At 37.7% G+C, this 144,179-nt stretch overlaps 1 protein-coding gene across 2 annotated transcripts; it reads right to left on the minus strand.

The window, feature by feature from the left end:
* Positions 1 to 38,900: 38,900 nt before the first annotated feature.
* GPBP1 (GC-rich promoter binding protein 1) lies at positions 38,901 to 104,704 on the minus strand. Of its 2 annotated transcripts, XM_081273281.1 has the most exons (13): positions 104,548 to 104,704; positions 102,356 to 103,306; positions 84,980 to 85,099; positions 68,352 to 68,475; positions 68,005 to 68,228; positions 64,137 to 64,203; positions 63,020 to 63,079; positions 55,610 to 55,794; positions 54,352 to 54,492; positions 52,797 to 52,964; positions 51,987 to 52,174; positions 44,509 to 44,611; positions 38,901 to 39,562 (listed from the first exon to the last, which is right to left on the minus strand). In XM_081273281.1, exons 3-13 carry the CDS (start codon positions 85,040 to 85,042, stop codon positions 39,404 to 39,406), a joined length of 1,482 nt encoding a protein of 493 aa, XP_081129407.1. In that variant the 5' UTR covers positions 85,043 to 85,099; positions 102,356 to 103,306; positions 104,548 to 104,704; the 3' UTR covers positions 38,901 to 39,403. The 2 variants fall into 2 exon arrangements, with proteins under 2 accessions (XP_081129407.1, XP_081129408.1); XM_081273282.1 differs by lacking the exon at positions 63,020 to 63,079.
* Between the last annotated feature and the right edge of the window lie 39,475 nt (positions 104,705 to 144,179).

The following is a 144,179-nucleotide window of genomic DNA, read 5'->3' on the forward strand; positions in this document are numbered from 1 at the left end:
TGGTGGTAGTGGGAGAGTGGATCTCATGAAAATTAAAGATCAGTAGAGGACAGGACCAAGGAGTGGGAGGTAGGGAGGAAGGGGGAAGTGCTGGGTAATATTAGCCAAATTATATGATGATATTGTGTGCATTATGAATCTGTAACAACAAATTCCATTATTATGTACAACTATAAAACACCAATTTAAAAAAATGTGGGGAAAAAATTGTGGAAAGGGGGGAAAAAAGATTTGTGGCTCCTTATAATGTAGAAAGTGCTTTTGCACACACTTACTCACTTCATCCCAGGAAATAAATGGTGAGTTTTTTTTTAATCCCCTTTGAAAAGAAATCATCAATAAAGATGAGGAAACAATCGATTTTGCCAAACTCTTTACCAAGACAGGCCCGCATGGCAGCCACTGGCCCTGAGGCTGCCCATCTCTTTCCAGAGCACTTTATGAACCAGTTCTTCATTCAGTTTCACAATTTCACTCTTTTAGCTCACGTGTTCTAAGTGGTTTCATTTTGCCAAAGTACAACACTGAAATTTAGAAAATAAACAAGTAATGATAAAAATGTAACCTAACCAAGTTCCCTGTATTACCCTAATTGGAACACACTAAAACGTGTGTGTGTGTGTGTGTGTGTGTGTGTGTGTTTGCCGTAGTCTATATAATCTTGGAAATATTTATTAGATCAGAATTCAAAATGGGCTAATGAAGACCTTCATATATTCAAAAGTATACTTCAGCATATTTTTGAGAAACATTTGGTGAATAAGTAAATGGATAAAAGGACGGATGGATGGATAGGGGCATGGATGTTAGAAGGAATAAATGATCTAGCCTGCATATTCATGTTCTGGGGAGCAAACTAGAGTCACCTGAAGTGAGCGGAGTACCCTTCTCCCCTACCCATAAACCCAAATCCATGCCAAGGGACACACACCCGAAAAGCAATTCCGTAGGAGAGGATGGAACCTGGGGAGCTATTTGCTTCCAATCAGATTCAGAGGTACGGTTTGTTTAGGAGCCACTATCTATGCTGACTTCATTTTACAAATGAAGATATAAAGGCTATATGACCTACTCAAGGTCCCACAGCTCATGGGAGAACAATGCCATAACCCTGTACTGGAAAACACCGCAGCACCAAGGCCACATGAGTCCTAGATGAGAAGCTCCACTCTTTGCCGTAACAACTATATTTGGCCATCTTCTACAATCAAAATGTAGCACATCTACACACACACACACACTCACACACACACATACATACAACTTGGCTGAAATATGGCAAGTTTTATTAAGAAGATATCCTGGGTGATCATTCTCAAAATGAGCAGACCACAGTCTTAGGTGATCTAGAATAAAACATCTAGCCAAACACAGTTTAGCTGTTGACTATACAGAATGTCCCCCAGGACAGTGCAGGGTCATCCCCATAAATATGCTCACCTGAATGCTCTAGAATCTTCTATCACTTCTATCCTCCAAGTGATTTTGTGGTCTTAATAAAATCCACATAAACTGAGAGGCCCAGTGGATGGAAATCTCCAGCTCCTCATCCCTCAGGATGCAGGAAATGAGTTGCTTAAGCTGCCTTTCCCCAGAAGAGGTAGCATGTCCTTGGAGGACCAATGATGGCTGTCTTGGAGAGGAGCTAGGAGAGTTCCCTATGGGGGAGCCATGTGTAAAGTGTAGAACCTGAAAGTACTTCCTGAAAGACATCAGGATAGTGGGGGGGGGGGTACTAAATAAACAAAGATAGCATAAAGCTTAGCACCATCATTCAGGTGAAGGAGCCCTTTTCAGAAGATATTTATCAAACATATCACCTTTTCAGGAAAAAAAAGTCTTTGGACCTGACTGAATTTTATGTAGAGTCTCTTCTGAGCAGTAGTTTGCTGCCCCCTAGCGGCCAACTTTTATTAAAAAGGAGTTGAACAAATCCTAATTGGTATCCCCCTTCTTTTCCCTCCCAGTCTATTCAAAGCTAATCATCTCTTGACTAACATTGCAAAAGCCAAGTTAAATCACAACATGTGTTACATTAAATACCTGCACCTTCTTATCCATAAGTAACACATACATGACAGTTGCTTCACACTGTAACAATTTTTCTGCCTCTCCTACAAGCATGATCCCCTACACAGCCATCATCAACAGGGTGGGAAGCATAAATCCAGAAAAACAAGGTCACCTTTCATGCCATTCTAATGGGTCTCTCAAGAAAAAGGTAATGATCTACCTGAGAAGTCATTAGCTGCCCCACTGGTTTCCAAACAAGGCGGGGCATCTGAGGAGCAGGGTTTACAACACAGAGTCCTGGGCCTTAGCTCCAAAGATTCTGAATAAATAGGACCAAAACAGTTTTTAATTTTTTTTTTTTTTACAATTGTACTTTTTTTTTTCCTTTGGTACCAGGGATTGAGCCCAGGGTTGCTTAACCACTAAGCCACATCCCCAGCAAACCCCCCTTTTTATAATTCTTTTTTATTTTGATACAGGGTCTAACTAAGTTGGCTTTGAACTTACAACCCTCCTGCCTCAGCCTCCTAATCTGCTGGTATTACAGATGTGTGCCACTGCTCCCAGATATGACAGTTGTATTTTTAAAACCTCCCCCAAGTAATCCTTTTACAATTTTAGGCTTGGGAACTACTGAAACACCCCATAATCAGGGACTGATGGGTGAGTTACAAGCCCAACAAGAGGATTTTTATTTTATTTATTTATTTTTAGGTCAAGCTGTGATAGCAGCGAAGGGCAAGGAAGTCTACTAGCGCTTGGGATTCAGTCTGGGCTAAGAAGGGTGAACTAGGGTAATACTTAGATTTGGCAAAAGGCACCCTCAATAAGAAGACAGCATTAGAAGGTGAGGGCACTGAAGAAAGAGGGTTCATACTGCCCACCTGCCCCAGGGCCAGAGTGCTCAGCCAGTCTTGCTCTCTTTGATCCTCTCCACAGCCAGGCAACCCAGTCCTGTTCTTTTTTTTTTTTTTTTTTTTTGACACTTGTCCCTTCCACATCCACCATCCTCACTTTAATTCTGGTATCAAGGCTGTAGTGAGGTCAAAAGAGAAAGAGGTCTTTCCTAAAACATCCCCCTTGTAGAATATTAGAGATATTCTATTAGCTTTGTTTCTGTAGCTTCCAAAGATTCTTTCCCTGCATTCATTCCTCTTTCAAAAAACTTTGGAAAAGTGCTGGGTCCAAGATGCCAGTTAAACGGAGCTAACCAAACACCTGTGCTTATCTCCTCCCCTGATCAACTCTGCCAAAGTCATAGGAAAGGAATATGCAAGGCATCAACCTGCTGGGACAAAGTTAGAGGGGAGGACATGACATGCAGATATCAGGCTGGAAGAAAAAGATCACAGAAATACAAGAAAATTGCCAACAGAAAAAAAAAAAAAACCTGCTTAATGCCTAGCCCTGGCAAAATAAATTTTGAAATACTGAAACAAAGTAATATCATCACAAAATTATACCAAGAAAGCTCCTGGGGAAACAACTGGTCAGCCCTTCTGATCCTACGGAGCTAAATGCCTACCAAGCCTTCATAGGTAGTGGCCACAGGTTTGAAACGGGGCTTGGGAGACAGTCAGGACCCACCCGTTGCATTGGTCGCCCGGCAAAGGGAAACGAACTGTCGCCATTTGCAAGAGACACCACCATGGCAGAGAACTGACATCATCAGACTGCGGCAGAGGAGATAACTTCATTGAAACCTGTGGCTACAGGTGTGTAATTCCCTAGCCTTCCCTCTCCACACATCGGGGAAACCTTAAGGGCCCCTCCCAGCTCTCCCGTGAGCGCGATTGCCAGACTGAGGGAATCAGAGGTGGCGCGGGACCCGCAGCACAGAACTACCGCTCCCACCAGTGCTGACAACTGAGGTCTCTTGCACCAGCTACCGGGGGCGTGGCTACCGGAGGGCAAGTAAAATTCGCTGAGGATTCTCAGCCCCAAGCTCTACAAACTTAGGGTCTGAGGGAATGGCAAACTGGGAGAGTGTGCCCAGTCGGTCATGAAAACAGGGCTCCTGGGAGCAGCAGACCTGGCGTGTAGCCAGTATTGTGATGAGTGGGACCCGTGAGAGGATCCTGGCTAGAGGAAAAGTGGGAAGTGACTAGACACAAGAGGAGGCCCTAGGCACTCAGGATTGGAGACTCGCCCAGTCTGGGAGGAGCTGCTGCACAGTGATTGGTTCCTGAGTATTGACAGGAGAAACTTGGCCTGGTGGGCACAGCGCCACCTACTGGAAGAGAAGTTAATAAAACTATGACTGCATTTATTAGTTTTTTTTTTCTTTTTTTCTTTTCTCTTTTTTTTTTGATTTGGGTTTTTCTTTCATTTTCATTTTTCTTTCTTGTTGTTTTTTAAATTTTTTTTACACTTTTTTTTTAATTTTTTTTCTTCTAATTTTAATTTTAATTTTTTTATTATTTTTTTAATTTTTTTTTCTTTTTTTCTTTCCTATTTTTTTCTTCTTTTGTATTTTCATTTCTTTTCAATTATCTTATCCACCCTTCCTTGAATTCTACCTGCTTACTCTCATTCTCTTTAGTAACTTCTTCCCTTCCCTTCTAATACCTTTCCTCCCAAGCATCTAATAAATTTATAGGAGTAAACAGTAACTCATCAGTCAAACAGAACAAGAAGTAACATGAGCAGCTTTAAAAACCAAGGAAGAAAGGGAGTACAAACAATGCAGGACGGCCTAAATATTCAGGAGGACCTAGAGTCATCAGAAAAATGGTCATATAAAGAACTCAAGGAACACCTTAGACAGATGAATGGAACCTTAAAGAGGATACAAGACAGCAAATTCAAGCAGCGAAAGAACACATTGAGAATGAATTACATAAACAGATAAAAGAAGAGTTAAGCATCTTTATCAGGAGATAGAGATTATAAAAAAAATCAAACAATAATTCTAGAAATGAAGGAAACGATAAACAAATTAAAAACTCAATTGAGAGTATCACTAACAGAGTGGAGCAAGTAGAAGCCAGAACGTCAGATAATGAAGACAAAATATATCATCTTGAAAACAGTCTAGCCAACTCAGAAAGGCTGGTAAAAAATCACGAGAAAAACATCCAAGAGTTATGGGATAACATAAAAAAACCAAACTTACGAGTCATCGGGATAGAAGAAGGTACAGAGATTCAAACCAAGGGAATGAGTAACGTGCTGAATGAAATAATTACAGAAAACTTTCCAGAAATAAAAAAGGAAACAGATATACAAATTGAAGATGCATACAGGACACCGAGCACACAAAATCACAGTAGACCAACGCCAAGACACATTGTTATGAAGATATCCAATATACAGAACAAAGAGAAAATATTAAAAGCTACAAGAGAAAGGAGACAGATTACATTCAGGGGTAAACCAATAAGGTTAACAACGGATTTTTCATCATAGACACTGAAAGCAAGAAGGTCATGGAACAATGTATTTCAAACACTGAAAGACAATGGATGCCAACCAAGAATTCTGTATCCAGCAAAATTAAGCTTCAGGTATGACAACGAAATAAAAATCTTTCATGATAAACAAAAGTTAAAAGAATTTGCAGCCAGAAAACCAGCATTGCAAAGCATTTTGAGCAAAACACTACACGAGGAAGAAATGAAAAACAATAACCAAAACCATCAGTAGGAAGTGCCTCGGTAAAGACAGAGGGCGAGGGGAAAGATAATCATGGAGAAACAAACTAAATTTGTTAAAAAAAGGATAAATAATGAAACATGGATGGAAGTACAAACCATATATCAATAGTAACTCTGAATGTTAATGGCTTAAACTCTCCAATAAAGCGACATAGGCTGGTATCAATGATTAAAAAAACAGATCCAACAATATGCTGCCTCCAGGAGACACATCTGATTGGAAAAGACATACACAGGCTGAAGGTGAAAGGATGGGAAAAAATATACCATGCACACGGTCCTCGTAAGCAAGCAGGGGTGGCCATCCTCATATCGAATAAAATCGACTTCAAGACTAAGTTAATCGAAAGGGATAAAGAAGGACATTATATACTGTTAAAAGGAACCATTCACCAGCAAGACATAACAATTATCAATATTTATGCACCAAATAATGGTGCTGCAACATTCATAAAACAAATTCTCCTCAAGTTCAAGAATAAAATAGACCACAACACAATAATTATGGGTGACTTCAACACACCTCTCTCACCATTGGACAGATCCTCCAAACAAAAGTTGAATAAAGAAACTATAGAACTCAATATCACAATCAATAACCTAGACTTAACTGACATATATAGAATATATCAACCATCATCAAATGGATATACTTTTTTCTCAGCAGCACATGGATCCTTCTCAAAAATAGACCATATATTATGCCATAGGGCAACCCTCAGTAAATATAAAGGGGTGGAGATAATACCTTGCATTTTATCTGATCATAATGGAATGAAACTGGAAATCAATGATAAAAGAAGGAAGGAAAAATCCTACATCACATGGAAAATGAACAATATGTTACTGAATGATCAATGGGTTACAGAAGACATAAAGGAGGAAATAAAAAAATTCTTAGAGATAAATGAAAATACAGACACAACATATCGGAATCTATGGGACACAATGAAAGCAGTTTTAAGAGGAAAATCATCGCCTGGTGGTCATTCCTCAAAAAAAGAAAAAAACCAACAAATAAATGAGCTCACACTTCATCTCAAAGCCCTAGAAAAGGAAGAGCAAAACAACAGCAAATGTAGCAGAAGGCAAGAAATAATTAAAATCAGAGTGGAAATCAATGAAATTGAAACAAAAGAAACTATTGAAAAAATTAACAAAACTAAAAGTTGGTTCTTCGAAAAAATAAACAAGATCGACAGACCTTTAGCCATGCTAACGAAGAGAAGAAGAGAGAGAACTCAAATTACTAACATACGGGATGAAAAAGGCAATATCACAACAGATGCTACAGAAATACAGAAGACAATTAGAAATTATTTTGAAAACCTATATTCCAATAAAATAGAAGATAGTGAAGACATCGATAAATTTCTTAAGTCATATGATTTGCCCAGACTGAGTCAGGAGGATACACACAATTTGAACAGACCAATATCAATGGATGAAATTGAAGAAGCCATCAAAAGACTACCAACCAAGAAAAGCCCAGGACCAGATGGGTATACAGCGGAGTTTTACAAAACCTTTAAAGAAGAATTAATACCAATACTTTTCAAGTTATTTCAGGAAATAGAAAAAGAGGGAGCTCTTCCAAATTCATTCTATGAGGCCAACATCACCCTGATTCCAAAACCAGACAAAGACACCTCAAAGAAAGAAAACTACAGACCAATATCTCTAATGAACCTAGATGCAAAAATCCTCAATAAAATTCTGGCGAATCGAATACAAAAACACATCAAAAAAAATTGTGCACCATGATCAAGTAGGATTCATCCCTGGGATGCAAGGATGGTTCAATATACGGAAATCAATAAATGTTATTCACCACATCAATAGACTTAAAGATAAGAACCATATGATCATCTCGATAGACACAGAGAAAGCATTTGACAAAGTACAGCATCCCTTTATGTTCAAAACATTAGAAAAACTAGGGATAACAGGAACTTACCTCGACATTGTAAAAGCTATATATGCTAAACCTCAGGCTAGCATCATTCTGAATGGACAAAAGTTAAAGGCATTCCCTCTAAAATCTGGAACAAGACAGGGATGCCCTCTATCGCCACTTCTATTCAATATAGTTCTCGAAACACTGGCCAGAGCAATTAGACAGACAAAAGAAATTAAAGGCATAAAAATAGGAAAAGAAGAACTTAAATTATCACTATTTGCAGATGACATGATTCTATACCTAGAAGACCCAAAAGGGTCTACAAAGAAACTACTAGAAATAATAAATGAATTCAGCAAAGTGGCAGGATATAAAATCAACACGCATAAATCAAAGGCATTCCTGTACATCAGCGACAAAATTTCTGAAATGGAAATGAGGAAAAACACTCCATTCACAATATCCTCAAAAAAAATAAAATACTTGGGAATCAACCTAACAAAAGAGGTGAAAGATTTATACAATGAAAACTACAGAACCCTAAAGAGAGAAGTAGAAGAAGATCTTAGAAGATGGAAAAATATACCCTGTTCATGGATAGGCAGAACTAACATCATCAAAATGATGATATTACCAAAAGTTCTATATAGGTTTAATGCAATGCCAATCAAAATCCCAACGGCATTTCTTGTAGAAATAGATAAAGCAATCATGAAATTCATATGGAAAAATAAAAGACCCAGAATAGCAAAAGCAATTCTAAGCAGGAAGTGTGAATCGGGAGGTATAGCGATACCAGATTTCAAACTATATTACAGAGCAATAGTGACAAAAACAGCATGGTACTGGTACCAAAACAGGCGGGTGGACCAATGGTATAGAATAGAGGACACAGAGACTAATCCACAAAGTTACAACTATCTTATATTTGATAAAGGGGCTAAAAGCATGCAATGGAGGAAGGATAGCATCTTCAACAAATGGTGCTGGGAAAACTGGAAATCCATATGCAACAAAATGAAACTGAATCCCTTTCTCTCGCCATGCACAAAAGTTAACTCAAAATGGATCAAGGAGCTTGATATCAAATCAGAGACTCTGCGTCTGATAGAAGAAAAAGTTGGCTCCGATCTACATATTGTGGGGTCGGGCTCCAAATTCCTTAATAGGACACCCATAGCACAAGAGTTAATAACAAGAATCAACAAATGGGACTTAATTAAACTTAAAAGTTTTTTCTCAGCAAGAGAAACAATAAGAGAGGTAAATAGGGAGCCTACATCCTGGGAACAAATTTTTACTCCTCACACTTCAGATAGAGCCCTAATATCCAGAGTATACAAAGAACTCAAAAAATTAGACAATAAGATAACAAATAACCCAATCAACAAATGGGCCAAGGACATGAACAGACACTTCTCAGAGGAGGATATACAATCAATCAACAAGTACATGAAAAAATGCTCACCATCTCTAGCAGTCAGAGAAATGCAAATCAAAACCACCCTAAAATACCATCTCACTCCAGTAAGATTGGCAGCCAGTATGAAGTCAAACAACAACAAGTGCTGGCGAGGATGTGGAGAAAAGGGTACACTGGTACATTGCTGGTGGGACTGCAAATTGGTGCGGCCAATTTGGAAAGCAGTTTGGAGATTCCTGGGAAAGATGGGAATGGAACCACCATTTGACCCTGCTATTGCCCTTCTCGGACTATTCCCTGAAGACCTTAAAAGAGCATGCTACAGAGATACTGCCACATCGATGTTCATAGCAGCACAATTCACAATAGCTAGACTGTGGAACCAACCCAGATGCCCCTCAATAGATGAATAGATAAAAAAAAAGTGGCATCTATACACAATGGAGTACTATGCAGCAATAAAAAATGACAAAATCATAGAATTTGCAGGGAAATGGATGGCACTAGAGCAGATTATGCTTAGTGAAGCTAGCCAATCCCTAAAAAACAAATACCAAATGTCTTCTTTGATATAATGAGAGCAACTATGAACAGAGCAGGGAGGAAGAGCAGGAAGAAAAGATTAACATTAAACAGAGACATGAGATGGGAGGGAAAGGGAGAGAAAAGGGAAACTGCATGGAAATGAAGGGAGACCCTCATTGCTATACAAAATTACATATAAGAGATTGTGAGGGGAATGGGAAAATAAACAAGGAGAGAAATGAATTACAGTAGATGGGGTAGAGAGAGAAGATGGGAGGGGAGGGGAGGGGGGATAGTAGGGGATAGGAAAGGTAGCAGAATACAACAATTACTAATAGGGCATTATGTAAAATTGTGGATGTGTAACCGACGTGATTCTGCAATCTGCATTTGGGGTAAAATTGGGGGTTCATAACCCACTTCAATCTAATGTACGAAATATGATATGTCAAGAGCTTTGTAATGTTGTGAACAACCAATAAAAAAAAAGTTGTACACACACACACAAAAAAAAAGAAAGCTCCTGGGAAAAAAGACGATCACATACAAATGGTCAGGAAGATAGATCAAGATTTCTCACAAAGAATGTCTCGTCTTTTTAGAATGTCAGCAAACTTCTGAATTGCCCACATGAAAGGATGAAAGACAAGGGAGAAATTTGGCAGGAAAAGAGTAGTAACCTAAAACACATTATCTGCCCAAAGTAAATATCAAAAATAAGACATGCTGAGACTTTCAAGGAACTCAGAATACCAACTACCCTCTCTTGGGAAGTCCCTGGAAGCTGTGCTCCATCAGATGAGGAACTAAACCAAGAAAAGGAAAGTCTGGGACCCTGGAAGAGACCCAAGATGAGACCCAGTAGGGAAAGATGGTGGAGACAAGTTGGAGAGTGAGGTATTCATAATCTTCATTTCTCTCTCTCCCTCCCTCCCTCTATCCCTTCCTCACACTGTCTCTCACTTTAGAGAACGAGCAGCTCATCCTGCAGCAAAAGGACAGAGAGTGGAAGAAGGTATGTGATACCTGTGCTCAGCTGGAAAGTATAATGGCATTTGATAAGCCCAGCAAAGTGTATAGAAAATCAGTGACAAGACCTGGGGCTGGGACTCAGTGGCAGAGCACTGGCCTAGCATGTGTGAGGCACTGAGTTCCATTCTCAGCACCACATATAAATAAATGAATAAAATAAAGGTACATCCACAACTAAATATATAAATATATATATAATATTTAAATATATATTATATAAATAGTTATATAATATATAAATTATATATTATATAAATATATATTACATAATAATATTATATAATATTTATATGTGATATAAATATTATATAAAAATATATTATATAAATAAATATATTTAAATACATATGTAATTTTTTAAAATTAAAAAGAAAGAAAATCAGTGACATGTTTATTAAAAAGTTAAGCCTGTGCTAAAGTGAGGCATTAGCTTCAGGAAAATCAAATACGTAAGAAAGGAAACTACCCCCATACTTAATTCAACAGTGAATATTAGCTACCAAAATAATATTTAAAGCCTGACCATTAGTTAACAAAAAATGTTGCCATCAGAAGATAGAGAAAGGGACAGGTACCATGATGAACACCTGTTTTCCCAGAGCCTCGAAAGGTTGAGGCAGGAGGATCATGAGTTCAAAGCCAGTTTCAGAAATTTAGTGAGGCCTTCAGCTACTTAGCAAGACCCTGTCTCAAAATAAAAATTTTATAAGGTCCAGGGATGGATGAGGCTCAGTGTTTAAGCACTTCTGGGTTCAATCCTTGGTACAAAGAAAAAAAAAGTTGGAGAAAGATGTGAGAATGGAAAGTGTAGGAGTCAAACCCTCACTACCTTAATATGAATCTAAACCATCCTCTATCCCTCTATTTGTAATATAAATTGAAAGGAAAGTGACCACAACACTCAGAGTGACCAAAAGATCTTTATTGCAGCAGTGCAACAAAGAGAAAAGAAGGAAGGAAAGAGAGAGAGAGAGAAGAGTAGAGATGAACAGGGAGAGAGCAAGAGCAAGAGAGAGACAGAGAGCGCGCGCAAGAAAGATAAAGAGCAAGAGAGAAAGAGCAAGAGAGAGAGGGGACTGGCAGGAGGGAGTTTTTATAGCCCAAATCTAATGGAGCCTCTGGGTCTGCAAGCTGCCTTGTTGGCCCAAGTGGGGTTGAGTGCTCAGCCTTGATCGGGACTTGACAAAAACAGGTGATAAAGGACCAGATAGAGGGGGGTTTGAGTGTGTGGGCTATCTTGCAGCCAACATCTGTTCAGCCTGCCCTGCAGACAACACAGTTCAGCCTGCTCTGCACCCAACATAAATCATCTACCATACTAGGAAACCAGTAGCTAATGTCTCATGTTGATAAGTAGACAACTATAACTTTAGTATGTTGCCTCTGGGGAAAAGAAGTGGGAGGAAGACCTGAATTCCTATTGGAAGCTTTTTGGATTTTGGACCATGCAAATGTATAGCTTTTTTTAGAATTCTTATATTTGCTAAAAGACTCATCATATGGGATCTTTCTGGCAGGATATTCAACAAACTGCTTACAGCAATTGACACTAGTGAAAGGGAATGGTTACCTGGAGAACCAAGTAGAAGAGAAAAATATTTCATCAAGCTCTCTTCTGTACTTTTTAAATCTGTACTTTGTTATTGTGTTATTTAAAAGATACATGGTTTTTCCCCCAAGGCAAAAAGAAGTAGGAATTTTAAGTGGATGCTTCTAGGGAGTAGGATTGGAGAGAATGAAGGGGTGGAGAGGGAAAGGATCTTATGCATCATTTTTTATTTTTATATACAAAAAAAATGTTTTGTTTTGGTTTTTGGTTTTGTGTGTGTGTGTGTGGTTGGTTTTTTAGTACCAGAGTTTGAACCCAGGCGTCCTTAACCAGTGAGCCACTTCCCCAGTCCTTTTTATTTTTTATTTTGAGAAAAGGTCTCACTAAGTTGCTTCAGGCCTCTATAAGTTGCTAAAGCTGGCCTTGAACTTGCAATCCTCCTGCCTCCGCCTCCCAAGCCTCTAGAATTTTGTACTAAATTTGGTATTAACGATGTGCATATATCATTCTATATATAAATTAAACTTACTTCCTTAATAAGAACTGTGCCATTTCTTCTTGGACTCCAGGTTTAAACATCATTACATGTGCTGCACCATCAGGCAGGCTAAGCAATGCTGCCCTCTCTCCTAAAGTACACTCAGAGCCCCTAAGGTATACCCAAATCATGGATAGCTCTCTGGCCCCCTCTGCTGGTTAGTGGTGCACTTACGAAATAGTAAACGTGTCTTCAGCTAACAACCACACTTAGGCAACCAATTCATCAGTTGAGTAATTTTGTTTCTGTTAAAAAAAAAAAAAAAATCCCATTGAACTCTCCAGGTATTTCTACATGCACTGGTCACGTCAGAGAAGGCGGCACTTCCATTTTTGTGGTTTCCAAAAGCCATATTTTTCCCTCAACCAGTATAACTCACATAGTTCAGAGATGTTGTTTTCTCACTCTATGATTGTAAGTAGAACACCACATAACAAATTTGTGACTTTTTCTTGCTTGTCAGGTAAGTACTAGAGGCTGTGTGCTCAGAAGCCAGCTTTCTGGAGACTCATCCATCTTGTCTTTGCAGGCTCAGGCTGCTCCCCACCTCCTGCTAGCCAGGAGGACTTCCTGCAGGAGCCAGGAAATGTGATAAATTCACCTAGTATCTCCCACATGGCTGGAGGACCTCAAGAAATTCAGTTATTCTACGGATTTTCCGTAAAGTGACATTTGACAATAATGCACGCTTACTTTAAAAGCTAGACAATGTTTTTTAAAAAAAAAAAATCTCCTTCGAATTATGAAATGTAAATTGGCCCAGCTCTTTTTAAAGACAATTCTACAGAATGTATTTCAACATCATTTTTTTAAGTTTCACACCAAAATGACCCAGCAATTTCAGTACTGGTGAATCCCCTAGAGAAAGAGGAACAAATATTCAAGGAGGTTCATACAAGAGTGGCAAGGGTGGCACTTAAAAAAAAAATTTAACTTGTTAAATTTTTTATTATTATTAATATAATTATTAATTGGATACAATACCTTTAGTTTCTTTCTTTCTTTCTTTCTTTCTTTATATGTGGTGCTGAGGATCAAACCCAGGGCCTCATATGTGCTAGGCGAGCACTCTATCACTAAGCCACAACCCCAACCCCAAGGATGGCACTTTTTGCAAGGACTAAAACAAGGAAAAAATCTAACTGTGAGGAATAGTCAAATAGATGGCATCCTATGCAGCAATGAAAAATAAGGTAAATGTACATGCACTAACATGGATATAAGCCACAACCCTCAACTTATGATGGGTTATGGGCTGATAAATCCATCATAAGTAGAAATTCACTGGATCTGCCTAACCTCTGACCATGGCACTTAGCCACCCAAAACCTTGCAGTGTGGTTGTTTCCCCTCGTGATCACAAGGCTGACTGAGCACTGTAGATCACACATATAACCACATATCACCCACCCAGGGAAAGCACAAAACACCAAGTTAATTATGGATTATCCAAACGTGTATTGCTTTAGCACCATTGTAAGAGTCAAAAAATCACAAGTCAATCAAACCATGGTAAGTTGGTGAACATCTATCTATCAAAAAAAAAAAAAAAATACTTGTGAGAAGAAAGATATGTTAAAGAAAGATCCATACATTATTATAGAAAGAGCCAAACAATACAGCATCATGTATTTTCAAAAATGCTATAAATTCTTTCCATGTACTTGTTATAGGTAAATGCACAGAAAATATAAGAAAGAACACAAATTAAGTGTATAGAAAGGAAGGGAGTTGGAAAGACATCCAGGAGTGACATTAAAAGAGGCCAGCTTTGGATCTAATGTTTTAGTTGTTTACGAACATAAAGAACCTGTTCATTACTCGGGTATTAAAACTTAAGGTAAAGCCAGGCAAGGTAGCACACACCTGTAATCCCAGCAACTCAGGAGGCTAGGGCAGGAATATCACAAGTTCAAAGCCAGCCTCAACAATTTAGCAAGGCCCTAAGCAACTTAGCAAGACACTGTCTCTAAATAAAATACAAAAAAGTGGGGCTAGGGTTGTGGCTCAGTGGTAGAGTGCGCACCTAGCACATGCAGGGGCCTGGGCTTGATCCTCAGCACCACATAAAAATAAATAAAATAAAGGTATTGCATCCAACTATAACTAAAAAATAAATATTAAAAAAATACCAAAAAAAGTGCTGGGGATGTGGCTCAGTGGTTAAGTACCCCTGGGTTCAATCCTCAGTGCCAAAAAAAAAAAAAACTTAATGTAAGGATAATTATCACTCCACCCTCATCCAATCCCACCTTCCCAGAAGTACTTACTCTTCAGAGGCCTTTCATAACTTTCTCTGTGCTGAAAGATACACAAACACACATACACGTATACTATTTCTCTTCTTTTTAAAATTTTTCTAAAATAGGACGAGACTATACATAATATTATACAGTTTTCTTTCATTTAAGATTTCAAAGATATCTCATCAGGTAATATATAGATATATTTCAATCTTTTCAAAAATTGTATACTAATCCATAATATGGATGTCATGATTTATTCAAAATTTCCTTAATTTTGAACATTTCAACTGTTTCTAGTGCTTTTTGTATATATGGTATATATACATTTGCAATTCATATATAGTGTGGTGAAAATACAGGTACATATATAGAAATATATACTTATTTGGAACATTTTTAAAACTACAACTATTTATCTTTACATCCTAGCACTTTTTTCCTAGGAGTTCTGGGTCAAAGGGGATACATGTTTATGACTTTAATAGATAATGAAAGATTGGCATTCCCACCAAAGATTAACATTCCCACCAACACTGCTTGAAGTTTCCCTTTTCCCCCACACACTCACGAGGTATGAATGTTCTTCATCTATGACCTGATACAAGCTTTAGAAGTGAGTCTAAGCAAGATCACCTACTACAACCTCCTTATTTTAGAGCTGCGGAAGCTAAGACCTAAAAAGATGAAGTTACTCACCCAAATCACACAGCTACCTAAATAAATTTGCTGAAAACTAGAACTCAAGTTCACTTGCCTGGCATCTACTTCCTCCTTCATTTGATTGGGGCAGAAGGGTGGGGCAGACAGAATAATACATCCTCAAAAAGTTGTATATGTTACTTTCCTGGCAAGAGGGACTTTTCAGATGTGATTAAAGTAAGCATCTTGAGAAAAGGAGATAATCTAATGTTGATCACTAATCAATAGTGAGACTGCAAAGTATAAAAGCATTTTATTTAAAGTCCCAGAAATTGCAATTGGGAGATACAAATTCAGGTAAAATGAAAGCAGTGTTCTGAAGCAGGAACACAGGACTGGGTTTAAGAAGGCAAAACCTACAATGAAAGGTGCAGGTGAGTGTGAAGTCCATGACTCCAAAGCTGACTGGTCAGCAGCAGTCTCCTGGTGCAGATCCAGGAAAAAACCCCAGGGAAAGGTTAATGCTTCCTCCCAGCCTAGCTCTGTGCCTCTGTGCGACCTCAGGCTCCATTTTAGAATGCTCTCTCTCTCTCTCTCTCTCTCTCTCTCTCTCTCTCTCTCTCTCTCTGTGAGTCTCCTCCTTCTTGAATTTCCATCTCCCACCTTTCCCAAAACTATGATTGCCTCAACCTTGTAAGGGTCCGGCGAAGCATCGGAGGAAGAGACCACACAAGAGACTGGCTCCATGCAATTGGCAAAGGGGATTTATTAATTCAGCATGCTGAGGTTCCAGGCTCACTCAGGAAGATAGAGCAACCCGGAGCCCAGAGCAGAGGTCAAGCAGAGCTTAAGTACACTTTTTGGAGAGGGCGGGGGGGGGGGGCTTTGCATACATCAGAACAAATCATCATGAGGCAGGGGAAAATTGAATAACAACTCCGAGACATGATTAGTACATTCATTGGCGGGAACAGTCTGGGCAGGGGTGATTGGTCACTCCTAAGCAGGGTACACATTTAAACTGATTGGTTTTGGGGCCTAGATGCTTACGTGCCAAGCTACTTAGAGCCCTTAGCTATTAAACAACCAGGGGACCAGGAGAAATATTTACTGGGCAGTTCAGGTATTGTCCTAACAGCTACAGGGATTACAGGTTCCGGGGGTAGCAGGTGAATTTTAACAATACCTGGTCTATTACTTTTTAGCCCAGGCCTTGCAATTTAGAAACTTTACAATGCCCAGTCTTTTACACTTTAACTCAGACTTTTGCAGCTTAGAAATTTTACCTTTACAACCTGTGTCCTGTGATTCTTCAAGCCAGAAAGACTGAAGGTTTTCAGCTGGATTTTTGTTGTTGTTGTTGTTGTTGTTTATTTGTTTGTTTTTTGCAGTTCTGGCAATGGAATCTAGGACATCTCACAGGAGGCACTCTGCACTGAGTTACAACCCAGCCTTCAATTGGGGTTTTAGCTGTCCCTGATTAAGGCCTGACTCTGGTTAGAATCCATGAAATAGGAAAAACTCAGCCAATGCCTTGGTTTTTGTTTGTTTGTTTTTGTTTTTATTTGGTACTGGGGATTGAATCCCCAGGATACTTTACCATTGAGCTCCATCCCCAGCTCTTTTTATTTTTGAAACAGGATCTCACTAAGTTACTGGGGCTGTACTTGAGCTTGAGATCCTCCTGCCTCAAATTTATGATCTTCCTGTCTCAGGCTTATCAGGCACTGGGATTACAGCTGTGCACACCACACCCAGGTAGCGCCATTCATTTCTTGCAGTGTCAACTCTCCTGATTTTGCTGGCTGGTCTCTCTCCAGTGCCCCTCCTCTGATTTCCAAATTTACATGACTAAACTGCCTTCCAGACACTGCCATTTGTGTTACCGCTGTGACCAGTCCTTGCTTCCTTGAATGCTGCAGTATAACACTGTTACCGCTGTTTACCGGTGACGAGTCCTTGCTTCCCCAATGCTGAAGTATAACACCACAGAAGCACGCCGAGGCAAGTTTAGAGTGGAAAGTAGAAGCTTTATTAAAGGACAGCAGAAAAGACTTCTCCCTAGAGGAAAAAGGGAACCCAAGAGGTGGAATCCATGGAAGGGCGGATGTGTTCCCCTTTTTATAGCTAAAGTCTTCTTTCAGCTTTCCCGCATTCCTGTCACATTCCTGTCCTTTGTTCTGTTATCTTTCAGTGATGGAATATAGGTGGGGAGGCCCAAAGGGTGGGGGACAGGTGGGCCAAAGGAGTAGTCTGAGCAGCAAGGACTTTTGGATTAGTATCTCCATATTTGCTGGGAGCTGCTTCATTAACATTTCCTTGGGATGGGCTCTGGGCCTTGGGAACATTAACATTCCAAGTGCTGCTCTGCTTTCCTGGGCTCCATTCTCTTCATTTTCGATTTTACTCATTATTAGACCCAATTTACCTAATTACACTAACTACCTATCTTTTAAATCTGGCTTCAACACCACATAAGCCCAGGCAAGTTTAGAGTGGAAAGTATAAGCTTTATTAAAGGATAGCAGAAAGACTTCTCCCCAGAGGAAGAAGGGGACCCAAAAGGCAGAATCCGTGGAAGGGGGAGGTCTTCCCTTTTTTATAGCTAAGGTCTTCTTTCAGCTTGCCCACACTCATGTCTTTTGTTTCCCTTTATCCTACAGTGATAGAATGCAGGTGGGAAGGTCTAAAAGGTGGGAAATAGGTGGGCTGGAGGAGTAATCGGGGCAGGAAGGGCCTGGGGCAGCTTTGATCAGCATTTCCCTGTTTGCTGGGAGCTGTTTCTTTAACAGTTCCTTAGAATGGGTCCTGGGCCTTGGGGACTTTAACATCTCAATTTCCCCAAGTGCTGCTCTGGTTTCCTGGACTCTGTTCTCTATAATGGCCTCCATTTTATTTATCTTACTCAATATTAGACCCGATTTACCTAACTACACTAACTACCTATCTGTAAATCTGGCTTCATTTGGACATCTCAAATTCAACATCCAAAATTGAACTATATACTCTTTTTTTATGAATTTCTTATCTTAATGAACAGCACAACCATCTAAACCAAATACAGGACACTTATCCTTGACCTCTTCACTCCCTTACCAACCAAATCCTATTGATTTGTCCCCTTAACACCTCAATTCAACTGCCCTTGCAATTGCAGGCTGTTTTCATTTTTTGCCAGTCTTGCTGCAACATTCGTAACAGTTCCCATTTCACAGTGCCCCCCACTGGAGTCTTTTCTCCACATTTTAGCCAAAGCGATGTTTCACACGTGTCTGCTACGTCACTATTCCGTTGAACTGAAAGGATAAAAGAAATTAAAGTTAAAATGTAAAGGACCAGGTATTGTTAAGTTTCTATGCTACACTCAAAGCCTGAAATTCCTGTAGCTGATACCGCTGTTGACCGGTGACGAGTCCTTGCTTCCCCAATGTTGAAGAATAACACCAAAGAAGCACGCCGAGGCAAGGTCAGAGTAGAAATTAGAAGTTTATTAAAGGACAGCAGAAAAGACTTCTCCCGGAGGAAGAAGGGGACCCAAGAGGTGGAATCCGTGGAAGTGCGGTTGTCTCCCCTTTTTGTAGTTTTGGTGATGGAATGTAGGTGGGAAGAGTTAGGACACAGGTGGGCCAAACAGGCAGGAAGGACTTTGGGGATGGGCTTATCACTTCTCTGGGATGGGCTATCTCCAAATCTGTTGGGGGCTGTTTCTTTGAGGTGGACTTTGGCCTAGGGCCTTTTTGGGACTTCATTAACATTCCATGAGTTGTCCTGCGTTTCCCTGAGTCATTCTCTGCCGCGTCCGGCAAAATGGACCGAGTCCGGCGGGAGACGTCGGGATTAAAAAAGACACAGGAGTCCGAGGTCCTTCATCCAGGGGGAATCTGACTTTATTATCTCAGCTCATACTTATATATTTCTTTCAGACAGAATGAAAAGTTACTGGTAGGCGGAAGCAAGGACGGAGGGGGGCAGGTGGTCCTTGTCGACTCATACTAAGCCTTCAACCAGGAACCTTATCAGACCCAAGCAGGTCAGGACGTTCCCACATGACTGTTATAGGCTGAATATGAAAACAGACACCACAAATCCTTCAAGGCCTTGTGAGCTCCTTCAAGGCCCTGTGAGCTGGCCTCTTTGACGTGCACACAAGAAACCAGGGCTGGGCCCAAGCCCCGGGGGCCAGGGGGAATCTGAGCCAGCAGTTCCCCCTCTTTTGTTTGTTGCACGTCAAAGGGAATCAAGTAGCCCCTGTCTTAGGTCGTTCACTGCCCTTACAGTGCTTACCCGTCTCTGGGGAGGCCCCATTCCCCTGTCTTAGGTTGCAGTGCAAGCGTGAAAGTTGCCCGTCTCTGGGTACTACAAGATCAGCTCGTTATTACCAAGGCATTTAGTGGTAGCGATCCAGCCAGTCATTATTGGGTCTCTAATTGGTTCCGGTTCGACAAGGCATAGAATCAGAGGAGAGGAATAACAAAAATAAAGAAGGAAAAGAGGGTAAAAGGAGGAAGGCATGAAGCAGGGATCATTGTAGAAAAATCATCTTCGAATTGGTCGGAGACAAACTTCAGCAAGATCATCCTTAGTTTGTAGGCGTTGATAATGGACCTGTATTGGCTTAGAAGTCAGAATGTTAATTTGATCTTTAATAAATTGTGTCACTCTCTTAACTAGGCAGGGGCCTACAGCAACTATAAGAAGGAGACCGAAAAGCGGTCCCACATTGTGAGTGGCGGCATCTGCTTTAGCATTGCCTTCCGCCAGAGGCCCAGGAAGCTCTGAATGTCCTTGGATATGTCCAATGAATAAAGGATCTCGTCTAGCCCAAACAAGAAGCTGAACCGTTTGTAATTGTTCCATGATAGTAGATTGCCTGCCAATATAAGGGGCTGTTTTAATAAATGAGGCTAAATTAGCAACATAGAGACTATCAGTATACATATTAAGTGGGGTGGAATTGTAAAGTTTAAGGGCCATAATTAGAGCCTCAACTTCTGATCTTTGGGCAGACAGTTTAGGAACAGGGTGTCAAATTACTTGAGATCCATCAAAAACAACAGCAAATCCCCCTTTTGCTCCGTCTGTATAAACAGTCTGAGCCCCCGGGATAGGTTCCCCTTTAATAATTTTAGGAAAAATAATAGAACATTTTTTAAGGCCTTCTAGAAGTTTATGTCGGGGGAAGTGATTATCAATTTGACCTTTGAAATTACAGAGAAAAAGACACCAAAGATCATGTTCTTGTTGTAATTTTAAAGTCATATCCTGGGTATAAGGCTGAATGAGAATGTCAAAAGTTTTTCCAAACAGTGCATCACCCAAATATTTGGCTTTCCAGATCAGATTTATCACTAGTTCATAAAAGGGAGTTATCACCCGAGAGTTAGAAGCGGGTAGATGGACCCAATAGATGGGACTTGTTTGTCAAAACACTCCAGTAGGAGTTAATTTTGATGGCAGGATTATAAATGATAGGGGTATAGAATAATCTATCTGGGTAACCTGTATCTTTTGTGGGGCTGTTTTTATTAACCTGAGTGCCTTCAAGGCTTTTGGAGTAGGTTTTCACAGGGAGGTGGGTGAGGGGTCTTTTCTCAAAAGGTCATACAGGGGTTTAAGTTAGTAGTTCAATATACTTAATGTTTAATCAACAATGTGAATTTATTTACCAAAATTAATCTTTATCTTAAACAGTAAGAATTATTAGGCAATAAGGATCTTTCTTTAAAAAATAAACTTACATTTTAATAGGTGTTTATCATATCAAAATATGGACAAAATTTTTGCTCACATTAGTATAGTTAAATTAGGAAAATAACCTGAAATACCCTTAAATTAATTATAGTCAGTTTAGTATATATAAATCTCTTTTTTAATTGTTCTAACTTTTTACATCATCTGTTTAGATAACAATATAAAAATCTCTCCCCCTTTTTTTTTTTTTTTTTTTTTTTTTTGGAAAATGAATATAAAGACCTTGTTTTACCCAAAGATGATTTCTTTCTTCTTTTTGGGATCCATGTGTGTTTTTTCTTTGTTGAAGCATCCTTTTCTTAAAAAAATATATACTTTGGAACAATTTCTGAAAACCTTAGAATCTATAAACAAATTATTATACTTTGATAAGAAATATCAATGAAAATATAGTTAAAACCCTTAGATATTTTGTAGAAATAATTATAATAATTTATCATCTTATAAGTTTAAACAGTAACCTTGAGAATTAGAAACTACTTGATTGTATTTTCACTTAAAAGCAAATTTATAGTAAACACACTTATCTCAAATATCTGTAACTGAAAAGGCAGAGTATCTTGATAAATGTAAATATAAAACATAAATTATGGGTTTCCTGTTGAAGAAAAACAATTAGGCAAATATATATTAACTAATCAATTAGGCATGTGCTAATTAATTTATAGATTAACAAATATAGGTTATCTAAATATATAAAAAATATATATATTAAGAATAAGAGCATAACTTATAATTGTATTAACTTTATGTAACCACGTGGCCTTAAAATATTTGGATCCATTTTAATTTATTTTTAACTAGGAGTGCACTCTTTTATGTGACGTCACTTGATGTAACTGAAATAAGATCCTTGAGTATACATTTTTATTTTTATAGTTAGCAATGAAAATAAGGATTTTTTGGTCATCACAGGAACTTTGCCGGCTTGTTCCTGTGGCGAGCAAATGCATCCTCATAACCTCCCAAATTAAAGGTAAAATATAAAGAAGCATATTTGATATCTCTCATCAATAGAACATTATTTAGTAACACAACTATAAAGAAAAAGTCAGGTTATTTAACTTAGAACTAGCTTAAATTTAGGACTGTAACATAGAAACCTGTAGAATTAAATTTTGTCTGAAAAAGATATCTTTCGTTAGCATTTACAGGTAGGCATCTTTTAAAAATACAGGCTCTGAGCAGCTCCGGTAGAAATCTGAAACACAGCAGTACAGGTTAGTGGCTGGAAGGTGGGACTAGAAGTCTTGTCTGAGTGACTGTGGAAGAACCAATCAGTAGCCCCAAAAGTGTGGGAGGTGGGACCAGGAAGCCGCTCTTCCGGCCAGGCAGCCCATGGTTACCATGGTGATGCAAACAACATGGAGTCCGCCGCCCATTTTCAGGGCAAAAGTTCCCTAAGTTTTCCTAGCCGATTGCATTTTGTTTGATTTTGTCTGCATTTTTCCCCGCCTGGCCAAGATCTTACTGCGGTAGCAGCTTGTTCTGTCTCTGGATCGCCCCGTACACTCTGCCTTCTGGGGTTGTCCTCGTCCCAATCGGGGTTATAAGGAGGGAGCGCAACAGGGATTGGGGCCATAGGTGCTTTAAATCTTGGCTTCTTCATTCGACCCTCCAGTTCCTCTATCTCCCTTTCCAGTTCCTCCTCCTGCCAGCTGTTACCATGGAGCCCAGTTAGTAACTTCCTTATCTTAGAAATGTACTCAGCACTGTGAAGCCCAGCTCAAGGCCAGAGGCCTTGTTTACATATTTTTGTGAAAAACTAGTAAGGGAGTGTCCAGTGCCTGGAGTGCTAATTTTCAGACAGTAGCCAAATAAAACAGGGCAACATGAAAATAGGAAATTTATCCACATTGAACTTTTTTGTAGAGATTGTTTTGTAGAAAGTCCTAAAATAAGCCATGGTGAATATTCTGGAGAAGGTCAGTTAAGACTTTTCTGTGGGCCTATTAGGGAGGGGGAAGATGAGAAGGCGGGGTTGAGAGCAGCTAGGGTGGATCTAAGAATGAAGAAGGAGATATGAAAGAATAATGGGAAAGGGGTAAGGACTCTGCCATTTGCTCTTCCTGGACCTGGTTAAGGACTTGTTCACATTTTGCAAGCTGTTCCTTAATCTTTATTTTATCTATTAACAAAACATCTTTAATCAGTCTCCATAAAGAGAAAGTGGCGATTGGGATACTTTCCGGACCTTGATCCCTCAACAATCTTTGTAAATCACATCTGACCTGATCCCAATCATTGTTATTAAGAAATCCCCCTGTCAGAAACCAAGGACATGCCTGGGCAATAACTTCAACGAATTCTGTTACAGTTTTTGTTTTTATTCCTGTTCCTTGTGTGTTCAACAGCTCTCTGAGTTCGTTGGCCAGACGAACTTTAGCTGCTGAGTTACCCATGGTGCGCACCCCTTTTCCCCTTCTCTTATGGAAGGTCTCGTTTCCCCTTCTCTTATGGAAGGTCTCCAATTCTCCCCCTTCTCTTATGGAAGGTGAGTCCCGTCCGCTTACCTCCGATTTCCGGTCGGTGGGACTTCCAATCTGCCGCGTCCGGCAAAATGGACCGAGTCCGGCGGGAGACGTCGGGATTAAAAAAGTTCACAGGACACCAAGGTTCTTCATCCAGGAGAGACTGACTTTATTATCTCAGCTCATACTTATATATTTCTTTCAGACAGAATGGAAAGTTACTGGTAGGCGGAAGCAAGGACGGAGGGGGGCAGGTGGTCCTTGTCGACTCATACTAAGCCTTCAACCAGGAACCTTATCAGACCCAAGCAGGTCAGGACGTTCCCACATGACTGTTATAGGCTGAATATGAAAACAGACACCACAAATCCTTCAAGGCCTTGTGAGCTCCTTCAAGGCCCTGTGAGCTGGCCTCTTTGACGTGCACACAAGAAACCAGGGCTGGGCCAAAGCCCCGGGGGCCAGGGGGAATCTGAGCCAGCAATTCTCAGCATGGCCTCCATTTTAGATTTCACTCTGTATTAGACCCGATTTACCTAACTACACTGACTACCTAACTTTAAATCTGGCTTCATAGCTGTTAGGACAATTCCCGGAACTGCCCATTAAATAATCCCCCCCGACCACTTAGTTGTTTAACAACTTGGACCCTGTGCAGCTAGGCACGTAGGCACCTCAGGGCCCAAACCAATCAGTTTGAATGTATCCCCCTCCTTAGGAATGACCTATCACCCCCGCCCGACCTGTTCCCGCCAATAAATGTACTAATCATGTTTGAGAGTTGTTGTTTGATTTTCCCCGCGGTGTATGGTGATTTGTTAAAGGGGACTGTGATGTATGTAAAGTCCCTGCCCTCCCTAAAGAAGTGTACTTAAGCACTGCTCAACCCCCTGCTCGGGGGGTCTTGGCCGTTCTCCCTTCTTGAGTGAGCCTGGAGCCCCAGCGCGCTGGATCCTCAATAAACCCCCTTTTGCTGTTGCATGAGTCAGTCTCTTGGTGGTCTCTTCCTCCATCATTCACCGGACCCTTATAGAACATCCTTCATTCATTCCTCAAGGCCTCCAAAAAGTGTCACAGATGTTCAGGTTGTCAAGATCTCTGCCTGCCATTCTTGCCTTTCACTATTTCTACATGTCCCTTTGGTGCCATTCACACACCAGCCCCTTTGTTGTAACTCCTTTTCCTCCATCCTCTAGGTAACACCTACTTATTCCTCAAAGCAACGATCGAATTTTTATCTCTGCAGAGAATGTTCTACTGGCCTTTATGCATGTCATAGCACTTAACGATGCCACCCTACTAACTTCCCTGTCTCCTCACTAGATGAAGGAAAGATGGGCCTCCCTTTTCATTACCTGTGTTCCCAGAACCTAGCATGATGGTAGATACATAGCAAATTCTCCATAAGTTTATGTTAAACAAATTAACTTTTTAAATGTTTAAATAACAGAAGACCAGCCATTTGTAAATGTATTTGTTAGAAACCTCTACCTCAGACATCCCTAGTCACAGAATGTTAGTTCTTCTAAACTTTCCTTTTAATCACTTTGGTGAACCTGTGGAAAATAAATAAACGTCTCCAGGTTCTTCACTTTGTCCTGAACCTGAACTTCACATCTCTACAGTAATTATCTTACTCCTACTCATTTCCACTATACAGTCATCCCTTTGTGACCAGGGCCCCTACAGATACCAAAATCCAAGAATCCCTTGTATGGTGACATGCTGTTTGCATATAACCTATGCACATCTCAAATACTTTAAGTCATTTCTAGGTTACTCATAATACCTGATAAAATGTAAATGTCACATAGTTATGATATTGCTTAAGGAATAAAGACAAGAAAAAGAGTTTGTACATTATTCCGGTTTAGACATTAGGTGTCACTCAAAAGCTCATATGTGAGACAATGCAAGAAAGTTCAGAGGTGAATTGATTGGGTTATGAGCATCTTAACCTATGCAGTGAATTAATTCCTTGATAGAGACTAACTGGGTGGTAACTGTAGGCAAGTAGGGTGTGGCTAGAGGCATGGGGGGCATGTCTTTGTGGTATGTATTTTGTGAAGAGAATATATATACATCTATCTCTATCTCTATTTCTATCTCTTATCTCTATCTCTTATCTCTCTCTCTCTCTCTCTCCCCCTGCCCCCAACCCCTTCCTCTCCCTCTCCCTCTCCCTTTCCTTCCTGGTGTGATGTCCTGAGCTGCTATCTATCCTCCACCACACTTTCACCATGATATTTTGCCTCATGTTGGGGTCCAAAGCAATGAAGTCAGCTGTCTGTGGACTGAGACCTCTGAAACTATGAGATGCAAATAAACTTTCCTCCTCTAAAATTATTCTCATCAAATCTTTTGGTAACAGCAGCAAAAAAGCAGACTAAAACATACATGCTCTGTACAGACACAATTTTTAAAAAAATATTTTCAATTCACAGTTGGTTGAATTTGTGGATTTGGAACTTGCAGAAATGGAGGGATGACATTTCTGGCCATTTGAGTGAACTATAAGTCTTTTTAACAGTTTGGGAAATAAAAAGAACTCAATATATCTACAGCATGTCATCAGATTTGCTAAATTCCTAGTAATAACTGGGACAAACACCATATATTCTCCACATATTTAAAAGTTACCTGTGAATATAGTCACCCTCAGAAGTAAATAATAGAAGTAAATAAACTTACAAATTCATAAAGTAAAATATTCATCTATTTTGGAAGAAGCATAACAAGAAAAAAAAGTTAAATGAAAACAGAAACACAAAAAAAGCTTGACACTCCTATTATGAAATATGTGTATACTCTCAAAAGAAATGAGAATCCATGCAGAGGTGGGTTAAAAAAAAAAAAAAAAAAAAAAAAAAAAAAAAAAAAAAGACCATAGGTAGCTTAAGAGCACTGCCAAGTATACAGCACATTCCTCTTAGAAAACTGTGACAGTGAGAACCACTCAACTTTTTTTTTGCAATGGAAAAGTAATAAATAAGTTATGGTAGGTTAGTCAGTTTGGGAAATCTAATGAGAAATTACTTCATAATAAACACCATCATTCAACCTGTATCAAAATGAAATAGAAAGCAGGAATGTAAATAATAACTTATCTGATGTGCAAAATATTTTGGAGTGGAAGAAAAGTCCTTTTAATACTTAGAAGAGGCAACCAAAATCCAAATAGGGTATGATATTAAAAATGTTTTCTAAGATGCTTTGCATTATTATGCCACCTGGGGGCGCCAAAGCTTTTAAAAATTTTTTACTATGTATTCTGCTGAAATAAGATTTCAAATTCTTCAATGAATATTTATTGAGGATTGTTATGTTTTGTAGACAGGTAGCTATATTAAGATAAAATGGTAAATTAAACATGATCATAGTCCTTGGTCAGTGAGCTCTATCTAGATCAGGTAGCAGCCGGGTAGGGGTTGAGGGCTTAGAGCTGCAGAGATTGTCATAGATCATTTTGGGGTTTTTTTGTTTGTTTGTGGAGGTGTTTGGGGATTGAACCCATAGCCTTATGCCTGCTTAGAAAGCACTGGATCACTGAGCTACATCCCAGACCAAATGTCCTGTTGAATTAATTCTTGACATTAGGTCTAAGTACATTCAATCTCTTTTTTTCTTTCTTAATTTTTAATATTTATTTTTCAGTTTTCAGCAGACACAACATCTTTGTTTGTATGTGATGCTAAGGATCGAACCCGGGCCACACGCATGCCAGGCAAGCGCGCTACTACTTGAGCCACATCCCCAGCCCCATTCAATCTCTTCTTGACAGTGGTACTCTATCTAAGTAGTCCAAACTCCTGGGAGATGTTGACACCTTTTCTGGTTGGTTGAAGTGAAAACTATTTTCATGAAACTACTAACATGTTTTTGTTTTTTAACTTACTTTCATTTTCTCATACATGTACTGTTTTCCTCAAAGGCTATATGAAACATGACAATGGCTTTGCTCTCCTGGTGTGATAGTAGGAGCAAATGTGACTCCATTTTGTTTTATGACTTCATCCTGTAAAACAACCATGCCAAGTAGAAGAGTCATGACTAGGGCAAGATGTTCTTTTCCTTTTGCTATGGAAACCTTTAAGAACATGGAACTACCTAATGGGGTATTATTTCTGTAACTAGGGTAACGGGGCTCTGTTTCTGTAACTGGGGTGACTGGGATAACTGTGATTGGTTAGGCTTCCCTCCGCTTGACTGCACTGTCCCACTTCTGTAATATGGCTTGCTTGCATTGGCTAGACCCCCTGAACATCCCTTTTGCGGTTTTCAGGCTTATAAGGAGTGCCCTTGCAATTGTTCGGGGCTGATCAGGGGAACAGCTTTATGTTCTGGTCAGCCGCCAGCGGTGTGCTTCAATAAAGGCTTAATTCTATTATACGTGAGTGGGCTGGAAGTCAGTTTATGAAACCCTGGGAGGAAGCTTTAACTATAACACTGGTATTTGAATCAGTGGACAGGAAGGAAGATTCCCTCCTCACCCAATGTTGGTGGGCACCATGCACTCAGCTGGAAAAAACAAAAAAGTTGAGAAAAGTCAAATCCTGTCTTCTGGAACTGGAATACCCATTTTCTCCTGCCGCTGGACACCAGAGCTCAAGTTCTCTCAGAACCCCCTCTGCCCACCCAGTTTCTCCGGCCTTCAGCCTTGTACTAAGAGTTAAGCCATCAGCTTCCCTGTTCTTGGGCCTTTAGAGCCTACACTGAGCCATGCTCCCAGCTTCCCTGGTTCTCAACCTTGTAGGAGCCTACTGTGGGTCTTCTCTACTTCCTGTGATTTCTTTACTGAATGTTCAGGTATTCAGCAGTGACAACTGAATCAGGTCTTTAATTATAAAATCTTAGCTAAAGTATGAGCTTCAGTAGTCAGTGTTATGTAATAACCTATAAGATGTTTTGGTGGCTATTTCTAGTTTGGAAAAACTGCAACAAATTATTCTTGGTTTTTGAAGATCTCATCACATCTGTTTAAAACATTTGTGTTAATTTCCTAGAGCTCATTTAACCAAGTGTCACATACTGGATGGTACTTGGTCACATGAGTCAATTCCCCTCTTAAATTCCCTCTCTATCCATCATATTAGTTCTGTCTCCCTGGAAAACCCTGACTAATACAGCTATCTCTCCCTTGGCTTCATGTTAATTACTTATTGTGTCTTATGCAGCAGAATATTTTCAAATAGTTGTAGTGCTTGTAAGGTGCTACCTTGTTTTTAGACGACAGTTTAAAGAAAAAGGAATTAAATACTATATGGGATTAAAGAGTATCCTCCCAAAATTCATGTCTCACTGGAATCTCAAAATGTAACTTTATGTAAGATTGAGCCCTAATCCAACAACTGGCATCCTTACAAGAGAAAATAGAGTCACGCAGGGAAAGCATCCATGTGAAGATGGAGGCAGAGACTCGGAATCATACTGCCACAAGCCAAGGAATGTCAAGGACTGCAGGACACTAGAAAGAGGCAAGAAAGAATCCTCTTCTAGTACCCTTCCATCAGTTGATCTCCTACTGCCTGCTCCAGAACTGTGTGGATTCAACAAGCTTCTATTGTTTCAAGTCACCCAGTTTGTGTCTTAGCCCTAGGAAACTAATCGCAAATATTTTAAACATTAGCTCTTTAAAAGACTAGAAATAACCATGGAAGCACCTTACAGGTTATTGCACTGCACTGACTAGAGAAATCCATACATTAGAGACTTATTTAATTGACACTGCTGAATTCCTGAAAGTTCAGGAGAAGTCATACATGTGCTACTTCCAAATGACACAGCAACTTATAAAATTAAAAACTTAGTTGCAAACATGCAAACTGAATCAATAATAGATCATCTGCAAAATTGTACTTGCCTTAGAAATGGACAAATTTACAGATGTGGCTGGATACACTGTCTTACTCATATTGGATGCACTGTCTTACTCATATTCGTCTAGTATCAGCACCAACTAATTATGGAAGGATATCTTCTTTTATGTGAGTACTTGCCAACAGCCTCAAGTGATGCTGAAATAGTCAAAGCACTGAGTATCTTGTTTGAATCACATGCTTTTTACTAGAACAAAAGAAATGGGTGAATTGACGGTGCTTTAGTACAAGTCAAGATAGTGGTATGGGGCTGGGGATGTGGCTCAAGCGGTAGCGCGCTCGCCTGGCATGCGTGTGGCCCAGGTTCAATCCTCAGCACCACATACAAAAACAAAGATGTTGTGTCTGCCGAAAACTAAAAAAAAAAAAAAAAAGAAAGAAATATTTTTAAAAAAAGATAGTGGTATCAAACAGTACAGTATTAGCAATCATTACATTCTTCCATTCTTCATTCCTAGAAACTTAATAGTAAAGGGGGAAAATGCCAGCCTCACTTAATGTTCTATATAAAATAATAAATCATTACTCTTATTACATTTCAAACCATGAGCATACATCTTTTAAATAATCTGTTTGATGCAATAGGACATGCACCCAATACTAAATATTCCAGGTCATTTTACTCAGATTTTGCTGTTTAGAAGGCAATTATACCAGCACTTCTGAAGAAGCAGGTTATGATTTTTGATGTCACAATGAAAACTGACAATTTTTTAAAGTATGAGTTGAAATTTTCATCTACTTAGAATTTTCTCCCTAAAATCACACCTTATAAATGTTATGTGATTTCATTTTTTAACACACTGAAACTCAACCATCTAAGTGATTTGCTATTTTCAGAGTAGTCCTGTTGCACAGCTCTGCACATTTATTAATGGCACTCAGCATAGCATCAGTCACAGAGAAAATGTTTAGTGTTTGAATGATTCTGGTAATGCTCCTTAGAATATTTTTTGGAACTTTTTGTGGGGGTATGTCCCTGAAGTCAAGACATATTTTAAATATTTTTGATATCGGAATTGTTTGGCTTCAGAGGACCTTGCTTAGCAAATTGTAGGATTCTTTCTTCCTCATTTTGAAACCACAAAAAAAAAAATACATAAAACATGCACTTTGGACGTGTTAAATATTCATTATATTTTCAGAAATGACAAACATACCTCTTTAAAGTATGGGAGTCTTATGGAAACAACCAAACTTTCAAATATTGCAAATGTACTTAGCTACAATGAGGATTCAAGGCTGATAGTCCCTGGATTTACTGATAAAGGTACAAATTTTTATATCTTGAGTCTCCTCATTCATTAGGACATTTTGTTTATGGTAATTGCTCAATAATTATTCAATTACTTGATTTTTAATGAGTTAGACAGGGAAGAGAAAATAGAATTAAAAGAAAATTGCTCTTCTGGCCTTGGAACACTGAATGAGGACAGAGGTGATGAAGTGAGAAGAAAGGAGAAGAGTCAGTATCCCCACTGCATAGAGACAGGTCTGAGGCAAAAGCACTAAGGGTGTCTCATGCCAGAGCTTGGCAAATACTGCAGTAGTTGGGGCTCTTCCCAGTGGCCTGCTGATCCTGCCCCTGCTCAGCACCAGAGGCTGATGGCAATGTAGTGCTGAATGACTCCACTAAAAGCAATGTAACCTTTGAGGATGAGGCCAGGTACTTCACCTGGGAAAAATGGAGTCTCCTTGATGAGGCTGACACCTGTATTTCTGCATGATGCTGGAGTACTTTGCACTTATGTCTACACCTGGCTGTTGTTGGCCTGGAGAGAATAGAGGAGGCACCTATTCAGTGAGTAAGGAGTGCCTATGAGAAGAATGTCACAAATCTGGATTCTAAGGCCAGATCCACCAACCCAGAAAGCTCATCTCTGTGAGATATGTGTCCTTATAAAGATATTTCATACCTGGCTGAACACCAAGGAAGAAATTGTGCACAAGTGGGGCATATGGGAAACTGTTTTTTCCATGCAAATTTTCACTCACTAATATCTTAAGGGAGCAGTGGCATTTTAGAAATGAGAGAAACCCCATAGTAAGGACATGGGCCAGGCCTCCTCTGTGAAGAGCATCAGAAAATTCAAGCTGGAGAAGGACTAATTTTAGTAGATAAGGGGACACATTCAGCAGTAAGCACCATTGTTGGTCTCTGGGTCAACTTTTCATCACTGTGACCAAAATACCCAACACAAAAAAGTTTAAGGAGGAAAAGCTTATTTTGGCTCACAGTTCAGAGGTTTAGTCCATGATTGGCTGGGTCGATTGCTTTGGGCCTGAGTGAGGCAGAACATCATGGGAGAAAGGCATGGCAGCAAGGAAGGGGAGAGAGAGAGAAAGAGAGAGACAGACAGACAGACAGACAGACACACCACAGGAGAGTGCAAAAATGTGATATAGTCTGCAAGGGCACACCCTCAGTGACCTACTTCCACCCCATCTGGTTACCACCCAGTAGTCCATTTTCAGATTATTAGTCCATCAAAAGTTTTAATGCACAAATGAGATTAGAGTCATCATGATCCCATCATTTCCAAGAAGCCCCACTTCCAGACATTGCTGCATTGCCTTTAACACATGAACTTTTCAAAGACATTCCAAATTCAAGTCATGTCATAGGCCTGGCAACTGTCTGCCTCACATTGTTATGGTATATGCAATAATAAAGGCCTTGTTGTTTAATATAAGAGAAGCAAAAATTATTAGAATATGGCTTCATGTGAGTTCATTTTGATAAGTTATTTATTAATGGACTGCCTCAGGCAACTTCAGACATCTTTTGTTCAACTTCTCTCCATCCCGGTGTGCCAGGAATGGTTTGCTTTTCATGGCCAACATGTACCAATGTGACTTCCCCAATCATACCTGAAAGAGGCATTCACGTTTCCCTTTCTGCCTCTCCCTGTAATTGCTTTGGGCTTTTTGTTCTTGCAGTACTGGAGACTGAACTACTGAACTAAACACCCAGCCTTTTTATTTCTGAAGAAGGGTCTAATTTGCTGAGGCTGGTCTGGATCCTCCTGCTTCAGCCTGCCAAGTAGCTAGTATTACAGGTGCAGACTGCCATTCCCAGCTTCACCCTGAAATTTTAAGCTTCACCCTCAATGTTATTTAAGGGTATTATAAACAGAAAAACATTAAGCTTGACATTCAATTTTTAGTATCTTTGATGGCTACCATTGCATGCAAGACAAGTCTGGTCAAAATAATAAAGCTTCTTCATGATTTGGTCCTGGTGCCTCACCACCCTCATTTCCCACTTTTCATCTATATTGAGCTCCTACAGTTCCAAAGCTGTAACATGCCTTTTGCACACATCAATTCCTTTGCCTAAAATTCACTTCTGCCCTGTTATGTGCCTTAATACTAATTGTTGCTCATTCCTTAAAACCAACTGATACCCTCTGGAAAGCTTTCCTGAGCTGTACTAATGCTAACTGTACACCACACACCTGAAAACTTGTTAGGTCTACAAGTTTTCATATATACATGATATCATACATATGATAAATACATACATTAATCATTATTCTTTGTACTCAACACAGGATCTGGCCTAGACAGCTTTCATTTTACTTAGTTGTTTTAACTGGGGAAGTTGCAGTTACAAGAAATATTCACTACCAAAGAGATTGACTGGTCATATTTAAAGAAAAACTAGGGGAGGCTTTCACTCTGCACTTTTGCTTCCTCCCAGATCATATCCTTTTTAGTCCAGGATGGGTAGTGCAGACTAAACTTTGGTACCAGTTGAACTGATTAGACCTGACTCTAGCTAGGATGATTACATATTCTGTCTTGTGAAGTAGAACCCCATGGGGTACCTCTAGAATGGCTTCATTGGTGAGGAAGATGCTCCCATTCTCTAATTCTTGTGTTTCACTTGGCCTCATCACAGATTTTTCTGCTCATCTCTACCCAGAAATAATTTTTACAATGTGCCTAGTTCTGTTTGCTGGTAGACCATGCAAGACATCAGTTTCAACACCAACATCTGCTAGACCTCAAAACAAAATCCTAGAAATCAATACATTGTAAATCAACCTTCAATACCAAACACCGGACCCTTGTTTCAAAATTCTTATCCTATTTATATGCTCTTGCTAGTAAAGAGATGTTCTGGTTCTCATCATTTTCAAAACAAAGAGGAACACATTTTCTTCACCAAAAACTCCAACTTTGTGGAGAAAAATGAGATGTAATTTCCACCAAAGGTTAAGGCTCTTCTTTAAAATAAATGGTCCAGGTTATTACTGGCACTATCCAGTTGAGACAGTTTTATTTCAGTAAATACTTCAGTAGAGAATGCTGGGAAAGCTGCAGAATCCAAGAAAAAAAAAATTACCTCACTTTTGTAAGTCTGTCCTTCAATATGCCTCTGTAGGGCTGGAGTTGAGGCTCAGTAGTAGAATACTTAACCTGGCACATGTGAGGTACTAGGTTACAAGCACAGCACCACATAAAAATATATAAAATAAAGGTATTTTGTCCATCTGCAACTAAAAAATATTTTTAAAACTGCTTCTGTTTCACCAAAGTTTTCCCATTTTCTCAGAAGATATTATTTTGCATTACACTGATAAATTTACTTTTGTGATTTGGATACATATATACTTTGTCTTGTGTAGACACATTACAATCGGGTTTTACAATTGGGGTGGAGTGGGCTATGGTGGCACACACACCTGTAATACCAGAGATTCAGGGGGCAAAGGCAAATTCAAAGCCAGCCTCAGAAACTTAGTGAGACTGAGACTCTCAAAATAAAAAGGGATGGGGATGTAGCTCAGTGGTTAAGTGCCTCTGGGTTTAACACAAATGAAGTTTCCAAAAGCCTAGGTATTAAGAATTAGAACAGAGAACTGCAAATTACTGCCTCCAGTAAGCCAGTTTTATTGGAACACAAACGCACTTTGTCTACGCTGGCTCCTTAGCACTGAAAGTCTTCCAACATCCAATTTAGAAAATAATTTTCAAAATTGAAACTGTAGCCATCTTAATAGACAGAAAGAGGCCTCACTATCTAGAAATAGAGGAGTTTCCTACACTCACTTCTCATTACCCAGGTTTGATCTATTCTGCCAAAGACTTTACTACTAAATCCATCAAAATTATTTTTTTTAAAAACTGAACATTGCCAGAACATAAAGTTCAGATTCAAGGAGAAAAATATTAACTCCAAATACAATTAACACCCTGTGACCTTGCCAAATCAAATTCTTATGACTACAACCACTATAGATTAAAGAGAAATTTAATGGGTTCATCAAATTGTTTTCCCTTCTCTCTAGCAATTAAGGAAAACCATATTAAAATAGCACTAAACCTATAATCAAAGTGTGTGTCTGTCCAAGATACTCTCAGCATCAGAAAAGACACTACAGAATAAATATATTACACAAGACCTAACACCTATAATCTAATTTTTTTCAAGATACCAATTTCACTATACTTTGCTTATTTTCGAATATCGTGTCCATTAAAAGTGAGTAACTGAAATAGTGAAGTGTTATCTCTCTCTTGTAAAACTTTTCCAGTCCATTATCTTTTTTCACCCATAGCATTCCAGAAAATAGGACATATCTTAGGAGGAACAGCAGAGGTAGCAAGTCAAAACCACTTTACCTTTTGGAATGCTTATTTCCACAAAAAAAAATATGATGTGATAATTCTATTTTTAAAGACTTGAAAGCTGGGCTGGGGATGTGGCTCAAGCGGTAGCACGCTCGCCTGGCATGCGTGCGGCCCGGGTTCGATCCTCAGCACCACATACAAAGATGTTGTGTCCGCCGAAAACTAAAAAATAAACATTAAAAATTCTCTTTCTCTCTTAAAAAAAAAGATTTCAAAGCATAGAATCCCATCCTTGAAATCAGTCATACAAATATGACTTACCATCTTATTAAATCTTTAAAATTAAATGAAAAATACACAATTCTTAAAATGCTATTTTAAATCATTGCTCTATGAGTTAAAAGTTCAATGGGCACATTTGAGAAAATTGATTCCATTCTAAAGGACCAATAAAATTAGATTACCATGCTTAGTTCACAACTGACCATGCCAAATAAACGAAGGAAATATCACACAGCTCAGTTTATTACTGAGAACTCAGACCACACTATTTACAGCCATTTAGAATAATAGCTGCCTATTTAAAATTAATTTCAAAAATAGGTACTATAGAGGGCTACGGATATAGCTCAGTTGATAGAGTATTTACCTTGCATGCACAAGGCCCTGGGTTCAATCCCCAGCACCACCCCCCCCCCCCAAAAAAAAAGGTACTACAGGGGCTGGGGGTTGTAGCTCATTGAAAGAGCACTTACCTAGTATGTGTGAGGCACTGGGTTCAAACCCTGGCACTGCATAAATATAAAGGTATTGTGTCCATCTACAACTAAAAAATTTTTTGAAAAATATGCAGGTACTACATGCTACAGATTCCTGCTGAATAATATGAGAGATTTATGAAATGTCTTCTATGGGCCAGGATTTACACCAGGTGATTCTAATGAGGCTTTTCATCTTCCTAATAAACCAGAGGAAGAGACACTAATGTCTGGAGGGGTTAAGTATCTGAATTAAGGGCCAAGCTAATGAGGAGCAAAGCCAAGTTCCAAACCAGGTGTGACTATTTCTACAATACTGCAAGTCAATAAATTTAAAATAACAACATATATAGCCATATTAAATACACTAAAATCATTAGGAGGGTTTTAAAACATTCTATAGCTCAGTTCACTAAAGTATGTATGTACTCACAAGCCTATTGTAAATTTAAGATGATTATACAGCCAAAATCAATACATTACAATCACCAGAATTTTAAATTATTCTACAGCTCAGGCCACTAAAGTTTGCTGTTACAGCCACATAGTATATAGTATGTCCTCACCGCCTTGTCTAAAGAAATGCAGTATTAGGCTGCAAAAAGAAATAATCCCAGCTTCTTGGCAGCACTGGAGGCTTTTAGGGATTTTGCTATTACTAGAAATACCCCCTGCTCATTCCTTGCCCAACAGCCAAGTAACCATTAACTTTAGGAGACTAAACTGCCCAAAAGGAAAAGTCACAACACCCTGCTCTCAACTAGTGATATTTTAAAATTTGAAAGCTGTAGTTTACATCCGCTATCATGTAAACCAAAATAAAAATCTCCCCTTATGGAAAAAAGTGTTTTTTTCTAAGTGACCTGAATTCTTAAAACAACTTTTATAAAATTTCTAAGAAATTATCAAGCATGATAATAGAATCTGATGTTAGAATAACTTTTAAGTGAAAAAGTCATTTAACATATCCCTAAATAAACTTCTTAGTACTGTTTATATAACCATATTCTAACAAAATTAATTACAAGCCCTAGCAAAAAGAACTAAGTGTTTAGAAACCAGATCCTTCAACATACTACTTAATACAAATATATTATTAAATCAAGTGATTATTTTTATGTCATCAGTTGTTTATTTCAAATAAAAAATATTTGTGGATATCAGTTATTCTAATCTTTATCTTAAAATTAAATGAAAAATATACAATTCTTGAAATACTAATTTAAATCACTGTTATATGAATTTTGCTAATTACAATTTTCACAAAAAATGTGGTGAGGGGGTTAAAGTAAGAGGAATGTTTATGCTAGTCTATATGAGGGGGCGGGGGAACCCTCCTCTGAGTTACTGAGTTTAAAGTAGTCAAAATTTTTTTCCCCCTGATCACCACGGCCCAATTCTGAATTTAATAATTCCACACTAGATTTATAGTTTAACTACTTTCTGTACTTCTGGGTTCCCTTCCCAACAATAAGGTCCAAACTCTTTTAATAGTTGTCCATTATTTGGACATAAAATTAAAACTATGTTAACTTAAGCCGCTCTCAAATTGTATGTATATGGTTCTGTCCCCAGTTACCTTAAACTTGTTAATGTCATCAGTTACTAGATAGAACAACTATGCCAATGCACTTTACCATATTTACAAAAAGTAAACTACCAAACATATTCCATATCACAATTCATGGAAGCACAGTAAACATTAGTTAACGGCTTGTAAATGGGGAATTATGGCAGAAAGAACTGAATATGGCAGAAAGAACTGTCTGAATATAAAGAAAATGCCAGAAAACAAAACAAAAATTACCCCCCAAAATTTTAAACATACACCATATTTCTCAATTCTCTTATACTTATTTTAGCAAATATTAGTTTGCACCTAACAATATTTCATTATCCTATTAAATAGTGCAATCTAAGACTTCCAAAGACTTTCAATATGATACTGACAGCTTTGTCAAATCAGGTGCTGATTAGATTGAAAATGGCAAATTACATTGGGGGGGGGGCTTTTTTAAAAATTCAAATATTTACTACCTTCTCTAACTTTTAACTTCTCAGAATTTTTACTAGGGTGCAACCTTGCACCTATCAATCTCAGGGGAACAACAAAAACAAAAACATACAAGGAAAAAAATAACAGTTTCTAGTGAAAGCTGGGAAGCCTGAGGAATCATGTGGAAAAACAGCCTCCTACTTAAAACAACAACAAAAAAAAAAACCTCATAGGATTTGATCAATGTAACATATAACCTCACACATTTTCACTCAAACGTAACACTCTTAACAATTAGAATATATTTATACAATGAACGGAATGGAAGAAGCTTAAAACCAACTAAGGGTAAACAAAGTCAAGAAAATCAAAATAAAATTATACAGAGATAAAATACTCTTGCAGTCAACCATAAAACAAATTGATCCAAAACTAATGTGAAAATGGAAAGTCAAAATTCATTTAATAAACCTGTGTATACAATATTGAAAGACTTATTTTGATTTTCTAACCTCAGAAAATAACCACCATTTTTAATGAAGAGAGCATAACTTTCAGAAGTGAACAAAGCATTTTGTGTTATAGACAATACCTTGAACACTACAGAGAGCAATATTCTGAAAATCCAGTTTATTTTCCATGTTGTGGACAGATCCAGTCAGTTTGATCAGTTTTTCTGTATGTGTAATAATTTATCAAAATAAGTTTTCCCAAGAGTCTTTTCCACCAAGTCTGAAAATCCTGCTCTGACAACATAACCCGAATAAAGCTCTTGAAAAACATCTCTTAAAATTTGGAAGAAAATGTGGCGAGTCTCTCCTGTAACACTTACTGCACTACAAATGGCTAAAGAGCAATTTGTTTTAAAAGGTGACAAGTACAACAGCTGAGTTCAGGAAATTAATGTTTTAGTGCACTTTGCACCAGTTTTCAGCCAACATGCTACATTTTCCTTTTCGCTTTTTTGTTTTGTTTTGTTTGGGGGTGGGGTGGGGTGGGGAGGTGCACAAAGCGAACTTGAAGATTTCCACTATATGAAAAAGATATGACTCTGCAAGCAAAACAGTGTAAGCTGCCTTTTTTTCCCTTAAGACCTGGACATTTTAAGACAGAAGCTTTGCAAAACATTACACAATTTTTTATTATTAAATGAGAAAATCTCATTTGTTACATCGTCACATTGCTAGTCAGAGAAATGCTGCAGTGATGAAGAAAGTCAATGTTGGATCAACCAAAGTCCTCATTTCTACAACATTCATTTACAAAGAAATAATGTTCAACCCAGCCCAACAAAACATTCTTGGTTTTCTTCATATTGAAGTCCCCCAAAAAAATCATCTTCTAATGGGGTATTTCACTACATAAATTATAGTTCTTCATTTTTACAATTCACCCCAAACTGTATGAGAGATGTATCACACTAAAAAATCTAAAGCTGTTAGGAAATCCTTCACACATCATCATCATCTGATGTGTCACTGCTACTTGTCTCTGTGTCATCATTCTCAATTGTGGGTTTGAAAGTGCTGTTTTTCCAGGGTCCAAACTTGAAGTCACAGATCAGGCCATTTTTCAAAATACCATTTTTTCTCAGACCATTCTTCTGCAACTAAAATGTCAAAAATAAATAAATTAATTATTTTCCCCAAATTATCTATAAAGTATAACCACAAATAAAATTTTTTTAAAAAAATTTAACTTGTAACCTATCCTCAGCATTTCACAGGCAATGACAACATGTCCAGAAATAAGCTATTTAAATAGATACAGGTAATTGATCCAACTGATCTAACAAAATACTAGACAACAATCTTTTTCTTTTGAAGAACTACCAACATATAATATATACTTTCTATCATTCTATAAGACCATTACAAAAAAAAAAAGTATATAGTGTAATATAAAAGCACAGATTTTAAATCCAAACAGGGTAGTGAGAACATTAAGTATCCCACTAAGGCATTACACCTTTCCTCATTTCCTTAACATGAACACTGTAACAAATACACCTTCAGGTGCTGTAAAACATGTAATCAGTAATCCATTAAACTATATACCTAAAGTTATTAATATCTAAGTTAACACAACTCACTATCTGCTTTATTCATACTCTGTAGACTAAGTAGAATGAGTTATACAAATTAACAAAATCAAATACAGTTCTTGACCAAGCCAGAGAAATTAAGATTCAAGAAAAATAATATTTATTTCTGAAAATGAGAAATGGGAAACAAAGACTTTGGTAATAATAAGAACTGAGTCAGAAGATCATTTATCAGAGAAGGAAAATCGGATGGTAAGCTCAATGTAGAAATAAAAATATAAAACAATGATAATGTATTTATGTTATATATGTATAAATAAAATTATAATATTTATCTTATTTATGTAGATAAATAAAATCAGGCCTAACGATGAGAGATAAGTAATTTTCAAGTAAGTACCTAAATGCAATTTTCTATAAAGCCAATTTTACTTAACTAACTTAATAGTTGGAAATATCTAATATTTTATATTCCAGAGAGTTCTTTAATCATGAGGTTTACAAATAATTTGTTAAAATTCAATTCCAATGCCACTTCCACCATGGCTAATACTTATGTACAATTCACGTCTACAGTCTTTGACTCTTAAGTTTCTCTTCCCTTTTAATTAATTAATTTTCTTTGCTATCATGCTTTAATTCTAACTTGCCAATGCTACCTCTCCTTTCAAATTGAATAAATGACCTCACCATTTTTACCAGGAAAAATAAAAGCTGCCACACAAGCAAGCAACTCCAATGTTCTCAGCCAGCATGATACTTAGAAACACATCTGGCCCCTCTTAAAGGTGTCTCTTTTTCATTCACCAAAATTTCATCCTTGCCTCATTCGATTTATCAGCTGATACACCTAATCTTACCAAACATGAAAACCAAACCTAAGAGTCTATTTCTCAATTTTCTAAACACCTGGATGACATCTTTAAAACATCTAACATCTTTTAAAGCCTCCTGAAACTAGTTCCTCCTCTTCCATTCCTATTTATATTATCAGCAGATCAAAGGCCAGAATTTCAAAATCTTGTTGGTTCTACTTCAGATCTCTTCTGCTAATCAAGAACATTTTTACTATCATTTTCCTAGTTTGGGCCCTCCATTTATTCCTCCTCTGATTTCTACAATATATTCACAATTCATTATCCTGATTCTACTCTTAGAAATTTAGAAATTATACTCCCAAAATATATTTCACACTACAACCGCACCTTCTCATGTATAAAAAGAAACAAAAATGATTATTTCATATTAAAAAAAAAACCTCCAAAGAGGAAACTATATAGACATTGTTATAACTTGGATGTGAAGTGTCCTTAAAAGGCTCATGTGTTATTTAAAAAAAAAAAAAAAACAAAAAACATGATCCTCCAATGTAGTGATTCTTAGAGTGAAATGATAAGATTATGAGAGATGAAACCTCATGTGTGGATCTATTTGACCAATTAAAAATCTGAGTGGATTAGTATGTGGTGACTACACAGGTAGGGTGGGGATGGAGACATATCATCATTGAGAATGTGGTCTTGGGCTGTATTTTGTCCCTGACTCCTCAATCTAAGTAGTTTCCCTCTTCCACCCCTTCCACCCTGATGTTCTGCCTCACTTCTGGCCCAGAGAAATGGAGTCAGCCAACCATGACTTGAGCCTCTGAATGACGTACCCAAAAATAAGCCTTTCTTCCTTTAAATTGTTCTTATCAGGTGTGTCAGTCACAGGGATGAAATACTGACTATCACAGACATGCTGTATACTCCTGGAACATTTAAAGTCCTTCATAATCTGATCCTAACATATTTTTCTTTAATATAATATTTTATTCATGTCTATATCCTCAAACTATGAAATCAGCCCAGTTTGGGCTCAAATTCCAGCTCTACTATTTAACTGTATGAGCCTCCTAATTCCAAAACTATCACACAGCTATAGTAATCAAAACATTGTAGTCTTAACATAAAAAGACACAGACCAATTAAACGGAGAAAAACCCTTATGTAACCGTAAAGATATTTGTCAGCTATGCCAAGACATTAAATAGAGAAAGGACAATTTTTGCAACAATGGTGTTAGAGATAAAGAATCCACACACGAAAGAATGAGGCTGAATCTTCACACCATTACAAATCAAAGTTGACATAAGATCTAAACATAAGGGCTTAAAAACTATAAAACCCTTCAAAAACATAAGGGGAAAACATTCTTGTATATGACACCTAAATTTAAAAAAGAAATTAAACTGTATCAAATTAAATACTTTTGTGTATCAAAAGATAATCCAGGTAGGCATGGTGGCCCATGCCAGTAATTTCAGCAACCTAGGAGTTTGAGGTCAGCCTGGCTAACTAGCCAGACCCTGTCTAAAATCAAATTTTAAAAAGACTGGTATGCAGCTCATACCCAGAATATACCTGGATTCAATACCTAGAACTCCAAAAAAAAGGGTGGGGGCAGGGGAAGATGATGACAATGGAAGTGAAGAGGCAATTCAGAGAATAAGAGAAAATATATGCAAGTCATTTTTGTGATAGTTAATATCTAAAATAAATCATCTTATGCAACAACGATTTGATTAAAATATGGGAAATTGTGTGCTAATGCTAGGGGTTTTAAACTCAGTGATAGAGCACTTTGCCTAACATGTGTGTGGCACTGATTTTGATCTCTAGCACCATTAAAGGGAGGAGGGGAGGGGAAAGGAACTGAATGAACATTTCTCCAAAGAAATGTCCTAATAAATGTTCAACACCATTAATCAAGAATCCAAAGCACAGTAAGTTAAGAACTAGAATGATTATTTTTTTTCAAAAGACAGAAATTGCACATTAGCAAAGAGAAAAAGTGGAACTCTTGTGCACTGTTCAGTTGTGCAATGACCTCCTGTGCATCACTATAAAACAGTGCAGTCACTATGGAAAAGTAGTAAGGCAGCTTCTCTTAAAAAAAAAAAAAAAAAAGAGGAAGGAGGAAGGAGGGAGGAGGAGGAGGAGGAGAAAAAGAAAAACATGTTTTCAGTTACCATTAAATCCAGCAATTCTACTGCTGGATATGCACTCAAAATAGTGGAAAGTAAGGAGCTGTAGTACCTTTATTTGCATAGAAAAATTATACTCAATAGCAAAAAGTAAGAAGTAACCCAGTGTCTACTGACAGATGAATAGATAAACAAAATGTGATATATAACATAATGGAATACTACTTAGCCTTAAGAAGGCTAAATATGTGAACCTTGAGAATTTAATGCTAAGTGAAATAAACCCATCAAAAGGATAAATACTCTCTGATTTCACATATGAGGTATGGAAAACAGTCGATTTCATAAGAGACAGAAGTAGAAGAGTAGCAGCTTCTGGTGCAAAAGGAATAGGAAATGGAGACTTCTTACTTAGTATGAAGATTCAACTGCAAAAGGTAGTGAGAAACATTCTGGAGGTGGGTGATGGATACAAAACAAGATGAATGAACGTAATGCCATTGAACAGTAAATGCAAAAAAATGGTTAAAACAGTAAATTTTATGTTTTTAAACCCAAATTTTCAAAAGTAATGGAGGGGGTAAAGTCAATATATTAAATCTGCTCTTTAAAAAAAGAAGAGGACGACAGATATAGTGGTGCATGCTTATAATCCCAACTACTTGTAAAGCTAAGGCAAGAGGGATCCAAAGTTCAGGGGTAGCTTGGGTACCTTAGCAAGACACTGAGTCAAAATAAAATTTAAAAATAGCTGGGGATGTAGATCAGTGATAGAACACTTCCTAGTATGCATGAAGCCCTGGATTTAACGTCAGTACAGAAGGAAGGAATGGGGATTAAGTCTCTTATGTTTTTAAATTTTAATGACTAATTTACTCAAAAATTCCATTTGAAGTGGCTCTGAAAATGTTACCTCTATAAAGAAAATTAGCTCTGCATGTCACAAAGATTCTTTAATGGATCTGGAAGAACATCTTAACTTCTTTATGTTCTACTAAACATCTCCCAATGTTCTTTATCAAAAAGGAAATTACACAAACATAAGAATTTGAAATATTCTTATGCAAGAAAAATCAAAGGTGAAGTTCCTTAGGAAGCTATAAAGACCTGCCACCCCAAAACAAATCATAACTACCACCAAATAAAAACAGCTGGAATATGCTCAATCATAGATATACTGTTTCTATTCATTTCTAACTATTGAAGATTTTAAAACAAAGATAATTCCAATGTGATATCTTAATAAATTCATAAATAAAATTGTTATCCAGCACCTGAATGCTTACTTAAAAATCACGCTATCCTAATTTTTTAAAGGTCACTTTAAAGCCAGGCATTGCACATACTTGTAATCCCAGGGGCTTAGGAGGCTGAGGCGAAACCCTCTCTCTCTAAATAAAATTGGGGGAGGAAGGGAATGGCAGGGAGGTGGGGCCACAGGGGGTGGCTCAGTGGTAAGCATCCCTGGGTTCAATCCCTGGTACAAAAAAAAAAAAAAAAAAAAAAAAAAACACCAAAAGCACGTGAATGATTCCGTTTTTCTTACCTGTTCACTAATAACTTGGAATTCTCTCATTTCATCCTCAGTTAAGGGAGCACATGTTTCATCATTTTCACTGTCTTCCTGCCAGCCCATTTCCTTTAACAATCTAAAAAGAAAGGAGATAATTAAGCTTAATTAGATCTTAACCTGCATGGGAAAATTCCATTTAGAGTAGGTACAAAAAATAAATAAATAATCCACGATCCATTGTATACAGTTCTCAAGATATATTGAAAGGGCTTTTTTGTTTTTGCTTTGAATATCTTTCTAAAAAATTAATAGATTAAGTTAAATAAACCTTCTTGGAAGTAAAATAAGAATGAACTGTTTTTTTAACCTTTGGTGTCAAAGGTTTGGTAGGCTAGAAACTTGCAATAGGGAGACATGAAGAAAATTTTCCAAATTACTCCATTAAAATTAATAGTGATATTCTTCTCCGTTTTCTCAATATCACCACAATCTAATGTATTGTGGCGTATTCATTAGTTTTTCTATTTTGAAAAGAAAGGGTGAAACAGCCTAACCTATCTTGCATTTTAAAATTTATACTTCTATTGATATCACCTCTTAGATATATGCCAATCACCATTCCCCAACACAATTAAATATGAAAGAGAAGTTAAATCCTACAATAATGAATTTAGAAAGCTCTAAACCAGGATCTTAAATAAGTAAAAAGACCATAAAGTTATATTGTTTGAAGATACTTCCATCTTAGGCAAGTGGAGCTAAGAAAACAATGACAGGAAACATCAGTTTTCTCTATTTGAGTAAATGTGAACACTGTAGCAGGATCTATTGTATTTAACTCAATGACAAGTTTACCCTTGGTACAGGTCACTTGTCTTGTACTGATCTGATGATGTGTTGTGTTGTTTTGTTTTCAATTGTATTCCTTAAGTATTTGTTAATTCCATTTATACTTACTCATCTTTCACCTTGCACCTGTCATTCTGTTAACTGCTTATAGACTTTCTTTTTTTTCCTTTTAAAAAATCTTTTTCCCTTTAAAAAAATCTATAGAATTTCAGTTCTCCAAGACCCTGAATAAAACTTAAAATGCTATCCATATTTTACAGAAGAATCAATTTCATATAAGTAAAACAATTTACCTTTGTTAGCAAAGAAGGAAAGAGAATTCTGATTTGCTGTCACCAAATTAAATGTTTTACCAATTATTTTCAGTCTCTGAACCAAAATGTCACAGTCAGCATTAATCATTTCTTTCTTTCATTCCTATTCATGACTTAAAATTTTCTTTTCTAGAGCACTGTTTTTACTCCTTAGCCAAGATGGCCTTCCTTTGAAATGACAGTTCCACTCAAACTTTCATCATTCAAGACCACTATTCTAGTGTGTAGATCTTGACTAGTAAAACAAAACTTTTTTGCTAGGTTCACTTTTATTTATCTTTAAAAATCAAACATTAACTAAACAATAATACAGATGGGAAAAATACCTTTAATATTATAAAGGGAATATAATAAAGGGCAAGTATTGGACTGAGGGGTGTAGTTCAGTGGTAGATCTCATGCTGAGCATGTACAAGGCCCAGGGCTCAATCCCCCAAACAAAAAATAAAAGGGAGGAAAAGGGAAGTGAATATTCCTAATCTTCAGAATGATACATGTACCTAATATTTATGCTTTTGCCTAACATTTACAAAAGAATTATCCTTAAGAATTGTATTGCTAACACTTTATTGCTAAAGTCAACTGATATGAATAGGTAATAGGTATATAATTTAAGAATTACAAAATTAAAGTTTACCAAAAACTTGAAGCCATGGAAAAGATGTATCACTATTTTCATGGAGGAAAATAGATCTCAAATCTAAAAGAAGCTGTACCTTTGTTAGCTTACAGAAAAAAATGTATGGATATATTTTTGGATTATAAATGTATATTATACTTCAGCACTCAAAACTCAAGCTAAGAATTTAAAGTGGTTCCATATCACCAACACCTTTACTTTCTCCACCTTGGGATATTTTCAAACATGTCTAACATTTCCACAACTACTCTTCTATTTGATGGATACTTATTAAAACTTAAATTCTAGCACCTACCAAATCTGAAATCTTGAATATGTAACTTTATTCTTCACATGAATAGTAAAAAAAAAAAAATGTTCTTATTGTCTTCTTCGCCTTTGTGTCTACACTAGGCAATTGCATTCCTATGCAAAATTCAATAAATCTAATTTTAGAACAAAACTGGCATTGTCTATAAGGGGTGGGAGGGAGCTTTGAGCTGGACAGGCATGGTTGTACATGTCTGTAATCCTAGTTAACTCAGGAGGCTGAGGCAAGAGGATCACGAGTTCAAAGCCAGCCTCAGCAACTATTAATGAGACCCTGTCTGAAAATAAAAAATAACAAGGGACTGGGGATGTAGCAAAATAGGTAAGTGTCCTGGGTTCAATCTCTGGCATGAAGGAATGAAGGACGAAAGGAAGAAAGTCTGTTTTTAAAAAGGAAAAAAATAATATTTAAGGTCTCCAAAAGAATAAAGATATGTATATTGTCTTTAGTTATCACTGATATCATCTCTACTACATATACACAGCATGGGTCTGTTTGTTTTCTCCCCAGAGGTTATTAATTTAGAATGTTTTCAGCTTACTTCATTAGGATTAGTTCTTAAATCCCACTCTCTCCTTTTTTCCTGTTAGTACTGAGGGGAACTAAACACTGTCAAAGTATAGAACTCAGGCCTCCTGTCCCTAAGTCTTCATGAATGAAAAGAAACCACCACAATTCTTTGTGTACTAAATATCTACTCTACAGATTGAAAAAAAAAAAAAACAGTTAAAACATTCAATGTGACTTTTAGGAATTTTAAGAATATTTCTAAGGGGTGTGGACCTTTTACTTTTTTTTTTTTTTTTTTACTACTAAGTACTGATGATGGTAAACATGAAAGTCACAGAAAGGTACTCAACAGGGCTGGGGATGGAACTCAGTGGTGGAAAACTTACCTAGCATACTTAAGGCCCTAGGTTTGACCCCCAGCATTGAATCGCATCACATCTCTCTCCCTCTCTCTCTCTCTCTCTCTCACACACACACACACACACACAATCGCATCACATCTCTCTCCCTCTCTCCCTCTCTCTCTCTCTCTCTCTCTCTCACACACACACACACACACACACACACACACGAACACACGCACGCATTCTGAGATTAACTTTCTTACTACAGCCCTAAGTAAAGAACTTTTACTGCTCGTCTTTAACTATCATGAGATTTATTTGTATACTTTCCATTTTATACACAGGCATTCTTTCCACCAATTCTGGCTAGAAATATTTAATTGACTGAGAGTGAAAATTAGAGCATTTTTGGTTGACATGGAGTTATAAATGCCACTGGACCAATCAACTTCACACCTAGTAATTTAGCAACAAATACACTTATGCACATGTTCAAGGACACAAACACAAGGATATTAATACCAGCATGATGTACAAAAGTTGACTGAGGTCAATAGAAAAATAATCTCACAATTTTACATCTATAATACAGAATAGTTTCAAGAAGGATGATACAAGATGACACATTAGAATGATGGAAGGGGGGATCTGGAATTCCTATATGCTATAGTCTTTTTGTAAAAAACAAAATGAGACAGTTTTGAAAAACACAAAAATAAAACAAAACAGTAACAGGAATTGATGTTTACTATTTTCTATGATTTGACAAAGCTGCCATGACAGCCTAAATCAGTTACAAGTCATAAACCAGATTATGTGATAAAGAGGAGGTCCACAAGCTGAGAAGGATTAAAATAGTAGTAACTCATTCATCTATTCATATTAAATGCAATTAAATATAGATATCACACAAATGAATTCTCTCTAAATTAATCTAGCTAAACTTAACTCTCATGAAATGGACTTTCACATTTATCATTAGACCATTATATTACTTTAGGAACAACTGGGCATAAAGCCCATTGGTAGAACACTTGCCTGGCATGCATGAAGCCCTGGGTTCAATCACCACCACATAAAGAAAGAAAAAGCAAAACCTTTTTAAAGGTAAAAGTCTAAGACTATATAAAACCACATGCTCACATTCTCACATACATAGAGGGCCTGATTTGGAGAAGGGGAACAAAAGTGATCACAGAAATAAAGTAATAATAATGTAAAATTCAAGCCATAAAGATAAAGATTTATAGAGACTTTTAAAGGTACAATCTTGTAACAGGGCATGGTGGTGCATGCCTATAATCCTACCTGCTAGGGAAGCTGAGGCAGGGGGATCACAGGCTCAAAGCCAGCCTCAGCAATTCATTGAGATTCTGTCTCAAAATAAAATATAGAAAGAGTTGAGGGTGCAGGTCAGTAGTTAAAAGTCCCTGGGTTCAATAGCTAGCATCAACCAATCAAGGTACAACCTTGATTAATTAAATTAAATAGTTTAATGGGAGGAGAAATGTAAACTAGAATGTAAGAAACTTAAGTGGGCAAGGATAGCTGGGGACCATAGCTCAGTGGTAGAGCATGTGTTTTAACATGGTCGAGGTTCTGGGTGCACTCCTCAGGATAAGGAAAGAAAAAGCTGAAAGAGGAAAAGCATTAAGAAAATAGAAGGGAAGGGAAACTTGAAACAAATAAAAAGTTAAAGAATTCCCTTTAAAAATCAATACAGTTTTACTAAATAGGTAGGAAAATACTGCAACTTTTACTTCACTCATTCACTTAACAATTTAGGTACACCACTCTCAGTGCTAGATACAGTAATAAAATACACAAAATTTCTGTCCTGTGGAGCTTAGGCTGAATTCCACAAAAATTATTCCACAGTAAATATCAGCCAGTTCCTTACTGTCCTAAAATTAAATGAGGTTACAAAAGAAATGGCAAAAACTTAAAAGTTAATGAACTGTTGACAAGGACTTCCCCATGCTAAGCCTGCTCTTAGAGTATGAATTCTGAGTAGGAAAATAATTCTAGGTAAGAAAACAATTTGATATACACAAAACAATTGTACAGCAATATGTTAACAAGTTAACTTTCTTGTTTGTTCAAAAGTTATAATCCTTTTGATATTTTTATTTTTATTAATTTTCTAATTTAATTTTTTGGGGTAGAGAGTCAGAAGAGTCACTATTATTACCAAGACTGTCCTTAACTCCTGGGTTCAAGCAATCCTCCTGCTTCAGCTTCCCAGTACCTGGGACTATAAGAATGCACTGATGCTCCTAGCTTACTCTTTAGTAATTAAAAGGGAACTGAAACCAGGTATGGTGGCACATGCTCGTGATCCTAAGTACTTTGAGTGATTAAAGCAGAAAGACAAAATTCAAGGACAACGTGGGCAACTCAGCAAGACCCTGTCTCTCAAAATAAAATATCAAAAGGGCCAGGTACAGTGGCATATGCCTGTAATCCCAGTGTCTTGGGGGGCTGGGGCAGGAGAATTGTGAGTTCAAAACCAGCCTCAGCAAAAAAGCTAGGCAAATGGGCTGGGGATGTGGCTCAAACGGTAGCGCGCTCGCCTGGCATGCTTGCGGCCCGGGTTCGATCCTCAGCACCACATACCAAAAAAAAAAAAAAAAAACAAAGATGTTGTGTCCGCCAAAAAAAAAAGAACTAAAAAAAGCTAGGCAAGGCGCTAGGGAACTCAGTTAGACCCCAACTCTAAATAATATACATAACAGGGATAGGAATGTGGCTAAGTGGTCAAGTGCTCCTGAGTTCAATCTGTGGTACCAAAAAGGGGGGGAAAAAACTGAAATAAAAAGGGCCAGGGATATAGCTCAGTTGTATTAACCCTGGGTTTGACTCCAAATGCCAAATAGGGGGGAAGAAGAATAATTATGTTTTGCTGCTGAGCCATGTGGCTGTTGTTTCAATTCAATAGTAAAGGTATAACATTTCTGCAAGTTGTGGGGAAATGGTGACAGTGGCCACAGCTCAGCGGAAGAGCGCTCGTCTTAACATGTGTGAGGCACTGGGTTTGATCCTCAGCAGCACATAAAAATAATAAAATAAATGTCTGAGTACAACTAAACAAGAAAATCATGGGAGGGAATCCTCTTTTGAATTCTCTTCTAAATTCCAATACTAAACCCTATAATTACTATTTTAAAACATTAAAAATGATAAAAATAGAAACAAAAGTGCTAAAGAGTTTGCAATAAAAAAATAAATCACCTATTGAGGTAATTGGATATTTACCTAGAAAATAAATTTGGACTCCTTCCTCATATCACACCAACATTTGAATTAAGTGATACAAGAAAAAAATGCATAAACTGGACTAAGATAAAAACTCAAAGTCACCATTAATAAAGTGAAAAGAGGGGCTGGGGATGTGGCTCAGTGGTGGAGCACTCACCTGGCACATGCAAGGCCCTGGGTTCGATCCCCAGCACCACATAAAAATAAATAAAATGAAGGCATTGTGTCCAACTACAACTAAGTAAGAAATAAATTAAAAAATAAATACAGTGAAAAGACAACTCAGGATAGGAGAAGATATTGTCAAGTCATATATATGAGACTCATGCAAACAATACATAAAAATCTCTCAGAACTTAGAAACGAAATATAATTCTAAAACAGGCAAGGTATTTGAATAGGTGTTTCACCCAAAGACAACATGTAAATAAGCATATCAAAAGATGTTCAATACTGTTAGAAATCAAGAAAATGCACAGTAAAAACCACAAAAAGATAACCAATTCAAACCCATTAGAATGGTTATAAATGAAGACAGACAGTATCAATTGTTGGCAAAATTTTTAAAAGAGAATTGGAACTCTGTATATTGCTGATGAAGATAAAAAAGGGTTACCTTATGTCAAGAATTCAACCCTTGGGTATGTACTCAAAAGAAATAAAGGAATGTTCACACAAAAACTTGTACATGAAATGTTCATAGTAACACTATCCACAGAAAAGTGGACACTGATATCCATTAATCAATGAACAAAAAGAGGTACAGTCATACAATGTACTACTCAGCAATAAAAAAGTAGCATGTGCTGAAACACAAATGAACCTTGAAAACAATATGGTTAGTCCAAGAAGCTAGACATAGCAGACCACATATTGTATGATTCCACTCACAATACATCCATGAAAGGCAAATCTATAGTTACAAAATAATTACTGATTATCTATGACAGAGTCTAAAACTGAGGAATAAGCACAAATGGACATAGCTTTCAAAGATAATGAAAATGTTCTAAAACTAATTAGCTACACAACTCTGAATAGATCAAATTCATCTGTACTAATCAGAAGAAGTAAAATTTACCGTATATAAATTGCACCTAATGAACATGTTAGAAAAACAAATAAATTAGGGGCTGGGGCTTAGCTCAGTGATATAATGCCTAGCATGTTCAACAACCTAGGTTAAATCCTTAGCATCACAAAAATCAATTAATTACATGAGTTTTATAATATAAAAATCTTATGCTAAAAATGCCAGAGGAAAAAAAGTAAAAATAAAAACTAACCTGTGTTCTGCCTCAAGTGAACTGGAAAGAACATCAGTTTGTGGAAAGGTTGAAGACCGAATGATCTGTTGGGAAATCACTGAGGCATTGCCATTCTCTTGTGGAATTTCATTTTCATCAAAGTTTCTGTTTATATCCCTTTCTTGGTGAGTACTATTGCTGTTATGCAAATTAAATGAGTCTTCATCCTAATTTGGGAGGATTAAAAAAATTAATTCTGAAGAATATAGTTACTGGGCCATGTTGGTAGCTTAGTGGTAAAGCACTTGCCTAGAATATGTGCGGCACTGGGTTCAATCCTTAGCACCACGTAAAAATAGTTAAAAAAAAAAAAAAAAAGGTATAGTGTCCATCCACAACTTAAAAAAAAAAAGTATATATAGTTACTAAGAACGTTTTTAATAGATCCTGGGTCAGTTCCCATTTAGAATACATAAAAGTATACTTACAATCACTAAATTTAGAAGACAGTCTCATATGAATGGAAAACGAAGATGAAAAAATACTCAACTCTCTGGCCCTGAGTATTCACATCCATTCAACAAAAGCAAAACCAAAAGAATGAGGGTGAGAGCAGAGAAGAAGAAAAAAAAAACCTAAGTAGGAATTAAAAATTTTTTTTATAGAAAATGAAAACTATAACATGAGAAAAACCTACTTTAGAAAGGAAGCCATTACTTATGCAAATAGTTGGCTAGGCCTTTATTTTCTAAGGTGAAATCTATTAGAATTTATTCCAAGTTTCTAAATATTTGCTCATGTATTTTAACAACATGTCAATATAAAATCATGCATTGCAAATTTAATTACCTTCTCTGAGCCAGCATGGCTTTCATCTTCATGTTCTTCTTCTACTCTGTCCCTTTTCAATGCTTTCAAAAATTCACTCTTCTTATCAGTGCGCATTCGTGTCAGTTTGGTTAGACGAGGCTGCTGATTAAGTTTGTCAACAGGTGAAGAGGAATTTGAACGATTACACTAAGAGAAAATTCAGAAACACTGATGAATATGTGACCAGAGAACTGATGCCAATATAAATTCACAATTATCACAGCTTCCTGTTCTACGACTATTCAGAATGCAAAACTGATTTAAGGTCTCTTTTAACATCTAGTTTTCTCCGTCTTTCCCATTCAATGAGTTAACAAAAGATTTTCTTACCCAGAGACAATGAAGGCCTGGATACTCAGAACTATGAGAGTACATAAGAGATTTAAATATTAATTTATAAATGTATCCTGGAATAGTTTAAATATTTTATAATGCACAGAAGAGTAGTTCTTCAAGATACATTCCAGAATTCTAGATTTGATTAACAGCTTCAAAGGGACCTATTTAATGATTACACACAAACACATACATATGCACGCACACAAACAGAGTATATTCGGTTAGATTTCAACAGAGAAAACTTCTGCAGGAGAGAGTGTCAAAATGGATGTTAACTTGAGTCCTTTTGTTTTCAGTTCTTTGGTGTTTTCATAATGGAATACAATAGAAGTATTATGATGTTCCAATATGGCATGCAAAGCAATTTCATGTATAACAATATAGTCAAGTGACCTTCAACTCTTCAGGTAACTCCTGGTCTAAGAATTTCAAAATCCTAATCAAATAGGTGGGTAAGGGGATATTTGAGCTACCGGTTATTCAATTTCGTTGCAAGAAAAATTAACACCTTTCCCTCTTCCTCTCTCCCTGCCTCAGTGTTAACACTAATAAAATGTTCATCGTTCTAAAACAATATTATAACACAAATTCTCATTATTAGCCCTATAAGAATAACTATCACAAACATCAAATCAAATTACAATTTTCACTATTTTCCTTAAAAAAGTTCTTTCTAGCTAATGGGTATTCGGAGGCTTCATTATATTATTTTCTTTACTGCTGAGGATGTTTGGAATTTTTCATTTAACTTTTTTTTCCTTTTTGACACCAGGATTAAACTCAGGGGCACTTAAGCACTGAGCCACATCTCCAGCCCGTGTTTTTATTCAGAGATAGGGTCTCACTGAGTTGCTTAGGGCCTCACACTTTGCCAAAGCTGGCTTTGAAGTCAAGATCCTCCTGCCTCAGCCTCCCAATCCACTGGGATAACAAGCATACACCATAATGACCAGTGGATTTAACATTATATTCCTACTTTTTCAGAATACAAACAAGTTAGCAAAAAGAGGACATCAGCTATCAAATTATAGCGACTGAGCAGCTGGGCATGATGGCAAATGCCTGTAGTCCCAAGAGGCTGAGACAGAAGGATGACCTTAGCCCAGGAGTTTCAGACCAGCCCTTGGCAACACAAGGAAAATCCATCTCAATAACAACAAAATTTACATTCCTCAATGATTTTTAATGACATTACCTCTTTCACTGAATTTGGTGATGGACTAAAATTCTTGGCAGTTGATTTAAAAGCATTAAAGTTGCCAACACCATATGAAGATTCATGAGGGAAAGAAGTCCCAACCTTATTTTCTTTAGTTTGGCTTTTCCACTGTGTAGGCTAAAGAAAAACACACAAACATTAATGGTTATCAAAAACAGGAAACGTACATGTATGAAGACATGAACTGGGTGTCAACCTACTTGGATATGAAAAATTGTGGTATATATGTGTAATAAGAATTGTAATGCAAAAAAAAAAAAAACCAAAGTACATGTATAAAGACATGAATTGGCGTGAACATACTTTATATACAAAAATATGAAAAATTATGCTCTATATGTGTAAAAAGAATTGTAATGCATTCCGCTGTGGTGTATTTAAAAAAATAAAATCAATTTTAAAAATTGCTTAAAAAAAAAACAGTAACAGACTATAGAGAAAATAAACACAATAAAGATAACTACATTTGGCTTTAAAAAAATTTTTAATATTACTCCATCATCCCTACATGGTTTTCTATTCCTTTTTCTATAAATAAATTCAAAATTTGATAGAGATATAAACATCTATTATCCAAAGTACATGTATGAAAACTCAAATTGGGTGTTAACATACTTATTTATATATAAATAGAGATATGGAAATTTGTGGTATATATGTGTAATAAGAATTGTAATGCAAAAGAAAAAACAAAGTATATGTATAAAAGCCTGAATTGGCATGAACATGCTGTATATACAAAGATATGAAAAACTGTATTCTATATGTGTAATAAGAATTGTAATGCATTCCGCTGTTGTGTATTTTTTTTTTAAAAATCAAATCAATATGAGGGGCGGGGGAGAGACACATCTAATTAATTCACTATTTTTTCAAAGTTTTATAAATCCAAAGGCAGGGGATTTTTCAACTCATGACGATTTCAAAAACGTAAAACTGAAAAACCAAGTAAACATATACATATACACATAAACTTACATATATACAATATATACATTTTAAGCAAATATATCACAAGTACCACAAGGACAACAAAACTCATAGGAATACAGAGAGAGAATTAAAATTTGTAGTATGCAATGGCCAATTCATTCCACCTAGACGTCTGCTAGCACCCCATGAACAACCCACATCATAATATCATGCTTCTAATATTTCCCCCCAAAATTAAACAACTCAAAAAAAAAAAAAAAACAACACTCAAAATTTGCATGTGTAGCAATTTAGAACTTACTTTTGTAGGTGGAGCAGCAGGTTTAGGGACTAAGCCTTTATAAACACTCGGACCAGTTCCATTCTTAACTGGCTGTGACTGAAGATTTCCTACTACAGGGAATCCAGATAGCTGTAAGTCTTTTGTATTACCTTTCTTAATGACCAGCATCCTTGGAGCTCTAGATTTAGGATTCGGAGGATATTCTGTATAAATAAAGCACAAATAAGAGTTACACACAGTCTCAACTTTTAGATTAAAACAAATCCACCTAAGAATATTATATTTCAAAGCTTGATTACATTTTAAAAACAATACTAACAGCAGATGCTTCATGGGTAAAAGTTATTAAGCTAAATAAGTACAACTATATATCAGTATAAGAAATAAGCTAGAACATAATCTCACAGAATATAGCAAGAACTGAGCAATGTCAATACAGATGAATTTAGTTACACATAAATGAAAAGCCAAGATGAAATTCTAACATTTTATTAACTTATTAAAAATGCAAATTTCATCCTAATGACTCTTAACTTGTAGAATATAAAATACATTTGTATTTTCCCCTTATCCATTTTAAAAAGAACAAAATTTTCAATTCCTTTTTCATTCATTTCACTTATAAAATTATCAATAAGCAAGGAACAACACTCCCTCTATTTCTTTTGGGGGTTTCTTTTTTTTTCTTTCCTAGGTACCAGGGATTGAACTCATGAGAACTTGCTCACTGAGCCATATCCCCAGTCCTACTTTGTACTTTATTTAGAGACAGGGTCTCACTGAGTTGCTTATTAGCACCTCGCTTTTGCTGAGGCTGACTCTGAACTCGCAATCCTCCTGTCTCAGCCTCCCAAATTGCTGGGATTACAGGCGTAAGCCATCGCGCCCCAGCCAACACTCCCTCTCCTTCTAAATACTGAGTTAAATTATTTAAAATAATAAAAAGATCCTATTTTCCATAATAGTAATACATTCAAATACTACTAACCATCCAAATACATGCAAGATATCATATGAGTTCAAGAGAAACCAACAACTATGTTTTCTGAAGATACTAAAAGGAATAACTGCTAACTGGAGGCTCTTTTCAAGACTTCACTTGTTTAAAAGTATGAAACACTATTCCTAGAGTTTAATCAATTTGTATGTGTAGTCAAACATGTGTTACATATCTACATGTTCACATTTATTGTATGTGAAGTATGTCTTTCTTTCCTCAAAAAATTCTGAAAGCACCAGTTCCATAGTTGAAAAATTCAGAAGAATCAACTTAAGAAATCTCAGAAAATCTAAATCTAAAAAATAGCTCCACATACTAAAGATATCCTATGAACCAGTGAGCTAGGTAGACATCTGTGGTACTCCCCTGCCCTAAAACTACACCAAACTTCCTACTGGATCACCTCACCATAACTATATAATACCTGGAGGAAATCTCAAGTTCATGTGAAGTTTCAAGCTCTCTAAAAAATAAAGCTGGTATGGTACTTTGCCTATTGCCATTCTGAAGAGAATAAACTGAGAAAAGATTCATTTTTCCAAAAATTAGCACCTGCTGATCTGCTAGGGCAATCAGTCCGAATTCTTTGTTACCTAAAAATGCCCAATTAAAGAGCTTTAAAAAAAAAAAAAGTTCAAGCACACAATGACTCAGAAAAGTATTACTATCAATGTACATAGCTTTTCTGAAGATATTATACAATGAAGTAAATGAAAAAATAACAAAGGCATCATAACAGAACAATGAACACTAAAACATACTAAATAATACAAATTTTCCAATGATCACTTATAGTAAATAGATGATGACCGCATGGATAGAGTATTTTTAAAAGGTTCTTGGCTGGGCACAGTGGCACACAACTACCATTTGGAAAATCAAGGCAAGGGGATCACAAGTTTGAGGCCCACCTGAACAACTTAGCAAGACCCTGACTCAAAATTTAAAACAATAAATGAAGGGAAGTGGAGGGGTGTTGGGGGGGGGGGTGTCAGTGGTAAATCAACCCTGGGTTCAGGCCCAAGTACACCAAATACCACCAAATTAATTTCAAGAAACTTTTTAATTAACAATATGGAAAAAATCTTAGCTTATAACTTAAAATCTAGACAAAATCCAAGAATCTGAACAATTGCTTAGAAAACAAGAAAAAGTAATATGTTTGCAAGGCCTCATTTCAGAGGAATCCAGATGTTGTAACACGGGGCTATTCTTTTTGTATGCCAAAATTATCTAAGTTTAAACATGACTGATGAAGATTTCTAGTTCAATGTGGCAAAGTACACAAATATATCTTTCTTCCCTTACAATGGGGAAGGAAGTCAAAACAGTATAAATAGGACTGGGATCATCATCAAGGGAATGATCTCAGCACACATTTCTGAAGGGACATATAAAGGGAAAACTTCAGCTTTAGAATCTGCATCAAAAAAATTAACAGATCAGAAGCAATCCATTCTCCCCTGCAGAATCTCAAAAGATTGAGATTTGGACATGCCAAATATGGTTGGGAGCAGAAAAGAAACTTTCCAGATAAATAAAATCAAATAATGCGCCCAAGAGAAGATCCTATTCCAAGGAATGTGTTTTACACAGAAAGAAAAGGATCCCATGTGGAAGGTTAAAGATACAAGAAACAAAAAATATCATATATATGCAATCAATGATTAAAACCAGGGAGACAGAAGAAATGGAAGGTAAATAAGCAAGCAAATATAATCTTCAAGCCTCAAATCATTTCTGACTAGCAATTTCACCTTTCCTAAAATTGGATTCCTTGGAGCAAGAAATATTCTTACTGTTTCTTCATTGAGGTCCTCAGTGCAAGAATGATGGAATGCCCTATAAAGAAGAAAGGTGAAGCCTAAGAAATTACTCACAGAAGAGTAGGTGGCAAAGTAAGAGATGAAGAGAGGTACCTGAAGGAAGACAGTGATTGAGAGGTAAGAGAAGCAGAGACAAAACTGTTGGGCTTAATTATTAAGCATTCATATAAAAACATCATGGCTCAGGTTAATATGCTTTTTGGAAATGATTTATCCAAATTTCAATACTAGCTCCAACCTTACTAGCTGTACAATTTTGCATGTTACTTTATCTTTCAACTATAAATTGAACATTTTTACAAGAGTTAGAGTTACTGCAAAATGTTTAACATTTAAATAATGACAAAAAACAAAGAAGCCGTATACTTTCTTCAATATAGTTACAATTCAAAGTGTCTTTCCCCAAGAATTTTAGGTTAACAAAGAGAGTAAAGAAGAATGAGAAAAAGAGAGACTTGATAAAAATCAATCCATGTTGTAAATTAATTATTCTGAATAACCTAACACCTCATTTAAGATGAAGAAAGTGTTTTGCTTTTAATGTATTTTTCTTTTTTAGTTGTAGTTGAACACAATACCTTTATTTTATTTATTTATTGTTATGTGGTGCTGAGGATCAAACCCAGGGTTATCACACATGCTAGGCAATCGCTGTACTGCTGAGCCACAAAGCCAGCCCTAAGAAGAAATTGTTCTTAGAGGTAGTAACTGCCTAAAGGGATGAAAGAAATTTTCAATTTGCATCACTTTATCTATTGTATGTTTTATTATTTTCTATCTATTCACAGGTTATCTCCACAGACTGCCTTGGAACAAACTTTTGAGGTGTTGAAGCTTTTTATTTATATTAATACTGGGTATTGAACCTAAGGACTCTCTACCACTGAGCTACATACAGAGCCCTTTGTTTAAATTTTATTTTGAGAGGAGATCTAGTAAGTGCTCAAGGCCAGCCTTGAACTTGGTTTCTCCTGCCTCATCTCCCAAGCAGTTAAAATTATAGATGTGTGCCATTCAAACCCAGCAGGATTTAAGCTTTTAGATTCAAATATTATCCAATGTCTGTTTTCTCAATTGGCAAACATAATGAAGAGAACTCAAAGTGCTTAATCCTTTATTACTGAAAAGATATTAACACCTTTAAAAGAATTAGAAAATAAATGACCTTAGTGATTTCCTTCCATAAACTGCATGTTTATTATCTCAATCTCTTGTAAGCAGATATTCAGATAATTTTTTTAAGTTAAAAAAATTGAAAATAAATGTGTCTTGGATTTTCAATCATTTTCCTCTAGCCTCAAAAATAACTGTACTCTGACAATAAATGACTTTAAGTATCATTTTGTATTGTATGCTCTCCCCATACCTATGAATAGAAGCATTATTTTTATTCCTTAAATAGGACATCAATAGAAGAAGAAGAGCAATCCCATTATTGAGAAAACAAATTAGAATACTGCTACATATAATAAAACATATTATTATCTGGTCACAGATAATTCAAAGCTTACTTCTCAAACTTCTTTCTTTATACTATCTGCACAGCTACCTACTATATACACTAAGTTTCTGATTCAATCACTACATTAAGAACTTCCTTCTTTGGCTAATAATCCGGAAATTTCATTTTTGCCTCTTAATAATCCCAAGTAGAATCTCCCTCCAATTGCTGGACTTGAGCAAAATAATTAGCTGACATTTACTAAGCACCTGTGGCCTGAAAAGTTTTTTAAGTAGACAATTTAAAACTGCTTTTTCTCATTATTGTAATCATCCTCATCTCACAGAAATTAAATTATATGTCCAAATCCAAATAACCAATAAGTAAAAGATCTAATATTAGGGCTTTCCCTACCTGATTCCAAACCCCTGTCCTTAGCAACTACATTACTGGTGAAAATGCAAACTAAGATAACACCATGCCAGATATTTAACAATGTTTACCATTCTCAACCAAAATTACTATAATGAATGGTCTGGATAAGAGGCTTCTAAGCGTGCACTACCAAGTGAAGTCAGGGTCACTACACTTTGAAGACAGTTACTCTCTAAACCCAAAAGGCAAATTTAATCTGTAAACAAATGCACATAAGCAGTGAAGGGTAATAATATTTGGATTAATTTTTCAAACCAATTTGAAGGAAACTTGGTCATAATACAATCTCCGCCTATCAGATTCAGGGGATCTATACCAAGCAATTGAACTCCTAATGTGAATAAAAATTTTAGTATAGAAAAATTATCTACTTAACAATTTTTATTAGCAGATGGGAGGGCAGTACTGGGGCTTGAACCCACAGGCACTATATCACAGAGCTGCATTCCCAGTCATTTTCATTTTGTTTTATTTTGAGAAAGGTTTTCACTCTGGCCTCAAACTTGCAATCCGCCTACTACAGCATCCAAAGTAGCTGGGACTATAAGCACATGCTAAAATACCTGGTCATAAGATTATTTTAAAAGGTATCTTAAAATCTTGATGCTTTGTCAATTTTGCTAGGATTTTTTTTTAATTAATGAATCTGTTTTGGTTCATAGTATTATGAAAGTTTTAATCAAAGGAATTTCACTAATTGTTGTCAATAGCAACCAATACAGTAATTTTTTTCTTTAAATGAGGTTCAACAGTATTCATAAATAACAGCCTTAAAGAAATATACCATGAAAATGTAAACATGATAAACAAGTGACATTTCTGACTCTGATCAAATGAAATGAACGTGAATTAAGTTGTCTACTTGCACCTTTTTTTTTCCCTTCTCAACCTTTGAACATGTGTTATATTACCCTTTTTCTTCTTCCAATGTTATAATTTTAACTGTTTTCATATGAGAAAGACATTAAGGAAAATGGGATCATTTCAATATATAAACAAAATGACCAGTCAGCACAATACCAAAGATTACTACCTTTCTTTAGCTCTATTTATCACACTTCCTAAAAACAATCTCACTGTTTTTCATCACTATCCACCTTTTTTAATGCAACTACCTCACTCTACATGAATAATTCTGGCTAGCATTATTGGAATTTAGATAAAAACAAACAATCCAGATAATATGTTTTGATTTAGAAAGCTAAACAAAAATAAATAATAACAAGGAACCTTTATACTTGAAGTAGTATATCAAATAAAAGCAACATTCAGGAAAATTCATCAAATTATCAAGGGACACACATATGAACAGAAGCAAACTATTTTTATTACTAAATTAATTACTAGTGACTGAAATTTTTCATTATTATCTTAAGCAATAAATATTAAGACAGCTCTGCCAAAGATATGTTGCTGAATACTGGATCACTCTGACATAAAAATAGGGAATAGGGCTTATGAAAATTTACAAGTCAAGAGCTACCAATTGAATCTCAAATTGCATACATATAACTAAACACTCATCACTCTTTCTCACTCACCAAATAATTTAACACAATTATTTTTAAATTCTCAGGGAAACACTAAAGAATGTTGAGTTCCTGTTTTAATCTTTTTTTAATAGCTTAGTATTTCAAAACTATTTAAAGGCATAATCATAAGGCTATGTGAATATTTTGGTCTAGATATATACACAATCATAGTCTATATCATGACATCCTCAAACTTCAGCCCTCAAGCAGGTTGTTTTAATCTTAACTTATTAAAAACATGGAGATAGATTATTAAGAATCATTATTCTTATGTACCAAACAGCTGTGGTCCTGGTTAAGACAAAACACTATGGAAGTCACAAGTATAAACTGCATGAAGGCATTTTCAATAACCAACTGAGTTCTAAATACAACTAAAATTAATGTGAACTTTATTTTAATGCCTTACTTTCCCTCAAGGTGTTTTATTTTAAATTGTGACACTATGTTCAGGATCTACCAATTTTTGCTATATAAAGTCACAGTTTCAAGAATAAATCATTTTTTCTTTTTATACAGATTACATTTTCATTAGTAAATTTTTACTTACCTGGAAGGAGGTAGCACTAGAAAAGTTCTATTGAAGTCTTTCCTAAAATTCTCTCGTCTTCCTCGGGAACATAGCTATTCTAAATGTTGCAATGAGGAAAACAATACTTGGGAACCCAGGGGGAAAGTGAGAGAGGAATAGTGAAGTGCCATACAATGAAAGTTTCATTGTATTCTTATGGGAAGTACTGGGAATTTAACAATTAACCATGCCATAATTAACCGGTTTTCTTTTTTTCTTTTTATAAACGAAGACACATTTCTTAGTTTACCTAAACACAGAGTACACCTTCCATTTAAACATCTCTTCAACTAACACTCAAAAATTCTTAGATCAACACTGAAACGGTAGAACCAAAAAATCTTTATATTAATACATTTTAGTCTCATTATTTTCAAAAGATGTCTTTGCCTTTAAATCATTTCTAAAATTAAACCAACCAAGGATCAGTACCAATAGTATCGACAGGTAGTTTTATATGACAAATGTTCACTGAAATTCTTGACTTTTTAAATTTACTTTCAGTCTAATAAAATCCAAATTATTCCTAATTTCTTAGAAATTCTATTTAACACCTTCCAGGTGGTTCTATATTCTTATGCAATCATCTGTTCCCAGAAAAACTGAATAATAAGGAAACATACCTAAGAGAGGAGCTTGGGAGATTTTTTTGGTTGGGTATGTGTGTGTCTGGGCGTGTAGGCCTGGGGAGAGTGGTAGAAATACTAATTTGCAATACAGAAAAAACAATGCCATTCACATGGTTCTAACAAAAGTGTCTGACCACCCCCACCCCCCACCCTCAAAAAGCCCCAAAGAGGGAGATAAAAGAAAACAAAATAATTCCCCAGAGTTTCACCCCATAAATACAATTAAGAACAGCACAGGAAGTGGCAAAGTTTAAAATAATGCCTTTATTATTAGGAGGAGTATGCTATCATAAGCCACAATCCTTTTGTTTTATTAAGTTATTAATATTCAATAGAAAAAATACAAAGAACATGTGCACAAGTTTCAAAGTGGATACAACACTTTGGATTTGTTTCAAATGACTAAATTTACTTTTCAGATGTCAAATCTGATTTTTAAAAAAATTATTATAAAATATTCCATTATTTTAAACTTCACTTGAATTTTTTAAAAGCTGTCTAATTTGTACTATGAGTGCAGTTTACTCTTCTGTAAGATGCTATCAAATAACTCAGCAGTTTTAAAGACAGGGGAAATATTACCAGAAACTCTCATTAAACTTTGAAAATTCAAAAAGGCAAATAATTTCAAAGAGTCTAGTTCCATAGACAAATTTATAGAATTATTTTTAACACTATGTCTAATCCATTTCCATAGGTAAAGATTAATTTCATGACAAACTATAATCAATCACAAGTACTTATCTTTCCAGTTAACTAGGTTTTCAACTATGATAAACTAAAAATTTAAACTTTTGTTGTTGTTGTTGTTTATAATTATTACACTGTGCTCAAAATTACATCAATTCAACAATTATTTCCAAAACCTCAATCAAACTGAGTATACTTACTGGTGCTAATGTGCAAATCAACTATTTCAAATCAAACTTTCCTTCTACCTCAAATTTCCTCTTTAAAAGTGTTACCTTTATGTAGCTTAGCATATCAAAAACAGGTATTTAAAAGAAAGTATTATTCTAACTTTTTTACTTAAAAAAATGAAAGAAAAGAAAGGGAAACCTAAAAGTATCAACATTTTGTACCCCTCAAAGATAGATCAAAAGGCACTTACCCCATACACCTGCAGCTAATGATTTATTCTGATTTGGTTCTCTCTCGTATTCAGGATTTAAAGATGGCTAGAAGAAAATTGAAATTAAAAAAAAATCTTTTAAAGTAATCAAACATTTCCCATTTATAAACAGATTTCCTCATGAAAAACAATTTTATATTAACTCTTTAACTATTAATAATGACCAATTACTGGTAAACCCTACTTTGAAATTGATGTTAACCATTAAAATCTTTGTCTATATTCACTGTTACTTAAAGGGGAAAAGTAGCATTATCCTTATCCATGGCTATGAGAGGAAGAAAATTGGGGAGAGAGAAGATGTTGGGAGTGTGGCTTGGTGGTAGTAGAGTGTTTGCCTAGCATGGATGAAGGCCCTAAGTTTGAAGCCCAAACACCTCTAAATCACTCACATACCACCACAACCTATAGTCCAGGAATTCAACACAGCAGCAAACAATACAACGTAGTCATTGCAATCTCAGATTTAATCTCTACTCAACATAAAACTGAGGTCACATAAGAAAAAAATTAAGACTACTTCCCAATTCTATTGGCATTTTATCACTGGATTGCTTTAGTGAATACAGTCATTCTCAAAAGGTGCAGATTTTTATTTCAACAAGTGGTGCTTTAGATCATTAACAAGAAAAGAGATGAGCACTGTATGGGCACTCCAAAGCTAATCTGTTTATTCATTTCATACAGTTGGACTAAACCCGTGGGCACTTTACCCCGAGTTCCATCCCAGCTCTTTTTCTATTGTGAGGCAGGATTTCCCTAAATTGCTTAGAGCCTCGTTACATTGCTGAGGCTAGGCCTTGAACTTGCAATTCTCTTGCCTCAGATTTCGGAGCCACTAGAATTATAGGTGTGAAGCACTATGTCCAGCTCTGATGCTCATCTGGTTAGATAACTATAATCTTAAAACTTCCAGTATTGTATTCTTCATATTACCTAGCAACACAGCCTCTCTCGATAAAAGAAAATACTCAATACATATCAAATAAAATAACCCAAATATAAACATTTTAATCACCCACCAAAGTAAAATAATTATTAGCACTGAACTGACATTACTGTAAAGCCTCAATAGTATATGTGCATATCAGTATGATTCATTCCTTCATAGATATAAACTAAACACAGTTAATACTTTATTGGTGGATGGATGTGTGTATGTCTTAGTTATACTATTAAATATATAATTAGAAATTAGACTGCCTACATTACAAGTCTAGGATTATAATAACTGATAACCACCACCTTAGGGGTGGAGGTGGGGGATAACAACAACAACTATTCTATTAAATGTTTGTTATGTGCTGTTCACTATTTTTGATTCACCTGACCACTCATTTAACCCTCACAACACTAACAGAAAGCATTACTTCCCAGTTTGGCTATAAAAATTCAACTTTATGGTGATTATCAAGTGGAAAAAATATACTCAAATGGAAAGGCAGATAGATTCTATATTAAAGTAATCTTTTATTCTTCTTTTCTCTTATCACTCCTCTGCCCTAGATCCAACCTACCTTGGATCTTTCCTTGCTTAAAGTCTAAACTACTTCCCATTTTTTAGTTGTTGATGGATTTATTTATTTATTTATACGCAGTGCTGAGAATCAAACCCAGAGCCTCACACATGCTAAGCAAGTGCCCTACCACTGACCCACAACCGAGCCCAGGACAGCCCCATTTTTTAAACACTATTTTTAACTAGTCTTCCTTCTACCACTAAAATACACTCAAGATCTAACAACTGAAATAGTTTTTGTACAAACCTAAAATCCTTTGCACTATCTTATTTCTTTATTCCTTCCAGTCTTTATTTATTAATCATGGGGAGCAGGGGTGATGCTGGAATTTAAACCCAGAGCTAAGCACACTTCTATCAATGAGCTACCACCCTCAACCTTCTCCCACTTAACAAAGCTTATTCTTTTCCCTATCAAGTTCCAGATTAAATGCCAATTTCCTGGAAAAGACTTTCTCAAATTCCCAAAGAGCCCACCTACTTATTTCCTGTCAAAATTCTCTCCAAAATATAAATTACTTTCTCTTTTTATGTTCTAAATGCTACCACTAGAATAGAAACTCAGAGCAGGAACTGCTTGTCTTATTCACATATATATTCTATGTACCAAGAACAGCAACTGTCTCACACAGTCACTCAAAATATATAATGAATAAGAATTAACAGCAAATATATAAAAAAGGTAAAAGTGCAAACTGTCTCTACCTACAGTGGATAAGATTTAAATTATCAGGAATGAATCATAAGAATAACAAGCAGAAGTGCTCACTACATCATTTTTACTGTAACTTGAGCAACACACCGTTTAGATGAGCCACACTGTTAGATTTAAGAATAGGAAAAAAATATGAAAACTCTGTTTTTGTTAACTTACTTATTACTAGTAGAGTCAACATTCTTAATTGCACCTGGCCTAGAAAAACAATTTGTCTTCCAACCCTTCTTAAAAAAAAAAAAAAAGAGGGGGGTGGTTGGGGATGTGGCTCGGTGGTAAAACACTTGCCTAGCATGTGTGAGGCACTGGGTTCAAACCTCCGCACCACATAAATAAATAAAATAAAGGTATTGTGTCCATCTACAACTGAAAAATGTATTTAAAAAAAAACCAACTAACTTTGAATTGGGAAGAAAATAGGTGCAAAATATGAAAGCACTATCCTTGGATTAGTTTAAGAGTTGTATTTAAATAATCAAGTGTTATTTAAAAGGCAAATTCTAGGCCTGGAAATGTAGTTCAATGGTAGATTGCTTGCCTAGTAAAGGCAAGGTCCTAAGTCTGATCTCCAGCACTGCAAAAAAAAATTTTTTAGATATTTGTTAAAAATAAATAGATAAACTGGGTGTGATGGCTCTTGCCTGTAATCCAATGATTCAGGAGGATCAGGAAAGCGCATTGCAAATTTGAAGCTAGCCTCAGCAATTTGGGGAGGCCCTGGACAACTTTGTGAGACCCTGTCTCAAAAAATAAAAAGGGCTCAAGGTGTGGCTCAGTGGTTAAGCAAGCGGCCCTGGGTTCAATGCTCAGTAGCAAAAACAAAAAAGATAAAAATAAAAAAATAAAGTCAACAATCTAAATAAATGTATTGCAGAGCCAGTCATGGTAGTTCATTTTTTTTTTTTTGGGGGGGGGGCTGGGGATTGAACTCAGGGGCGCTCAACCACTGATACACATCTCCAGCCCTATTTTATTTAGAGACAGGGTCTCACTGAGTAGCTTAGCACCCCACTTTTTGGTTGAGGCTGGCTTTGAACTTTCGATCCTGCCTTGGCCATTTCAGCTGCTCAGAATACAGGAGTGTGCCACAGCACCTGGCTTTTGGTAGCTCTTGGTAGCCCCAGCGACCGAAGAGGCTGAAGCAGAAGGATTACTTGAGCCCACTTGTTGGAGACAAGCAGAACTAGTTCTCAGTCAATAAATAAAAAGTACTGATCACATTCTGTTTCCAAAAGATTGATAGCTTCTTAAACATAATTTTACATTATGGTTATTAAAATTAAACATAATTTTACATTATACTAGCAAAGAAGCCAGCTACTATTCTAAGGGAAACTGTTCAACTTTCTATAAGGAATAAAAGTTGACATGAATATACTAAATGTTTTCAAAACCACACTGAAGGAGAGGGCAAGAATTGGTTGGGAACAGAGGGGAATAGAGTGAACAAAAAAAATATTTGCAAAATGTATGGCTTACAAAATAACTGGACAAATGCTTATCAAGTGTGATCCTTACAGAAAATGACTTGTACTAATAAAACCTAAGCATGTCTTGGTGCTACAAAGACACTTGCAGAAACATCCTTTGTATTAAAATAACAAGAAACTTACAAAATCCTCAGCCTCAAACTGTTTGCGTTCTCTTTTATCTTCTTTCCTTCCGGTTTCATTGTCAGGTATGTTGTTTTCATGTAGACCTTGGCTTTTTCCAGAATGGAAAATACTGCTACGAGAACGGGAATTTCCACCATGGTATCCTCCTCGATGATTTATGTTTTCAGTACCATTTCTGCCATGCGTACGCCATCCACTTTTATCTTTCCTTCCAAAATTACCTTCATTGATAACAGTAAATTAATATAAATTCAAAAATAGTTATGCATAAAGATTGATAGCAATCAAAGCATCCTTTAAAACCTATGGAAATTATCCATAAATCTTTTCTCAGCAAATTTTACCTCCATTAGAACGTCCAATACCAGAATCAAAGCCATCTGAAGAATTGTGTCTTCGACGATTCACATCATAACGATTTTCCGTCCATGAAAAATTTTCAGAATGCTTCTCAAAATTCAATGATGACTATAACAAATTATAAACATGTAGATAAATATGCTTATAAGGCCTAAATATAATTTTAGAAATTAGTAACACTCCAACTTATTTCCAAGAACTTCAAATGTTTAACTCAAAGTTTCCTACTATAACAGAGAAGAACTGTCAGCTGAAATTTCAATTTTAAGTTCCCTAGATTTATTTGTAGGCTCTTTATACAAAATAAAAATGTAAAAAGAAAAGAGAATTTTGAAATTTTGAAACAAAATATGAAACGATAAAATGTGCAATAACTGTCCAAAAAATTAGCAACATAGATAACTCAATTAATTATAATGGTTGTTATTTAGTACCAATATTATCCCAATTATCTACAAATCAGATAAAATCACAATTACAATTCCCAATAATTTATTAAAGTTTGACCTTCACAAATGAACCTGTAATCCCAGCAGCTCTCAAGATTAAAGCAGGAGGATCACAGGTTCCAAGCCATCCTCAGCAACTTAGCGAGCCCTAAGCAACTTAGGGAGACCCTGTCTCAAAATTAAAAAATAAAAAGGGCTGGGGATCTGACTGAGCAGTTAAATGCCCCTGGATTCAATCCTCGGTACAGGTAAGGGTGAAAAAAAAAAAAGAATTCCCCAAAACAATTTTTTTAAAAAAAAGTCTGAAACAGCACTGTTTAGCAAAGAACACAAAGAATATTTTCATATTCCTGGGAAAGGTCTTCTTAGGCAAGATCTAAAATGCAGAAACTATAATAAACATGACTCGAAAAACCTGATATAGTATACAACAAAGAAAGCTTATGTACATATTTTGAGAAAAAAATTTTCTCAACACAAAATTTTGAAACAAAATATACATGACCTGTATAAGTCAAACAAATAAGGACAACCAAAAAGAAAAAAAAATGAATACAAAAAGCAATTCTCAAAGAAATGAAGGGAGGGAAAAATCAAATGAAAACCCTAGTTTCTTTAGTAATAAAGAAAACACAGATTGGAAACAAAGTGAAAAAAGAAAATGAAACTGGAACTGCAGCTGGTATAAGTATAAAGAGGTAAGGTTTGTCTAACGAAGAGGAATTACCCAGCTGCCCAAACACCTTAAGTGAAATAGTCAAACCAATATCTTTTGAAATTTTCATAAAGTTATGAAGTAACTGATTGGCCAATTAAATTTACTTGAATGTCAATCAGGTAATGGCAAGGATGTTGGTGAAAAATAAAAAGAGCTTTCAAGCTGCCCTTCTCTTTCTTCTCCATTCTTTTCTTTTCCTATACCTACTTCTGAATTAACTCCATAAAAAAATCTGGATTGAGTACCTGAAGTTTTGAATTACAAAAGACTTCTCTGTTAGTATTTTATTTACAGACAATGCTTGAAAACCATGTCCTACTCTAAACTGGAAAATCCTAATTTAGAAATATTTAGGTATAGAATCCAAGCCATTATCTTACTGAATTATAAATGAACTACTTCTTTTCTTTCTTTCTGAGATAGGTTCTCATGAAATTGCCCAGGCTAGCCTCGTACTAACAACGCTTTAAGTCTTCAGCAAACTAGTGTGGAAAATCTACATGGCCACCATTCTACCAAATGTACAGTCTTCCAATATCATCATCATCTAATTTCAACTTAGTAGGTCACCAATATGGAAGAATATACATATTTATGTGGAAATATTACAAAGCTAAAAAGGTGATGTAAATAATAATACCTGTTTTTGTGAGGAAGAATAATAATCATCAAAAGAGACCTCCAACTGCTAGAACCTTTCAGGCCCAACATGAGTAGTATACTCAAACTTTCGCCTATACTTCCACAATCAAGATTATCCTCATCATTCTAACTCTTATCAAGCTCTAACCCAGGATCAACCATATAACTTATTTTCTTTATTCTATTTTCTCATTTACTGACCAGCTGGAATGGCATAAATTTTTTTATTTTTGTTAAATCATCTAGCATAGTAGTTACATCTCTTAAAGCTGTGGCCAAATGTTACTCTTTTTAACCCTTTCACCACAAACTAGATTAAATAAAAGAAGTCCTAATAGTACCTCTCAACAGTTTATTACTTTACACATTCTCCCAATTCAGTTTCACGTACTTTAATATCCATCACTGAAATCTGCTCTCAAGTACAAAATTTCAACTTCCCATCAGCTCCTTCTGCTCAGGTTGAAAATTCTGAAAGGATTGGGTACTCTTGTGTTCTCTCCCCATGCCAAATCATGATCTCTGAATATATTAAGCTATTTTGTATTACCAAATGAGACAGATCCCTTCCATCCATAGAAAACATACTCTGACCATTAAATGGGAGAAAAAAACAGGGAAGGAGATTGACTTATTCTGTCCACCAATAACAAAATTTTAAATGATGCTGAAGATGAAACAGTTTTATTAATTTCCTACTAGGACTGCACTCAATCCACCAGAAAAATGATCCGATAATACCACTTTGCTACTATTTATGTGTATTAAGCTTAATGGGACTTAACTACTGGAAGTTGACATAAATTTAAAATTACACAGTAAAGACAACCATTGTTTAAGATGGGTTGTCTGCCCTGAGAGGAAGTTTCATTGGTTACATCAAATATTTTAAACCAAATTGTTACTCTCCAAATAATGGCTTTAGCAGTTATTTTATCCCAACAATACTGTCAACAGGAAGAAGCAAAGGTATACCTTATTTGTTTTCTAGGGAGGACAGCAGTAAAAAGCCATTATTATTTTCACATCTTCCACTGCTGTCACCTTATTTCTCCCATTACATTTCCAACAGTCTCTCATTTGCACTCAATATGCCACAACTGCAATTTGAAAAATGCATGCCTCCCTAACCAATCCATTTATGCAGCCTTTCTTGTCTTTTATGCTGAATTGTGAACTCTTTTTTATTTATTTATTTATTTAGTACCAGGGATTGAATCCATATCCTCACACATTCAAGGCAAACACTTTACCACTGAGTTACATCCACAGCCCACCGTTTTTGAGACGGGGTTGCCAAATTGCTTAGGACCTTACTGAACTGCTGAACCTGTCCTTCAATATGCAATCCTCCCATGGCCTCAACCTCCCTAGTGGCTGTTATTACAGGTATGTGCCACCATGTGTTCCTCTTTTAATGTTTAACCCATCTGTCCTTTCTGTGATGTTAAATGTTGACCAAGGATCTTTCCTTTTTTCCTTTTTAATAGTGTTTTAGTTGTAGAGGGACACAAAATATCTTTGTTTATCAATTTATTTTTTATGTGGTGCTGAGGATCAAACCAGTGCCTCACACATGCTAGGCAAGCACTCTGCCACTGAGCTACAGCCCCAGCCCCGGGTCTTTCATTGTATAATCTTCTTGGATGCATTTGTCTACTTCCAACGCTGAAGTACATCCTGAATAATCCAAATCCTCTCTCTAGTCCAGATCTTTCTCCTGAACTCTGTTGATTTCAGATTGTTGTCTCCTAAACATCTCAAATTTAAGCATATTCAAAACTTCTGCATTAATTTTCATGTTTCTATGTCTTAGTAAATATTACCATCATCTGAGTCACCTAAGCCTATACGAGGAAAAACAATTTTATCAGTCATACAGGCAAAGACATTTACAGATGAACAAAACCCAAGATAATTAGTAACTAGCCAACCTACCTTTTAATATATGCTAATAGTCTTTTGGGCTACAAGAAAATGAAACCAAAATAAAATTCAAATACGAAGTAAGGAATAAGTATAACAGTAAAAGTGTTATGGGAGTAAGACCCTGTATGTATAATCTCACATTCTCATTCCTCGCCTCCCTCCCTCCCTCTCTGATCCCTCCACCCCCATCTTTCTCTCTCTGGTTTTTAAAAAGTTCTCTCCTGATTACTTTAAAAAATAAGTAAGATGTGACAAAATTGCAGCCCGCATATACTACTAATAGAAATGTAAAATGGTACAGCTACTTTTATCAGTTTGGTAACTTTTAAAACAGTTAAACCATTAAACATAAAGTCACTGTTTTTTGTTTGTTTGTTTAATGGGGCTAGGGATTGAACTCAGGACAAATCAGTAGAAATGCTAGACAAACGCTCCACCAACTGAGCTACCTCCCCAGCCCTTTTACAGAGAATGGGGGCTAAATAACCCAGGCTGGCTATGAATTTGTAATCCTACTGTCTCTGGGTAGCCGGGATTACAGGAGTGGACTACCATGCTGGGCATATATATTTATATACTATTCTAACCAGCCATTCTACTTCCAGGTAACTACATAAACTCATACTAATATTCAAGAAACTGCAATAAACTTCAATGCCAATCAATTTGTGAATGGGTAAAGAAACTATGGTATAACTATATCATTTTTTAAAAGTACTGATACATGATACACTATAATAAAGTTTTTTTTTAAATCATGATGAGTGAACCCTTTTTTTAATTTTTTTTTATTCTGACACACAGTCTTGCTAAAGTTGCTTACTTAGGGCCTCAAGAAGTTTTATTTAATGCTGGCTTTGAAGTTGGGATCCTCCTGTATCAAGCCTCCCAAATTACTGGAATTATAGGTGTGGGCCACGACACCCAGCTCTATGGTTCCATTCTGTGAAATTTTCAGAAAAGACACATCAGTAGAAAGAGCAGATTCATAGTTGCCCGGTTTGCCAAAAACAAGTAGGAAATGATTACAAACAGGTATTGTAATAGACAGAAACTAAAATAAACCCTCTAGCTTTATTTTGACTTTAAAAAAGCCAAATCACTGATTTTGGAGGTCACAAAGCTGAGCAATCTGTCTCCCACTAACTCTGCTGTGGTTAACACCTCTGATGTGTGAGTTATAATGAGTAAAGATTGCCTACATTACTTTTCAAGGACTTGGTCACTTTTGTTGAAAGCACTGACTCTTCACTTGAGCCTACAGATGTCCAATGGGTAATTAAAACAGCGTAAAAATGATTGGCACTTATGCCTTCTTATTCTATCAGTCTCCTTAACCTCTGAGCCAGATTTCTGCTCAACTCCGCAGGCAGACATGTTAGTAATCATTTAAGGAATGCTTGTCCAAAACCTGAAGTGCAAACTGATGCACTGAAACTTCTCTAATTTCCTTTCTCCTCCTCCTCAGATTTATGACAAGATTAAGGTTAACTAAAATATTTTCCAATTATCACACAAATGCTAGGACCCCACACGTACATGCAGCTGCCAGGTTTCACAACACCCCCTTTCAGATTGCCAGAGTGATGCCTTAAAGTCTCCAATCATCAACCCATTCTTCACCTTAGCCCCCCCTTCTTAAGTCCTCTTTATCAAAGGATAAAAAAGTGCTTGAGAGCTGGAGTTTTAGCTCAGTGGTAGAGAGCTTGCCTAGCATGTGACACAATGGGTTCAATCTTCAGCACCACATAAATATAAATAAATAAAATAAAGGTATTGTGTCCATCTACAACTAAAAAATATTAAAAAAGAAAAAGTACTTGAAACTAATGCTGATTTAAGATGGTCCTTATTGTAAATAGCCTGCCATCTTTTGGATTGCTGACTTTCCAAAATCATTTTCCTTGCCCCAACAATTTGTCTCAGAGTCAAGGGACCTTTTGGAACAGCAATAAACAAACTTGGGTTTTGATAAAGTATAGAGGAACTGTGTATGGTGGTTACATGTTTTAAATTTTGGAAATTTTTAGATTTTGGCTGGATGCAGTGTTGCATGCTTGTAATCCCAGAAACTCAGGAGGTTGAAACAGGATCACAAGTTCAGCAACTCAGTGAGACCCTATTTCAAAATAAAAAAAAAAAACAAAAAACGCTGGGTTTGTGACTCAGTGGTTAAGCCCCTCTGGGTTCAATCTCTGGTACCCAAAGGGGGGGGGGGACCTACATTATGGGGCTGGGGATGTAGCTTAGTGGTAGAGATTTTAGCATGAAAGGGGTCCTGAGTTCAATCAATCCCCAGCACCACACAAAAAAATATAAAATTAGGTTGTGATTATGGTTGCACTGTGTTATTTATTTACCATAAATCAAATTTAACATAGTAATTAATTAATTTTAATTGATGTTTTTAAAATGCAAAGTCAAGGTTTCAGGACTACTTTAAAAACTCAAAGAGTAAAATGGAAGTTGACTTTCATAATGGCAACCAAATAACCCCAAGAAGCAAGAGACCAGGGATGTACTGAAATAAAATTTAAAAAACAAAACAAAGAACCACTTTAGAATCCTGGCAAAGAATGTCATGAAAATGTGAATCCTCCCACTACCCAGAAAGCTTGATAGCAGATATCAATTTCTCCGCTAAATTTGATTACAAACTCATTGTGATCCTAACCAGCACACCAATAAGTTATCATCCTCTGAAGAGCCAAATGAATTAAAGTTTATCTATAAGTACAAACATGAAAGGGTCATAGAAAAAATACTGAAAATTTAGAGTTCAAGCCATAATGAATATTAAAATGAATCATATGAACACCATAATTAAGGGCTTGGTTCTGATATAGGAACATATCATTAAACAATAGTATTTCTCACAACAGATCCAAATAAAGCTAGGAAAAGAGTATTTGTTGATTCCTTACTTAAAACTCCTGAAAATTTTATAGGTTTTAAAAATGCAATATGATAAAATACCCCACAATCAAATATGTACAATACCTTTTGACAGTAACATGAATATGCATACCTATTAGAATTTCATAAAGGGGAAGGGACAATGTGCAGCCTCAGATTTTAAAGCAAAATTAATTTATGAAAAGTTTCCTTTTTCAGATTTCTGGATTTTGGAACTATAGAGAAGGGTAGAGAGAAACTCAGAGGACTAAATAGCGTTGATACTCTAAAGCATTATAGAGAAAAGGTTCCATAATCAATGCTGTGTTCAAAGTCTTCATAACACCAGGAACTAACTACAGTTTTCCCAAAGTAACTAAATTTCTCTAATATTTCATTTCTTCTGTTTATATACATCAAAATACCCTCCTTGCTCTTATGAAGTGTTGAAGTATTTAATGAGACAATGATGTGACCAAACCAGGCAGTACCCAATATATAAAGAAGTACCTCATTATATACTACCATTAGTTACCACCATTTTGTTGTTGTTGTTGTTGTTGTTGTTGTTGTTACTGGGATTGAACCCACAGGTGCTTACCACAGAGCTTATATACCCAGCCCTTTTTATTTTTTTATTTTGAGACAGTCTCTCTAAATGCTGAGGCTGGTCTCAAACTTGCAATCCTCCTTCCTCAGTCTCCTGAGTCACAGGGATCACAGGCATGCACCACCATGGCCGACATAAATTTTGTGATCATCTGGGAGTCAGTTAAGAATAATGATACTATCTAGCTGGGTACAGTGGCATACGCCCATAATTCCAGTGATTGGGGCGGTCCGAGGCAAGTTTGAGGCCAGCTTCAACAACTTAGTGAGGCTCTAAGCAAACCAGAGAGACCCTGTCTCAAAATAAAAAATAAAAAGGGGCTGCAGATGTAGCTCAGTAGTAAAGCATCCCTGAGTTAAATCCCCAGTAGCAACAATAACAACAACAAAAGTCAGATAATGTTAAAACTTCAATTTAGGAATAAAATCTTAAAAATTCAAGAAGAGTTGGTAAATTATTTTGTATAATCTTGAAAAAAGTAAGGCCTCAAATTTCACCTAAGAAAAAACTATGCTACATAAAAATATTTGCATACAGAGTTTTAAGCTGGAAAACAAATGTTATAAACTAAAATTTATGTTACAAAAGCCAGAAAAATAATAAACTTAGGAAGTCAAATAGACATGTAGCATTCACAAGGCCCTGGGGAGGGGAGAGGAGGGGAGGAAAGGTTAAGATTATATACCATGTCCAAAAGATGATTGGGTTGTTGATCACTCTCCTCTGAGATACAGGAGGAAGACAACTGTTCCAGCCCAAGGGCAATATGGCTTCAGATGTTAGGTCAAGAGGTCCCCAAAGTTGCAAATAAACATAGTGGGCAGTGAGGACAGTTTCGGAAAGACTAAGAACATCAAAAATAAATTTGTTATGGCCAGGCGCACAGCGATATTATGCCTATAATCCCAGAAGCTGGGTAGATTAAAACAATAAGTTCAAGGCCAACCTCAGCAACTTAAGGAAGTCCTAAGCAACCTAGTGCATTGGGTACAGCTCAGAGGTAAACTGCACCTGGGTTAATCCCCAGTACCACCTCCCTGCCAAGAAGCAAATTTGTTGAGCCTGAGCTCTGCTGTGGCCTGCTGGAAACTATAGTGCCTTGATTCCTACCATGGAGCATTCTCTGTGTAGTTATCATATAAAAAAATTTGATCCTGTCTTGAGGTTCCTTGAGACAAAGCTCCTAAAACCCTTGGAATTTCCTGAATGGTCTAATCAAGGTTCAGACTAGAGGCTTGGAACTTGAACTCTATAAGGAAATTATAAAATTACAAAAACATTTTAAAATTCAAATTATATCCTGACCGTCTACAGACATAATGGTTTCTTTCTTCCCTCAAAGCCTCCCCCTTTCACCTGAGGGGAGAGGGGTTGGAGAATTAATCATCAAAAGCCAACTATTTGACCAATTTTGCTTTAACAGGAAACCTCCCTAAAACCCCCCTAAATTGGGATCAAAGAGTTTCTGACTATTGCACACATTCACATGACAGGAGGGTAATGTAACCCCAACTCCACATGACAGGACCTCTATTTTCAGTACCATTCTAGACTTCATCCTATGAATTTCCTCATCTGGCTGTTCATTTGCGCCCTTATTATAATAAACTGGTAAACACGTTTCACTAAGTTTTGTGAGCTGTTCAAGAAAAACTATCAAATCAACAGTAGTATGGAAACCCCTGACTTTGTAGCTAAATCAGACAGAAGTATGGGTATCATAAGGAGCCACTACTGATGTCTCAATTAAGGGAAGTTCTATAGTACTAACCCTTTAAACTTATGGAGTCTAATGATACTCTGGATAGCATCAGAATTGAATTTGAGTTTTGTTTTGTTAAGTTGTAGATGAACACAATATTTTATGTGATGCTGAGGATCAAACTCAGCACCTGACAAGTGCTAGGCAGGCACACTACCACTGAGCTACAATCCCAGCCCCTGATTTGAGTCTTTAAAACACCCAATTGGTATCAAAATTAGTTCATGTCCAAAGGAGGAGGAAAAACTCACACCTTTTGCTCCCCTTCTACTTTAGCTCCACCTGCTTTGACAAGTTCAGGAAGAGAACTCAAAAGGAAAGAGAGAAACTTAAACGTTCACAGCTCTGTTAGACACAAGTACCCAACTCTCTTCTAAAAACTTTCATAGGAGAAGACAGAGCTAAGCGCAGGGGTAGCTAAAATTACTGATCACATAGGCAAAAGCCATGGCAGTGTAGAAAATAGGGAATTAGGAAAGGCCCAAATCTAGGTTGTTAGCTGGAGCCAGAGAAGAAAAGGCAATCATAATCTTTAGTTGAAGAGTCAGAAATGGAACAAAAAGGTTCCTAGCCACCCATGTAATTCCCTAGAGGCTAGTCTACTTAAAATGAACAAATAGGGCCAATATTACACAAATCCAATGGACACTCTATATTGCCTACCATCCAATGGCATATCCAGTATTGTCAAGCATTGGAACAACTTTCTCAAAATTCAACTCAAAGTTTAAAACTCATCTTCCTTCACCTGTTCACAAAACAGTTTAGTCAGTGAAGGCAGCATAACCAAGGGATTTTATCTTCACAACCTTCTAGGTACAATCAGCATAACAAGAAACGGGAATTATAAAATTACATAGACATTTTATAATTCAAGTTATATCCTGTCTACAGACATAATGGTTTCTTTCTTCCCCCTAACATCATAAGAGTCCAGCTCATTCCAATGGGTGATAGCTTGGCCAGCGTAAAATTTAAGAAATTCAAATTTATTCTGTTCGACCACAAGATTCTCTTGAAATGACATGGTCCTAAATAATGAAGACACTGATCATCTGATTAAGCATACTGAGCACCAAATTCCCACGTAATAGTGTCCAATGTGAATCAAGGGAGAAGACACAATGGATCAATGTGAATTATGCCAAAATAACCCTTCCAATCCCACTCATTACAGAAAAAAATCTAGGTGTGAGATGATTTTTTTCTAAAGCAAAGACACAGCTATTGGAATGGAATATTTAAAAAAAAAAAAATCATAGCTGTAAAAGGAGAGCAATAGCCCCAGTACCCAGAGAGAAAGTGCCTTACCCCCAAAATTGAAGAGAAAGGTGAACCATCCCCTAGAACACACATCATAATTTTTTTTTTTTAGAGAGAGTGAGAGAGGAGAGAGAGAGAGAGAGAGAATTTTTAATATTTATTTTTTAGTTCTCGGCGGACACAACATCCTTGTTGGTATGTGGTGCTGAGGATCGAACCCGGGCCGCACGCATGCCAGGCGAGCGCGCTACCGCTTGAGCCACATCCCCAGCCCACACACCATAATTTGAGTCACACAAGAACTGGGGATGACACTGACACAATGCTGGATTCATCACCCCTATCCACATGTTTTCAATTCAGAAAAATTCATGTAGGCCTGATGACATCAATAACAGATCCTAACTCTGCATTTAAACACTAGAACAGCATAACCCTGTTTCATTCTGGTTGATAAAACTTCATATGCTTCTCCAAACACCCAAGCAATCTTAGGCTGTAGCATATACGACAAAAAGTAGGGCTGCAACTGCTCTGTGACACTGTGATTCTTAACCAAAATAATAAAATATTAATCTAAATTATGTTTAACAATAAAACCCTAACTGGAGTGACTTAGGTCGTGTCCCTTTGAGTGCTAAGTTTGTATATGGGAGAGAATGAGCTATTAATATCTGTCTCTGTCTCTGTCTCTGACAAATATGGGTTGTTTTTTGAACCAACTATTGGCTCTATACTTGTACGTAACACCACCAAAAACCAAGTCAATTTAAATCCTCCTGAAGTGGTTCTAATGGTTAATACAGTGACCAGCCCCTGTAGTGGCTGTCTGGAAAATGTCATACTGTCTCCACTGCCAAAGACTTTTTCACAGTTGCCTGGATCCCAGTCTCCCCTTGTTGTTTGGGTTTACTGACAGTAGCCTTAATTAAATGCTGTGCAACCAAATCAAATGGATTTGGTTTTAGTATCTGTCAATTAATCAGAGTGGCTGACAAGAGTGGAACTTCATGTGAAAATTTAAAATAGGCCAAGAACATGTAGGGTTGACAAGTAGATTGCTGGGATAGGCAATCTATCATGAGATCTGAACATCCCTATACATTCTTCTTTGTACACCAAAAATGCAAATCCGTGACCACTATTGTGTGGGTCACTTCTTAGGGCTATGTTTGCAGCAAGCAACACTGAAGGATAAGTAATAGTCTCCTCCGGAACAAAGAGACCAGGTTAACTATAAATGTAATTACCCGATTCCCTAAACTCAGTGCAAAGGCAGTCTCCAGTGAGGCCCCTTCTTGTTAACTCCCAAGGATCTCCGGAGACATGAAGAACCAGTGCCTACCATCATGCCTTTTTACTGCTTGCTACATCTTCAGTAATAAACTTGTCTATGCCCAAAGCATCTCGTCTTCCACCAGCATCCCTGAAATAGTAACAGCCTAGCTTTGGGGGGGGGGGGGGGGGGTCGGGCAGAGGGATCCAGACCTTTCAAAGACTCTTCACAAACAGTAAACTCTGAGTGAATGGAAAGATAAAATATTATCATCCACATAAAAAGCCAACACAGACTATTACAAACAATGAATTAATCAAGGTTGCTAGATATCAGACTAACATAAGATACAATACATCTACTAGAAAGTTTTTAAAACATTTAAAATAGCAACAATGATGGACATGGTGGCATACACGTTTGTAATACTAGGGACTTGGGAGGCTAAAGCAGGAGGATCACAAGTTCAAGGCCAGCCTCATCAATTTAGCAAGGCCCTGTATCAAAAGTAAAAATTAAAAAGGGGGGGGGGGGGCTTGGTATGTGGCTCAGTGGTTAAACATCCATGGGTTCAATCCCCAGTACCAAAAACTAAAATAGTAACAAGTCCTATAAAGTCATAAATTCTACTCAAATATATGCAAAACAAAAAAATTATAATTTTAAAGACATTAAACATGATATGTACCTAAGTATATATAGCCTGTGTGCATATTCCTGAAGAATAGTGAAAGTAACTCAAAAGAAAAACTACAAAGGCTACAAACAGGCAATCACAGAAATTTTGTAACAGAAATTAGCAAAATGTTACTTCTAATAATCTGACAAAATTTGGCAAGAACATAAGGAGAGAACAGTTATATATAGCATAGGTGTATAAATTAATTTATCACATGGGAAAAGAATCTGGCAATGTCTAATTAAGTCCCAACAATTTCACTTCTATTACTTAGAGGTTTTTTAAATTTTTTTAAATATTTATTTTTTAGTTTTAGGTGAACACAATATCTTTATTTTGTTTCTATGTGGTGCTGAGAATCGAACCCAGTGCCTCACACATGCTAGGCGAGCATGCTACCACTTGAGCCAATCCCCAGCCCCTACTTACGAGCTTTACTATTCAAAATATGGTCTATACACAGGCAGAAATCAGCATCACATTGGTAGTTTATTAAGATCTAGGCTCTACCAGAGACCTAATTAATCAAAATCTGCATTCTAACAAAATTTCCATGGAGAGGATGTGTGTGTGTGGGAGGGGGGGGGTGTACACTCATACACTGCTGGTGGGACTGCAAATTGGTGCAGCTAATTTGGAAAGCAGTATGGAGATTCCTTGGAAAACTGGGAATGGGGCTGGGGATGTGGCTCAAGCGGTAGCGCGCTCGCCTGGCACGCATGCAGCCTGGGTTTGATCCTCAGCGGCACATACAAAGATGTTGTGTCCGCCGAAAAATACATTTAAAAAATTCTCTCTCTCTCTCTCTCTCTCTCTCTCTTTAAAAAAAAGAAAAAAAGAAAGAAAGAAAGAAAACTGGGAATGGAACCACCATTGACCCAGCTATTCCTCTTCTCGGATTATACCTAAAGGACCTAAAAACAGCATATTACAGGGACACAGCCACATCAATGTTTATAGCAGCACAATTCACAATAGCTAAACTGAGGAGCCAACCCAGATGTCCGTCAGTGGATGAATGGATTTTAAAAAATGTGGCATTTATACACAATGGAATATTACTCAGCAATATAAAAAAATAAGATCATAGCATCTGCAGGGAAATGGATGGCATTTGGAGCAGATTATACTAAGTGAAGTTAGCCAATCCCAAAAAACAAATGCCAAATGTCTTCTCTGATACAAGGCATATAAGGCGGGTGACTCAAAATGAGGTTGGGAGGGAGAGCAAGGGAGGAAGATTACCTCTAGATAGGGAATAGGGGAGGGAGGGAGAAGGGGAATAGCATGGATGTTGAAAGGAGACTCTCATTATTATACAAAATGCATGTATAAAGATGTGAATTTGGTGTCAACATACCTTATATATAATCGGAGATGATAAATTATTGTATAATGGTGTATTAAGAATTATAATTTAAATAAATAAATAAATAAATCATTTTAAAAATTCCAGGTTATTTTCACATCAATTAAAGTTTTTTGTGTTTTGTTTTTGTTTTTTCTTCACATCCAAAGTTCTTTGTGTTTTGTTTTTGTTTTTTCTTCAAATCCATTAAAGTCTGGGAATCAGGCATGAAAAAATTTTTTTGTATTTTTATTACAAGAATATTCAATGCAATACTCTCTCTATAGTAGACAAAAGTTGTAAACAATTTAAACTTGAATGGAGAAAGAAAGACACAAAATAGAATACTACACAAAGTCTGAAAAAATTAACACTAAATCTCCAGGTATTAACATGGTAACAATGGTCAAAGATAACAAGTATAAAAACAAAACAAAAAATCCTTTATGTAAGTTTTTAAACTATAAACAATACTATTTATTGATATTCAACACATAGCAATAAAAATGTGCACTGAGAATATCACTGGGGAAAAAACTAAAGCTGGAAAAAGTACTATGAAGAAGTAAACACTAGCAGGGCATAGTGGTGCCTATAATCCCAGCAGTTCAGGAGGCTGAGACAGGAGGATTATAAATTGAAAGCCAGTCTCAGCAAATTCGAGGTGCTAAGCAACTCAGTGAGACCCTGTCTCTAAATAAAATATAAAATAGGGGTGGGGATGTGGCTCAGTGGCCCAAGTACCCCTGGGTTCAACACCAAGTACCAAAAAGAAAGAAAAATATTTGCAACATAAATGACAAATGAGTCCCTTAATATAAAAAGTTATTACAAATCACCAAGAAACAGTTCCACACATATAAATATTGATCATAATTAAACAAAGCAGATCAAAACAAAGTAGTACCATGTTTCATGTACTGTGTGTGGAGGGAAACAGCAAAAATATATTCAAGTATATGCATAAAAACATCATGGCACTTCACTTTTGAAAATGAGTATTTCCTAATAAGAAAGTTATTAAACTGATGCATTTTGGGACTGAGGGATGTGGCTTACTGGTAGAATGATGCCTACCATGTACCAAGCTCTGGGCACATATAGGCACCTATTCGGGCCCTAATACTTTCAGGCAAGTTACTTAGATGCTCTCAACCTCAGTTGCCTTGTTTGTAAATGGGGTGATAAGCAACTGCCTACCATTTATGACTTCTGTTACCTTCATATAAACTATTTTTCACAGTGACTGGCATGTAGTAATATTTAAAGAAATATTATTGTAAGGGGCAAGAAGAGATCATCTTCATCCACTCTCTTACATTATTGTATTCTAGATTTTTAAAAAAGAGTTTAAAATTTTAAACTATTTATTGTAATACTACTTATGGATATTCAACACAGCAATAAAAACATGCACTGAGAATATCACTGGGGAAAAAAACTAAAGCTGGAAAAAGTACTATGAAGAAGTAAACACTAGCAGGGCATGGTTTATTTTACAATTTTCTCTGATGACTAGAATTTTTAAAAATCTACATAGTAAACTTTTCTACCTAAGGTTTCAATGAACTCAAAAGTTTCAATGATCAACCATCAAGCTCACTGAATTTGCTAATTCTCTTTTAAGTTTAAAAATATCAATATAAACACATTTTCAATGCATGCTGACATTGCTTATATTTTTAAAGTGTTAGCACAATATTATTGATCATTCTTTTTTTTTTTTTTTTGGTTCTGTGTTTTGGTGATGGTGCTGGGGATTGAACCTACGGTCTTGTGCATGCAAGGCAAACACTCTACCAACTGAGCTATATCCCCATCCCGATCATTACTTTTTAAAACACTGTCATAAAAAAATCTACACTCTCCAGCCACAGAATAATAATTACAGAATATTAAAATACAAATATGAAAATGAAGCCACTGCAGAATATCTTAACATGTTTATTTTGTGTTTAGAAAGAAGAAAACTTTCCCTACTTTGTTTTTATTTCTTACCACCCATCTAACCATTTTAATACAAACAACACTCCTGGTATCTTCTTTCAGAATAATTACTATTCTGAAAAGATTCATTTGCCTGTTTACAGAATTATTTTAGCATCTGTCCTAAAGTAAACTGATGGAAATGAGAATCATCTAAAACAAGGGAATTTTCCAGTTAGCTAAAATTTTCAGCATCTATAACTACCAATAGTCAAGATGTTACTATTCAAACTGCAGGCCAAGAAGATTAAATCAATTTAATGAAAGATTAAATCGTTTATAGGAATACTCACAGCAATTCAAAAGCCAAGGCCCTGAGCCACAGAAAAAATAAGTCACATGCAATTTAGCATTTCACCACATGATGGGGCTAAAATTCTACACATCTCAGAAAACCACATCTGTGTAGTTCTGAAGACATTTTTACTCATAATTGAAAAGTCTTTATATCTCCGTTCCAAACAAAAATAAATGAAAGACTACCATTACACTAAAACAGAGAATGCAATACTTATTAATGTCTGTTCCATTTATTCAGGACAAGATTAAAAGGGGACAAACGATACAGGCAAGCAAAAGTCTCCAGCAGAGAACAAGTAATTACAAATGGAAATCCATGACTAGCGATTTAAAAGATGAAAGGACAGAGCAGGGAGAAGACATAATAAAAGAAGTATCACAGGCTGGGGATGTAGGTTGGTGGTAAGGCACTTGCCTAGCATGCTTGAGGCCCGGAGTTCAAGCCACAGCACTGCAAAAATAAAGAAAATGGCAGCAAATGCTTGTGTTTGTCAGAACACTTTGGGTAAGGGAGAAAAAAAATCTCAAATACTCAAAAAGTTAAGAGTTCAGAGTAATAATCACTTTCAGGAGATAATATTCAATTAGGAGAATTCAGACTTTAGACTAGCCACTTCCAAATTCTCAGAATCAAAATCATCAGCATGATGGCCTATACACAAGTCACACCCCCAGCCCATGCCCTCACATTCTGAATATATTTGAGTATAACATGAGCAAAAGCGAAGCAGAAAGAGAGATGCAAGAAAGAGTACCTTTGTTGATGATGGTGGAGTAGGAAAATTAAGCCAGGCTGGAGCAAAGTCATGCTGCGCCATTTAGGTCCAGTCTCTCCAACTCAGTGAAACAAGGCTTCAACACCTCATGGCAAGTCCCTGTCATACAAAAATGGAAGGAATTAGACCTTAGCTCCTGGCCAAAATCATCTTCTTATACTATATCTCCTTTAAATTACAGTAATCCTACTACTATGAGATTCCATCTAATTGTTAAGTAGTGATTATAGAAAGCCACTATTTTTGGACTGAGTTCCTGCCCTAGGCCCTAAAAGACCAGAACAGAAATCAAAAGGGAGTCACTCATACTAAAGTTCCATATCACCAAACTAAATAAATTTTTATTATGAAGCCTTCCAAATAACAAGGGAAGAGAGGTAATAGCCAAATTTTCCAAACAGACCAGTTTCAAACTGGCAGAAGAATACTGACACTCTCCCTGCTTTAAAAACGTGAAGTAACCTATTTTGTCCCCTCCCCCCACCTTATAAGATTAACTTTGAAATAACTAACAAGCTTTTTCTCCTCCAACCCTTTTCGGTCTATCAAACCAATATAGACTCAACCCATTAGAATATTTGTTCTCTATTTTATAGAAATGTCGCCCAATTCTAGAATAGCAAATAAAGCCAATTAATATTTTAAAATTTGTAAATTTGTCTTTTCAAATAAAAATCTGGAATAGGAAAAATTACAGTGATAAAAATTAGATCAGTTAAAGCAAAAAAAAAAGAATTTTGGGGACAGGTCAATAACTTGATTGTGATGGTAATGCCACTGTACACATTTGTCAAAATTGATCAAACTGTACACTTTAAGCTGGAGAAATTTTTTGTAAAGTATACTTCCACAAAGATCATTTTTAAAGATCAAATAAATAACTAGAATCAAGTGACTCCTGATGTCATACATTATGAAGTACACAGTACCACCTATGATGTATTCTTGCCCACACCCCAAATGGAATTTGAATACAAGCTAACTACCAATCTGCCAGGAAATTCAAGAACAAGAAGATAAAGGACATAGGAACAGAGGGAGTAATCAACCAAATCCAAACAACAGATATGCAACAGGTCATGAAACTGAAGGAAAAACCTGAACAAACCCTCTAGATTTATTTGCTTTGATGGCCTATTTAGCTGGATTGATGCTGTATCCCTGTAGTCCCAGCAGCTAAGGAGAATGAGGCCCTAAGATATTTAGCAAGACCCTGTCTCAAAATTAAAAAGAATAAAATAGAAAGGGCTGGGGACTGGCTCAGTGGTTAAGCACCCTGGGTTCACTCCCCAGTACCCTGACCCCCCAAAAAAACTGTCAGAAAGTAACCAAAACTTCTTTGAGCTCTATTTTATAAATTCATGAAATTTGTGCTATATGTACATGTTAATTTTGAATGTGCTATATCTACATGTTAATTTTAATGAGCCCCACCCAGTGGCACAAACCTGTAACCCCACTGGCTCCACAGGCTGAGGCAGGAGGATCATGAGTTCAAAGCCAAAATAAAAATTAAAAGGGGGGCTGGGACTTCAGCTCAATGGCAGAACACTTGCCTAGCATGTGTGAGTCACTGGTTCAATCCTTAGTACCACATAAAAATAAACAAAGGCATTCTGTCCATCTACAAATTTTGGGGGGGGGGGGAAATAAATAAAAGGCTGGGAATGAATGAAGCTCAGTGGTTAAGTGCCCCTAGGTTCAATCTCCAGTCCCCCCCCCACACACACACACACACTGTTAACCACACTAATATGACATGAAGCAAGAAGCACTTTTATTCTCTTGAGTTTCTTCCATCATGGGAAAGCACTGATAGATCGCGTAAATCCCAGAAATGGCTTAATTCAACTAGAACATCAACATGTACAAAAACTGTATGTCTATACGGCTATGAAACGACCAAAAAGAACTGATGACTGACATGGAGATTCTTTTTAAAAACAGGGTTTATACACTAGAATCAATAATTACCATTGAGCTGCTTGCTAATGAACCATCTTTTAAGATAAAAAGGTGGCCATTATTAATATTTTTCAACTTTCTGACTCAAAACTACAATGTTTTATATTGTTTTAATTAAGCAGAAAATGATATACAGAAAGGCAATGGAATTAATCACTGTATCTCTCTGACAGAGGGAGGATGAAAAGAGAAAGTCAGGAAAGCAAGCAAGCAAAACTGTGTTGACAACTTAAAGCAGCCAGGCATGGTTGCGTATGCCTGTAATCCCAAAGACTCAGGAGGCAGAGGCAGGAGGATCACAAAAGGAGGAGGATGGAAGCCAGCCTCAGGAACTTAGTGAGACCTATATCAAAATAAAAAAATAAAAAGGTATGTGGATGTAGTTCAATGGTTAAAAGCCCTGAATTCAACTCCCAGTACCATCACCACCACCACCCCCCAAAAGAATTTAAAAAGCTAGACACAGTGGTGCATACCTATAATCCCAGCAACTGGGGAGGCTGAGGCAGGAAGATCCCAAGTTAGAGACCAGCATCACCAACTAAGCAAGACACTGTTCAAAAACAAAATTTTAAAAAGGAGGTACAGACTTGCCTAGCTCAGAGGTACAGCACTTGCTAGCATGTGCAAGGCTCTGGGTTCAAACCCCAATACTGCCAAAACTACAGGAAACTATAATCACTGTCATAACAAAAATATTAAAACTCAGATACTGGACTTGTTTAGTCTCTTCATTAGTATCCTCACAAATACATATGGAGTTCATGATGGCATCCAGTCTATTAAAAAGGAAAAGAGCCTGCTATGGTGGTGACTGCCTATAATCACAGTGACTAAGGAGGCTAAGCAGGAAAGTGGCAAGTTCAAGGCTTACACCGGCAACTTTGTGAGACCTTTTCAAAAAATAAAAAGATGTGGGGTTGTAGCTCAGTGGTAGAGCACCCCTGGGTTCAATATGCAATTAACTCAAAAAAGAAAAAGGGAAAAAAAGACTGGGTACACCAGTGGTAGCACTCATACTTAGCATGTTGAAGGCCCTAGGTTCAATTCCCAAAACTAAAAGGTGAAAAGTAAAAAGAGGGAAAAAAGAATAAAGACGTTCAATCATTATAAAAGAATAAAACTGTGATAATGAAAAGGAGGCCATTTGTCATTTCTGATCTGTCTGGAGGCCCAATAACTGATGAAATAAGACAATGGACCCATGGCCTAAATACAGGTGTGGAAGGCAAAACACATATACATGTAGAAAGCCCAGATATTTGGGACTAAGAAACTCTAGGTATAGCTGATACAAAAGGAGGCAGAGTGGGACAAATGATTGAAAGGAAATTACATGAACAAACTCAACATATCATAGTGTACACGAATATGAACAAACATACAAGCATAGCAACCATACAAAAAAGAAAAGTAGATTATCTCATAATGTAAATAACAAGCTAATTTAGGGCGCTAGCACCACAAAGAGTTGTGGCTTTTCAGGGTGCTACAACCTAGCAGCCATTCAATAAGCAAATATATACACAACTCCCAGATTTTTATCACCTCATTCTTCAATAGGAATGGATCACCTGAAGTTTTAAGGTAGGCAGCAACATGTTAGAGATCATTAAAAACCAGTAACATGCCAGACAGGGTAACACAGGCCTGTAATCCCAGCAGCTCAGAAGTTGGAGCAGAAGGATTTTGAGTTCAAAGCCAGCCTCAGTAAAAACGAGGCACTAAACAATTCAGACCACGTCTCTAAATTAAATTCACAATGGGGCTGGGGATGTGTCTCAGTATTTGAGTGCCCCAAATTCAATCCCCAGTACTCCCACTCCCCCCACCCCCCAAAAAAATACAATAGTAACACACCAGATGCAGTGGCATATGCCTATAATCCCAGGAGCTTAGGAGCCTGAGGCAGGAATATCATGAGTTCAAAACCAGCCTCAGCAATTTAGTGAGGCCCTAAGAAACTCAATAAAATACACAAAAGAGCTACGGATGTGGCTCAATCCCCAGCACCAAAATAAATAAATAAATAAAGTTAACATAAGCTAGGCATGGTTACACCTGTAATTTCAGTAATTCTGGAAGCTGAGGAAGGAGGATCACAAATTCAAGGTCAGTCTCAGCAACACAACCACACCCTGTTCAAAATAAGAAAGCTTCCATGGTAGAGGGCCTCTAGTTCAATCCCCAGTACCATAATACATACATATTTAAAAGGAATAAAAACAAGTAATTTAAAGAAATAACTAGCAAGATATAATTTTTCAAAATCCCAAAGAAAACAAATAACTTCTAGAACAAAAAGATAGTATTCTCCTAAAGAGGGGAAAAAAGGAGACATCATGCAAAACAATAAAATGATTTAAATCAAAACAAAAATACTAAAATACCAAGCAAAAAATTATTCATTCAGAGTTGCAGTCGTAGCTCAGTGGTAGAGTGCTTGCCTAGCATTTAAGAGGCACTGGGCTCGATCCTCAGCATCACATAAAAATAAATAAAGGTATAAAAAAATACAGTAACTTTTTAAAAGGTTTTTTCTTAATTGTAGACATACACAATACCTCTATTTTATTTGTTTTTATGTGGTGCTGAGGATGGAACCCAGTGCATCAAACATGCAAGGCAAACGCTTTATCAACTGAGCTACAACCCCAGACCCAGTAGTAACATTATTTTTTTAAAAAGATTACTCTCTTTCAATTTCCCCTATCACTGGGAGATCTACACATCTTTAAAAACAGGATACTCACTGGGTGCAATGGGACACATCTGTAAATCCCAACAGCTGGGGAGGTTGAGGCAGGAGGATCTCCAGTTCAAAACCTGCCTCAGCAGCTTCTCTAGACCCTGTCTTTAAAGCTGGGGATGTAGCTCAATGGTTAGGTGCTACTGGGTTCAATCACCAGTACCAAAAAAAAAAGATATTCACTGGGCCCCTTGAGCAAACTAAGGTTCCTGATCAGGGTCTGCAAATTAAGACTAATTATAATGAGGGGCTGGGGACGTGGCTCAAGCGGTAGCGTGCTCGCCTGGCATGTGGGCGGCCCGGGTTCGATCCTCAGCACCACATACAAACAATGATGTTCATACAAACAAAGATGTTGTGTCCACCGAGAAATAAAAAATAAATATTAAAAAAAAGATTAATTAAATGACTCTCTCAAATAAAGATAAATAATATGAAAGAACATGCTCTAAATTGTAATCTAACAACCACTTTTTTTTTTTATTTGTGCAGCAGATTAAACCCAGAAGTGCTCAATCACTGAGCCACATATTTTGAGCACTTTTACTTTTTATTCTGGGAGAGGGTCTCACCTAAATTGTTGAGGCTGGCTTTGTACTTGCAATCTTCCTGCCTCAGCTTCCCAAATGGCTGGGATTACAGGTGTGTGCTACCCAGCCCTGCTAACAAATAGTTACTTTTTTAAACTACCAGTGATTTAGTGGTGAAACATGAATCCAGATAGCATGGTGGCTCTGTAGGAATACTGTGAGGATGGTATAATCTAATATGCAATTTTCTTTAAAGTTGTTTTAAAGCTGGGTGTAATGGCACACGCCTGTAATCCCAGCAACTCGGAAGATGAGACAGGAGGATCACAAGTTCACAGAGAACCTCAGCAACTTACCAAGGCCCTAAGCAACTTAGGGAGACCCTGTCTCAAAAAAAAAAAAAAAAAAAAGTTGGTTTAGAAATAAAAAATCATATTAACATTTTACATATTTTAACATATATCAATTGATCCTCATGAGATAAAGGTATTTTCACCTCCATTTTACAAATAAACGTCTTTCATTCCCACTGTACAAAATTTTTAAAACGGGTTTTCTACCTTTGGCTTATAGAAGTTGTACCTAATTTTTTTTTTTTTGGGGGGTGGTACTGTGGATCAAACCCCAGAGCCTCCTGCATAATAAACATGTACTCCACCACTAAGCTACACAACCCCCTCACACCCCGCCCCCCCAGAATTCATTTATGAAAATATAACTTCTATTTGCAACAAAATGGGCTTTAATCTGCAAGTCAAATGCTAAACCAACTTCCTAGAATTACAAAATCTTTATAAATAGAATACTATTAACAGTTTCCTTTTATATTAAATTTTTTAAATCACTCTTATTTAATATTACATGGTTTTAAAGATGAAGTGATTAAAATACCATGGCTATAGCATAAGACAGAAAAAGAGTAAAAAGTCCATACACCAGGGATTGTAAATTAGTACTACTGCTACAGAAATCAGTATTGAGCATCCTCAAAAGACAAGAAATGGAGGTAGCCAACCAGGCATAGTGCTGCATATCTATAATCCCTGTGACTAGGAAAGCTGAGTCAGGAGGACTCCAAATCCAAGGTCAGTCTTAGGGAGACCCAGCCTCAAATTAAAAAATAAAAACTAAAAGGGCTGCAATGTGGCTCAGTGGTTAAATGTCCTTGGGCTCAATCCTTATCAAAAGAAAAAAGACACTAGGACTGTGAACACAGTATGCCCCAGTTATACACCCTTGAAATTTATCCTAAAAAATTAAATAAAATCAGCATACTATAAGTGATACATTCACAACCATGTTTACAGCAACACAATTCACAATAGCCAAACTATGGAACCAGCCTAGGTGTCTGTTAATAGACGAACGGATAAAAGTTTTATTCACACATAAAGAAGAATGAAATTATGTCATTTCTAAGAAAATGGATGGAACTTGGGGACATCATGTTAAGCAAAATAAGCCTAATTCAGAGAGTCATGTTTTCTCTCATATGTGGAAGCCAGAGTGAGAAAAGGAAAAGAAAGGGGAAGGATCTCATAAAAAGTAAATCAGCATAGTAGAGGAATAGGACCAGGGGAAGGGAGGAGGGGAGGTAAAGGGGATATTGGTCAAATTATATTGCTGTGCTGGGCCAGTGGCACACACCTGTAATCCCAGTAATTCAGGAGGCTGAAGCAGGAGGATCCTAAATTCAAACCAGCCCGAGCAACTTTTCAAGGCCCCAAGCAACTTGGCAAGACTGTCCCCGGGGTTCAATTCCCAATACAAAAAAAAAAAAAAAGAAAAAAGAAAAAAAGAAAAGAAAGAAAAAAAAGAAAGGGAATTGAGATAGAAAGAAGGAAGGCCTTTGCAGGTATGCCACAAAATCTATAAAAATAAAAAATTACATATTCAAATATATTTGCACAACACAAAAAATAACAAAATACACTAAAAACAAGTCAAAGGGAGCAAAATACTGAGAAAAATAATCATCATATCTCTTACATACAAAACTGACTTTCACTCAGAGTTCCTATAAATCAATAAAATAAGAACAACAGAAAAAATGGGCAAAGGATATAAACGAAGTCCACAGAAAAACACCATACAGATGAAAAATCTTCATTCTCATTTGAAAGAGAAAGGCAAAATGCCAAAGGAAAAACATCTGACATCCCATTAGTGCTATAAATGTAAGGCGGCATACCTATTAATTTTGCTATCATTCAAAATCACAAAAATAATCATTTATAGGCATTCACCCCATATTCATAAGAATGTTCACTATCATTGTTCCTAATTGCAAAAACAAAACAAGAATGAACAAGAAATAACCTAAAGTACATAAATAAGGTAGGGTTAAACAGATCACTATGCAGTTAATAAAAACAATGAGGCAGAGGTATAGCTCAATGGTAGAGCAGCTGCCTAACATTCAGGAGGCTCTGCATCATACCTCAGCATGCGGGTGGGAGGGGATATCATTGATATAATTTTCCAAGACATGTCCTTAATTTAAAAAGGCTGTAAGCAGTTAAATATCATGCTATTGCTTTTTTTTTTTTAATATTTTTAGTTGTCAATGGACCTTTATTTATTTTATGCGGTGCTGAGAATCGAACCCAGTGCCTCACACATGCTAGGCAAGCGCTCTACCACTGAGCCACAACCCCAGCCCCATGCTATTGCTTATAACACAAAAATACACACACACACACCCCTCTCCTTGGTCCCTGGAAACACAGATAAGAATAACAGCAGTTTCCTCAAAGGCAAACAGCTGGGGTGATTTTTCCCCTAAAACTTTTTGCACCTTCTTTTATTTGTATTGTACACATGGATTCAAAATAACTTTAAATCCTTTTAATATGACTCCTTCAACTCAACATAATCAATATTTTTGTGAAGCTAAATTAGCCTGAAGATCAATCATTCCGAGAACATCGAAGAAGTTTCAAAAAATGAATTTTTAAATGAGTTTAACCCAATGAACAATTTAGTCTGGACAAATGCTAACAGAAACAGGATCCTTTATATGAGTAAAAAACAGAAATTAAAGTTCCTTACTTTAAGGACATAAATGGCCATGAAAATAACTAAAAATATATACTGAATACAATTACTATTTCCTAGGCATATGCTTAGATCTCATTATCTCATATAGTCTTATATTCCCAGAATATTGATATACTTATTAAAACAAGAAAAACAGGTTTTTAAATAGATGCAAAGCACATTTTAAGTTCCCAAGATCCCAATAGTAGTCAAAAACGTTAATCACTGTTATGTACATATACATATTACAAATAATCCAGTACCCATTAGGTAGACATTTTATCCAATAGTATAAAACACTGGCCTAATAGTTACATAAATTAATTCCCTGAAATTTTAAGTTTTAGTCTTACCTGAAAGGGTGAAATTCAATTTTTTATGGTTATATCAAACCATACAAAACAGAAGAAATCAATTTATACAAATAAAAGATGAGTAGAGATCCATGCACGATGGTGCAGATCTGTAATCCCAGTAACTCCGGAGGCTGAGGCAGGAAGATCTCAAATTCAGAACCAGCCTCAGCAACTTAGTGAAGCCCTAAGAAACTCAATGAGACTGAAGTAAAAAAAATAAATAAATAAAAACGGGGATGGGACCTCAGTGATTAAGAGCCCATGTTCAATCCCAAGTGCCAAAATAAAAAAGGAGTATAAGCTGCCACTGCAATCAGTTTCCACTAACTCAGTCACCTTCACCTTCAAATGAGGCTATCGTCTTCCCTGAAAATTAAGTACTTGGAAGGTCCTAATTTAATAGGACTAATGTAAAAACATTTTCAAATTTTCCCCATTCCCATGTTTTCCACGTAACTCATTTTAATGGTACAGCAATAACTTGTACAAGAATAACTTGTGAAAAATATAAAACAACCAACTGAATTAAAGGGAAAAAACAAAATTACCTATATCACATAGGGAAAATCCTCTAAGACATCTTAATTATCATGCAAATCCACTTCTGCAGTAGACTTCAACCTAGTAAGTGTCCCAAGAATAATAAACTTTATGATACTGTAAGAGCTTCACATTTATGGTTTTGTAGAACTTTAATAAGAAAGCTTCTTGCTTGTAAGGAATTTGTAAACATGTTTTTCTCACACAAACCAAAACAAGATTGCACTGAAAAATTCTTCAACACCAAGAAAGCAAAACTCTATAGTCATAAATCTCCCTCATGTTTCTTATTAGTATAAAAAGTCATGGCCTTCCTGATTCTGAATATGAGGAACTGAAAATTCTGTTCACCCATATATTTCAAAGCCATTTCTTGTAACCTAAAAGTAAATGTTTTTGTTTTTTAAACTGGAGGGCAATTTACCTGGTTTCTATCCTTGATTCAACAGTTGAAAATTGGGGCAATTTTTTTAAAGATTTTTAAATTTTTTTTTAATTTTTCATGGTAAAGAACTCTTTATGAGGCAATATCTGCACAAAGATAATAGCAAACCCAACACCAGTCTTGAATTCAGTAAACAAACTTTAAAAGCAGATGCAACAAATTATGTAAATCTAAGTAAATAAAATATCTTGTAAATTATCTGACAACAAACCAGCCTGTCTATAAATATCCATTAAAAACAAATTTCACCTAGTCCCCAAGCAGTTAACAGTGGCTCTATGATAAAAACACCAATTTTGTTTACTCAGTTCAAAAAGACTAAATTATCTAAGACATAAGTAATTCTTTTACTCTGTAAATACCTACACTGAGGGCTGGGGATGTGGCTCAAGCGGTAGCGCGCTCACCTGGCGTGTGTGCGGCCCAGGGTTCGATCCTCAGCACCACATACAAACAAAGATATTGTGTCCACCGAAAACTAAAAATAAATAAATATTTTTAAAAATTCTCTCTCTCTCTTAAAAAAAAAAAAAAAAAAAAAAAAAAAAGACCTACACTGAGAATACAGCAGTAAACAAATGAGACAAGGTCCTTGCCCTCAGACAGTATCTGTTTTGTGTGAAGACAACAAGCAAAAGAGAATAAACTTGATACTTATAAGCTAGGGTCTAAACAGAATAAAATGAATTAAACAATACAGAGGGGTTGGGGTTGTAGCTCAATGGTAAAGCACTTGCCTAACATGTGAGGCACTAGAATCAATTCTCAGCATAAATTAATAAAGGTCCATCACCAACTAAAAAAAAAAAAACAATTTAAAAAAAAAAAAAAGGATATAGAGAGGGGATTCCAGTCTACATACAGTAACCAGAGAAAGTATCAAAGTGGAACCACTGAGCTAAAACTGAGCTAGTCAGGTGTGGTAGCAGGCACCCACAGTCCCATTTCTTTGACAGTCTAAAGTAGAGCTGGGCACAGTGGCACATGCCTATAATCCCAGAAACTCAGGAGGCTATGCAGGAGGATCACAAGTTCAAGGCTAGTCTAAGAAACCTAAGGAGACCCTAAAAAACTTAAACCCTATCTCAAAATAAAAAGGGTTGGCTCCGTGGCTTAGCACCTCTGAGTTCAATCCACAGTACCAGAAAGAAAAAAAAAATGAAAGAAAAGGTTGAAGCTGGAGGATCTCTTGACTCAAGGAATTCTAGGCCAATCTGGGCAACCTAGTAAGACCCCTGTGTCAAAGATGAATGAAAGAGGGCTAGGGATATAGCTCAGTTGGTAGAGCACTTGCCTTGCATGCACAAGGCCGTGGGATCAATCCCCAGAACCACAGAAAACAGAAAGAAAGGGGCTGGGATTGTGGCTCAGAGGTAGAGCGCTCCCCTAGTATGGGCGGGACCCGGGTTCGAGCCTCAGCACCACATAAAAAAAAAATAATAATAATAAAGGCATTGTGTTGTGTCCATCTACACCTAAAAAATAAATATTAAAAAGAAAGAAAGAGTCAGGTGTGATGGCACAGACCTATAATCCCAGCAACTTGGAAGGCTGAAGCAGGGGAATCCCAGGTTCAAAGCCAGCCTCAGGAACTTAGAGAAGGGCCTCAGGAACTTAGAGAAGGCCTGAGCAACTCAGCAAGACCCTGTCTAAAAATAAAATATAAAAAAAGGACTGCAGATATGGCTCGGTGGTTAAGCACTCCTGGGTTCAATCCCTGGTACCAAAAAAAAAAAAAAAACGAATGAAAAGAATAAAAAAAAAAAATTCAAACCTGAGCTAAAAAGAAAAAAGGGGGAAAAGTAACAGAAAGGCCTTAAGACAGTAAGGAAAATGCATGGTGTGTTCAAGGAAGAGAAAAGCCACAAGTTCAATGGACCAGTCAGACTGTAATATAAACAGAATTGTAGAAAAAGTAGGGGGACAATGCAGATCCTTGCAGGATACAGTGCAACGGAAGACAAGAGTTATTTGGGGGCTTTTTTTTTGTTGAGGGAAGGGGATACTGGGGGTTGAACTCAGGGTCACTCAACCACTGAGCCACATCCCCAGCCTATTTTGTATTTTATTTAGAGACAGGGTCTCACTGAGTTGCTTAGTGCCTTGCTTTTTGCTGAGGCTAGCTTTGAACTTGTGATCCTCCAGTCTCAGCCTCCTGAGCCTCTGGGATATGGGTGTGCGCCACTGTGCCCAGTAGAAGACAAGGATTTTAAGCAGAAAAATGACATGATCTGATTATCATTTTGAAGGTTTACTCTGTTATAAATAATAAACTATACAGCACAAATGGTCAGGGAAGAAAGCGTTTACTGCAATAGTTCAGATGAGAAAAGATAGTGTACTAGACAAGTCTAGTGATAGTGGGATAGAAATAGATATATTTGACAGACTATGGAGATAGAGCAAATAGATTAGATGGAGGAAAGAAGAAATTTGAAGATGGTTCCCAGGTGTTTTAATCTGACTAGATAGATGATAGAGCCATTTACTAAGAAAGAATGGAAAAGGTACGAGACTAGGAAAGAAGGGCATGGTTTTGGAAGTTAATCTGAACATGTGGGGCATTCAAGAAAGTAGTTAAAATGTAAGTATAGAATATGGGGCAAAGATTGGAGATTTAAGATAATCTGCATAAACATGCCATTGTAAACCATGATGTCACATCACAGATTACAATATGATCCCAGAAAAGTATAATGCATATTTTAACAATTTTAATGTCACAAAATGCAAATCTAAATTCTGATGAATTTTGTCCATTCTATATTTATTTTATGTTCCAAATTCACAAACTCTCCCTCCTTGATCATCACATGGTCCTCAATCACTGTCATCTGTGTAGTCAGCTATATACTACTATTATTATCATTTTACAACTGCAATACATTTTAGCACTCATTATTTCACTTTATTCTAATGATAACCTTATGAAGCACTATTTTGAATAACAAGAACATTCTTATCTAAAAAAAATCTGGGCTGGGCATGGTGGCACATACCTGTAATCACAGAAGCTCCAGGCTGAGGCAGGAGGATAGCGAGTTCAAAGCCGGCCTCAGCAACTTAGTGAGGCCCCAAGAAACTCAGTGAGACCCTGTCTATAAATTGAATACAAAAAGGGCTAGCGATGTGTCTCAGTGGTTTAATGCCCAAGTTCGATACTTGGTACCAAAAAAAAAAAAATGTAAAACCTGCCTTGACCAACATCACATATTTATTACCTAATCAATGGGATGGAATAATGATTTAAATTCAATGATTCTTTTATTCTATATTCACAGAACTTCAGAACAGAAAGATCTTAACATTTTTGCTATGTTCACTACTAAATGATAGCACACCACAAAGTGGACACTCATTTGCTGAGTTGTCTAGCATAACTAGCACTCAAGAGATTTAAGAGTGTTCACAGCCTCTGCAATGGCACCACCATCACTCTCTAATCAGTGCTAAAGTACCCAGGAAACAAATGACTACAAAAGCCACTCACAGGAATACGCCCTCTACTGGAGTGGTGAAGAAACCTTATTGTTACAGCCCGGTACTGTAGCACTCCCTGAAATTACAAGTTACCAGAAGTCCACTGAACTTTTGATTCACAAACTCCCCTTCTGGTGCCTTGTGTGTCAAATTGCTCAGGACTTCAAAACAGACCTGCACTTGCAGAGCACAGCTATTAGTGCTCTAAAGGGAAGCAAGTGAGGCCTACCTGGTTTTTAGACTTTATGAAGACACCAACCTGTGTGCTATACATGCCAAACAAGTTACAGCTATGCCAAAAGACATCCAACTAGCATGCAGCATAAGTGGAGAACATGCTTAAGATTTCATTCTCTTCTTTTACTGTTAGTTCTGAACATTAGACATTTCCCCCTATGGGGTCAAATGGTACCTACATATATGACTGAGTGGAAAAATAGTGTACAGAAATCAGGTACTGGCCATTTTTCTATTTTCACTTGTGTGAATTTTTAATATAAACATGGGATATAAAGCATTAACATGGTCAAAATGTTTCAGTGAACATGCTTCAGCAGTTCAACTTCATAACAATTATAAATAAAATTGTTAAATTTGGGGGGAGAGGAGAGACATAAGAATCCCAGATTCACTGTTGAAATAATGAGGAAGGCATGGTGGTGCAATCCCAGCTACTTGGGATGTTGAGGCAGGATAAGCCTAAGTTTGAGGCCACTTATAGTGAGACCATGTCTCAAAATAAAAAAGAGCTGGAGTGTAGTAGCTCAGTGTGGAATGCTCCTTCACTCAATTCCCCCTATAACAAAAATTTAAAGAGTGAGTGGGAAACCCTGTGTAACAATTACTTCAAGGGCTAGCTGCCCCACCAGCTGATAAAAAAGGAAAAAGCAAGCAGATAAAATTGAGAGACCCTACCACATAAAAAGGTTTGTCCTACTACAATGATTATCTGACACCTCACAAAAAGGTTTACCTGTAATTAACATTTTCATGAGGGTCTGGCTTGAAATTAATAGTACTTCCCAAAAATCACATACAAATTCCACAAAATTATCAATCTGAAATAATTCTCAATCAGAGGTGGTGGCACAGGACTATAATCCCAGAAACCAAGGAGGCTAAGAAGGCAGGAGGATAGCAAGTTCAGGCCAGCCTAAGCAATTTAGCAAGGGTCTGAGCAAGCTCACTTAGCAAGGCCTTGTCTCAAAAAATTTTAAAAAGAGCACAGTACTATGGCGCCCCTGGATTCAATCACAGGTACCCCCCAAAAAAAAAAATCACTGGCTCAGTGGTTAAGCACCCCTGGGTTCAACCCCCAGTACCAAAACAAAGATATACCACATAAAGCCCACTGAAAAAACACCTGTCACCACTATCATCCATAAACCTTATAATTATTTAGACCTATAGTTTATACATAAGAGAAAGGGGGTAGGGGGACTCAAAAAGGGATTTTTAAAAAAAGGTATGCAGAGGAAAGGGGAAGCAGTCCAGCAATCGCTCCAATTACTAGTGATACCATTATTTTAACCCTAAGAAAATAAAATGTTGAAAACATTTACCAAAACATTCAAGTAGGCCAGCATGGTGGAACACACCTGTAATCCCAGTGACTAGGGAGGCTGAGGCAGGAGGGTCACAAGTTCAAGGCCAGCCTCAGCAACAGGGGGACCCTGTCATAAAATATTAAAAAAGGGCTGGGGATGTAGCTCAGTGGTAAAGCACCCCTGGGTTCAATTCACACTACCCAAAAACAAGACAAAACAAAATTTAAGTAAATGTGTCCTTGAACAACTATTATAAGCAAAATTTATAAATGTCAGACTATACAAGGATTAAATTGTTAAAAAAAAAACTTTAGTATCTATAGACTATTCTATTCTGATACCACTGCTTGAGATTAACAATAAGGGAATTTAAAGAAAAACTATCATAAACAATAAATGCTATAAACTTCTTTATGAATAAAGGTCATATGATTCCAGTCCAACTTCATAATCACATCTCAAATGTATATTCTTAGACAACTTGAAAAGTCATTAGGTTGGAATGCATAAAATACAAGCTCCCCCAGATGAAGAGTAGAATGTTCTCAAATTTTATATAAATTGAAACAGAAACTCAATTAGAAATACTACACATATATGTAATGAAGAAGACACACACAACCCAGTCTATTATGACAAGAGAGTGTTGTAAAACTCTCTGATCTCAATTCTAGAACAGAAAGTAAATCCTACAATGATTGTCTGACTACTTATATTCTTTTGGACTTTACTACCTATTTTGCTCTAGCAGAGCTAACAGAATTCAACAGGTTAGCAAAAGTTTCTTTAGTAATAAATGAGTAGGTAGGCGTGGTGGCACAGGTCTGTAATTCCAGAGACTCAGGAGGCTGAGGGAGGAGGAACATAAAAGTTTGAGGCCAATCTCAGCTATTTAGCAAGGCCCTGAGCAACTTGGCTGACTGTTGCAAATAAAAAATTAAAAGAGGGCTGGGGGGGGGGGCTGGGATTGTGGCTCAGTGGTAGAGCGCTCCCCTAGCAAGGGCGGGACCAGGGTTCCACCCTCAGCACCACATAAAAATAAACGCATTGTGTTGGGTCCATCTACACCTAAAAAATAAATATTAAAAAAAAAAGAGGGCTTGGGGAATGTAGTTCAAAGATAAAGTGTCCCTGGGTTCAATTTCCTGTACCCAAAAAAAGAATAAAAGGAGCAACTGACAAGTCATCTTTTCTCTCAGAAAAATAATTAGATGAAATAAGCTCAAACTTATTTTACTTACACTGATCTGTTCCCTAATATTTTTTAAAGTACTTTATTTTTTAAACATTTTTTTTAGTTGTGAGTGTACATAATACTTTTATTTTTATGTGATGCTCATCTCACATGCCAGATGAGCCCTCTGTTCACTAATATTAACAGCCTTAACATAAACTTCAGTAAGTTTCTTTAAAAACAACGACCATGAGTGCCCACAATTCACTGAAAAATTAAATATAGTAACTAATGGTCACTAAAAACTTTCAATGCTGAAAAACATATTATTAAAACATAATTAGCCAAAGGATTTGTACTAGAGCAATTAATAGTCCCAACATTTAAAAAAAAAAAAAGGCTGGGGATGTGACTCAGCCATCCTGGCATGCATGCGGCCCAGGTTCGATCCTCAGCACCACATACAAACAAAGATGTTGTGACTGCCGAAAACTGAAAAATAAATATTAAAAAATTCTCTCTCTCTCTCCCTCTCTCTGTTAAAAAAATTTTTAAAAATCCAAAAAAAAAAAAAAAACACTGCTTATAATCTTAAACCAGCATACCTTTCCTGGGAGGGGGGAAAAATACAGTCATATGATTTTAAAGGTTCTTAATTCTGCTTGCTCCATTCCTTTCTCTTTCTTTCCTGGTCATTTGTTTCCTTTTTAAAATCAAAATTCTAACTCAATTTGAAATACAAAACCACTTCAACAAATTGCTTCAAAAAGTTAATTCTGGCCTGGCATGGTGGCATATGCCTGTAATCCCAACTACTCTGGAGGCTGAGGCAGGAGGATTGCCAAGTTCAAAGCCAGTCTCAGCAACTTAGTGAAGCCTAGGTAACTCAGGGAGACCCTGTCTCAAAATAACAAAAGGGCAGGGAACCTGGCTCAGTGGTAAAGCACCCATGGGTTAAATTCCCAGTACCAAAAAAAAAAAAAAAAGTTAATTCCAATAACGGATTAAAATGTTATGGAAGGGTTGTGCCTTAAAACAAGCTATTTCATGAAATAGATTAAAAACTGAGAGCTGTTATAATTTGTTTTAAACAACTAATATGGAACACTAAACTTTATTTGCAAGTCTAAGCCCACATTTAGAAAGCAAACTGTCTATCACAAAACATACATTTAATACGTAAAACAGCTAACTTACAGAATTGTGAAATATTAATTGCGTTTTTCCCTAATTTTCTACTATTCTGTGAATCCACAAGCCCAAAGTGAACACTGACCATATGGATTTAGTTTTTTAAGAGCACAAGACCTTTAACTTAGGACTTTTTCTGAAATATTTCTAATCCTTCAATCTTTTTTCTGCATTTCAATTTACTCAATGGTTAATGGTTGTTTATCAGACTGTCCAGGAAACTGAAGCCAAGCAATACTATTGCAAGAAAATGAAAGATTTCCAAGAATAATACAGGATAAATTTGACTCTCATTACAGTTAACAAATGAACGTTTGATTTGCTCACCATAATACTTACAAATTCCAACAGGACTGCCCACGAAGGTGTTGGTTCTTTCTCTGTAATCTTTATGTTTTCCAGTTTGTTTTTTTATTTTGTATCCTCTGAAATATCCAAGTTCTTTGAAGATGCTTAACCTATGACTATTTGACATAGAGTTATTTCAAGTCAGCTACCCATACTTCTGTTTTAAAGTTTTCATATGGCTATCTCCAGAATTAGCCAAGTTCCTCGGATTTAAGATCAAAATCTTCTTTATTATTCCATGTACTTGTAACTGTTGTACTTATCCACTCCAGATGAAATATCCAACTTATGAGCCAAAAAGCAGAAACGAACAGAAAATTTCACATCTGAAGAGTATTCCTAAACATCGGCACATAAAAAGACACAAATAGCTATCTCAATACTACCATGCTGGTGGAAAACTGCAACATCTTAAATTTCCACGTAAGTAAAAGATAAAAAGAAAAAAACTCTGTATTCTTTCAATGTCTTCATTTAGAAAAGCTGTCCCATTGTGACATGAAAAGGGCTGAGGTCAAAAATTCCTAAAAGTTTTAATAAAGGTAAAAATAAACTGCCATGAAACTTTAGCAATACTCAAAACAGTAATTTGAAGCTGCTGAAACTACTCAGTACACAAATCAAACATATCTTACAGTTTGGCTGAAGAACAACAACAGGATGGGGGGGGGGGGCAAAAATATCACCAGCTGAAATACTTTTAACCAGTTATATAATCCGTTTGAACCAAAATACTGAAGAAATGCCTGGGTCTTTTTAAGTAGTTTGTAGAATCTGTTCACTACTATCAATTCACTTCAGAGATGATTCTTGCCAATTTTAATAAACTTCAGGGGCAAAATTGTCCAAAAACATTGTAATTCCAAAATGGCCACTTGAAATATCCGGGGCCTTTTACACAAAACCTAGAAGATGATCTTCATATCTGAATAATTCAATCACCTGTAAAAGTTATTTAAAAAATTAAATTACACAGAGTTTGGGTTTTGAGCTTAAAAAAAAATTCTATCTCCATCTTAAAGATCAAGGTTTAAAGCAAAATTCACTTCTGTATAATCCTACAGGAACCTGGAAGAGGGCTTTGCCAAAGCAAGCACTCTTTAAATAAAAAGTCTACTGAATGAAAAGGAAGGGAGTGGGGGGGCACCAGTGGGTAATGGAAGCAGGAGGACAAGTACTGATTCGAACTGGGAACCGCGTGCGGACTTAATACTGGGGAACTAGGGGATCATATGAGCAAAACTAACCTTTCTGAATAAATATTAAAACTATGAAATTGACAATCTTACAAAAGATTTTCTCCAATTCTATTCAATGTTCCAAAGGAAAACTAATAGTTGTGCTACCATGAAGCATTAGTAAATGTGTAACTTGGGAGAATGAGGGACAGAAGAGAGACGCTCCCTCCAATTTTAATGTTTAAAAGAGGCATGTTTTCTCCACTAAGCTGGAAAGGTGGAGGAGTGGACCCAGAATGTTTCTTAAATTCGACTGAGGGTCAGACTTCTCCGCTCGGGAGGGCGGCAGTGGGATAAAGGTATAGCCTATTTCCTTAAAATAGAGAAAACAGGTTTTTCCCCAAAACCAAATTAGTGAGAGGTACCAGGCCCATCTCCTAAACCGGGAAAAAAAAAAAAAAAAGAACTCGCCTCGCGAAAGAATTAGTCTCTTCAGTCCCCACAGGACTCGTGAGCAAGGTAGCACTGGACTCGGTCCCCGGCAAGAGCCAAGGATCCGAGAGAGGCGGGGAGCGCGGAAGCGCTGCTGAAGAAAACAGCCGAAGGCCACAACTCGGCCTCGACTCCCTCAGCTTCGGAGAAGGGTAGTGGTGCACAGCAGGCGGGCGCGTGCGAGAGGCCTGAGGAAGGCAGAGCGAGCGCGGAGGGCGCCGGACCGCTCCAGCCTCCGCCAAACATTCCCCCCACCACGCAGCCGCCAAGGCAAAGCACCCACCCCCTCCCACAACCGCCACCTCCGCGCCACCGGGGCTGAGTCAACACCCAGGCGAGGCCTCCCCGCGCCTCCCTCTCCTCGCCCCTCTGGCTCCCCGCCGCCCCCCCGGTCGCGGGCAGCCTCACACCTCGCGCCGCCAACGCCGCTCCCGACCCCTCAAACCCCAACGCCGACACGGGCAACCCCCTCCTCCCCCAGACTCCGGCGTGCAGCACAGAGGACGATATTACCTTCTGCCCCACCAGAGGTGTCCCTGGCCTGGGGGTGCCGCTGCGCTCGATCCCGGGAGGAGGTTTTCGGTACTTTGAATAATCCCCTTTTGCCGCTTTTCCCTCCCCCACAACCAGTCTCAGTCCCAAAATGGCGCCGACCCGATCCGCAATGTTCTGGGCCAAGTCTCGCGAGATCGTGGAAGGTGGTGAGGCGGGGAAAGAACTAGAGGGACTGAGGAGAAGAGGAGGGAAGGCGGGGCGAGGAGAAGGAGGAGGGAGAAAGGGTGTGCAAGAAACGGTGCGAACGAACCTACTGGGCGGGGCAGCAGGAGGAGCGCCTGCACCAGAGAACCTTCTGGCCGAAGCAACCGCTCACGCCCCGGTCAAAGAAGCTCCGCCCTCTACGTCGGGCGGCTGGGGGCGGGGCGGGGCTACGACTAGGGGCGGGGCTTCGAGGAGGCCCGGGAGGCAGGGACGCGGTGGGGGGGCGGTGGCTCCGCTCGGTGACGTCAGGAGCAGCTGGAGTCGGGGATTACCCCCTGCTGCTGACGTGAAGACGGTGAACAATCGGGAACGTTCGGTGGAAGGGGGAATTCCCCGCCGCTCCCTGAGGATCCGCACCTTCCGCCCCTCCCCTCACCCGCGGCCGCTCGACCCCGAATTGGTGGGGCCGCTGGAGGGCGAGAGGGGAACGCTGGCGCCCGGCAGCCGCCGCGCGGGCTTGAGCAACACACTTTGTGGCATCTTCCCTAGAGCGGAACTCGCCGGAGCCGCGACGCGCCTCTCTCCCGGCCGCCGCGCTAGCGCCTGGGTGAAACGGAGAGCGCACGTCGCCTCTGCGGGCACTGCGCAAGCGGAGCGCAGCAGTGATGGGGCGCTCTGGAGCAATCAGTCCACCTTCGTATGCAAATAGGGAGTGTGTCGAACATCAATAATAAGTGTAGGAGGCGGGTGGCTCATGAAGGAAACAGGCTAGGAACTAACCCAGGTTCCCAGAGGGTAAAAAGCACTACCAAATATGATCGTGGTGATTGTCATTCTTCATTCTAAACTTACAGAATACATTATTTAGACAGAATCTCAGGGCCTCACACAGCCCATGTTGTTAAAAATGTGTGTTATGATAGTCACAGTTTCTCTATTTGGAAAACTCACTTTGAAACCTGTATAGTTGGCATTCGGGGAGAAAGAAAAAGTACTGCACGTGCTTAAAGGAAAGGTGGAGACAGGGTGTTTTAAATAGGAAAAATCGGGAGGCGGGGCGGGGTGGGGGTGGGGGACTGGCTCCTTGCCCTACCCCGAGCCAATGGAGTTTCACACACAGAAACATTTACATGCATTATGGGGTTTGTAGTTTAATGGAGTGCTTATAAAAAAGCTCCCAGAAAGACGTATGGAATGTAAACTCACCAAAATTTGCGCCTCAACTTTTTAGTCTTCTACCAGGGAGATTGCCGTTTTTTACAATATCTGCCCCTCTGGGCGCAATTTACTAGGTACTAGGCATTTCGATCATTTACCGACCTCTTAGGTGGGTCTTACTTTCCTCATTTTGCAGATGAGGAAATGGGTCAGAATGTTAAATTGACATTTATCGTTGCACAGAATGAAAGTTGGGCACCACAACTTGGTTATACCAGATGTAAGAGTTTGTTTACATCTTACCCACGTTCTTTTCACCACACCACATTGTGACAGTGGAAATAATTTCTGTAATGGGAGAAACCGGTTTATGCCATTTCTAAGCAAGATGCCCAACCAAGAAACAAGGAAAAAATTGCTAACTTGAACTCAACAAGCTGTGCTTTTCATATGCCCAAAGACAAAGGTTGAAAAACAATGAAATGGACAAATAATTGTAGCATGTCTAATAAATAGATCAATATTTAATTACATATACTTGGCCACTATCCTTGTATCTAGTTTTGATTCGCATACATCAAGAGGTCTTACAAATGGTTAGGAAGGTAACCATACTATCTTTCCTTTCTTTTTTTTTTTTTTTTTTTTTGCGGTGAGGGGTGTTGGGGGCACTTGTATTGGGGATTGAACCCAAAGGCTCTCTACAGCCCTGCTACATCTGCAGCCCTATTTATTTTTAATTTTGAGACAAGGTGCTGAGGGCCATTGCCAAGTAGAAATGACGCATCGAAATTTCCTTGCCAGCGTACCCCATGTTAAATGGACTTGCCTTGGAATTTCGCTGTTGACATTGCATGTAAGGTGACCTTGCTCAAGGAAGGCGGATCCGGGTTTAGAGCTGATCAGGTTTGAAGAAGTATCCCGGTCCTTGGGTTTAGGGCTTTCCCAGTTTAAGACCTTGGGTTTTAGGGAAGTTCAATGTTGAGGATTATTGCTGCTGGAAATAGGGCGTTCCTGCTACCTGAGCTCCCTTTGAGTTCTCGTGAGATTCAGAGAGTATTTTGGGAAGAAAGCCTGTGGATGAACAAATGAAGAGAATTAGGAAGGTCCCACCGGGAGGGGGGATAGTAGAGGATAGGAAAGGTAGCAGAATACAACAGTCACTAATATGGCAGTATGTAAAAATGTGATGTGTAACCGATGTGATTCTGCAATCTGTATTTGGGGAAAAATGGGAGTTCATAACCCAATTGATTCTATTTTATGAAATATGATTGGTCATGAGCTTTGTAAAGTTGTGAACATCCAATAAAAAATAAAAAAAAAAAAAAAAAAAAAAAAAAAAAAAAAGAAAGCCTCGTGGAGTAGGTGAATTGGGTGGCAGCAGAACTGGGATTGCCCCAGAGCTTGTGTAGAGGCCGGTGTGAGTTCGGGAATAAAGAATTGCTGTTTGAATCGACAAAGCTGTGTGGTGGCTCGTGATTCTGTGCCCAGCCAGACTGCGGCAACAAGGTCTTGATTAGTAGCACTGGTTAGTCTTAGAACATGGAATCCTCCTGCCTCAAACTCCAGAGCTTCTGGGATTACAGGCCTGTGCCTCTGAGGGAGATATGGAAGGGCTTAGGCAGCCAGGGCAAGGTGGCAAATGAGGAGGTCAGTGTCAGTGTTAGGGAAAATTTGGTCCTTGTCCCCAATACCAATCCTGTAACAAGGACATGGTTTTGAGAAAAAGGAAAAAAGTTTTATTGCTTTTCTAGCAAAGGAGAAATATTGGGGACTCCTGTCCCAAAGGCTATGATTCTGCCCATCAGAAGGAACAAGGACTTTTAAAAAGAGGTTCATAGACTACATTCCTCGGGTTGTCTGTTGGAGTTGTTAAATAGTCATTTCTGAGAGCTTCTGGTGCCATCCCCAAAGTCTGGATTACTTCATTCCTATGGTGGGTGTGTACTCAAGGACAGATAACTTTGTCTAGACAGATAACTCTGTCTAGGATGGTGAAGAAAGGTAATCCAAATCCTCAGATTTGGGAGGGAGGAAGAGAAAGAACAGGTCCTTTTTAAAATAAGTTGCAGTGGCAGAGCAGCAAGGGTGTTATTCAAAACTTAAAGTGGACTGCTATTACAACACGGCCAGAAAAAAAGAAGCATGGAGATGGTTTTCTAAGGAAGTCATCTTCCTGGTTGACAAAAATGCTGGTGGACACCAGCAGGGGACCTAATCAGACAGACATTTCTGTACTTGTGCTCCTAAGTGGGTGGGATCCAATAGAAAAACTAAAACAGACCCATGGACAGAGGGAGCACCAATCAATAATAGTGAGTAGAGGAGATAAGAAAAAGATGAAATTCCAGAGATCATAAAAAGAAGCCAAAACTCCCCACCTGATTCCCAGCTCTGTGGGGGCAGGGAGTGCCCCTTCTCTTTGGAGAGGTTGGACCTGCTGCTTGCTTGCTCTCTTTATGTCCTGTTCTTTAATTCTTTGCTGTACAGAGACAACAACCCCAGCACCCTAGATGATAACACCACAAGTCAAAGGGGCAGCCTGACGCTGTGGCGCTCACCTGCCTCAGCAACTCAGAAAGCTGAGGCAGGAGGACTTGCAATTTGAACCCAGTGTCAGAAATTATTCTGAGACCCTGTCTCAAAGAAAAAAAGATTAGGGTTATGGGTCAGTGGTAGACAGCCCTGAGTTCAAACCCCAGTACAAAAAAGGAGTAAATTAAAAAATTGTTACCTGATTTTTTTTTCATGATTTTTCACTATTGGATGGAGATGAGATGGTAATGAGATATAAGTCAAATGAAGACACACGATGTAGAAGACCATGGGTAGGGCCTGGGGATGTGGCTCAAGCGCTCGCCTGGCATGCGTGCGGCCCGGTTTGATCCTCAGCACCACATACCAACAAAGATGTTGTGTCTGCCGAGAACTAAAAAATAAATATTAAAAATTCTCTCTCTCTCTCTCCTCTCTCACTCTCTCTTTAAAAAAAAAAAAAAAAAAAAAAAAAAAAAAAAAAAAAAGAAGACCATGGGTAGCAGTTAAAACTCTCTCTCTACATGTGATTACATCAAGAGAATGAGCACCTGCCTACTCCATAAGTGCCATAAAAGCTGTATACTTTTGTCCTTTATTTGAGTCAACCTGGGTTTTTTTGTGCCCCATGTGCTACCTGCCCTATGTCCAACCATAAGAATAGAGTCTTGAGACTGGTGATGTGGCTCAGTGGTAGAGCCACTGGGTTCTTGCCTGACTGGGTTAAATTCCCTGTACCAATAAAAAGAATGGAGTCTCGGGCTGGGGATGTGGCTCAAGCGGTAGCACTCTTGCCTGGCATGCGTGCAGCCCAGGTTTGATTCTCAGCACCACATACCAACAAAGATGTTGTGTCTGCCTAAAACTAAAAAATAAATATTAAAAAAAAAAATTCTCTCTCTCTAAAAAAAAAAAAAAAAAAAGAATAGAGTCTTATTCCCATCTTAACTGTGCTTTTATCTTATTCTTCTGATACTACAAGAACCCAGGAACTTGGTGAAAATGCCACCCAGTAACAAATGTTCCATCATTTTATTTATTAATGAAATCTAAACAAAGGATTTAGAATAATAGTAAATGAGAATAATTGTGTTAATTATGTTAATCTTTATGTTAATTATTTTTTTAAAGAGAGAGTGAGAGAGGAGAGAGAGAGAGGATTTTTTTAATATTTATTATTATTTTTTTTTTTTTAGTTCTCGGCGGACACAACATCTTTGTTGGTATGTGGTGCTGAGGATCGAACCTGGGCCGCTCGCATGCCAGGCGAGCGCGCTACCGCTTGAGCCACATCCCCAGCCCTCTTTATGTTAATTATGTTAATCCACTTTATGCCTTGAATATATCCCTTGCTTCTCTAAAATTAAACTGACCTCCTCCCTGATCTTCTGTCTGATCTTCTTCTCCCTTGTCTTCTCCTTCCTAATCTCTCCCCACTAAGTCTCAGGAAATAGGATTCCTCTGAATCATCTGGTTTACAACACTCTGTTCCCTCTGATGGGCAGAATCACAGCCTCTAGGACAAGAGTCCCTGTGTTTCTCCTTTGCTACCAAAGCAATAAAACTTATTTTTTTCTTTTTCTCAAAACTGTATCCTCATTATTGGATTGGTATTGGGGACAAGAAACAAGATTCCAGTAACATAAATGAGCATAACATTATGTAGATTTCGAGAAGAGAACTAACATTTCTTTAGCCAAGGTGTCTGCAAGAAATTTTACATACATTAGTTGAACTAACTGAAAGCTTTATAGATTTTAAATGCCACATAGAGGTTAATTAACTTGGTCCAAATTATATTAGCCAGAGTATTATACAATGATGTGTAAACAATACATGTTTACTTCACATGTATTTGTAGTAGTAAAAACCATAAAACTTATGTTCACCAACTGAGGACTAGTTTAAAAAATTAAGGTATATCCATATATTATAGAAATTATCCATTGTTTAAAAAAAAGGAAAAAGGAAAAGAAAAAAAGTAGAGCCCTTCCCAGTGGTGAATGCCTATAATCCCAGCAACTCAGGAGGCTGAGGCAGGAAGATTCCAAATTCAAGCTCAGCCCCAGCAATTTAGCAAGGATTAAGCAATTTAGCAAGACTCTGTCTCAAAATAAAAACTAAAAAGATCTGGACACGTCAGTGGTAAAGCATCTCTAGGTTCAATTCCCAGTACCAAAAAATTCATTAATTCATTGATTAAAAATTTAAAAATAAGGGAGGGACTAGGAGTGTACCTCAGAGATAAGAGTACTAGTCAGGCAAGCATGGGTGAGGCCCTGGATTCAATTCCCAGCACTTAGGGGCAAAGAGGAGACCATCAGTTCTTATAGTTTGGATTGAAATGTTCCCCAAAGGCTCAGGTGTGAAAGACTTGGTTCCTATTGTAATAGTATTCAGAAGTGGGGCCTTGAGAAGTGACTTGATCATGAGGGCTGTAACCTTATCAATGACTTAATCCATTATAACTAAACTGGCTACTGGGAAGTGGTGGAAATTTAGGAGGTGGGGATTAGTTGGATGTGGGTCTTTGAGGACATATTCTTGCTTACTCCAGTGCTCTCCCCTTCAGTATCTCCTTCCTTTAATTGTCAAAAATAGAGTAATCACAGTTCATTAAAACTTTATTGAGCCTAGGAGCCATGTTCACACTGGCTTTGATTAAAATCAATAAGAATTACCCAAACATGATGACGCACTGTAATCCCAGTTCCTAGGGAAGCTGAGGCAGGAAAATGGAAGTCTTGAGTCCAGCCTGGGCAAATTTGGCGAGACATTGTCTGAAAAAAATAAAGGGATCGGTTGTAGTAATGGTTAAACACCCTGGCTTCAATTCCTAGTACCAAAAAACAAAGATGTAAGTGAAAATATAATCACGTTGCTCTCATATCAAAAACTATTATTGTGGGCTGAAGTTGTAGCTCAGTGGAAGAGCGCTTTCCTAGCATGTATGACACTGGGTTCGATTCTCAGCACCACATACAAATAAATAAAAATAAAGGTCCATCCACAACTAAAAGATATTATACACACACACACACACACACACACACACACACACTGGGGAATATAGCTCAGTTGATACTGTGCTTGACTTGCATGCACAAGGTCCTGGGTTCAATCTATCCCCAGCGCACGCACGATGACCCTCTGCTCCCCTCCTAATCTCTCCCCCTTCCTAATGGCAGGGGAAACAGGTACCTTTTTCCCCCTATAGTGCGCATGTATTCATCTGTCCCTGAATACATGCCCACTATAGGAATGAAGTAATTTAGACTTTGGGGATGGTACCAGAAGATCTCAAAATGACTATCCCCCAAATTAACAAATGAATTAATTACAACTCCAGACAGAGAATACCTGGAATGTAGCCTTTGAATCATCTCTTTTAACAGCCCCTTGTTCCTGTGGTGGGCAGAATCACAGCCTCTGGAACAGGAGTTCCCTGTGTTTCTCCTTTGCTAGCAAAGCAATAAACCTTTTTCCTGTTTCTCAAAACTGTATCCTCATTATTGGTTGGCATTTGGCAATACACGGGGATTGAACCCACGGTTGCTTAACCTCTGAGCCATATCCCCAGCCCTTTTTTATTTTTTTAATTTGAGACAGAGTCTCACACTAAGTTGCTTAGGGCCATGTTAAATTGCTGAGACTGGCCTTGAACTTGAAATCTTCTTGTCTCAGCCTCCAGAGTCTCTAGGATTACAGATTTGTGCCACTACACCAGACTCATAATTGTATGTTCTTATGGAGAACACTGTGACATTTCAATACATGTATATGCTGTGTGATGTTTAAAACACATTAAGCATATCTCTCCTCATTTATGATTTCTTTATGGTGAAAACATTCAGAATCTGTCTAGGTTTTTGAAGTACATGGAACATAAGTATTATCTATGGTCACACTATTGTGCAATAGACACCAGAATTACTTATTCCTATCTAACTGGAACTTAGTACCCGTTAATCAACCTTTTCCTCTTTTTCTCCCTCCACCACTACCTCTCAACTTGTGATATCCACTTTTATATTCTCAACCCCTATGAGATCAATTTATTTAGATCTCACATGAGAAAGATCATGTGGTACTTGTCTTTCTGTGCCTGGTTTATTGTGCTTAGCATAATGATCAGTTTCATCCATGCCCTCACTGTAACAGGGGTTCACTTGATGTTTTGACTATATCCCTTATGGCTTTGAAACTATGTATTTTTCTTTTTCCCAACCTTCTTCTCCCTGACCTCTACCCTGATCTTCTTTTCCCTAACTTTCCTGATCTTTTCCTGATCTTCTCCTTCCAGATCTCCCTAATCTCATTTTCTCAGAATCACCTCTTTAAAAAGTAAAATGCAGCTGGGCATGGTGGTTCATGCCTGTAATTCCAGAAACTCAAGAGGCAGAAGCAGGAGGATGGCAAGTTCAAGGTCAGCCTCAGCAATTTAGTAAGGCCCTAAGCAACTTAAAACAAAAATAAGAATGGGCTGGGGGCCAGGCACCTGGCACAGTGGTACTTGCTTATAATCCCAGCAGCTCAGGAGGCTAAGGCAGAAGAATCTTGAGTTCAAAGCCAGCCTTAGCAATTTAGGTAGGCCCTCAGTAATTCAGCAAGACCCTATTTCTAATATATAAAAAACGGCTAGGGATGTGGCTCAGTGGTTAGCCATCCCTGGGTTCAATCTCTGGTACCAAAAACAAACCAAAAAAAATTTTTTTTAAATGTAGCCAGGTGAGGTGACTCATGCCTGTAATCCCAGCAGTTCAGGAGGCTGAGGCAGGAGCATGGAGAGTTCAAAGTCAGCCTCAGCAAAAAGCAAGGCACTAAGCAACTCAGTGAGACAGTGCCTCTAAATAAAATCCAAAATAGGGTTGAGGATATGGCTCAATGGTTGAGTGATCCTGAGCTCAATCCCTAGTACAAAAAAAAAAAAAAAAAAAAAAAAAGGAAAAAGTAGCAAAATGGCATGATTTGTTGAGCACTTAGGATGAACCAGATCCTACTTATGTATGACCTGTGCTACCATTTTTATGAGTAGTGTTACTATTTTTCCTTTAAATTATTCAGATTAATATGGGCTCTACATAGTTATGGAAAGAGAATAGACTTTGAAGCTGGACAGACCTGAGCCTGAATCCTACCTCAGTCTGAGGTCAGGAGGAAGAGATAAGGCTAGGCAGATAGGGAAATGGGCCCTAGGGGAACTTCCCGGGCATCAGAGCACAAACAACTTCAGGTTTTTGCTGATGAAGTTGCAAAAAGGTTGTTTTTAAATCAGGATTTATGTGACCTGGAGTCCATAGGAACCCCAGAACATATGTGACCTGGAGGCCACAATTCCTCTGAAGAAGGAAAAACACCTGATCAATATTTTGATTGGACTAAAGATTTTATGAATGCCTCATGGATACTGAGTGCCTTTCCTAGTATTGGGCTAAGGGTTGGCTTCCTTAAACCTACAGATCCATATAAACCCATAGACAAGAGCCATTCTTTGACAACCTTCGTGGGTCCCCTCCCAGTCACAGGAGATTTACTTCACTTTGCTTTAATAAATTATATTTTTCTTTATAGACTGCTGTTCATGAATCTTATGCTTTAAATTCACAAGACAAAGAATCCAACACTGCTTCACACTGTGCTACAAGTTCATGCAGGTTTCAGATTTATATTTCTTTCTTTTCTTTTTTTTTTTTTTTAAGGTACTGATGATTGAAACCAGGAATGCCCTACCACTGAGCTACTTCCTCAGCCCTTTTAAAATTTTATTTTGAGACAGGGTCTCACTAAATTGCCCAGGCTATCCTAAAACTTGCAATCCACCTGTTTCAGTCTTCCAGGTTTCTGGGATTACAGGTGTGCACCACCACCATGCCCAGCTTCAGATTTTCCTTTTTTTTTTTTTTTTTTTTAGATACCAGGGATTAAACTCAGAGGCACTCAACCACTGAGCCACATCACCAGCCCAATTTTGTATTTTATTAGAAACAGGGTGTCACTGAATTGCTTAGCACCTCGCCATTGCTGAGCCTAGCTTTGAACGTGCGATCCTCCTGCCTCAGCCTCCCATCCACTGGGATTATCAGATTTATCTTTAATTGGGTACTGTTTCTGTACTACCCATTGAAGATATGGAAATGATTAAGCCACAATTCCCACCTACCAAGTTATTGAAACCAAGAATGCCCTACCACTGAGCTACTTCCCCAGCCCTTTTAAAATTTAAAATTCCCCAGCCTGAGGAGTAACATCTGTTTTGTTTACTGCTATATCCTCTATCATCTCCCAAAAGAAGCTAATGAATGAATATTGTATTTATTGAGTCAATGAATTTTAAGGCTTTGTACAAAGTGCTATGGTAGAGGCATGTACAGGGTGTTATAAGGGGACATTCTATGAAGAAGCCTAAAAGGTTAAGCCTGGAAAGTTGAACATAATTCCAGGAGGGAGAGTCTTTCTGGTTAGAAGCTATTGCACAAAGACACAGGGATATGCCAGAGTGAGGTATTTCTAAAAATGCAAAGAGAAGTGCCTGACACCACCCAGGTTTCTGGCAACCATGAGAAAGTGTTGGACAACAACACAGATACCACCTCACAGGGGTTTCGATGGTATGCTAAAGAGATCAGATACTTAGCCTTAAGGATTATGAGACTTGTTTTGAGCAAGAGACACATAATTGGATTCATACTTTTTTAGAAAGAGTCTTCTTTTGATTCTCTGGAAAAGAGATAAAGAAAATTAGACTCCAGGAAGGGAAAGAGGGTAAGAGGCTATTGCAGTAGTCCGGGTGAAAATTGATGAGGGCTGGGATTGTCCTGGATGCCTTCATGTTTCTCTGCATACTACGATTTACCCTGATGAAAGTTATCACACAATGGTTTTTTCTAGAACATATGTGCTCTCCCACCTTCTGCCACCAACTTTTACTGTAACAGTGGTCCACCTTATGCTTTGAATATAACCCTTGCTGCTCTGCCACTGTAATTTATTTTTATATTTATTTTTCTTTCTCTTCCTCTCTCCATGCTCCTCCCTAATCTCAAGGGAAACAGGATTACCTTTATTCCACATCTTAAACAGAGTTATCTGTCCCTGAGTACAAACCCACCATAGCAACAAAGTAATCCAAACTGTGAGGATGGTACCAGAAGATCTCAGAAATGACTATCTATCTCCCAAATTAATAAGTGAATTACAACTCCAGAGACAGAACATGAGAAATGTAGACTTTGAGTCACCTCTGTAAAAAAAAAAAAAAAAAAAAAAAAAAAAAAAAAAACCTGTACCTGTGGATGGGCAAAATCACAGCCTTTGGGACAGGAGTCCCCTATGTTTCTCCTTTTCTAGCAAACCAATAAACCTTTTTCCTGTTTCTCAAAACTGTGTCCTCATTATTGGATTGGCATCCGGGACAAAGATCCTGGCTTTCAGCAACATTACAAGCTTTCAAGTTTTGCCCCAAATGTCACTTCCACAGGTGGTGGTCCTGACCCCTTGGTTCCCCTGTACTCCCCTATAGGATTGATCATAATTTAAAAATTAAGGTTATTTGCATGTTATCTGCCACAACACCTGAGTGAACAAAGAATGGACAGAGAGAGGTGAAGCAATATGAACAGATTTAAGAGTAAGATACAGAATTCCAAGAATGATATGCTAAATGTTTGTGAAGATAAGGCAGAGAAAATAGTGATAATACCTGGTTTCTAATTTGCATACTTGGGTGGATATTGGTGTTATTCCCTGAGTGAGGAAAGCTAGGCTGAGAAACAGGTTAGGTGGAAGATGGAAACCAAGAGTTCAATTTGGGACACGTGTGAGTATGAATCTCATACCATAAACTCAAAGGGGCAAGAAATAAAACTTAAGCTAAATTTCTATAATAAATCCTATAAGCTGGCATAAATCTCAATCCATATAGTGGTCCTCCTTGCTTGCCAACAGTTGCATCTCATTTGGAGAGAGAAGTGCTAAGGATTCAGGGAAGGGCAGGGTTTTAAATCACTTATCAATTTTGGAATCTGCTTAGAGATCCTCATCCTGATTTGATGCTGGTTATTGGCCCATAAGAGTTACAACTGTTAAGTCATTCCTTAGTAATGTCCCATGAAACCAAGATTCCAAAAAGTACCATGGAAAGATTTAGAAGGCAGTTCAGCATTAGGATATTTATGAAGCAAGAAAGGACAAAGAAGAACAAGATATGGTGGTGCACGCCTATAATCCCAGTGACTCAGGAAGCTGAAGCAAGGAGGATCACAAATTTGAGGCCTGTCTTAGCAATTTAGTGAGACCTGTCTCAAAATAAAAAAATAAAAAGAGTTGGGGACATAGCTGAGTGGTGAGTGCCTCTGAACTCATTCCCTAGAACCACAAAAAGGAAAAGAAAGAGACAGACAGACAGACATAATTACTAATAACTTCCAACATGGATTGGTACCAAAGAAAGATAAGAAAGTGCAGGCAAGGTGGTGCATGCCCATAATCCCAGTGGCTGGGGAGGCTGAGGCAGGAGGGTTGCAAATGCAAAGCCTGCCTCATCAATTTAGTGAAACCCTAAGGAGCTTAGACCTGGTCTCTAAAGAAAATATAAAAAGGGGGGTGGGGTTGTTGCTCAGTGGTAGTACTTGCCTCTCACATGTGAGGCCCTGGGTTCAATCCTCAGTACCACATAAAAAATATAAATGACTAAAATAAAGCTATAAAAAATAAGTTAACTGGGCACAGTGGTGCATACCTGTAATCCCACTGGCTCAGGAGGCTGAGACAGGAGGATCACAAGTTCAAAGCCAGTCTCAGCAATTTAGAGAGGCACTAAGCAACTCAGTGAGACCCTGTATCTAAATAAAATACAAAATAGGGCTGGGGATGTGGCTCAGTAGTTAAGTGCCCCTGAATTTAATTCCCAATACCAAAAAAAAAAAAAAAAGTTACTCATTTAAAAAATATGTGTATATATGTGGGGTTATGGTTCAAGGGTTAAGTTCCCCTGGGTTCAACTTCAACTTCCAATTAATATATCTTAAAAGTCTTTGTGGTATTTAAAGGCCTGGGGTTATAGCTCAATGGTAGGGTGCTCACCTAGGATTCACAAGGCACTGGTTTGGGCTGGGGATGTGGCTCAAGCGGTAGCGCACTCGCCTGGCATGCCTGCGGCCCGGGTTCGATCCTCAGCACCACATACAAACAAAGATGTTGTGTCTGCCGAAAAACCAAAAAATAAATATTAAAATTCTCTCTCTCTCTTTAAAAACAAAAAACAAACAACAACAACAACAAAAAAAAAAAACACAAGGCACTGGTTTGATCCCCAGCATTGTCAAACAAAACAAAGCAAAATTTATTCAAAGTAGTTTTGACTTTTTTCTATACAAGGAAGGAGCTTTGCCAGGCACAGTGGCACAGACCTGTAACCCCAATGATTTGGGAGACTGAGGCTGGAGGATTACAAGTTTAAGGACAACCTCAGCAATTTAGTTAAGTCCTAAGCAACTTAGTAAGACTCTGTCTCAAAATAAAAAATAAAAAGGGCTAAGGGTGGGCTGGGGATATAGTTCAGTTGATAGAGTGCTTGCCTTGCATGCACAGAGCCCTGTGTTGAGCCCCTGCACCAAAAAAGAAAAAAAAAGGGGGGGGTTTGAAGGTATGGCTCAGTGGTAAAGTGCTTCTTGATTCAATTCCCAATAGTACAGAAAAGTTTTCTTTTTAAAAAGATATAGAGAAAATGTACATCCAGGTGAGTCGTCTCAACCTGGGTAGTCTTGTCCCACAGAGGACATTTAGTAATGACTAGAACCATTTTTGGTTGTCCTATTGGATGGAGACTGGTGAAAAGAGACTAGTGGTGCTGCTAAGTAACCTACAGTAAAGAATCCTTTGGACCAAAATATCAATAATGTAAGGTTGGAAAACTCCTTCTCTAGGTGGGCTTATTATAAAATTGGAATTTTTTTTTTTTTTTTTTTTGGTATCAGGGATTGAACTCAGGGACACTCAACCACTGAGCCATTGTCACCAATGGGCAAAAGTTGTAACTTATGCAGTCCAGGGGGAGAAATAAAGAATGGCCACGCACTTCTGCCCTTTTCAATGCTTTATTCACTCCAATCACTCAATACAATTTTCTCTATAGGCCCTTAACCAAGAAAATGACAATCCTTAATGCTAGGCACTGCAATAAGCATAATCACTTCACAGCAAATAATTCTAGATTAATTCTAAGCACTGCAAACACACTTAATCATGACAGGCTCATGACAGAAGTTTCCTCTACATGCTAAGCTCAAGTGTCAGATCAAAAGTCTCAAGACTTAGGCTTTAAGTCCAGCAGATGATCACTCACTCAGGCTGAGGTGATCAGCTAGGAACCAAAGGAGGCTTCTCCTGGGGTGGAGCTGATGGCTGGCTGAGGAAGCGGTCATAGGGAGAGTCCTTTTCTCACCAGAGTCAAGGGGCTGCTGAGAGTTTAAGATTGTGAGAACAACACAGAAAATCAGGCAGATGAAAAGAGTTGGGATGTCAGTCTAGATCCTCATCAGGCTCTCAGGCTTGTGTGCATCAGCGTTGGCTGGCTGAATGTCTGTTCATTTGCTCCATCATTTATACTAAATTTTGGGGCTTCCAACCATCCCTTCAATCCCTACCAGCTGCTACCAGATTTCTCAGGGACGTCCTTTGTCCGGAGGTTAAAGCATCTGGTCTGCTGGTCCCCACCCTGATTTTCTTGCTTCTCGATTTTAGCTCTTATCAGGGTGAGAGCAACATGCCAGAGATTTCACTCTGAGTTTGTCAGGGAGGGGAGAAGCAATTTATTTGTGCCCATGGGCCATACTGGAGGGCTCCATAGTTGTGCCTGGTGAGACTGCAGGTTTCAAACTGGAGTTTTAAAATGGAGTTGCTTAGGCTAAGGCCTAAGGCCATTCTTACAGCCACATCCTCAGCCCTATTTTGTATTTTATTTAGAGACAGGGTCTCACTGAGTTGTTTAGTGCCTCACTTTTTGCTGAGGCTGGCTTTGAACTCGAAATCCTTCTGCCCCAACCTCTGAGCTGCTGGGATTACAGGTGTGCCACTATGCCTGGCTAGAGTATATTTTGACATATTTATATAAACATGGAATACATCTTATTCTAATTATGATCCCAGTCTTGTGGTTGTACATGATGTGGAGATTCACCGTGGTGTATTTATATATGTACATAGGAAAGTTTTGTCAGATTTATTCCACTGTCTTTCCTATTCCTGTGCCCCCTTCCTTCCTTCCATTCCCCTTTGTCTAATCCACTGAATTTCTATTCTACCCCTCCCTACCTTGTTTTGTGTTAGCATCCACATATCAAAACATTCCACATTGTTTGGGGGTATTGGCTTATTTTGCTACCACCTAATTATATAACAAATAATCCATAGATTGTTAAATCCCCCACTTTATTTAAAGTGTTTTATAATCATCTCACCCTCCCATATTATACTTTACTGTTTTTTTTTTCAGCTATGAGACATTTGGTGAACAATAAAAGTTCTTGACTTCTTTTTGTTTTGTCTTATACTACCATATTTTCAGACATTTTGTTGCCAAAAGCTCTGTCCTTATCCCTGATGCCAATCCATTAATGAGGACATGCTTTTGAGAAAAAGGAAAAAGAAGATTTATTGCTTTGCCAGCAAAGGAGAAAAACGGGGGACACCTGTCCCAAAAGCTGTCTGATTCTGCCCATCAGCAGGAACAGGGGCTTTTATAGAGGTGATTCAGAGAAAATGAGATTAGGGAGCAGAGATCAGGAAGGAGAGGCTAGAGAAAAGAAGAAGAGGGAGAGAAGTTTAGGGAAAAGAAGATTGGGGATAAAAAAGAAAAAATGCAAGTTTCAAAGCGATAAGGGATATAGTCAAAGTATCAAGTGAACTCCTGCTAACAATTTCAACTTTTAATAGCATCTTTGTTTCAAAATTGACAGGTAAAGGAACAGGAATTGAAACTTGAATAGCTTTAGTGCTTATCAACAAAGTTAATTAAAGGCTTGCAAAGAATGATGAAAACGAAATGCTTGGATTACCTGTGGATTTCCAATACCTGGTTTCTTATTCCGGCAGTAATTAAGGATTGCTTGATATGCTCATTAGTATTACTTAGTGTCACCCTGGAAGTCTTTGTCCATATTGCCAGTGCTCACCCCAGTGATAGTACTTCTAATAATACTTCCGATTATCTCAGTCAGAATCACACTCCTCATTTTGACAAGATGTGTGTGTGTGTGCGTGTGTGTGTGTGTGTGTGTGTGTGTGTGTGTGTTTTGTACTGGGGAGGGGACCCAGAGCTTCAAACCCTAGGCAGATATCTTATTACTGAGCTATGTCTTCAGCTATGTCCTTAGCCCTTTTAATTTGCTTAGGGCCTTGCTAAATTGATAAGGCTGGCCTTGAACTCACCATCCTCCTGCCTTAGTCTCTTAGGTGCTGAGATTACAAAAGAATCAAAGGTTGGGAGAAAAGTAGAATTGCATCACTGCACCTAGCTTAATTTTATTTTGAGGCAGTGTCTCACTAAATTGCTGAGGAGGTCCTTGAATTAGCAATCCTCCTTCCTCAGCCTTCTGACTACCTAGGATTACAGGAGTGTGCCACTATACCTGGCTCATACTCATTTTTAAAAAACATTTATTTATTTATTTATTTTTAGGTGTAGATGGACACAACACAATAACTCTATTTTTATGTGGTGCTGAGGATCGAACCCAGGTCCCACCCACACCAGGTGAGCGCTCTACCACTGAGCCACAATCCCAGCCTCTCACACTCATTTTTATAGCTACTTTTTCCCTGTGCTGGGGATTAAACACATGATGTCACACTTACAGCTACTTTGCATCTGATTTTATTTATGTCTCTTTTCCTTTTGGTTTTCTTTTCTTTTTCTTTCTAGTTTTCCCCTTTTCCAAGATATAACGTTATTAAAGCAAAGTTTGATATCTCTATCAAGAGATAAAAAGTTTGGGGCTGGGATTGTGGCTCAGCGGCAGAGCACTTGCCTAGCATGTATGAGGTGCTGGGTTCGATCCTCAGCACCACATAAAGATAAAAGTATTGTGTCCAACTAAAAAGATATTTTTTAAAAAAAAGAGAGAAAGTTTGATATCTGTATCTAGATTCCCATAAAAGAAAATATCCTTGTAAATCAGAACATCAAAACCAGAAATTTTGATTAGAAATAAAAATAAAGAGATTTTTCCCCCTTTCTTTCTTTCCTTTCTTCCTTCTTCCTTTTTTTCTTCTGTTGCTGGGGATCTGCATACTAGGAAAGTTCTCTATCATTGAGCTATTCTCCTATCCCCTAGAGATGATTTCTGATATAAAGGAATATAATAAATATTGGAATGGATAATAGAATAGTATGAAGAATTGCTATCCTCAAACTTGGAAGGAGTTTAAAGTGGAGACTTTTAAAAATTTTAAAACCTTTCTGGGGTTGATCAACACTTCTTAACCTTTTCTGATACCAAAATGTTCATTTCTTGAGGGAACCCGTTTTGTGTAGTGTAGGTGAAGCTGATCCCACCTGACTACCTGTTTCCCCATGTCTACTCCAGTTCCAGGGGCAGGTATGGGTCCTTGACCTGCCAAATAGAAACATGCATCTCCATGGCCACAAGTGGTAATTTAGAGGCACATGCCTCAAGCTAGACTAATCAGAACATTCTCGAAAATTTTATCATATGGGCTATTAGGAGGTTATTCTCTGTCTGTAGGTTACTAAGATGGAAAGAATGCAAATATGAATTTTCCAAAAGAACAAAATCTGAATTTCCCATTCTTCCTATCACATAACTCGCAGACACAAACATAATGAGAGCCCTAGAATCTTTTTAGTCTTTAGATCTAGTCCTTCCTGAAGCAATGACCATCTCTGTACTTCACATTGATACAAGCAAATGAATTTCCTTTAAAGCTTTACAGTGTGTTTTGGATTTCAGTCACTTTCTTTCTAAGGAGTGTCTATGAATACAGGGCCTTTGTCCAGTAAGGTGACTGATACTATGCAGTGTTTTCATTCATCTATGGTATCCAAAGTCAATTGAGAATGACCTCAGCTTCTGGGGAAGGAACTGGCTATCTGAAGCAACCCATGAGGTAAGTGTAACAATTCTGATGCTTTTCTCTCTTTTTGTGTCAACAACATGACTCAGGAAAAGAAGAATCAAATCCACTTATTCTACTTATAAATACTTTCCCCTTTAAAGCAGGATCCCTTTTGTAGAAAGAAATTTAAAAGGCAGCAATTTTCCTCTGTCATCCAGGGAAGAAGCTCTTTTTACTTTAGCAGAATGAAAGGGAATCTCAAAGATTCTGAGAAGTCTCCTTGTTGTTCACATTCTTTTCTACTGCAGAGGATAAATTCAGCCAAACTTCCAAAAGTGTAAAATGAATAGGTGAAATGTAAAAGTACCATAGAATATGCCCTGAGGAAAAAGAAGTTGAAAAGAATCAAAGGATGAGAGAAAAGTAGAATTGGAATAAAAAGATAAAATTGGAGGATTAGAAATAAAGAAAATTAAAATCATAAAATAACCTTATTTAGGATTTTCTGTGTTGGTCTTTCCTTTAAATTACATGCAGAAAACATTTTTACCAATGAAGTCGTCATTCATCCTTTAAACAGAATCAGCTATTGCCTACTCTGGCCCAGGAACTAGGATAAATGCTATGAGTACAACAGGGAGAAAGATACCTATGGCTCCATCTGTAGTTACAAAAGGCAAATTTGATTCTAGGAAGGAAAGAAGGATGAATGTTAAACATCCACTACATGATTGTGTGATAGACAGGCATTACCCTTGGCAGTGGGAAAGGGATGGAAGGTGCTTAGTTTCCTCAAGCCAATAAAAAGGACTTTAGGGGCTGGGGATATAGCTCAGTTGGTAAAGTGCTTGCTTTGCATGCACAAGGCCCTGGGTTCAATCCCCACCACAAAAAAAAAAAAAAAAAAAAAAAACAACTCAGCTTCACATTTGCCTTTGGAGCTTGGAGAGCACAAGACACCTGAAATTCTGGAGGCTGTGGTGACCCACTTTTCTGACAGCAGAGTTACCTGCACCTAAAAGTTCTTGGAGTAGAAAATTTAGTAGTTACTGATGAGCCAGGTGTGAACTCAGTAGTGAAGAGAATTGGATGTGGCCCAAAAAGATGGCTTGGAAGGTTGTGGTGATTTCAGAATAGATGTGGGACACTGGAAACCAGGAGCCAAGAGAAGACCACATGTGACCAGCTAGAGGAGCCATTGCCCTAGAAAACTGTTTTAGGGGTTGTTGTTTGTTTGTTTTTGTAATGTGAGAAATTCTCCAAGTGGGAAAGTAGGAAAGTATCTAGGAAAGCTCATCACAGGAGAGAATCAGCATTAAGACTCTGTCCAATCTGAAGGGCACCAAAACCAGATTCAACTATGTAAACCCTCCCATCCCTTACTTCTGCTTCCTCTCTTTACCCCCATCTCCAAGAAAATATAAGGAGTCAATGCAACCTTGAAATTGGGATGGGGTTGAAGTGGAAAATAGGGACGACACTGAAGCCAGATTTACAGATAGGTAATTAGTGTAGTTAGGTAAATCAGGTCTAATATCGAGTAAGATAAATAAAATGGAGGCCTTTATAGAGAACAGAGTCCAGGAAACCAGAGCAGCACTTGGGAAATTGAAATGTTAATGTCCCCAAGGCCCAGAACCCATCCTAAGGAATTGTTAATGAAGCAGCTCCCTGCAAACAGGAAAGTGCTAATCCAAAACCGCACCAGGCCCTTCCTGCCCAGATATCTCCTTCAGCCCACCTATCCCCCACCTTTTAGGCCTTCCTACCTGCATTCTGTTACTGCAAGATAATAGGAAACAAAGGACAGGAGTGTGGGAAAGCTGAAAGAAGACCTTAGCTATCAAAAATGGGAAGACCTCCCCCTTCCATGGATTCCACCTTTCAGGTCCCATTCTTCCTCCGGGAGAAGTCTTTTCTGCTATCCTTTAATAAAGCCTTCCACTTTCTATTCTTCACTTGCCTCTCGTGCTTCTCTGCTGTTATCCTTCAGCATTCGGGGAAGCAAGGACTCATCAATGGTAAACAGCGATAACAACACTAGCCATATTCTTTCCCCATCAAAGCCTTAAACCTGAAAACAGGTTTGAGCTTGAAGGAGAGGAGAACTTGAATTGGTGAGAGCTTGGAATATAGATTATTGGACTGAACTAGATTTATTATCTGAATACCATGGGGCATGCCCCAGAAGTAAAAATACCATAGAATATGCCTAAAAATTTGTCCTGGGACAGACAAGAATGCACAGGAGTGGGAAGGAATAAAGTTGGTTTGTTTGTACCCTATGAAGTTTAGCTATTAAAATAGCTATTGAACTCTTCATATGCTCTTCTTGTGACCCTATCTTCCAAATATCCCTCCTAAGTGTGAGATTACTTTCAGGTTGGGTACATGGCTCAGCTTTAAATTATTTACCTAGCATGCACGAAGCCCTAGGTTCAATCACCAGCACTGGAAAAAAAAAGTGCATGTATTTTTATATACTATAGCACAGGCTGTTTATGCAAATATTTATGCTTCTGTGTAAATGGATGGGTTCCTGATTTTCTTTTTTTTTGTTTTTTAATTTTTTTTTAAAGAGAGAGAGAGAGAGGAGAGAGAGAATTTTTAATATTTATTTTTTAGTTCTCGGCGGACACAACATCTTTGTTGGTATGTGGTGCTGAGGATCGAACCCGGGCCGCAAGCATGCCAGGCGAGCGCGCTACCGCTTGAGCCACATCCCCGGCCCAAGGGTTCCTGATTTTCATACTCTGTCAAAATGACCCTTGATCCCAAAGTGAAAAGTTCTTTCTCTAGGCCAATGGGTTTCAACTCTGTAGATCTTACACCTCCTGCTCTTTATTGTATTATATATATATATATATATATATATATATATATATATATATATATATATAATATAGTGTGTGTGTGTGTGTGTTTTACCCTTCTTTCTTCGTATGAAGTGTGTGTATTTTTTTGTACAAGGGATTGAATCAGAGGTACTTTACCATTGAACTACATCCCCCTTCCTTTCATTTTGAGATAGTTTCTCTCTAACTTGCCAAACTGGCCTTGAACTTGCCATCCTTCTCTCTCAGCCTCCAGATTAGCTGGGATTGCACACGTGTGCTGCCACACCCAGCTCATACGATAGATATTGTTCCCTTTATCATAATAAATAAACTGGAAGTGATGGATAAGAAAATACACAATTCCACACATGTGTTTAGGCTTAGTCACAGTTTCACTTGAATACATAATGGGATAGTCATCCATCTGTACCCATACTGGGAAATCATTGACTGAAAAGCAACAAATGCAGAAATAAACAGTGTATTTATTATATTGACTTAAACTAGGTGACATGTTATTAGTGGTATCATTTTCTCAAGTTCTCAATGTTTCTTGGTAAAGTTTCTCATATAAGAAAGTGTGGAGCACGTTTTCTTCAGTTTATTCAGTATTACATTCTTAGAAAATTCAGTGTATGTTAAAGTCACATAAGAAATACTGTTCAATTTAGGTTCACTAAATGCTGTCTCTGTAACAATCAAAAACACCCTCATAAATTTCCACATCACCCTGAGGGGACAGTCCAACCACTAATCTCTGGGTGGGTCTGTGGAGAAGGGCATTCCCACTTCTCCCTCAGACTTCTCAGTCCAGCCTACCTCTCCCTCCCACCTTTCCTCATTCTGAAGAATGCCTTGGGCTGAGGAGAATGCTACTTTTTTTTAAATGCTAATGAGCTGAGATCACTAGATATAATTATCTCATAAAACTAAATTATCTCATAAAACTAAATTGAATTTTGGAATTGTAAAACTCTCCAGTCCCTCACACACTCACATACTCATCATTATAAATGACTGTTCTCAACCATTTCTTGATGGTTTGGGGACAACATCTGGGGACTTTTCTGTAGAAAAATCCCAGAACCATGCTAACTGTCCCTATTACAAATTTCCAGCCTCTAATTTCAGTTCTCATGGATCTGTGTTCTTTTCTTGAGTCATTTTCTTCCATTTTCCTCACCCTTACCCTTCCTACCCCTTACCCCAGTTTTCAGCCCTTCTAGCTAATCCATCATAACAAAGGAAAAACTCAAGTCCTCCCTCACTGAGATAATCCATTTCCTTGTCTCACCAAAACAGCTTTCTGTATCAACATGCATCCTTGCATTCTGTCAAGGAAATTAAAAGACCAAAGATGGAATGCAAAATGAAAAAGATTTCACGTAAGCAGGGGGATCCCCATCTAGCTGAATCTGGTCTGTGGGAAATAAGATTTGGGAAGAAAGAAAATGGCATAGTATTTTTTTGGCAGGGAGGTACTGGGGATTGAACTCAGGGACACTTAACCACTGAGCCACATCCCTAGCCCTATTTTATTTAGAGGTAGGGTCTCACTGAGTTGCTAAGCACCTTGCTGTTGCTGAGGCTGGCTTTGCACTCAAGATCCTCCTGACTCTTGTTATGCTTGAATTCGGGACCCGCAAAACACCACCAGAGACCAAGATGATGTAAACAGCAAAGAGGTGTTTATTGCGAGGTAGCTCGGTCCTCCGCGCTCACACAGCAACTGGTGACGCTGAGAGGCCCCGAGCCCAGGGTTTGCAGCAGTTTTATACACTCTTTGGGGAGGGCAGGGATTTCACAAACATCATAGCATCTCTTAGCAAATCATCACACACTGCGGGAAAATCATAAAACAACTCTAAAACATGATTAGCACATTCCCTGGTGGGAACAAGTTGGGTAGGGGTGATTGGTCAGTACAAGACAGGGATTCCTTTGAACTGATTGGTTTAAGCCAAGAGGGGTGTACGTGCTGAACTACATGGTTTCCCAACACATTATCAACCACCATAAACTACTGGGAGGGTCATCTAGCATCCAGGTATTTCCTTATCTCATGCTGATTGGTGGCTGCTAGGAGGTTGCTATGGGTCCCCACCTAGCCTGAGTCAGGGACACCAGGTACAGCAGATCTCTCCTGTTATTTGTAGATAAACAATTTAGCAGGGTGGGAATGTGCCTAGGAGTGCTCTGTGGGTCTTTTCAAGGACAAAGGTCATGCCCCTTCCTAGGACAGGCTGGTTTTTCACTCTGCCTCCTGAGCCACTGGGATTATAGATGAGTGCTACTGCGCCTGGCTGGCATAATATTTTAAATAAAAAAAAAAAAAAAAGAAAAGAAAAGAAAAAAAAAAGAACACCACAAAACCATACACTGTCTCTAACCGTGTATTAGGACAGTGTTGCTGGTGAACTGGCAGTATCTGGGGCTTGGTTAGGGGTAGAGGTGGTCTGTTCCATCTGTGTGTCTGGGTCCTGACATAACAGTGGTCCACTTTACATTTTGAATAAAGCCCTTGCTGCTCTGCTACTGCAACTTTTTAAAAAAATTTTCTTTAGTTGTAGATGAATACATACTTTTATTTTATTTATTTATTTTTACATGGTGCTGAGGATAGAACCCAATGCCTCACACATGCTAGGCAAGCGCTCTACCACTGAGCCACCACCCTAACCCCTACAACTTACTTTTTAAATGGATGTGTTTCTTTCTAGTCCTCCCTCTCTGCTTCTCCCTAATCTCTCCCCCTCCCTAATTTCTGGGGAAACAGTGTTCCCTTTATTCTCCAACCTAGGCAGAGTTATTTGTCCCTAAATATATACCCACCATGGGAATGAAGTAATCCAGACTTTGGGGATGGTACCAGAAGCTCTCAGAAATGACTATCCCCTAAATTAACAAGTGAATCACAACTTCAGATAGAGAACAGGAGGAATGTAGCCTTTGAGTCACCTCTTCAAAAGTTCTCTGTTCCTGCTGATGGGTAGAATCACAGCTTTTGGGACAGAAGTCCCCTGTATTTCTCCTTTGCTAGCAAAGCAATAAACATTTTTCCTTTTTCTTAAAATCATGTCCTCATTATTGGATTGTCCTGGGGGACAAGGATGGAGCTTTCAGCAACACCCCCTCAGTAGCCTGTCTTCCGTCTGTCTCTGCTGCAAGCTAGGTAGCCACACCACTCTTCCAGTGAAATCTCCACACCATTTTTCCCATCTAGAGAGAAACAGAATTATAATTATAACGTTAAACACCTAAAAGTTCCACTTAGATAGAAGGAAATAAACTGGTAAAAATACCTATAGAGATAACTTTATTACTCATAAAATGAGTAAAGAAATAAATTTACAAAAAAAATTCTGCCTACCGATGTGATTCTATAACCTGTACAATCAGAAAAATGAGAAATTATACCTCATTTATGTATGATATATCAAAGTGTATAAATACATTCTACCGTCAACTAATTAAAACAAATAAAAAATTAAAAAATATTCTGTCTATAGACTGAAAAAGAAAAAGTGAAAAATTGTTTTATGAGAGTGGATATTTCATGAAGTGAATAGTTCTAATTAGAATGGCAAAATTCTGGACAGGTGTGGTGGCATTTACCAGAAATCCCAGCTACTTGGGAGGTTGATGCAGGAGGATTACAAATTTGAGGCCAGCCTCAGCAACTTAGCTAGACCCTGCCTCAGAATAAAATAAAAAGAGCTGGCAGTGTATGTGATGCACTTGACTAGCTTGTGAGAGGTCCCTTGGTCCCAAGTACGAAAGAAAGAAAGAGAAAGAGAGAAAGAGAGAAAGAGAGAAACAGAGAAAGAGAGAAAGAAAGAAAGAAAGAAAGAAAGAAAGAAAGAAAGAAAGAAAGAAAGGAGAGAGAAAAACAAAAGAAGGAAAAAGAAAAAAAAAGAGAATTTCAAAGTTATGAAATATTCATATAGAATTAAAAGTGTGGTGTATGTTTTCTTGCATTGCATTATAAAATTCTGATTGTCTTCAAATTTTACCTTTCTGCCTTTAAACCAAGTATTCCTTTTTGATAACTGACTTATTTGGAAGGACCTGATATCATTTTTTTTCACATGCAATGTGTTAAATAAAATTATAAGGAGACTATTGGATTGGACTGAAATCCTGTACTAGGCCCAACAGATCAAACCAAAATGGAGTCACTCATGCTAAAGTTCCATGCCACCAAGCTAAAATTAAGTTGTTTATCTAATATTGAGAGGGAGAGAATAGCTAAGTCCCCCAATAGGCCAGTTTTAGCATGAAAGTCACCTGTTTTAAGCTTTATAAAGAAAATAACTTTGAAATGACCAATCTGGCATGATGGCTCATGCCCATAATCCCAGCAAACCAGGAGGCTGAAGTGGGAACGTCACAAGTTTCAGGTCAGGGTCAGCATTTTAGCAAGATCCTCAGCAACTTAGTGAAAGCCTGTCTCAAAATAAATATAAAAAGGACTGGGAATATTGCTCAACGGTAACGCACCCCTGAGTTCAATGATCATCTCTTTTTGTTGTGTTTCTGCTTTCTTCATCACTATTCTCCCCTACAACACCAGCCTCCTGTGCTCAGCTGATTGAAACTTTCATTCTCTTTTTTTTTTTTTAAAGAGAGAGTGAGAGACAGTGAGAGAGAGGGAGAGAGAGAGAGAATTTTAATATTTATTTTTTAGTATTTGGCGGACACAACATCTTTGTTTGTATGTGATGCTGAGGATCGAACCCGGGCTGCACGCATGCCAGACGAGCGCGCTACCGCTTGAGCCACATCCCCAGCCCAAAACTTTCATTCTCTTTTATGGAAAAAGGTATTGCCTGATTCTAGAATTGCAAATAAAAATTGACTAGATTTTAAAATTAAACTTGGTGTAATTTTATGTTTTCATACATGTTTTACTTTACTTTCTTTTAGCTGTGTTAGGGTTTGAATCCAGGGCCCTGTGTACCACTGAGCCACACTACCAGACCCTTTTAATATTACTAAGTATGTGAAGGGCAAAACAGTATTTTCATAAGCCTAGATACTCTATAGAGAGTAAATCACAGTTGATAATTTTAAAAGATGATGAAGATACCTTTGCCCTGAAAAAAAAAAAAAAAAAAAAAGATAAAACCTACTATATGCTGCCTGTAATTCCAGTGGCTCAGGAGGCTGACACAGGAGAATCACAAGTTCAAAGACAGCCTCAGCAACTTAGTGAGGCCCTAAGTAGCTTAGTGAAAGCCTGTCTCAAAATAAAAAAAAAATAAAAATAAAAATAAAAAGGCTGGGGATTTAGTTCAGTGGTAAAAAACTTCCAGGTTCAATCCCTGGTACCAGCCAACAAACAAAAAGAAGAACAACAAACAACAAACCCCCAAACCCTACTCTATGCCAAATACTACCCTAATTACTTTATTTTTATTTAAGAGAGAGAGAGAGAGAGAGAGAGAGAGAGAGAGAGAGAGAGAGAATTTTTAATATTTATGTTTTAGTTCTTGGCAGACACAACATCTTTGTTGGTATGTGGTGCTGAGGATCGAACCTGGGCCGCACACATGCCAGGAGGGCGCACTACCGCTTGAGCCACATCCCCAGCCCCTAATTACTTTATATATGTTAACTTATTTAACCAAACAATAATGTGGGAGGAACGTTATCATTGTAAAGCAGAAAGGGCGCATGAGATCAGGAACCACAGAACAAGAATAAGAAGGAATAAGAATAAGAAGGTTTATTGGGGGGCACTCCCAGGTGAGGTTCACTGGTCCGCGAAAGGGTGAGGGCTGGGTAAGTCATAGGCAGGAAAGGCAAGAACAATGCTAATAGGGAAGCTGGAAGTAGGAGGCCTCTGCCATCTAAATTGCAGCTACCTACAGCAAGTTGGCCTAGCCGAGTTTGGGGGTATCGTCTGTCACTGGTTGGTCAGGGCTGATGTGAGTTGACAGGGCGATTGTTTCAGCCAGCAGGAACCCGTGGTGGTGGAGGTCTGTTGTCATGTCAGCTTCTGATTGGCCAGTTCCTGTCTCCTCAGCCAGGTGGAAAGTCCCTGCCCATGGCCACCATGGAAGGGGAGAGGGAAGGGAAGGCTGCCACCCCACCAATCATTACCATTATTTCCGCACCTTCCCTCCACCATTTTAGTTTTTGTTTGTTTTTGGTAAAGGGGATTGAACCCAGGGGTGCTTAGTCACTGAGCCACATCCCCAACCCCTTTTCAATTTTTTTTTTCAATTTTGAGACAGGGTTTCATTAAGTTGCTTAGGGACTCGGTGATCCTTCTGTTTCAGCCTCCTGAGTTCCTGGGGTCACAGATGAGCATCACTGTGCCCAGCTTTTCCTATTTTTGGGACGGTGAAAGGGTTGGAAAAAGAGACCACAAGAGACCAGCTTCATGCAATGAGCAGGAGGGAGTTTATTGAAGAGGATCCTGAGGCTCAAGGCAAGTTTATTGAAGAGGATCCTGAGGCGCTGAGGCTCAAGGCTCACTCAGGAAGGGAGAGCGGCCCAGAGCCCAGAGCAGAGGTCAAGCAGAGCTTAAGTACACTTTTTGGGGAGGGCGGGGTTTTGCATACATTAGAACAAATCATCATGAGCCGTGGGAAAATTGAACAACAACTCTGAGACATGATTAGCACATTCATTGGCGGGAACAGGTCGGGTGGGGGTGATTGGTCACTCCTAAGCGGGTACACATTCAAACTGATTGGTTCGGCCCTGTGACAAACTGCACAGGGCCCTAGGCTAAATGGCCAGTAGGGCATTGTTTTAACTATCTCAGGAATTTCAGGTTCTGGGTGTAGCAGAGGAACTTAACAATACCTAGTCTTTTACATTTTAATTCAAGCTTTGCAGCTTAGAAACTTTACAATTCCCGGTCTTTTACATTTTAATTTAGGCTTTGCAATTTAGAAGCTTTACAATGCCCAGTCTTTTACATTTTAATTCAGGCTTTTGCAGCTTAAAATCAGCTTAGAAATTTTACCTTTACAACGGGAAGACACAGGTACAGAGAGGATTAGTGACTTGCCAACAGTCATGCAACAGGTGGGTAGTGGATCAGGGATTATTAACCAGAGAAGTTTGGCTGCAGAGTTCATCTGTTTTATCCACTGTACTCTACTGACCTCCCACAGGCAGAAATTCTCCAACCCCAGCCCAACTCAAGCCTGTCTTTCCCGGAGTAGAATTTCTTCGTGGTCATTCCAAGAGTCTATCAGTTATCTATTTCCTCATAACAAACCATCCTAAAACTTGGTGGCTTTAAGCAAAAAGACACTGGTATGAGCATGTCTTTCCGTTTTTTTTTTTTTTTTTTTTTTTTTCCCCAGGAACACAAAACTCCCTTGGAGAGGGGATTTATGGTAGTTTTTTTTTTTTTTTTTTTTTTCTTGGTCTCTTTCCTAGTAGTAGAAACTTCCCTGAAGAGGAAATTGATGGTGGGTCTCATTTCTCAGAAGTTTTGGCCTTTACTTAGGTAAGGCAAATTCAAAGAAAACTTCTTTCTGCATTTTTTGAGTCTCAGATGTCTTTAGTTCAAAATAATCTTTATACCAATTTTGAGGTACCAAATGGGTTCCTACCTGTGATAAAGAATATTTCCATCTTCTCAGAAAGTTCTTCTCTGCCAATTCCCATCAGTAACTATCAAATCCCTACCAAAGTTTGCCACTATACCCTAGAAGTTTTGCCTATTTGCCTTTTCTAGAACGTTATACTAAATAGGGTCAAAGAGTGTGTGTGTATGTATATATATATATATATATATTTTTTTTTTTTCCTGTGGCACAGGGGATTGAACCCAAGTCTCACATATTCACATATGGTAAGCAAGTGGTTTACCATAGCTACATTCCCTAGGCCTCTCCTCTCTCATTTTTGAAAAAAAATTGAGACAGGGTCTGGCTAGATTGCTGAGGCTTGACTTGAACATGCAATCCTGCTCAGCCTTATGAATGACTGGGATTATAGGACTGGGCCATCATGCCTTGCTATTCTTTTTATTGTTACTAGTATTCCACTCTTTGAGTGTATCGGAATTTGTTTATTTGTTTAAAGGTTAGTAGACAGGGCTGGGGATGTGGCTCAAGCGGTAGTGTGCTCGCCTGGCGTGCGTGCAGCCCAGGTTCGATCCTCAGCACCACATACAAATAAAGATGTTGTGTCCGCCAAAGACTAAAAAATAAATATTAAAAAATTCTCTCTCTCTCTCTCTCTCAAAAAAAAAATAAAATAAAAAAATAAAGGTTAGTAGACATTGAGTTGTTTCTAGCTTGGAGCAATTATAAATTGAGCTGCTATGAACATTCTCTTATAGGGCTTTTTAAAAATATTTTTTATTGGTTGTTCAAAACATTACAAAGCTCATGATATATCATCTTGCATACATTTGACTCAATTGGGTTATGAACTCCCATTTTTACAGGGCTTTATGTAGACATTTTCATTAGTCTTGAGTGAACACTGAGGAGTATACATGCTGGGTTATAGAATGGCAAACATGTCACTGTAGTGGAAACTGCCACAGAGTTTGGTAATTATGTAATTTTATACTCTCACCAGCAATGTAAGAGAATTCTCTTTTCTTTTTGTTTTGTTCTTGCACTTCTCCAACCTCAAAATAGCCTTGACATAACCAAGAAGAGAGTTCTTAATTTAGGAAGAAACTATGTCCTTAACTTAAGAATAGATGAAAGTAAAAGTCTAAAGATCCTATGCAATCTAATTATTAATTATATCTCAAAGAAAAGTGTGTGTGTGTGCGCTTGCGCTCGCACCTTTTATGTTCTTAGATGATTAGTTGGGCCAACTTAGAAACTGGAAACTTTAAGAAGCATATTCTTTTTTTTTTTTTTTTTAATCTTTAAAAATTATTCATCCCAGCAAGGCACAGTGGCTCACACCTTTCCCAGCAGCTTAGAAGGCTGAGACAGGAGGACTGCAAGTTCAAGGACGACCTCAGCAACTTAATAAGGCCCTAAGCAGCTTTGAGAGACCCTGTCTCAAAAGAAAAAATAAAAACAGGCTGGGATGTGGCTCAGTGGTTAAGTATCTCTGGGTTCAATCTCTAGTACCAAAAACAAACAAACAAACAAACAAAAAAATAGCCATCCCAGAATAATGTGAGAAGTTATCTTTTAAAAAAATTTACAAGAGTCTGAGAATGTAGCTTAGTGATACAATGAATGCCTAGCAGATGTGAGACTCTGGGTTCAATCCCCAGCAACACACACACAGACACACAGACACACAGAGTTTTAAAAAATGTCTTAGCTGTGAGCAATAGTGCACATCTATAATCTTTCTTGTTGGTAAAATAGCCATGGTATTTAAGAAATGAAAAATAGATACATATATGTAAAATAGCATTACTCAGATCCTATGGCAGCAGCAGAAGAAAATCAAAACATATAGCCATGACTGTTACACCTGTCTAATCCATCTCCTAGGGCACCTTGGACTTAAAGTTGTTTGCTGGTCAACAGGAATGGGTGGCTTGGGGACCTGATCCCAGAAGAGGGCAGCCAAGAGCTGCCTTAACTATTGAGGAAATAATCAGATGAGTCCTTGAAGGATGATTATAAAATTGTTTCTTGTCCATTGTGGAAAGTCCTAGAGAGGTGTAAGGCCAGTTTGGGGACTGATGAGCTCAAACTTGCAAAGACCAGGAATGAAAGTTAGTAAGGAATCTAAGTAACAATCCAGCACTGTAGTGTACGATTAAGGAAAAGAAGAATGTTGCTGGCAAGTGTCCAAGTCAGGGATTAGAAAGAGATGATACAAAACTCAGGGTCACAGAAGAAACATATTGACTGGTAAACCTCATTTTTCCTTTTAAAATATTTATAATGATTATGATATTCATGAAAAACACCATAAAAATATGGTCTCATGATGAGTTTGAGGGCACTTTTAGGACTAGAAGCTGGAAGGAAGTTAGGATACACTTTTATACCATGGCCTAGCCTCCCTGTTTGGGGCTAATGATTAAAGCAGTCTGTAGGGAGAAGAGTTGACTATATGAACACATATCAAGAAAAAGAAAACAAGAATGGTTTGTTGTCCTCAATATTTTCATAACTATGCAGTATTTACAGTTAGTCTTTGGTTCTTCACTGGTGACAATTAGAGCAGTTTGATAAACTAGTACACAATAATTTTTTTTTTACAGGTTTCAGAATACATAAGTATTCTGTTTACATATTTTAATGTTAATAGCAAGAAAATTATAAATCATGAAACTTGACAAGAAAATGCAATATTTTAACATTTAAATTTGGCTGCAAATAAACAAAAATAATTTTTTTCTTTCTAAAATATAAAAATAACATAAAAGCTATCTAAATGTTGGTTTAAGTCACCAATGTTATAAGCTCTAGAAAGGACTGAGTTGGATACAAATTGCTTTACTGTAGGAAGTCCAAAGCCCCCCCCCCCCTAAGATTTCTGTGAATCTCTAATGGGGGAGGCAGGTGCATTCTTGGGGGTAGGTATGGCCTTCTCCCAGCCATCCTTGCATATAAGACAAATACTGGATGCCTTATAACATCTATTTCCCCTCCTTTATTTTATTTTATTTTTTTCATATTGGGTATTGATCTCAGGGGCACTCAACCACTGAGCCACATCCCCAGCCCTATTTTATATTTTATTTAGAGACAGGGTCTCACTGAGTTGCTTAGCACCTGTTGCTGAGGCTGATTTTGAACTCTTGGTCCTCCTGTCTCAGCCTCCTGAGCCGCTCAGATATTCTTCCCTTTTCTCCTTTATTTCCTCCTTCTCCTTCTTGTCTTTGTTATGACCTCTGACTCTGACTCCTGCTTCCACTGGACATGGTTAGTTAATAGATTGTCTCACTGTGTTTTCCACAGGCTGTCTCATTCTGCACCACCTGAATCCATTGGTCAATTCTATTGGGGCTCTCAACTGATACATATGCATAACACCCCTACCCCACCCTGACCCACACAGGAGTACCTGTAAACATAAGTTTTTTGTTTTTTTTTAAAATCTTACTTTAGTGAAAACTGAAGAAGATGAATGGGATGTGGATATTCACAGCTCAAGAATATGAACTCCTTAAATATCTGGAATATTTTACGAGTCCTGTTTCCAAGAGTTACTCTATTGGCTTCTTAAATGTAAAGGGGTTCAGCAACACAGTAGCTTGCTTGTTTCTCTTCCTCTTTTCTGGATTCCATATTACCTTAGTATCCTTTTCTTCCTATATTGCAGACCCTAAATTCAAATTCTTATTCTTTATGTGGAACACAGCAGTTCTCACTGGCCTCTAATTCCAAGCTAAGATCAGGACCCATTTTTGCATATTCAAACCCATTCAAATGTTCAAGAGGACAAAAAGGCTTTTACTTACAAGGCTCTACCCTTCTTTGAAGGACATTGTGATTAAACATTTTCATTTTTACCTCGTCTTTGCACAAGGCAGATAGAGCTAAGAAGATCAGGCAGGAAGCTGCCAGGCAGAAGATAAACTGGGAAATTAAATAGAGGGAAGGGGTTAACATTTGGAGACAAAGTACTGTTAAGTGGCAGTTTCAGGTTGAAGACCTAAAACTCGGGGGAATCCATTTTGAAGGGAATGAAATATTAAGATTGTATCCAAAAGAAATCAAAGAAAAGGAAGTTTGTTATTCAGCTTTCCATTACTGTTACAAAATACCTGAGATATAATGGAGAAAATGTTGATTTTTGGCTCACAGTTTCAGAGGTTTCAGTTCATGATCACTTGGCTCTATTGCTTTGGACCTGTGGAGGGATAGTGTATCATGACAGGATTACATAATACACTCTCATGTAATGGAACAGGTCTATTTACCTCATGGAAGCTGGGAAGCAAAAAAAGAAATGAAGGAGTCAAGGTCCTAATATTCCCTTTAAGGGCACATCCCCAAGGACGTAACTTCCTTACTCTGGACCCTGCTTCTTAAAGGTGCTACCACCTAGTTCCACAGGCTGGTGACCAAGCCTTTAACACATGGGCCTTTGGGAATATTTGAGATTCAAATAATAACAAAGAGTAAAGGCAGATCTCTCCAAAATGAAGCCAGTAGATGAGATAATTAACCCACTCCATAAAATAATTAGAACACCTGACAAAGCTCTCATGGGCTCCTATATTGCTGGGACTGAATAAAAGATGAGGAAGAAATTCCTAACCTAAAAAAATCCTTGTGAGAAGGTTTTGGGGCTGGGGATGTGGCTCAAGCGGTAGCGCGCTCTCCTGGCATGCGTGCGGCCCGGGTTCGATCCCCAGCACCACATACCAACAAAGATGTTGTGTCCGCCGAGAACTAAAAAAAAAAAAAAAAAATATTAAAAATTCTCTCTCTCTCTCTCTCTCTCACTCTCTTTAAAAAAAAAAAAAAAGAAGGATTTAATAAGTCATCTAGTTGCTTGATGGATCTGAAGACCTAAAGACACTAACATATAATTAATGATTTTTCTATTCTTGGGGGAAATAATTGTGACTAAATAAAACTTACTTGCTATTATTATTATTATTATTACTACTACTTTGGTATAAGGGATTGAATCCAAGGATATTTTATCACTGAGCTACATCCCCAGACATTAATATATATATATATATATATATATATATATATATATATATATATATATATATATATAGATAGACACAATATCTTTATTTTGTTTATTTATTTTTATGTAGTGCTGAGGATCAAACCCAGTGCCTCATATGTTCGAGGCAGGCACTCTGCCACTGAGCTCCAGCCCCAGCCCCATCCCCAGCCCCCAGACATTTTTATTTTTTATTCTGAGATAGGGTCTCCCTAAGTTGCTGAGGTTGGCCTCGAACCTGTAATTTGTGCTCCTTGGACTCCCAAGTCACTAGGATTACAGGTGGGCCACCAGGTCCCTTTGTATATGCCCCTCTCCATAAGATAAATTATACCTATTGTGAAAAGGAAGAAGAAATGTAATTATCATAGAATTTCATTGAACAATCTATTAAAAAATCGATCAAGGGCAACACAGTCACATTTACCCACAGTCACAATGAAATGATAACATAGAACTTACATAGGAAGACAGAGCAGTAGAACAGAATGGAGAGCTCAGAAATAGATGGAGACCTGATATTTGATAAAGGTAGCAGCACCATCAAACAATGCAGAATTATAAGTAAATAAATTGTTGTTTTGAGTCACTAGGATTTGGGGTAATTTGTCTCAGAGTTATAGATATTTAAAATTCCATTCATGATTTCATGAGTGGAATGATTTGATTTGTTATAAGATTGTAGATGAAGAACCAAATCTTGCATTGGTTAAGTAACATGCCCAAAGTCATTTGAGCTATCAATAACTGAGCCAGGATTGGAAACCAGGCAAGTCTGACTCAAGTGCCAGCCCTCAACCAGGAACAATGGCACTTGCCTATAATGCCAGTGACTCAGTAGTCTAAGATAGGAGGATTGCAAGTTCAAGGCTAGCCACAGCAACTTAGTGAGGTCCTAAGCAACTTAGTGAGAACCTGTCTTAAAATAAAAAATAAAAAGTGCTGGGGATGTGGCTCAGTGGTAAAACACCCCGGGGTTCAATCCCTGGTAACAACAACAAGAAAAAGAGTGCCAGGCTGCAATCTCATGACATTTATCTCCGAAAAGAGAATTCATACCCATGTCATCCTGTTTTCCACCTAGAACTTATTAGTCTGTAGAAAAATATTCCATGATGCTTTTAGAAGATTCTGGTCTTCAAATGAAACTTCAGAACATATAGAAATCTGTGGATTTCATAGTGGTCAGCAGAATTTCAAAGGGAGGTATGCAAAAGTTGAAGGAGGAATATTTCAGTCTCAATTTCACAAATTATTCTAGTTTTACTTTTTGTCATAGACAGGTCCCGACCTGCAAAGACAATGTCAGCATCTCCTGGGTAGAATTATGTCCCCCATAGAAATCTGAGTGAGATGTTGGCTTATTTTCTAAGGGAGAGGATCACTGGCCAGTGTAAACTAGAATTCTGAAGGAGTCTTTGTTATTTTGGTTGGTGGAAATTACAGCAGTCTCTGTCAGGTTTCCTCTTTTTGTGCACAACTTGTCCAAGGAATTGATTTCTGCTTTCAGTAATAATGACTACTTGGACTAGCCTGACCTCAGAGAGAATCATCTGGACCCAAGTAAGATCTTTGGGGTCCTCAAAGCCTTCATTTGAATTCAGTGTTGAATGCAAAGGATATGATGGTGTTTAGAATGTTTTTTCCTGAGGGAGAAGAAATCTTGAGATTCTGAACATGGAATTTAGTTCTGAAGATTGATTTTTGACAGCTAAAAAAATCTGTGTGTTTTTGTTATAACAATTAAAAGAAATAACTCTTCTCTCTTATGAGATTCAGAGGCAATATTCTTTTCATTTTGTTGTTTTGTTCTATTATTCTTGGCTATTCTATTGTGCTTTAAATCTCTTTGGCTTAGTGCTAGATGGATTCAATTTGTGGCTTTCAGAGTATTCACACAGAAATGTTTACTCAGAAGAGAAATGATAATATCAAAAACACATCACATCTCTATTAGCTACTGGCCTCTGTTTCCCATTGTATATTTAATTTTGTTTCCAGAAGAAGCAACTGTTTACAATTTTAAAATTCAGAAAAGTAATGCACTTAACCAAGCACGTATCGGTGAAATTGCAGAACTTGAGCATGGCTTTGAAAATCCACCCCCCCCTGCCCGAGAATACAGAGGTCCAAATGAAAGTAAGTGGTTAAAATTCAGGACAAAATTTAAAAAAATCATCTAGGCACTGTGGTGCATGTCTATAATCCCAGCTACTGGGGAAACTGAAGCTGGAGGATCACACATTTGAGACCAGCCTCAGCAAATTTGTGAAACCCTGTTTCTAAATAAAAAATAAAAAGGGTTGGGGACATTGCTTAGTGGTAGAGCACCCCTATTTTCAATCCTTAGTACCAAAAATAAATACATAAATAAAATAAAACGAATTGATATAATAAGATCAGTGAAGCTAAAATCACAAATGGCTGAGGACTATAACAATTATAACAATAACAAGTTATGGGATGTGAGAAATATTTGTAAATCAGGTATCCGATAGGGGTCCAATGTCCAGAATATGTGAAGAAATTATTCAGTTCAATGACAAAAAACAAAAACTCAGATTAAGAAATGGGCAAGACACTTTAATATATATTTCTTTTTAAAATTAAATTAAATTTTTTTAAAAAGAAAAGGCATAACTATATATATCTATATATCTCTCTCTCTATCTCTATCTATATCTATATCTGTATCTCTCTCTCTCTCTCTCTCTCTCTCTCTCTCTCTCTCTCTTTATTAGTTGTTAATGGACCTGAGGATTAAACCCAGTGCTTTACATATGCTAGGCAAGTGCTCTAACACTGAGCCACAACCCCAGCCCCTAATTTAATTTTTTTTAAAAAAATATTTATTTTTTAGGTGTAGATGGACACAACACAATGCCTTTATTTTTATGTGGTGCTGAGGATCGAACCCGGGTCCTGCCCATGCTAGGTGAGCTCTCTACCGCTGAGCCACAATCCCAGCCCCCTAATTTAGTTTTTTATTTGTTCTTTTTAGGTATATATAACAGTAGATTTTTCTTTTTGGGGGGAAGTGGGGGGCGTGGTTACTGGGAATTGAACTGCGCTACATCCCCAGCCCTTTTTATTTTTTTTTGTTTTAAGGCAGGTTCTCACTCAATTGCCTAGGTCAGTTAAGTTGCTGAGGCTGGCCTTACACTTGTGATCCTCCTGCCTCAGCCTCCCAAGTCTCTGGGATTACAGGCATATGCCACCAGAATAGACATTTGTTTAAAGAAAATATATAGATGGCTGGTATATATATTTATATATAATAAAATATTTATTTATTTATTCATCACTAGTCACTAGCAAAAGAAAACCACATTGAGATACCACTTTATACCCGTGAGGATAGTTATTATTTAAAAAAACAACAATCACTTCTATTTTTTTTTTTTGCAGAACAGCAAGAGCTATATTTTTTTTAAGAGAGAGAGAGGTAGAGAGAGAGAGAATTTTAATATTTATTTATTTATTTTTTTAGTTATCAGCGGGCACAACATCTTTGTACGTGGTGCTGAGGATCGAACCCGGGCCACACGCATTCCAGGCGAGTGCACTACCGCTTGAGCCACATCCCCAGCCCAGCAAAAGCTATATTCAAAGCATAAAGTGGATCACTATTATAGTTCCCCACTGTCAATTTCTACATTTCATTTAATTTTTTTTTAATTTGTCCTTTTTAGATATACATGACAGTAGAGTGTATTTTGACATATCATACATATATGTAGTATAACTTCCCATTCTTGTGGTTGTACATGATGTAGAGTTTCACTGGTCATATATTCATATATGAACATGGGAAAGTTATGTCTACATTCTATTGCTGTGGAGAAATGGGCAATGACATCTCCAAGCTGATTCCTGATGAAATAGGGTAAAGTTGGGGGAAATGACCTTAAATCTTTGTTCTCTATCAGATGGGGCATGGATAGTTAAGAGTGTTTGGCAACAGGACAGTCCTTGGTGGTCCATGGTGGCAGTTGGCAGGTGACTGGACAAAGCAAACATAGAGTATGAATCATGCTAAGATAACAATAAACAAGACAGCAAAGTATTACTTTTTTTGGTAAGTAATTAGCACAAAACAATTCGTATTTCAACCAATCTCTGAAAATAAGACAGTAACTCACAATTATACCAATGAAAAATAGATAGAGTTTATCTTTGTAGGAAGTTAGCTATGTAGGTGTATGAGATCAAGGCTCAAATTGACTCAGGACACATTTGTGACTCTAGAGTTCTTTGTGATAATTATTATTAGGCACTCACATGCAAGAATCTCCAGCCTTACTTTTGGTAGGGTTGCCACAAGTATACATCTTAAGTTACATTTAAAAATCAATTGCTTTTCCTTTTAAATGTCCATATAAGACTGTGCTTTGGTATAAGCACTTCTTGACCTTTTGGCTACGATCAAGTGTAAAACTTGGTATTTTTTAAATAAAAATTTTATTTTCTTTATAAAATACCAATCCGGGACTGGGGATATGGCTCAAGCAGTAGCACGCTTGCCTGGCATGCGTGGGGCACTGGTTCGATCCTCAACACCAAATAAAAAAATAAAATAAAATAAAGATATTGTGTCCACCTAAAACTAAAAAATAAATATTTAAAAATAAAATAAAATAAAATACCAATCCAGGTGTTTTTTACAGTAACAGAAAATTGACTAATACACAGGCCAAATAAAATATTCCATTAGGCCAAAAAGAAGAAAATAAATGTGGATGAGGTTGTGGAGAATTGGAACCCCTTGTGCTCTATTGGTGAAGATGTAAAATGGCATAGGTACTACAGAAAACAGTATAGAGGTTCTGCAAAAATTAAAGATAAATTTACCACTTCTGTAAAATAAATTCTAATTGCATGCCATAAAACAACTGAAAGCAGGAACTTGAACAGATATTTGTATATGTTCATGGCCCTATTGTTTATAACAGTCAAAGGGAAACCAGCCCTGGTATCCATCAGTGAATGAATGGATAAACAAAACGTGCTATATACACAAATTGGAATATTAGTATTAATAATATTGGAATATTATTCTCACATGTGCTACAATATGAACACACCTTAAAAACATTATAGTAAGTGAAATAAACCAGTCACAAAAGGCCAAATAATGTATGATTACAAACATATGAGATATCTAAAATAGTTATATCCATAGAGACAATGTGAAATGATCGTCAGGAGCTGGGAGGAGGCAGAAGAAGGGCTTGTTTCATGGGTGCAAAGATTCGGTTTTCCAAGATGAAGAGAGTTCTAGAGATTATTGCATAACAATGTGAATATAATCTACACTGTTAATTTGTGCCTTCGAATAGTGCTCCAGTGCTCTGTTTTTTCTTTCAATATGAAATTTCATTAATATTTCCTGACAATTACTTATGGGTAACTAACTCAAATATTTAAAATACAATTTGCAAAGATCAGTAAAATGTTGGTAATTGTAGAAGCAGCAGGATGGACACAATGGTTTGTATACTCCCCTTTTCTATGTTGGAATTATTATAACTAAAAGTCTTTTAAACTCAATCTGTGGCTGGGGTGGAGTGCTTGCCTAGCATGCACAGGTCCTGTATTACTCCTCAGCACTGAGAAATACAAAACCAAAAACCCACTTATGTTTGGCTATGTTGTATCCCAAGGTTCATATGTTGGAAGCTTGGTCCCCAAGCTTGTGAAGAGGTCGAAAAGTGGTGGGACCTTGAAGAGGCAGAGCCTAGAAGGATGTCATTGGGGATGTGGCCCTCAGAAGAGATGAATGCAGTTCTCTTAGAATCCTGAATTAATTCTTACCAAAGTGTTGTTATAAAAAAAGAAGACTGTGCTGGGAACAGTGACTTGGGAGGCTGAAGCAGGAGGATTCCAAGTTAGAGGCTAGCCTGGGCTACTTAGCAAGAATATCTCAAAATAAAAAATAAAAAGGGCTGGGGGTGTAGCTCTGGGGTAGAGCACCACAGTACCAAAAGAAAACAAAACAAATCTCCAAAAAACAAGACTGGCCCCTTCCCTCATTGTAGCTACCTATCTGGCTTAATGACCTCTTTCTTTTACCTGCACTCCTATCATGCACCATGAGACCATCACCAGAGCTAAGCATAAGCTGGTACATGCACTTGACCTTCCAGAACAGTGGGTTAAATAACCTCTTTTCTTTATAAATTACCAATTCAGGTGTTTTTTACAATAACAGAAAATTGACCAATACACAGGCCAAATAAAATA

The sequence above is a fragment of the Spermophilus citellus genome (genome assembly GCF_964194105.1).
Source record: "Spermophilus citellus genome assembly, chromosome: 1".
In the NCBI taxonomy this organism is placed as follows: domain Eukaryota; kingdom Metazoa; phylum Chordata; class Mammalia; order Rodentia; family Sciuridae; genus Spermophilus; species Spermophilus citellus.

What these genes read in the sequence shown, in the direction of transcription:
- GPBP1 (XM_081273281.1), bottom strand. Translation starts at nt 85,042, where the DNA reads ATGGCGCAGCATGACTTTGCTCCAGCCTGGCTTAATTTTCCTACTCCA. An exon ending in AGTTTGAGGCTGAGGATTTT is followed by an intron (nt 64,204 to 68,004) that starts GTAAGTTTCTTG and finishes ATTTTCTTCTAG; the next exon opens with CCATCTTTAAATCCTGAATA. An exon ending in TCCAAGTTATTAGTGAACAG is followed by an intron (nt 39,563 to 44,508) that starts GTAAGAAAAACG and finishes TTGACATTTTAG; the next exon opens with TTGCAGAAGAATGGTCTGAG.